The sequence below is a fragment of the Schistocerca nitens genome, chromosome 4 (assembly GCF_023898315.1).
Source record: "Schistocerca nitens isolate TAMUIC-IGC-003100 chromosome 4, iqSchNite1.1, whole genome shotgun sequence".
Lineage (NCBI taxonomy): Eukaryota > Metazoa > Arthropoda > Insecta > Orthoptera > Acrididae > Schistocerca > Schistocerca nitens.
In genome coordinates, this window is record NC_064617.1 from 674,300,376 (window position 1) to 674,444,554 (window position 144,179).

General features: G+C 39.3%; 1 protein-coding gene across 1 annotated transcript; it reads right to left on the bottom strand.

Moving 5' to 3' along the window:
* Positions 1-13,026: 13,026 nt before the first annotated feature.
* On the bottom strand, positions 13,027-54,415 carry LOC126251625 (anamorsin homolog). The gene is made up of 5 exons (XM_049952167.1): positions 54,188-54,415; positions 29,937-30,274; positions 18,631-18,823; positions 14,465-14,586; positions 13,027-14,374 (listed from the first exon to the last, which is right to left on the bottom strand). The coding sequence occupies exons 1-5, from the start codon at positions 54,339-54,341 to the stop codon at positions 14,261-14,263; spliced, it is 921 nt and encodes a 306-aa protein (XP_049808124.1). The 5' UTR covers positions 54,342-54,415; the 3' UTR covers positions 13,027-14,260.
* Between the last annotated feature and the right edge of the window lie 89,764 nt (positions 54,416-144,179).

Consider the following 144,179-nt stretch of genomic DNA (forward strand, 5'->3'; position numbering starts at 1 on the left):
TGGATGACCTTCCACTTTTCATTGTTTAGTGCCAATTGCAACTTTTCGCACCATACAGAAATTCTCTCTAGATCATTTTGTAATTGGAATCGATCGTCTGATGATTTTACTAGACGGTAAATTGCAGCATCATCTGTAAACAATCTAAGGGGGCTGCTCAGATTATCACCTAGGTCATTCATGTAAATCAGGAACAGCAGAGGGCCTATGACACTACCTTGCAGAATGCCAAATATCACTTCTGTTCTACTCGATGATTTACCATCTATCACTACGAACTGTGAGCTCTCTAAGAGGAAATCACGAATCCAGTCACACAGCTGAGACGATACTCCATACGCACGCAATTTGATTAATAGTCGCTTGTGAGGAACAGAATCAAAAGCCTTCTGGAAATCTAGGAATATGGAATCGATCTGAGATCCCTTGTCGATAGCACTCATTACTTAATGGGAATAAAGAAGTAATTTTCTTCAAAGTTATTCATAATGTTCGAGTACAGTATATGCTCCAAAATCCTATTGCAAAATGAGGTCAGTGATATGGGTCTGTAATTCAATGGGTTACTCCTATTTCCTTTCTTGAATATTGGTGTGACCTGTGCTACTTTCCAGTCTTTAGGAACAGACCTTTCGTCAAGTGAGCGGCTGTATATGATTGCTAAGAAAGTCAATTTTCTTACGATCTTCCCACTTCATACATAATGACCACAAAAATATTCACACCAAATAAGTAGGGTGCACTTCCCTGTCAGGTTTAAATTTTGGGAAATGTTTTGTTAAACCCATACCACTTCCAAGCTGAAGTTCCTCCACTACATCACCTAATGACCCAGTACTATTGGTAGCCATTTCCTCACTAAGTTTACTGCTTGCCACAATTTCTGGATTTCTTTCTGGTATTTTACAGTATCACCCAAAGACTTAGTTGTAGCACTATCGAATACAAATTACTCTTGTACTTTTGTTCAACAGCCACTTGTAGACGGTCCTCCAAACTAATCAAAGGGTTTGCAGCACTAGCAACTTCACCAAAATCTCTGCTTCCTTCTAATGCTTCTACTCAGTTTTGTGTATTTGAGATTTGACTATGACTATCTTCAAACATCTGGGTGGGTAACTCATTTATATGTTGGATCTTATCGTGTACCTTTTTAAACTCTTCTGCAACCTCCTTCCTGACTAAATCTAGCTCCTTTCTGTTTCAGCCTGTAAATCCTTAGTTAGTTTTACTAAATTCGTAACTTCCCCCTAACTAAACTCTGTCTGCCTATAGTTTTAATTCTTTCCCTGTAAACTATGCGGAGATCTGTGTTATACATATGATTTCATTGCTCTGCTGGAGTACTGGCTATTCTTTGTAAGTAAACTGAATTTCAAGAAAATCTGTGTGGTGTTTATAGATAGTAGTTTTAATGGAATATCTGTTAACGGTGGGAGGCAGTAGCACACAGCAACTACTAAACAAATGAACTGACATGCATAGTATTGACTACCTATAACACATTCATAAGGGATACGACATTGTGCATATTTCATAACTCAGGTGATATGTTACTTGATTATAAAACAGAAAAATAGTTGTCTCCATCACAATACAGCAATTGATGGTAATAGATTCAGCTGATATAAAAAACAGTTTATCATTTTCCCCTAGTATCATTGCATTGTAATGACCACACACATTTTGTCTACATGACTTAGATGAACAACTAATACTATTGCTTGGCATTGCATGATTTTAAGTCATTTATCAGGATTTTAGCTATTTTTTCTGGTTTTTTCATTTACATGATACTTCAGACTTGACTTGGATGATATGTTAATTTTTTGGATATTTTGCATAATTTACATTGCATTAGAGACACACATTAACTGTTCATCAGAGACAGTTATAGTTCATAGCACACATATTCTGTAGTTTTAACATTAGTGGTAGGAGGCAATACCACAGGCAGCATTATAATACTTAAAAGAGCAAGAGACTGAGAGGCATATTTTAGATGATACGAAAATCTATATTACGCATCTCATTCCCTTGTTGTACTGGAGTACTGGCTATTCATCATTAGCAAATTGCATTTCAAAATCAATATGCAATGTGTATGCTTTACTTTTATTGTTAATAGCATGAGGCAGTACCACACACACAGAATTACTCTACTTAAAAATGGGGGATTGACAGCTGTTCATGACATGGCTTGTAGGATGCTCTGGTAAATAAAGTAGGCTGCTCCCCACAGAAAGGTGGTGGGGGACCATCCAAGGCAAACTACCATCTTGAATAAATCTGGCAACAATGTAGACTGTGCTGACTTCAGCTTTATTCCCCTACTGATATTTGCTGAAAATTCTTGTCAGAGGAACTAGTGATTTCTATGGGAGTTGTTGAGGATGGCCATTCACAATCTCATCTAAATCTAGACCAGATTGACTACCTTGTACTTGAAAGATGTTGGAGTTGTCAAAAGTGGTTGGTTATTACACTGGTGTATTTAAGGTTATTTTATTAGCTGTTTTTCCCTCATTTGTCCTCTTGTTTATAATTGAGGCAGTATTTTGTACTTCATAAGCATTGCAGTGACTATAAATGGCTCAGGACATAGTCCCTGAGGAGTTATTGTTGCACATCGTGCAGGGCCAGTTCAGGAACATTTTTCCGCACAATTGATTTCTCAGTTCCTGGTACTAATTGTGATACATACTGTACACAAATCTTGCAGCTGGATGCCCCTGGTGTCCCACTCAGCTTAGTGCCCCAGGTGGCTGCTACTCTATTAGGCAGCATTTCAGCAGCCTGGCAATTTTCCAATGATATGAAGACATCATCGTGACGGGTGCAATCATACAAGGCAATGTTTGAAAGTTGTAGTCACTGTTCACTTGATTAAATGCTGCTGACCTTAAGTGCAATCTCAAGAAGCGCAAATTCTACCAGCAGTACATCGAGTATCTTGATTTCATTATCAGCAAAAAGGGTATTTGTCTTACTGTGCAGCTCATCCATGCCATAGAGAACATGTCCAGACCCCGAAATTTTGAGGAACTTCAATCTTTTATTGAAAAAACTTAGCTGCTATCCCCTTTTTATTCCCAACATCACGAAAACTTCTTACCTGCTGAATGCATCATGAAAAATAGGGGCAAAATTTGACTGGTCTCCAGATTACAATGTAGTCTTTTGCTCTCTGAAACGAGTCCTAGTCAGAACCATGCCTTATACTGTTTCTGCAAGGTAAGCATCCACTTCTCACCACAGATGCCTCAAAACACAGAGTAGATGCAGTGCTGTTCTGCAAGGAAGCTGATGGTTCCAAATACCCCATTGCATTCATTTCAAAGACACTCAATACCGCACAATGAAATCATTCCATAATCAAAAAAGAGAATTAGGCTATAGTTTACACAGTCACATTGTTCCACATCTTCCTATAGGTGTAAGGTTCCAACTGCTAACATACCACAAGTGGTTTACCACACTGTCTGGCCCTCATACCATCCTTCTGAATATGACAGCACGACGGCTGTAGCAGTGAGTGTTGTTCTTATCAGCATGTAAATACATCATCTGCAAGCTGTAGCACGGTGACTGTAGCAGTAGGTGTTGTTCTTATCAGCATATAAACACATCACCTGCATGCTGACAAGCCACCATGCTAATGTCGATGCACTACCCTGACTCCTAGCAATCAGAGACTCTGAAACTGACATTCAGGAAGTCATCATTTTCCAACTGGAGTCTGAGCCTTCTTTTGCTATTGACAAATTTCTCCTCAATGTGGAGATGGGTCACAGCCCAGACTAGAATGGACCCTTACCTCTGCAAGACTTCCAAATGAATTGACAAGGGCGACCTCAGTATTTACCCTCATTTGAAGATTCTTTCCTCAAAATATTCCTTGCTTTAAAAAACAGGCTGTCCCTCTGAGATGGTGTTCTCTTCCAATAAATGGAACAAAATTCCTCCAGATCTCTCCCCAAGAGTACTCACACTCCTGCATGCTGGTTATTGGCACATATCCTGTATGAAACTGCTGGTACAACATCATACATATTGACCAGCCATAGAGATCATGGTATGTTCCTGCATCAAGTGTGCTCAGCAGGAAACTGCGCCACCTAAGGCATTTTCCCCTTGGGCATTGTCTGGCCCTGGGCAACATCCCCATCTCAACTTCACAGGCCTCTTTTAGAATAAGATGTGGCTCCTAGTGGTGGGTGAATATTCTAATGTCCCATATGCCAGACCATGTGTTCAATGACAACAGTAAACATTATGAAGGCATTTTTGCAAAGTTTTGCACTTTAGGGTCTTCTGAAGGCTATTATCTTGGATAACAGCCCCCAGTTTGCATCTGACCTATTTTCAAAATTCTGTGAGCAGCAAGAGACCCAAGACCTTCTCATGACACCATCCCATCTCTAATATACAGTGGACATGTGAAGCACACAGTGAATGCTTTCAAACAGAAAATGGGGGCAATAACAAAATCCACTCCATTGGAAGATGCCCTTACATTGTTTTTAGCCATTTACAAAGACACACCAATAGCAGGGAAGAGCCCAGTCTAGTTGCTTCATGGGAGGAGCCTCAGATTCTCCTCACTCTGCTGTCACTGGTTGGGTACCATTAGCCCTATGCATACACCCACGACTGGTACCAGCAGGTGCCCCTGTGTGGGTATCATCTGACCTGGATTCCAGCCACCATATGGAGAGCACAAGGCCGCTGGATGTACAAGTTCACCACCGAGGAGGCAATGCTTGATGTCACACCAAAATCAACTACGCTACAGGTCACTCCAGCAGACCAAACCATGCCATACAACCTGTGGCCTGGGCACATCTGTAGCAGCCACACTCCAAGCTGTCTCACAAGCGATTGGCCTCTCATGACCAGTGTAGCATGGACTGGGTTCCGGCAGCACCCACTCTATTTCAGTACTAGCAGTAACCAACCAACCTTCGACAAGTTGTGTCAGCCCTAACTTTCTGTGACCCTGTCCGCAAAACAGAACACTTCTGGGCCTATGTGGCATTTCAACAGGAGGGAGGGGGAGGGATGCTGTAAGTGACTCCCAAAACAATACTGAATTATTGTAGCTGTTGGAGATCAGCTATCACTTGTGGCCCTAACCTCATGTGGTGCAACAATCAATGCCAGTTCACCAAGGTTGGTGCTATCAGAACACACCATACCCCTAACCACATGTCGTGACACCTGGTGGAACGCAGTGATCAGCAGATGTGCTTAACAGAGCTTCCCAGCCTGGAGCAGTCACTTCTACTGGGATCACACCTGTACAATAAGGAGTACCATGATAGAAATTGGCTATGAATCTGGACTTCGGTGGACTTTGTCTCAGCTGGCTGTATTCTCATAGTGTCAAACCAGTCCTGCATGTACCAAGTTTAACCAATGTGTGCACTTTGCATGAGAGATATATGCAACAAAGAATAAAGGGTGTTCATAATTTCAATTTACAACATGAAGATTGGTTGCTTGTGAGTAAATTATGCCACAGCCTCTCTACAGGTTTCATCAATCTAAATATTTCCTCTGTACTTGGAAGCAGAATGCAACATTTCCCCAAAATGGTTTTCTCATTACAGTACGTATATTTGAGCTTGGCAGCACTGCAGTAGCAAAGTTGCAGAAAAACAGTGGAGTTTCATAACTCATTGTTCTAGACTTTGTTTATACACTACAACCATTTCAGACAAAAAATATCAACATCTAATTTCAACATTAAATAGCTATCACCTGTTGTTGCTGTATAAAATTGGGAAAAAAAAGTTTAATTTTGAAGGAAACTGTTGCATGTGCTCTATATACATTTCCATGACATCATTTCTTTCCTCAAACCTGCATACGCTTATCTTCATTTCCAGAATCCAATACATTTCTTTCAGCAAAGAAGAAGAACTACTGGGGTAATATATATTCCTGATTGAGGAGAACAGTGACTTCGTGTCTTGTATTAAATACGCAAGACTCAAACTATGATCCTTTCTGCACAATTAGAAAATAACACTGTGTGAACTAATGCAGAAAGTCAGGCTTGATCATCAAAAAAATACAGGCTTGATCATCTTGATTCACAAGAAGATGTATGGGATGTCCATTAGTTTTCATCAGGAGGTTCAATTCCCAATACAACCGATATGCACACATAAAAGTAAATAGTCAGTATTTCTAGCCTTTGGAACCATGGGTTTCTTCTCCATCACAGAAAAGAGAAAATGGGAAGGGGTACAGTTGCAGATAGCAGATGGGTAAAAGGGGGGGGGGGGAGGAGAGGGGGGGGGATAGAGATAGAGAAAGAAAGAAAGAAAGAGAGAGAGAGAGAGAGAGAGAAAGCCGACGTTAATAATCCAAGTTAAGTGGAACCTATCTAGTCCGCATATGAATGGAAGTTACCTCTGTTATTTTTACCAACATAACACAAAATTGAAGGTTTTTATTAAATCTCGCAGAAGTAGTATATTTACCTATTTCCGGGTAAAAAAAAATGTACATTTGAGGATATAAGTGACAACTGATAGCTATTTAATTTTTAAATTAGTTACTGACTTTTTCGTCAGTACTGACTGTGGCATATAACCTTGTTTCAGGTACCAGTTCATTTCCTGTGTAAGAAATGAGAACACAGGTGTTTTCAGTCCACTTGCTAGGAAGTAATCATTGAATGCCTTATTTTATTATTGCTGATGCCTATTTTTGTAACAAAAGTGCCATTGTTGAACATGTAAACCTATTACATGATATACACTCCTGGAAATTGAAATAAGAACACCGTGAATTCATTGTCCCAGGAAGGGGAAACTTTATTGACACATTCCTGGGGTCAGATACATCACATGATCACACTGACAGAACCACAGGCACATAGACACAGGCAACAGAGCATGCACAATGTCGGCACTAGTACAGTGTATATCCACCTTCCGCAGCAATACAGGCTGCTATTCTCCCATGGAGACGATCGTAGAGATGCTGGATGTAGTCCTGTGGAACGGCTTGCCATGCCATTTCCACCTGGCGCCTCAGTTGGACCAGCGTTCGTGCTGGACGTGCAGACCGCGTGAGACGACGCTTCATCCAGTCCCAAACATGCTCAATGGGGGACAGATCCGGAGATCTTGCTGGCCAGGGTAGTTGACTTACACCTTCTAGAGCACGTTGGGTGGCACGGGATACATGCGGACGTGCATTGTCCTGTTGGAACAGCAAGTTCCCTTGCCGGTCTAGGAATGGTAGAACGATGGGTTCGATGACGGTTTGGATGTACCGTGCACTATTCAGTGTCCCCTCGACGATCACCAGTGGTGTACGGCCAGTGTAGGAGATCGCTCCCCACACCATGATGCCGGGTGTTGGCCCTGTGTGCCTCGGTCGTATGCAGTCCTGATTGTGGCGCTCACCTGCACGGCGCCAAACACGCATACGACCATCATTGGCACCAAGGCAGAAGCGACTCATCGCTGAAGACGACACGTCTCCATTCGTCCCTCCATTCACGCCTGTCGCGACACCACTGGAGGCGGGCTGCACGATGTTGGGGCGTGAGCGGAAGACGGCCTAACGGTGTGCGGGACCGTAGCCCAGCTTCATGGAGACGGTTGCGAATGGTCCTCGCCGATACCCCAGGGGCAACAGTGTCCCCAATTTGCTGGGAAGTGGCGGTGCGGTCCCCTACGGCACTGCGTAGGATCCTACGGTCTTGGCGTGCATCCGTGCGTCGCTGCGGTCCGGTCCCAGGTCGACGGGCACGTGCACCTTCCGCCGACCACTGGCGACAACATCGATGTACTGTGGAGACCTCACGCCCCACGTGTTGAGCAATTCGGCGGTACGTCCACCCGACCTCCCGCATGCCCACTATACGCCCTCGCTCAAAGTCCGTCAACTACACATACGGTTCACGTCCACGCTGTCGCGGCATGCTACCCGTGTTAAAGACTGCGATGGAGCTCCGTATGCCACGGCAAACTGGCTGACACTGACGGCGGCGGTGCACAAATGCTGCGCAGCTAGCGCCATTCGACGGCCAACACCGCGGTTCCTGGTGTGTCCGCTGTGCCGTGCGTGCGATCATTGCTTGTACAGCCCTCTCGCAGTGTCCGGAGCAAGTATGGTGGGTCTGACACACCGGTGTCAATGTGTTCTTTTTTCCATTTCCAGGAGTGTATATCTAAAAACAAAGATGATGTGACTTACCAAATGAAAGTGCTGGCAGGTCGACAGACACACAAACAAACACAAACATACACACAAACAAACACAAACATACACACAAAATTAAAGCTTTCGCAACAAACTGTTGCCTCATCAGGAAAGAGGGAAGGAGAGGGAAAGACGAGATATAAATTTACATCAGGTGAAACATTTCAGGATTCATTATATGGTTAAAAGCACAACAGACTCTGTATCTGAAGCAGTGTAAACTCAGCTTTAATATGTACTAACTGATGAAAATATTATTTACTATGGACTAACTGTTTGGATGTTATTTTCAAAAATTATTCAAAGAGTTCCAACATTCATGAAAAATTATATGCAAATAGTTATTGAGTCACAATTTGTCTTGCTTCACATGTTTTTGGCCATACACCATAGCTCTTTGACATGGATGTTCAAAGTCTGCAGCATTAATGTTTCCTCTGAAAGTAAAACTCAAATGACAACGAATTCTGTCTCTATGCATTGCACCCTAAGCTCGGTGACACGCACATGTACCACAGTAATCGGGTTAGGGTTAGGTTAGTGGTGTTTAACGTCCCGTCGACAACGAGGTCATTAGAGACGGAGCGCAAGCTCGGGTTAGGGAAGGATGGGGAAGGAAATCGGCCGTGCCCTTTCAAAGGAACCATCCCGGCATTTGCCTGAAACGATTTAGGGAAATCACGGAAAACCTAAATCAGGATGGCCGGAGACGGGATTGAACCGTCGTCCTCCCGAATGCGTGTCCAGTGTGCTAACCACTGCGCCACCTCGCTCGGTCCCACAGTAATTCCCAACTGTGAAAATGATGAAGCTTTCAGTGGTTTCTGACAACAGTGCACAGCAACCTGAAACTGAAGGGTTTTATGCTCCTGTTAAAACAGCAGATTTTTGTAATTACTGTACTAGCAGAGTATCAGGAGAGTTAATATGACATTATTTTGAAACACTGGCAGAATGGAAAACATAACAATAACACAATGTAGCAATCCAGTTTGCTAATAAAGTGGCAGTCTTCAATTAGCATTAGCTCTGAGACTGTGGAAAAGAAGAAAAGGGACTGTGGGTATCAGGCCCAAAGGACTGTTGAAACATTTTTGAATACCAATATTTATACCCCAAACTGGAAAATAAAGGTTTTGGATGAATGAATTTATTGAAGATGAGCAGCATTTTGTTAACATTTTGTTAAAAGTTAATACTTATTGTTTAATAAAGTAAAGGTTTTTTGTCTAGTACAGTATAATATTATTTTAAAAACTCAGGCAACTAATGGAATAACTATACCTTTTTAAGTGCTGGTAACACCCCATGCATACAAACAATTCTGAAGAAAGCAAGAGCCGACATTTGCGAGAATGATCGCATAATCAGCTTAACAGCGCATGCATCCAAGTTGCTGACAAGAATAAAATACAGAAGGATAGAAAACTGAGGATCTGACAGGGAACAGAAAGACTAGAAGACCAAGAATGAAGTGCTCCGATTAGAAAGGGTGTAAGGCATGGGTGTTTTCTTTCACCCCTGCTGTTCATCTATAAATTGAAGAAGCAGTGACGGAAAGAAACTAAAAGTTCAAGAGTGGGATTAAAATTCAGGGTGAAAGAATATCAGTGATAAGATTTGCTGAGGACACCACTGTCAGTGAAAGTGAAGAAGAATCACAAGATGTTTTGAATGGAATGAACAGAATAATTAATATAGACTATGGATTGAGAGCAAATTGAGGAAAACAAAAGTAACGGAAAGTCACAGAAATGATAATACTGAGAAACTTAATATCAGAATTCGGGATCATGGATTAGACGAAGTTAAGGAATTCTGCTGTCTAGGCAGCAAAATAACCCATTAAGGATGGAGCAAGGACATAAAAAGCCGACTAGCTCAGGCAAAAGGGCATTCCTGAGCAAGAGAAGTCTGCTGATATCAAACATAGGTCTTAATTTGAAGAGGAAAGTTCTGAGAATGTAAGTTTGGAGCACAGCAATGTATGTTAGTGAGATGTGGACTGTGGGAAAACTGGAACAGAAGAAAATCGAAGCCTTTGAGATGTGATGGTACAGAAGATTGTTGAAAATTAGGTGGACTGATAAGATAAGGAATGAGTAGGTTCTCCACAGAATCAGTGAGGAAAGGAACACATGGTAAACACTGCTGACAAGAAGAAGGGTCAGGGCACGAGGACATCTGTTAAGACATCAGGTAGTAACTTTCCTGGTTCTAGTGGGAGCTGTAGAGGGCGCAAACTGTAGAGGAAGACGGACACTGGAATACATCCCGCAAATGACTGAGGACGTAGGTTACTACTCTGAGAAGATTAGGTTGGTACAGCAGAGGAATTCGTGGTGGGTTGCATCAAACCAGTCAGAATACTGATTTTAAAAAAAAACTTGTTTCCTGCCCAGATTTAGAGATACTCAAAGAACTTCTAGAACAAATTATGGTTTTAAAATCCCAAATATGAAATCGGTCAAAAATCCAAGTCCAGTAACATTTCTCAATAGTAACTACAAGATATTTGTGTGCACTGTAGCAAACAGGTTGAAACGGTAATAGGTCATCACCTAACAAACATCGGCTAAGGTAGGTCACTTTTCCAGACTGTGAGTACAGACATTATATCAACAGAAAAAGCATGCAAAATAAAATGTCCAGTAGTCCCGCATGACTTCGAAAATGCTTTTGACAGTTATTCATCAGTTCTTACTTGACAGTATGCAAAAAATGAATTTCCCAGAGTGGTTTACTGGTACTGTCCACAAAACATTAAAGAATAATAACTAATTCTGTAAGGCAAGGATGTCATATGTCAAATGCCCTTTTTGTCACAATAGTTCAGTCAACAAATGAAAATTAGGGAGAAAAATCATGTAATCACAGGGAGAAGGGAGTGTCATGAACAACATACTAAAAATCCTCGCCGTTAGGGAGTGATCATTGGGGTTGGGAAGGGGGCATTTATAGATCCTCTTTTTATGTTTTCTTGAATAACTCAAGAACTGCTGCTTCTAGTGAATATGTTTCCCAGTACAAAATTAAACTGAATTAAATTTCCTACACAACAGGTCCCATTCATTTCTCTCCGACACAGGTAGTTTCCACATTGCAGGGGATTGAAAAACCACAGGTTATTAAAAATAGTGTTTTAATGGTATAAGTTACTGCTTGCTGTTAAATGAAATTCGTTACGGACAAATATTAAATGTGTATACCACATCTAAGTGCAGTAAAGCTGTATTAAGGGATAAATTGTGTTCTGGGGTGTAACAGGGTAAAGGGGTGGGTGTGGAGGGTATAAGGTGATGGAATGTTGGTTGCCAGATTGTAGTTATGCACGTCTCTCCTTCATAGCTCTGCAAAGTGAACAGCAAGCAGGAGGTTCCACACTATTTACCCCATTATGTCACAAGAAGCGACAACAAGATGTTTCACAAAGTTATACCGATCTTCTGCAGCACGCCTTTGATTCACTGGTGATTCAGTGCATTAGCACACCTGAGGGAGGTGTTTGTTTTCCAAAAAGTTGATTAATACTGGTACTACATGGAAAACAGATATGACTTACTAACAATACTAACGCAAGAAACACATATGAATAGAATCTACGTAAATTTCTTCACACTCTTCTACACTTCTAGAGGGGAAATTGATCCTTAATCATCCTGTACAGCAGCTGTAGCATGCTACTGCGAAAGGCAGCTTCCCCCATCATGAGCATTCCTTGCTTTTCAGTTTACAGGCAGACTACACCTCCCCAACATTTCCTGTCCAGTTTTGTTGTGTTAACAAGTTGTGTTATTGTTTCCTGAGTCAGTACAAATTTTCAGATGTTAAGTGAACCTTTATGGAAGATATGTTACTGTAAACAATGGTTGAGAAATGTTTAATTTGTAAGCATTATGTTGTTAATGTCCTATCATAGTGTTGGTGGGAAAGGTATTGGGCTGGTAAATGAGGCACCTTGATGCTGTTGGTCATCGATAGCATATTGTACAGTTGTACAACTGTGTTGTAGTTTCTTGGTGATGAATTAACGAATAACCAGAAAGTTACAGCACTTCTGTCACCATTAAATGTATGGCACACAGTTTTAATCTGCCAGGAAGTTCCACATCAGCGAACACACTGCTACAGAGTGAAAAATATCTTTCTGGTAATAATATTATGAAAAGGAAAGTTCCTACTCCCCACACAGCAGAGGTGCTGAGCCACAGATAGGCACAACAAAAAGACTGTCAGAAAGTGAGCTTTCAGTCAACAAGTCCTTAGAAAGTGAGCTTTCGGTCAACAAGTCCTTCGTCAGGGAAAAAAATCAGAAATAGATCACACACACACACACGAATGCAACTCTAATGACCACAGTGACGCGCGCGCGCGCGTGCGTGCGCGTGTGTGTGTGTGTGTGTGTGTGTGTGTGTGTGTGTGTGAGAGAGAGAGAGAGAGAGAGAGAGAGAGAGAGAGAGAGAGAGAGAGAGAGAGAGAGAGAGATCTATTTCTGACGAAGGTCTTGTTGGCAGAAAGCTCACTTTCTGACAGTCTTTTCGTTGTGCCTATTTGCAACGCAGTTTCTCTGCTGTAAGGTGAATAGCAGCTATCCTTTCCACATAATATTGTCACATTCCATCCTGGACTTCCCATTGTTTCGTTCTGGTAACAATTATTTGTATTTGCAGGGAGAAAGAATCCCCTTATTCATGAATAATTTATTAACAAATAAATGTGTTTCAATGATCTATTTATTCAAATAAATATTTAGACAGAAATTTATTAGAATAATGCCCATCCTGGTTCCTGGGTGGTGGTCTGCAGATGAGTAGTTACCTTTACACCTTTAATTAAGAAAATCCATTATTTCAGTAAGATCACCTTCAAGTCAAATCAAACAAAAAAAATTCAACATTGAATGTTGTTGTCACTGGAGCAGGCAGTTATCTACTAAGTGGAGGGACACAAATTTCTTGCAATGACTTTACCTAATGGCCACAAGTACTTAATATAATGTTCTTTCCTGGAAAAATAAATCCTGTTACTGCTCTATTTGGAACACATCTCGCTCAAAATACTGTGTATATCATACCTGTTAATTGGACCTACATAATGCTGAGGGACTTAATAATGATGTTAAAATTAGATGAGAATAAAACTGTGTTGTACAATTTTATTACAAATAACATATCCAACCTATATTGTAGAACATATACATAACTTAAAGGTTGTAAAACTACTTACTCTACTAAATTGTTCATATCACTCTGCTTGTCCCAAACAAATAAAAATTTAAAAACTATCTAGAGACATGTAACATTTATTTTCTATTCAAAAAAGTAGCTGCACACACATGAAGAGAAGCAATATATGCCCATCATGAACACTGTATTCACAACATGAACGAAAACCGAGTTCAAAGTCTCAGTGTTTGTGTTTCTCTTTGTTTTTGGAGAATGGAGTTACCTCAAACAAATCTGAGTGATGTTGCAAATATTACAAAGAAACTGAATCTTATTACAAACACCATGACATAACTATATCAATTAAGTAAAAAAAATGGATAAAGTATTATATGCAGGTGATTATACTCTTATGTATTTTGTGATATGGCCATCTCTCTCTTTGCACAGAGTAATGGTAGAAGAAAAGCAATAGTAAATAAATGACTGTGTAAGGAAACACAACTTGTAATTTTTTTAAAAAATTGAAATTTCTTATACCAAATGAGGAGGTACAAAACAATCTTGATACAGTTGGCTTTATTATAGCAATACTTCATTAGATGACAGGAAGTACAGACATCAGTAAGTTCTATGTAAATCATAATTTGCTGTTCTGTTCCAAATATTCTTCATATTTCCTGTGCAACTTCATTCAATGAACAAGAGTTGTTTTCTAATACCTTAACTGCATATCTACCCTATTAACTATAGCAATAGACAATTAATACAATTCAATGTAAAATTATACGCAATATACTGCTATATTACCCAAATAAATATTATCACAAATTTTGTTTGTCGTGACCTTGACATAATTCATAATAATTTCATACATCAGCCTTTAATTGAAAATCAGATAGTTGAATCTTCTCTCCAGGTTTGAAAGCAGGCATCCCAAGGTAAGGACATGAGGCACAGCGAAAAGCATCTCCAAGATAACACTGATAATAAAAACAAATATATCAGAGTTTACAAACACAACTGTATAAGGTTCGTATATTAAAATAATTTGTGATTACTGTATTGCTTACATTTCCACAGGACGATGTTTTTGGAGCAGTAGCAGCTTTTGTTGCACTTTCAGCAGCAAGTTCTTCTGCTAGACCACATGAACAATTCTTACAAGCTTTCCTTTTGCCAGTAGTCCCACATACTGCAATAATGAGCATATGGCATATTAATTATTGAATAAATTTAAGAAAGGAAGACAGAAAATATTATGGTCAAGAAAATGAATACCACTCAAATTTTAAGACATGAGAAAGAGATGACTTAATACATGCGAAGAGCAAATTGAATTAACAAAAATTAAAACTACCATCACAACTGAATTTTTCCATTTTTTCCCAAAATGGTTCCAAGGTAAGACGAGAGTTAAAAGTTAGTGCCATGGCATGAGACATACATGAATTTCAGATATAATAAATCCCAACAGTTCTTTTCCAATGTGACATTATGTGCCGATATTTCTTCCGGTGATCAGCACGTCCGGACTCGTGCACTACAATACATGGCAAATGACATTAGCATTATGAAACTGTCTGTACCCCTGTGTTGGTTTACTTGTGTTCTACCTGTTTCATGTCACAAGGAGGCAGACTCGAGGGTGATGGTGCTGCAAGCTGAGAAGAATATTTCTCATTAATGGTATTAGATCGGTTTGCGCCCTTGATCCGTTTAGTACTTACAGAGTTAAAATTTATTGAGGAAAGGTAGAAGCTATTATGCTCAAGGATTGAAGGGTTACATGCTATAATGCAAGTTGATGTGTTCAAATTACACATAGAAAATATTACTGATACAGAGCAATCTCGATATATATTTGGACTGACTGAATGAAACTTTGTGGAATTATCTGGTCCAGGTAACTACTATGAATCATAAACAAGTAGTTACACAAATACAAAGAATGTAACCAGAGGAAATGTGAACGGTTGTCACACACGGTCCGATAGATGCTCTACTATGTGCAATTGTCTCACAATATTCCCAACAATAAACTATAATCAATATCAAAATTTTTCTGACTGTAACCTATGTTTTCTGTTACGACTTATTTTAGAAAAACGCTTTTAAAAACTGAGTAATGCTGCTTCAAGATCTGTAGTTCATTTACTACAAGACCCTCTTAACATACAGTCTGCTTCAGATTATACATTTCAGTACATCATCATTTGAGCTGAATGTTCCATTTTTAAAACCTTACATTTCCAATGGACACTGGTATAGTTGGTGGAGTGCATCCACTTGTAAGAAGAAAACTGTGGTCCACTTTTGTTTCCGCAGTTTGGCATCCATGGGTCAGTTGGGCACTTGCTTCAAGTATTGCACTACAGACAGTCTTTCGACATCTATAACACTGCATTTAATTGTCAACAAAGAGAGCAATAGCCAGATGACTTCACAAAAACCACAATAATACAAAGACTATTGTGGGACTGAAGCTGTAATACAGCACACAAACAATCCAGGAAGAAACTACCAGCAGACTGACTATAGTAGTCAGTAAAATAAATTGGCAATTGTGAATATCGAGAATGGACACAAAACTTGAGAAACATTCACCATTGTAGTGAACTGAAATATCCCTATATGGATTTCTTACAATTCCACCCCTTCCCCCTATGTAGAGGGGCTTTCCATTAGCATTAGTTTGATTGATAACACTGGTCAACAATGGATTTGGCTCCTAAATGGAAGTAATGGCTATTAACTAAATTCGGCACGCTGATTTTAAAACTACCAATAAAAATCACCAATTGGTTCTAGTTTCTGAGATATCGTGTTAGGTTAGGTCACTTACTCTTATAATGAGACCTCAATTTTCTTTTACATTATTTAAATAAAACTTTTTTCCAGGTTTGTGTCATTCGCTGTGAGCCAGTGATTAGATCTGCAATAAAATGCTAAGCTCGTGTGTGAGCAAAGTGACAATTTCTGTTACACTTGTGACGAGTTCACATTTACAACACAGAAGAGGAGGCTCCAGCCTGTTGTTTGCAAAGCTTATGAATTTTACTCTGGATGCAAGGTGAGTGGCCAGGAGAAAGGATGGGCTTCTCATTTATGCTGTAATGCCTGTGCTGTGCATCACAGGGAGTGGCTGAATGGGAAGTTAACATCTATGCGATTTGCATTTCTCATGATTTGGTGAGAACCAAAGAACAGTATAGACATCTTATTTTTATGCAACACCGTCAATAAAAGGCATGACAATGGCAAAGAAAAGGAGGATTGTGTACCCAAACTTACTAACAGCACATCGGCCTGTTCCCCACAACCCAGAGTTGCCCGTACCTCAACCCCCTATACAATGGACTATCGACGAAGCAGAACATTTATCATCTTCCCATGAACCTGAGATACAAGATGAAGATTTTACAGTTAATGAGTCAGACATTCATCATCCCACATAGGAAGACCTTGATGACCTTGTTTGGGATTCTGAACTTAGCAAGGGCAAAGCATAACCTTTGGGCTGAAAGAGTGGAATGTAATTCTTACTGGCATTAGTATCTCATATCAAAAGAAGCACAAGGCATTTGTACACTTTTCTTCAATGGATGGATTCATTTATTTCTGTAATAATATTGAAGAGTTACTGGCAGCGTTGGGCATTGAACACAACACAAATGTCTGAAGGCTTTTCATAGATGCCTTGAAGGTGAGTTTGAAATGTGTGCTTCTCCAATACGGGCATGAGAAAAGCTCCATTCCTGCCATGCATGCTGCACAACATATAATCAATATCAATTTTTTTCTGATTGTAACCCACGTTATACTGTTAAATGAATTATTTTAGAAAAGTGCTCTTCAAATTTGAGTAATGCTGCTTCAAGATTTGTAGTTCATAAACTACAAGATCCTCTTAACACATGGTACAATTTGCTGAAGCATATTTTACAATGTCTACAATACCCTATCTATAAGTAGAAAATCTGTGCCGATCTGAAGGTTAAAGCACTCCTCCTAGGTATGTAGTTACAATACCTCAAATTCTCTTGTTTCATTTGTGTTTTGGACAGCCATGCAACTGACATACATTACACTGTGAAAGAGTGAGCAAAGTGAAGCAGAATGTACAGTGTAATCATCTTGTTGATAGGGAACAGATTCTGCTGCCTCCACTCCACATTAAGCGATGTCTTATGAAGACTTTCGTAAACGCCCCGAATAGGGAGGATGCAAACTTTGGGTGCCTTCAGATATGTTTCCTCACATGGCAGATGCTAAACTCCATGAAGGTGTATTTATTGGCCCATAAATTAGGTTATGAAGAGCAGTAATTTCACTGAACTACTGGACAAAAAGGAAAAAAAAAACAGCATGATGCTTTTTTAATATGTAACCATTAATTTCCTTGGAAACAAGAAAGCAGAAAATTATGTGGAACTGGTAGGGAATATTGTGACATCTTTCCGAAACATGGGGTGTCACATGTCTCTTACGTTCACTACTTACACTCCTACTTAAACTTCTTTCCAGAGTCTCTCGGTGTTGTTAGTGATGAACATAAGGAGAGTTTCCATCAACAGATGGCTACTATGGAGAAGGGTTAACAAAGAAAAATGGCATCTCAGTATGTTACCAGACTACTGCTGAACAATCAACAGGAAGATTTCAGAAACTATCTACATTCTTAAACGTGCATGGATGTATATGGAATTGTTGTTTGTAATAATTGATAACAAATATACTGAAATTACTTGTATATGTATGGAAATGCCTTAAACGAAAACAAAGAGAATAGAGAATAGTTAGTATTACGTATATACAGTATGTGTATACAGTTACAAGAAAAAGTCTATATCACAAAAATAAAAACCAACTAAATAGTTTTAGTATTGTTTTCATATTCACTGAAAAACAACACATCAAATAAGTTTGTTTTATTCAGGAACCTGACAAAAAGTTTTTGTTTGTTGATCAGTGAACTCAAAAATATATAGCAGAACAAAAATAAAATGCACTTTTTATTAGTGCTAACGAAGAGTCATGCAGTAAGCTTTCTATCTGTCTGAAAATTGCCTAAATAAATAAGTTGGCTTTAAACAAATAATTGAGAGCATAAATAACAAAGATTAATTTTGCATTTGCTATTTAGGAGAAACTGTATGGTAATGCGTACATCTGTACCTTTATTATGTCACAGTTTCACATGATGGTCAGGGATATTATTGCAACATATGCTACCTACCCCTTAATTTGCTAGGATCAGGTTTCTGGAGATCCTCTTCAGCTAGCAACTGGTCAGCATCAATTGTCTCTACACTGTCATCAACTGTATCATCAAGTTTCCAGACTGCAGCTACATCCACTGGTGGCTTGATATCATTCTCAGCAGATATTTTCAAACTGCCACCAAATGATAATTTTACAGAAGATCCTACCTGTAAAGTAAGAAATATGCATATCTGTAAGAATCAAAGTTAGTTACATTCTACACTGACAAAGAAACAAATGACTACACAAATAACTACATAAAAAAGTACAATTGTTTAACAATTGCTGTTTTGTGGTGACTGATTGATTAAAGAGGAAAAGACAAAATGACTACGATAACACAGTCAGGAATCAGAAGCTGGTTAATGGAATAAATTTAGACAGGTGTACAGATCAGAATAATCTTTTACATATCTCAAGCTTTCTACATTCATCACCTGCTTCTTCTGGAAGTTCCCCAGTCCCCTATTACTACAAATGTGTGTCCTGTCTTTTCTGCCTTATCCTCTCTTTCATGCTACCATTTATCTCTCTTATTACAACCTTATCCATCAGTATACTATTTGCGTCCAAATGTACCTAAAACATGCATCAGCCCCTTCTCTACTACATGATACTACCCATTTACCTGATTCTCCTCCTCGTGCACTGCTGCAGCTTTCCAATATTTTGCAGGAATTTGTTGACCAAGACAAGTGTGTGACCATATAATGACAATGAGGCACCAATTTCTGGTATGTTGGTTGAAGTAATGAAAGAGACCTGATAGAGCTGCAGCTTACAGACATACAAAGCACGTCTCTTCTACAGTTGCATTGAAAGGGCTACATAATACATCATTTTATCAATGTCTATAGGACTATGGATTTGTGGAAAGGTGAAAATTTATGATGCTTGGACTTTGACATCCGGGTTTCCAGAAGCTGACTTAATATATGTTTAAAATAATAAATTATTGTAAAAAAGAAGCAGTTTAAATACCTGTTAAGCTAACAGTCAGCTAGAAATTTGTATAGGAAAATTGACAGATATATGATAAAACCATTGCAAGATATACAAGAGAGGCAAAATATCCGTAGACTTCAAGAACAATGTAATAATTCCAGTTCTAAAAGAGGCAGGTGTTAACAGGTTTGAATATATTACCAAATTGTTGATGTAATAAACCTGTCAAAGTCAAAGCTGTTTAATGCACACTTGTGAGGAGGCACTCAATTCGGGATAAGCTGGTTTGAATCCTGATGGTGGATGACATTTTCATTGCCAATATTTGGCCAGCAAGGAGAAGAGAGGCTGTGGCGTTAAGGTTCCTGATCAACAGTCTTTGTGCCAATGTTCTGGATTAAATTCCAAACCTCTCTGCAGTGCCTCATGAACTGAGGACATGTGACACAGTTGATGGTGATCCATCAGTCCGATAGGGACACTAATCTCGGCAACCCCCATGGTGCTACTCGAGAGGACTAGGTCATGTGCCGGCACCAGGTATCACCCCATTCCCTTCTCTCATCATCATCATCATCATCATCATCATCATCATCATCATCATCATCCAACACAAATACAACACTAAACTATACATCCTTCCATTATACTCACCTCCACTCAACAAATACACATATGACAACTCCAATGTTTCTACAAGGAAAGGGGCAAATGTGCACCTGGCAAGCAGTTGAACACAGCCTGTGGGATATCCCAGTCAACAATGCCATATGAAATTTACATTTTTAAGTTAATAAGTTACGCTTGCAAAATACTGACATGACTTTTTTTTAACAAAAAATGGAAAAACAGGCAGTAACCAGCTCGGGGAAGATCTGTTTGGGTTCCAGAGAAATTTAGGAATATGTGTAGCAATACTTCCACTATGATTTATCTTAGAACAAATGCCAAAATAAGCAAACCTACTGTTCATAGCACTTGCAGATTTACAGAAATATGCACACAATATTGACTGGACTATATTCTTGACAATTATGAAAATACTATGGATAAAATACAGGGAGTCAAAGATTATTTACAATGTCTACAGAAAGCAGACTGCTATTATGAGTCACAAGATGTGAAAAGAAGCACTAGATGAGAAGGGAGTGATACATGATTGTATATTTCTGTGCCTGATTTTATTCAATCTGTAGATTGAGCAAGGAGTACAGAAATGAAAGAACTTTGTGAAAGAAAAAATTTGGAGCAGGAATTCAAGTTCAGGGAGAAAAACAAAAACCTTTAGCTTTCCTGATGAAATCATAATGCTATCAGAGAGTGCAAAAACCATGGAAGCGCAGTTCAACAGATTGATTGGTTGGTTTGTTTAAAAGAGGAGGGGGGGATAGTGGGGGGGGGGGGGGGGGGGGCAAACTGTGAGGTCACCAGTCCCTTGTTCCTGGTAAAATAATTACACAAATGAAAGAAGAAAAAAAGGAGACGTACAGCACAATAACAGGAGAAAGGAAGAACCAGAACGTCAGAAGGACAACCAATACTACTATGGACAAAACAGGAAAAGAAAACCACAGAGAGGAGCAAGAAACTGGTAGAAGGGGGTAAAAAAAAATGAGGGCAGATGACTATGGCTGGCCGATCACAAGAATAAAAAGGAAAAGCCACCCACTCTGCGACACATTAAAACATCCACCCTAAAAGCATTAGAGTGGAGAACACAAAGGAACAAAGAACATGCGCTAAAACTTATATAGAATGATAAAACCCACCGTCACGTATAAAACGTAAAACTAAATTAGCAGATGAGGCGTTATCAGCTAAAATTAATGGTAACAAGTCCAATAACTGAAGAGTCCATCGCAGGGCAGCCAAAGAAGGGCAGCTCACCAAGATATGGGCCACTGTCAGCCGGGCGCTGCACCGACACTGAGGTGGGTCATCACGGCACAGGAGATAGTCGTGTGTCACTCAAACGTGGCCAATGCGGAGCCGACAGAACCACACAGTCCCTGCGAGAGGCTCACATGGAGGACTGCCACAAATTTGTAGTCTCCTTAATGGTACACAGTTCGTTGTGCATGCTGAGGTTATGCCATTTCGTCTCCCAAAGCCGCAAAACCTTGAGGTGTAGTACTGAACGCAGGTGAGTTGCAGAGAAGTTGCAGAGAAGCTGATCACTATAAGCGGTTTCCGCAAAGCCTGTTTGGCCAACCCGTCGGCAAGTTCGTTGCCTGGGATTCCAATGTGACCTGGGGTCCAGATAAACACCACTGAACGACTGGACTGTTCCAGGGCATAGATGGACTCCTTGATGATCACTACCAAAGGATGATGAAGGTAGCACTGGTAGATAGCTTGTAGGCTGCTCAAGGAGTCAGTACATAGAAGAAACGACTCCCCTTGGCATGAACGGATATGCTCAAGAGCACGAGATATAGCCACCAGCTCGGCAGTGAAAACACTGCAACCATCTGGCAAGGAATGCTGTTCAATATGCCCTCCATGGACATACGCGAAGCCGACGTGAGCATCAGCCATCAAGCCGTCGGTGTAAACCACTTCGTGTCCTCAGTACATGTCAAGAATTGAGAGGAAGGGGCAGCGGAGAGCCGCAGGGTTAACTGAGTCCTTAGGGCCATGTGAAAGGTCCAGGCGAAGCTGCAGCCTAGGTGTACACCATGGAGGTGTACATGAATGGACCTCAAGTATATATGGTAAAGGCAAGGACTCCAGTTTGGAAAGAAGAGATCAGACACGAACTGCAATTGGCAGCCCTGACCTGGGCCGCCGATGCAAGAGTTGAACCGCCATGGGTGGGAAAAGGAGACAGTGATTCGGATGCGCAGGAGAACTACGAACGTGTGGAACGAAACTAGCCAGCAGTTGTGCACGCCTAACCTGCAATGGAGGGACTCCAGCCTCCACAAGGATACTGATCACTGAACTTGTCCTAAAAGCTCCTGTCGCTAAGCGAACGCCACAGTGGTGCACTGGGTCGAGTAAACGCAATGCTGAGGGAACCGCCTGACCATAAACCACACTCTCATAGTCAAGGCAGGATTGAACAGGGCTCTGTAGAGCTGCAGCAGCGAAGAGAGATCTGCACCCCAGTTGGTGTTGCTCAGGCAGCAGAGAGCATTTAGGTGCTGCCAGCATTTCCACTTCAGCTGACGAAGGTGAGGAAGCCAAGTCAATCAGGTGTCAAAAACCAGTCCTAAGAATCGATATGTCTCCACTACAGTCAGTGGATCATCATTAAGGTAAAGTTCTGGTTATGGATGAATGGTAGGATGCCGACAGAAGCGCATAACACACGACTTTGCAACCAAAAACTGCGCCTTGTGGATGGCTCCCTGTAGGCGTTGCTCAGCAATACCTGAACTGGTGGAGCAGTACAAAATGCAGAAGTCGTCTGCATACAGAGAAGGTGAGACGGAGGGCCCCAACAGCTGCTGCTAGACCGTTAATGGCCACTAAAAATAGAGACACTCAATACATAGCCCTGCGGGACCCCATTCTCCTGGACATGGGGGTAACTATGGGAAGCACCGACTTGGACATGGAAAGTATGAAGCGACAGGAAATTTCGGAAAAAAATCTTGAGCGGGCTTCAGAGACCCCACTCATATAATGTGGCAAGAATATGATGTCATCAGGTGGTGTCATACGTTTTTCATAAATCAAGAAAGAAGGCAACCAGGTGTTGGCATCTGGAAAAGGCTGTTTGGATAGCAAACTCAAGCGACAGAAGATTGTCAACGGTAGAGCGACCCTGGCGGAAGCCACCCTGACATAGAGCCAGTAGGCCATGTGACTCCAGGACCTAACGCAACCACCGACCCACAATAAGTTCCAGCAGCTTACAAAGAACGTTGGCGGGTTTTTACCGACTGCTTTTGGGCTCTTCAGCCACTGGCGGGTGTCATCTTTCCCACTAGAAGAAACCTGGGAAGGGAGTGACCCAAGAGACCCCTTCCTAGCGAGAGGAGCCGAAGACGACTTATGCTTCTCCAGTTCAGAAGTGGGGACTGATATCACTGATGGTTGGGGAGGGGGGTGGGGAGTGTTGCTCCAGAAGTAGATGGTGCGGGAGCAACAGGGAGAGAAGTGTCCCCCACCATCAAAGGGGCAGGTGGAATCTTCTGGTTCTGAGAGGCGATAGGAATGCGAGGAAGTGATGGGGCAACAACTGTTCTCGTAGCAGCGGCGTAGGAGGTGATCATAGCCACAGGATGTAGGTGCTAAAATTTCCTTTTAGCCTCAGTGTAGGTCAGTCAGTCCAGGATCTTATATTCTACGATTTTCCTCTCTTTCTGTAAAATCCTGCAGTCTGGCGAGCAAGGTGAATGATGCTCTCCGCAGTTGATACAGATGGGAGGTGGGGCACATGGAGTATTGGGATGTGATGGACGTCCACAATCTCGACATGTGATGGAAGTACAGCGGGAAGACCTATGGCCGAACTTACAGCATTTAAATCACCGCATCAGGTGAGGGCTATATGGTTTGACATCACAGTGGTAGACCATCACCTTGACCTTCTCAGGCAATGTGTCACCCTCGAAGGCCAAGATGAAGGACCGGTGGCAACCTGATTATCCCTCAGACCCCGATGGATGCGCCGGACGAAATGAAAACCTCACCGCTCTAAATTGGTGTGCATCTCATTGTCAGACTTCAAAAGAAGGTCCTGGTGGAATATAATACCCTGGACCATGTTTAAGCTCTTATGGGGTGTGATGGTAACAGAAACATCCCCACAGAAACATCCCCCAACTTGTCACAAGCGAGTGGGCAGAGGATGCTGTTTTTATCGAGACTGACCCAGAGCGTATTTTGGACAAGCCCTCCACCTCCCCAAAATTGTCGTCCAAATGATCCACAAAAAACTGAGGCTTCACGGACATGAAGGATTCCCCATCAACTGTCGTACATACAAGGTACCGAGGCAAATAAGCTTCTCCGCCATCCTTAGCCTGGTGTTGCTCCCATGGTGTGGCCAGGGAGGGGAATGATTTTGGGTCATATTTCTTAGAATTGAAGTTAGACTTTGCCCACTTAAGATACTGCTGGCGGTGGACCACCAGCAAGAGATGACGTACTACGCTTCATGGCGTGTCATCTGCCCTGATGCCACCCACTCCAACCAGGGGCCCTCCAGACAGGCGCCACCCAGCCTCAGCAAGGGCCATCAGGCAGGATGGCCATTGCCGGGAGTCCCGATGCCCCAGGGAGATGGGTATCTACTTCATGGCATACGTGGGGAGTTAACGGCACAGGCATGAGCAGAGGGGTCCCTGTGTTGTCAGGGGGCTACAACCAACAGGGTACATGGCGGCCCCACCACAAAGGACTGGCTACCGTGCTGGATATAAGATGCTAAGAAGTCCATGGTCATCGTCAGCGCGGAAAGCGACACTGCATAGTGCATGGTGGAAAATGCACCCAGGAAGGTGTCCTCACCCAAGAGAAGGAGAATGAGTGGGACTGCAATGTGACGACAAGAAAGTGGGCTAAAGATCTCAATGCACAATGGACATGATGCACCCTTCCCCAATTGGCTTGCTCTTCGGGAAAATTTAGAAAGATGGAGGTCAAACCCGACAGGGGATCATCACAAAGACCAAAATGTGTGAGACTCCTTTTAGTCACCTCTTACGACAGGCAGGAATACCTCAGGCCTATTCTAATCCCAGGACCCGCAGGGGGTTGTTGACCAGAATAGACAGTGTCTTGAAAGGAAGATGGATATTGACAAAAGCAAAACAAGGATAATGGAATATTGTCAAATTAAATCAGGCAATATTGAGGGAATCAAATTAGGAAATGAGACACAAAAAGTAGCATATAAGTTCCGTTATTTGGGCAGTAAAATAACTGAGGATGGCTGAAATGGTGAGGTTATAAAATACAGACTGGCCATGGCACAAAAGGCATTTCTAAAAAACATAAAATATAAATTAAAGTTCAGGAAGTCTTTTCTGAAGCTATTTCTTTAAAAATATAGCCTCATACAGAAGTGAAACATGACCTATAAGCAGTTCAGAAAGATAAAAACATAAGCTTTTGAAACATGGTGCTACTGAAGAATACTGAAGATTGGATGGGCAGAATGAGTACATATAATGAGGAGGTACTGAATCGAACTGGGGAGAAAAGAAATTTATGTCACAACTTGACAAAAAGAAGGACTCGATTTGAAACTCCCTTCCAGTGCAGACTCCACTGCAGTGTGAAACTTCACTGCGGAAGAGGTCAGTTGATAGGACACATCCTAAGGCATGAAGGAATCATCAGTTTGGTAATGGAGGGAAGTGTGGGAGGTAAACATCGTGAAGTAACATGTTCTAAAACTGATACAACTAAAATTTTTGTAAAAGTGATACATCTAGTCTATTTATAAAAGAACCACACCCATCACAAATGTTCCTACCATTTTTTAACCTGGACTGTTTACGATTAATGATAATATTATGAAATGGAAAGATTGTTACTCACCATACAGCAGAGAGGTTGATCTGGCCCCAGCAGCCAGAGACAGTAGTCGTGTGTGTGTGTGTGTGTGTGTGTGTGTGTGTGTGTGTGTGTGTGTTTCGGCTATTTCGGAAGACGGCCTTCTGGCCGAAAGCTTACATGTTTAGTAGCCTTTTGTTGTGCCTATCTGTGACTCAGCATGCCTGCATAAGGTGAGAAGCAATCTTTTCCTTTCATAATATTGTCATTATTCCATCTCGGATTTTCCACTATTTAGAATTAATAAGTTATAATTTGTTATTTTATTAAAGACTTCACATTTCAGGTAAAAAATACTTTTGACAAATGCCACTTTGGGATTGAAAATAAATATACACAAATATAGAACATTTATCAGAATACAGACTTTCTACCTAACAACTTTGTGTTGCATGCACAGAAAATTGTGCTTTGTTTGCTGGATTATTCAGTAGTGTCACAGTGGTTACCTGGAGATATTTACAGTGAAACCACCATTTTAAGTTTCCACGTGGTCCAGACTTAAAAAACACAAAACTGAGAAAAATGTTAAACCCCTCCCCAAAAAAAATATTAGCAAAAACACATGTAACTGGCACACACGATTAAAAATTGCAATCCTTTCGAATACTTTATAGGAAATCTGTCTATGTGAAGGAAATTAAATGTACAGCACAATGTTTATATAAAAATTTGCGGTAAAGAATTTCATCAGTTCTTAAAAAACCACATATGTGTAACAGCAAGTAAAAACTCATCAAAGAATTAAGTTTGGTATCTGGGTACAAGAGAATCAAGCTATTTCCTGATGTGCTACGGCCCCAAATTATATGTTCAAAACACAAATTTTTGAGAGATCATCCTTTGTGCTAACCCAGAAAAAAGCAAAATCTGATGAACATGTTGAATTAAACAAGAAACATTACAGCAGCTATGTGGTTAAACCAAAAGCATAAATTCAGATATCTGCTTAATGACAAATTTTACCACAATTGCCGTTATTGTTTAAGGCTTTCCTTATGAGCCACACTTCATATGCTCACCACCATTAAAGTGTTATTTTAGTCTTGACGAGAAAAACAGACAACTGAAAAAATGAGTTTACTTCCTCATCTGATGTTACAAACTTATTAGAAATTGGCTCAGTGAATTTTTGTACACTGTGAAAAACATTAATTTGAAAGAAAGCTCAGGTGCTACAGTTTCATGTACTGGCCTGGTCTGGAACATTTCATGTCGATTGTCTTGTTCTTCCATTACTACTGCAACCTAGCAGTAGCTGTATCATAACTGCACAGTGGAGCTAAATGTTGCAAGTTATGCTAGCAGCACCGATCATGGATTACATCAGCATTTCCTCTCTCACGTCTCCCCTCTCCACAACAACCTAAAATATTCCCTTAACTCCTCCTCCACCACCACCACCACCATCACCACCACCACCACCACCACCTGGGGTGCGAACCATCTGTCTTTCGTGCCACTTATAACTTGTTGAGGCACACCAAATGTTAACAGGAGGAAAATGGAATGAAGCCAAGCGAGACATTGAGTAAGAATTCAGAATCGAGGTAAACCTTACTAGGAACAAATGTAAAATCAGGTAATTTTTTGCATTGATCTTACGGGTTTCTCAGAGGAACTATGAATTTATGGTGTAGAATCGCAAGAAACTTAAAATCAGAGAACATAAACTCGAAGTTCCACTGCATTAAGCAGTAAGTAAAATGCTTGAATATGATCAATTCTATTCCAAAATATTATGCAGTTGATTCCTGAAAGTGATACACAAATTTATCATCATTCAGTTCTATAGACTGAAATATGTGCTTCTAGCTTCTGTTCGTAATAATGCAGCAGTTTTTGTACTGTGTTTCTTGCTATCACTGACACTAGAGCACCAGATAATATAGACTCTGCTAGGTTTTCATCTTATTAGTTGTGTACTAGATTCTGAGGTGGATGCACAAGCATTAGGCGGAGGAAGAAAATTTTAAAGCGTTATTCATCTTGAGTCTCAGCTATAGGTAAGTACTGGTTACACTCTGAATGCCTGGATGATAATGATCCCTATGAAGAGTTCATGCCAGATGCTATTGTAATGGCTGGGTGGAGGAGATAATATCTTTGTTAAATTTCTAGGAGAAAAGATCATACAGCTGCAAATTGTCTGCCCAATACATAAAGTACTGAAAAATACCTAGCACATTCTGTTTCTACAGTCTGTGCGTAAGGGCAAATTAGTTTTTAAATTAATCAAAAAAGATATTTATCTTGCCAGTAAGAGGGATGTATAGGGAAACTGCCAATTCCTAGGAGGGGAAAAAATACAGTGATTCTCTTTTTGTATATGTATCCCAATTATAGACGTGCATTAGTTTTTGAGTTTTCCATCTCATTTCAGTGTATATTAGAATATCAAATGTGTATTGTATTTTGGACCAGCCGTATAATTTTAAAAATTTTAGTACATAAAAATGTTTATTTTTTCTAGCCCACAATTTTAATTAAAGAAAATTAAATACACTGTAATTTTAAAACATCTTACTCTCCCTAACGTATACAAATGCCTAACATATGCTACTTTTTTTAAAAAACATATTCAGATGAATTTTATGATTTTGTGTAATTTTTCAGTAACCTTACAGGCAGTGTTGTAAAATTTCCAGGAATTTAAAATCAAAGAAATATTCCCAAAATTCATAAATTCCTGGGAATTTATGACTAATTAGCAAGATATCTCAAAAAACTGTTAATAGGTAAAAGCAATAATTATATGGTTAAATCTTGTATGGGTCTGGACTTAACCTCCTTGTTAGAAACACACACATTTTTTGGTTTTCAATGTTTTAAATATCAAAGAATTAGCCCTCGAACTGCCAAGCATCGACATTTATGACTCTTACTTTTCCTAGAACTGCCAATGTCAAAATAATCAACCTTTAGAAAAACTGAGTTTATAATATTGATATGCCAGCTATTTTAGGCTATAAAGTTTATTTTAAACTTGTGCAAATTCTGTAAACGTTAGTCATTGAAAATGATATTTCGGGGAAATATTATGCGAATAAACTGGCCGAGATTTATGATTTACTTGAAAATACAAATGATTTTATTCACATAGAACATGGTAAAATATTAATTAACAAGTCTAAAGTGAGAGTGATCACGATATTTCGGAAAATAAATTTATAAATCATAATTCATCACATGAAATGAGGAGACTTTGAATTCTGACAGTGAAACACGTATAGTCATTCGTTTGGAAAAATTAAAAAATACTACAGATAACGGCCGGTTGAGAATTACACCTTCAGAGAAATATTTTGTAAGTTTAGGATTCATTCAGAGAAATGTGGAGTTTCAACTTGCCTAAGAATAGTAGGCCTAGCGAATATTTTAAATTATTTTTTCCATCAGACTTACGATAAATGTGTTTTTCACGGGATTTGCAAGGAAATTAATGAATGGAATGATAAATCTTCGATTAAAATGTACGAATTTACCTAGTTTTAAGGTTCTTAATCATTAATAAGTGTTAAAACATTCAAAATCTAAAAATTTTCATAAATTCCTAATTTCTGGGATTCTTCCTGGGCCAAAGAAATATTTCCAGCAATATTCCCATTTTATAAGCTCCCTCCCGCTGGGAATATACCCGGCCCACATCACTACCTACAGGGAGACAACTGTATGAATATGGTAAGCAGTTTCAAATGGATGTACACTGCAAGAGTTTCTCAGAGAATAACAGGCTTGCACAGAATAAAACAGTGTAGAAGGCTGAATTAAACCACTCACTGGAAGACAACAACAACAACAACAACAACAAGGCACAATTACCTCAAAATCCGGTTTATAACATTGAACTTCTACAACGCAGAAATCATCAGTCTCATGTAAAAGATCCTTGATTAATTGCTTTTCATCATTGGTGAGTTCAATAGTCCTGAAATCTGACACGTTTTTTAAGCCAGCAATTTTCAGTTCACTTCGCAGTTTCTCTTTGCTTATTAGTGCTTCTGACTGCTTGCCAATGTTTACAGGTTCTTGTAAGATTAGGATGCCCTGTGGTTTCAGAATGCGGATAATCTCTTCTAGGATTTGAAGCCTGTGCCTCACTGTCTGAGGAAATGTAACTCCCGATAACACTGCATCAAACGATGATGTTGGATAAGCAGCTGAAATGAAACAACATATTCATCAGCCAGAAATAAAAATGGAAAAGAACAGGATTTAAATAATTAACTATGACTTTAAAAAAATATTATGTATTTTTCACAAGTAAGGAGTGAGTTTCATATTCCATGGATCATTTTACATTCACATCACAAATTAATTCATAAATATGCCTACATGCTAAACATTTTTAAGTTTTCTTTTTTATTTATCTATTTTTTTTAAACTACACAGATGTGAGTTAGTAATTCCTACTCACCACTTTTTACAATTATTAGAAATTATTCTATTGATTAGGAGTTGTCACAGAGAAATTTTCTGTTTGTTTCCAAATTTTACCTTGCTGTCTGTCGGGCATTTTATGTTACTGTATAAGTGATCAAAACAATTTTTAGCACCATTGTGCATCCCTTTTTGTGCTAAGACAGTCTGGAAATAGTCATCACATTGTATGTGGTGGGAAGCACTGTTAATCATTAATTATTTGCTTTCATACAGTGGTAAGTCATGAAGGGCATGAAGAGAATAATAATATTGGAACAGTTGTGGAGTATTAAGTGTGAATCTATTTTTCAAACTATTAGTTCTTTAGTGCCGATGTCAGCAAGGGCAGTTCTTCATGAGGAGGAAAAAAATGTAAAGGTTAATTTTGGGAGGTTATACAAAAATTGTCTGTCTAGAATCTGGATCGTAGGTCGTACTGGGGCCAATCCATATGAAGTGGTCCAGTGATGGTTGCTTGGCCATTTTTAAATATTTTAATTTTTTTATATGTAATTGCCCTATATTTGAGAAGGTCAAAACAGTTTTTAAAATAATTTATCTTGCACCTTTACTGGATGGTGGCCATTTTTATTTGTAGGCGCATGATGACTTTTCAGTCTGGAGACATGAGCGAACATTTTAATATCTCTGCACTGGGTTACAACATTGCAACTGACATGATTGTTTTTAGAAAAGTGTCCTCTACAACACTGTCTATAACACAAAATACCCTAAATTCAAAATCAGCCAGTCAAAATGACCTCCAAAGTTTGCTATACAAATTTTCAAAAATCCACTTTTTAGGCCTCCCAAAAAACAAGGAGTGTTTTATTTACGAGATTCCTTTTTTTCCCTATTGTTAGATATCATACACTACTAGCCTCATACAGAGCAAGAACACTTACAAATGTTTCCTTAATTTTTTATGAATTTTTGAAATTTGAAAATTTGAGTCATTCCATGTCAAATAAACACACTTTAAATAAAAATTTTACCTCACCCTCTTAGATTTTACTGAAAGTTGGTATACTTATAGTGGGTGCTGAAACTAAAAAAAATACCAAATTTCAATTTTTTACCTCAAACCATTCCTGAAATATGGTCATGTAAACTTTTCAAAAATTGGGCAAAAATGTGTGAACAGACTTTTTTTAAATTGTCCTAGGAGCTGCCCTAATTGAGCTAGAGAACTGGGTAAGGTGTCATTTTGCGGCATTTTTCATGCTCTTTCCAGTGATAGACAAAAAAAACATAGCTTCTAATTAATAACCTTTTTCAAAATGGTAATTATTAATTTGATTTAATTTTTTTACAAAAGTACATAATTGGAAATTTTCAAAATATTTCCATAACTACTTCATACTGTTGTAAATCACATGGCAAAATATAAATGTGGGATGATGATGGGTTCATTGTTAAAAAAAATTATTCCGGACTCTTGTTTTTCACTAACGGCCCTAGTTTGACCAAACTGACCTTTAAGGTAGTACGTCAGTAGAGGACCATATACATAGGGCTTGATGTCTGTACAATAATTCAGAGACTGGAGCCATTGTTGAGATGATGTAGTCTGCATTGTTACCTTCTCAGGCTTTGTGTGCCTACACCATTATTGTGCACTGTGGTTTTAGTGCAAATCAATTGTTACCTCTGTGTTGACCAGTCTGTATGTATTATATTTAATAGTTCATTTTCAAGTAAATCTGTGCATTGAAGGACAGTTTATAAGTGGTTTTTGTATAAATGTGGAACCAAATAAAAAGTGCAGTGCTGTAAGAGTGCAGTGTTGTAATCCATTGAAGAAGTCAAATCATTTTATTAGAGATAGAAAAAAAACAGAGAAATGTCACAACATGGATGCCCAAATTATTTCCTCAAATGCCAAGTGGTGCCAAGATTTGTGATAAATGTAGGAAAGATGTAACCTAATTGAAAAATATACCAGAGCCCATCAGTGATGAAAGTGTTGAAGAAGAATCTTCTGGATCAGAGATAATCATCCGAGACCAAGACCCTGACTTCACTCCAACTTCAGTAGCTGTTAAAACATTTAACACAACACTTCAAGAACTAGGTGAGTCCCCAATTGACAAGAGAAAACTAACATCTAGGCATTACGCCAAATCAAAAGTGAAGAAAATCTCATCAATGACAAGTAAACTTTTTGTTGCTCCTGAAACTACTTCGTTAGATACTGATACTGATGAATCCGTTCTTGAAAATCTTAAAAGAAACTTTAAAAATTCTATAAGTAGAGCAAAAAAAACTAATGATTCTTATAAGTTTACCTGAAAAGTGGAGTGTCAGGAAAATAATGAGGGGATTTAATGCTCCTAATTACATTGTTTGACGGTCCAAAAAAATTTTGAAAGAGAAAGGATTCATGGAAGGTCCAAACCCAAAACCAGGGAAGTGTTTACCAACAGAAACTGTCAAAACTGTACATTCATTTTATGAAAATGATGAAGTTAGCAGGGCAATGCCAGGTATTAAAGATTGTGTGACAGTTACAGAAACAAGTGGAAATAAAACAAAAATATCAAAAAGACTTATTTTGTGTAACCTAAAAGAAGCTTACAAGCATTTTAAAGACAAGTTTCCTAACATAAAAATAGGTTTCTCTAAATTTGCTGAGTTGAGACCAAAACATTGTGTATTAGCTGGCCGGAGTGACACACACACACACACACACTGTCTGCGTGTGCACAACTCACCAAAACATAAAATTAATGATAGAAAATGCCAAACTAAATACAGTAACAAACAGCAACTTAAACAATTATAAGCAGTGCATTGCAAAAATGCTTTGCAACCCATCATCAGTTGATTGCAACATGGGAAACTGTGAATACTGCCCAGGAGAAACTGTCATACGTAAAATTTTAAAAGACTCTTTTCATGAAAACTTAATTGAACAAGTTCAGTTCAGACAGTGGATGTCAGTTGACCGATGTAATCTGGAAACTGTTCAGAAAAATTCTGAAGAATTCATAGATTTATTTTGTAGTAAGATGTTGACTTTGATTCGGCATGACTTCATTGCCAAGCAACAACAAACATTCCTTAACTCCACAAGAGAAAAGCTTATGGAATCTGAATTTGTTGTCATATGTGATTTTCCAGAAAATTATAGTATAGTTCTACAGGATGAAGCTCAGAGTTTCCACTGGACAAGACAACAGATTACCATTCATCCTTTTGTTATATATTACAAACAGGAAGACAAAATTGAGCATATGAGCTTTGTCATTGTTTCTGATTGCCTGGAGCACAATACACCTGCGGTTTACACCTTTCAAAAGAAACTTATTTCATATCTAACAAATAAATTTCAAAGTTTCCAAAAAAGATATACCATTATTCTGGCGGTTCTGCCGATCAGTATAAAAATATGAAAAACTTCCTGAACCTTTGCCTTCATGAGGAAGACTTCAACATAAAAGCTGAGTGGCACTTTTCAGCCACAGCACATGGGAAAGGGCCTTGTGATGGAGTAGGGGGTTCAGTAAAGAGACTGACAGCTCGTACAAGTTTGCAAAGGCCATACCAAAATCGGATCCAAACCACACGAGATCTATTTGAGTGGGCAGTAGATAATATCACAAATGTTGATTTTGCATATTCCACTCAAGATGACTATGCTGCTTCAGAAATATTCTTAAAAAGCCGACTTGAAGAGGCATTGACAATCAAAGGAACACAGCAATTTCACGCTTTCATTCCCAACACTACATCAAAATTAATAGTCAAATACTTCTCAGGTGATATGCAGAGTTGGGAGAGGGAAGTAACTACATCACCAGACTAACTGAAGTTACAAGATGTATCAGGCTATGTCACCACTGTATATAGCAGAAACTGGTGGCTTGGGTACATTTTAGAAAAAAAACGAAGAACTTGATGAAGTGAAAATAACTTTTCTTCATCCACGTGGACCAGCTACGTCATTCTCTTATCCTGCACATGCAATTGTCCTGTGGGTGTCAGTTGTGGATGTTCTCACAAAAGCGAATCCATTTACTCCGACAGGGAGAACATACATTCTTAATGAAAGTGATGTAAACCAAACCCAGTCAGCTTTATTAAAATGTAATATGTGAAGTTCCAAGACAATTTATTGGGAAACTGCTTTCAACTCTAAACTTAATTTTTGTCTCAGGTTAGTGTTAATGTATATTTTATAGAAAGTTGTTTCAAAATTATTGTTAGTACCTATTGTGTTAAATTTAGCTATGTACAGATACCTGTTACTCAAAAACAAGCATTACGTATTTAATTTGTTTAATAGTTCCATTTCAAACATCATGGACCAGAACTATTATGTAAATACTTGTACTTATTCATACTTTATTTAAGTTTGAGTTAAATGCTCAATTTCTTGTTTTTGTTATATCAGTTAATATACTGTTAGTGAAGTTGTATGAAATTAAAATAAGCAATCAACTTAATTATAAAATATGCCGATTAGTTTTGGTTTAATAAGGTGATGTTTTGATATTTCTAATACTTTTTTTACTTACCTTTCAGTATATTTTAAAGAAATTCCTGTTTGTTAAAGGTCAATTTGGTCAAACTAGGGCCGTTAGTGAAAAACAAGAGTCCGGGATAATTTTTTTCAACAATGAACCCATCATCATCCAAGATTTATATTCTGCCATGTGATTTACAATAGTATGGAAGTAGTTATTGAAATATTTTGAAAATTTTCAATTATGTACTTTTTGTAAAAAAATTAAAATTAAATCAAAATATTAATTAGTATTTTGAAAAAGGTTATTAATTAGAAGCTATGTTTTGTTGTATATCCCTGGAAAGAGCACGCAAACTGCTGCAAAATGACACCTTTCCCAGTTCTCTAGCTCAATTAGGGCAGCTCCTAGGACAATTTAAAAAAAGCCCATTCACACATTTTTGGCTGGTTTTTGAAAAGTTTACATAGCCATATTTCAGGAATGGTTTGACATAAAAAATTGAAATTTGGTATTTTTCTTAGTCTCAATGCCCACTGTAAGTACACCAACTTTCAGCAAAATCTAAGAGGATGAGGTAAAAAAGGTGTGTTGATTTGACATGGAATGACTCATTTTTGTAAAGTTTGGGGTTAGTTATCTCAAGTGGGACTGAATATAAAAATATGATTTTTGCGCAGTTTGTACACCTATATGATAACAACATACCGTAAAAATTTCTGACTGTGAACAAAGATATGAATTTTTGAAAATGAGGAAATATTTCACATTCATCTACAAATGATCTTACGGCTGTTGCCTATTTAAATGGTTTATTGTTTCACTGTAATAAAATTTAATTGTGACATATATTTAGTTAACACTATCACCCAATATTCATTTGGTTTATTTATTTTCAATAACGCAATATTAAACAATAGGAGCTTTCGCTTTTGTTCTATGGGAATAAAAATGCCCATTTACATTTAGGTTTATTGTCAATAAAGAAGTACATTATTGTTGGGTGTGGCATTGTTGTACTCAGTCTGTTCTAAAACCTCTGTTAGAGCGGATGTACATACTTCATCGAGAGTGTAGAACATGTTATGTGCTTTGTTCTGTGTGTAATTTGTAATTAATTTTGAGAGATTAACTGGAATGCAATAACATGGATGAACAGTGCTCTGTTGAACAGATAGCAAGTGAAGTGTGTCACAAAACAGTTTACGGTTCTGTTTCAAAAAACTTGAAAAATGTCAATGACTTCATTGAAGTTAGACAAACTCTGTTTAAATTTTGAGTAAGTTATTCTGTAGCATCAGTGTGTGAGTATCATGAGGAATATATTCTGAAGTACAACCACATTTTTGGAAGAAAGTGCTGTGATCCACTTAAAGTTCATAAAAACCATATTACTAAAGGTTTGAGGGAAATAAAACTTGAACATTTGTCATTGTTATGTGAGAGTGAAACAGCTTCCCAAGTGCAACGTAATGCGATTGTTGGAAATTCCCTGTGCCCAAATTGTTACTCAAAAATGTTTGTTGTGAATCCAGAACCAGAATCGTATAACCTTGTTAATGACATTTATATTCCTAATGAGGTAGCTGTTAGCATATTGGATTTGGCTTGCTCTAAGTTAGACGTGTCTCCTGCTTTGAAAATAATAAAATTAAGAAGCAGAAAAAGAAAAGCACCTAATGAAAATAAGGTAAAACAAATTTCAGACAAAATTAGAGAAGACTTGGAATCATGCTTTAATAATACAGATACCAACATTATTTCTGAAGAAGAAGAAATCCTACCACCAGCATCATGTGACACTGAATATTTAAGCTTAATAGAGAAATTAAAAATTAAATGTTCAGTGACATCTAAAGAGGAAAAAGTCAAAATTTTAAGTTTGTTCCCTGACTCATGGTCAAGAGAAAAAATAGTTCATGAATTCAACATTTCCCATCGTTTGGTTAAACTAACCCGAAAATTAGTGAAAGAGCAAGGCATTCTTCCAGTTTTAGGAAAGAAGAAAGGAGTAGGTATAAGTGAAGAAACAATTAAAAAGATCCAGCAGTTTTTTGAAGATGATGAAAACAGTAGAATCTGCCCAGGTTGCAAAGATGGCAAAAGAGTTGTTATAAATGGAGTTAAAGTAACAAAGCAGAAATGACTAGTGCTGTCAAATTTAAATGAATTTTATGCAGCTTTCAAAAATTGTCACCCTGAATGCAAAATTAGAAGGTCAAAATTTTGTGACATCTGCCCTAAGTGGTGCATTTTGGTTGGAGCCTCAGGAACACACTCAGAATGTGTCGTTAACAGTTATGACTGCATGATGAGTTTGTGCCCTGGTAAGGAAACCGTTATTGAACTGTTTCACGAATATGAGGAGGAAATGCCAGACAGTATTACCTTCAAATAGTGGGTCACAACTCACAGGGCAGAAATGGTAAGTGGCTAAATCTCAGGAAGAGTACTTGGAATCATTAATTGATAACTTACAAAAACTCAAAAGTCACCACTATGTTTCTAAAATCAAAAGTAAGTTTTTGAAGGACAAGAAAGCACAACTTTATGAACCTGAATGCATAGTGCTAGCTGATTTTGCAGAATATTTTACATTTGTGATTCAGGATGCAATACAAGGGTACCACTGGGTCAATGATCAGGCAACAGTGCATCCATTTATTCTCTACTTTAAAAATGAGAAAGATGTAATTTGCAATTCTTCAATTTTCATTCTAAGAGACTACTTGGAGCACAACACATGGGCTGTACACGTGTTTCAAAAGTATGTAATAAATTACATAAAAGGTTGAGAAGCTGATATACTTTTTAGATGGAAGTGGTAGTCAGTATAAGAACAAAAAGAATTTTTCAAATCTGTGCAACCACAAAACAGACTTTGGGTTGGAGGCTGAACGGCACTTTTTTGCATCTTGCCCTGGTAAAAATGAATGTGATGGTGTAGGAGGTACAACAAAACGTGAAGTACAAAAGCCAGCCTACAAAGACCAACCACAGACCAAATTCTCACAGTACAGGACATGTATATCTTTTGCAAGGATAATATTAAAGGCATTACCTATTTTCTGATCAAGAAACAAGTGGTTCTGCATATGAAAACAATACTTCAAACCAGATTTGGAAACAGTATAGCAATAAAAGGAACAAGGCATTTCTACAAATTCCTTGGCATTGCAGAAAGCTTAGTTCAATGCTATGTAACACCAGAAAACGAAATTAATGAGGATCATTGTGTCAGTAAAATTATATCTCTGTCTTTATCGTTGAATGACATAGTGGCACGTGTGTATGATGGACAGTGGTGGCTTGCAGAAGTTGAAAGAATAAGTTTGGAAAACGATGTTTTTGTGCATTTTTACCACCCTGCCGGCCCAAAAACATCATTCAAGAAATCTACTAGTGACAAAGTTAGGATACCAATGAAAAATGTTTTAAGGAAACTTTCAGTACTTGAACTTACCACAGCAACTGGGAGGCCTTATTATACATCACAGAAGCTGTCGGAAGAAATAAGTGTTCTTAACATTCACCTCCAGTTTTGGGAACAGTCGCATCTCGAAGGATGTTAATTGAAAATATATATTTTAAGTATGTGCAAAATAATATAAATGTTAATTTCAGTGATGTTTCCACTTTTTGTATATAATTCAGTACCTTACTTCAATAACAATTGATTATATCCTGCCAAAATCACACATGAATAGGCAAGAGCCATAAGATCATTTGTAGAGAAATGTGAATTATTTCCTCATTTTCAAAAATTCATCTCTTTGTTGACAGTCAGATATCAATGTTGAAATTTTTTACAGTACGTTGCTATCATATAGGTGTACAAACTGTGCAAAAATCATATTTTTATTTTCAAACCCACCTGAGATAACTAACCCCAAACTTCACAAAAAATGAAAATTTTCAAATTTTCAAATTTAAAAAATTCATAAAAAATTAAGGAAACATCTGTAAGTGTTCTTGCTCTGTACGAGGCTGGTAGTGTATGATGTTTAACTATAGGAAAAAACAGACACTCACAAATCACTCCTTCTTTGTAATTTTTTGGGCCTAACAAGCGGATTTTTTAAAATTTGGATACCAAACTTTAGAGGTCATTTTGACTGGTTATTTTTGAATTTGGGGTATTTTGTGTAATAGACACTGTCTCCAGACTGAAAAATTGTCGCATGCCTACAAATAAAAATGGTCGCCATCCAGTAAGGGTGCAAGATAAATCATTTTAAAAAACTGTTTTGAACTTATCAATTATACAGTAATCACATATAAAAAATTAAAATATTTAAAATTTGACAAGAAACCAACTTAATTTTTATTGGCCTACTTTATTTGAATTGACCCACTTCCTCTAACAGTTGATTGCCATTACTGCCGCTGAAGAGCGACTTTTCGTAATTCAGAAATATGGATTGTGTTATGTGAGCTGCTGGGTGTGCATAATTGATATTGGCAAATTTGTAGGAAATGCAAACATCAAACACCATCTTGCCAAGAGACAGTAACACCTCACAGTGGGCTGGACCAGAAACTTTGTTACATCAACAGCTTGCAACGTCATCTGACGATGGCAGTTTGTCGTAAAGCATAATCCATTTGGAGAAATAAAAAGCGATGCAGACGGAGAATTTTTGTGTACGGGCATCATGGCTTCTGACCTCTAAGAAGACTTTCAGTCTTCGATTATTAATTCTGGGAGTGCCATTAGGGAGTGTTATGGGGCCATTACTATTTACCATTTATATAAATGATCAAGGTGATAATGTTCAAAGCTCCATGAGGCTGTTTGCAGACTATGCAGTTATCTGTAGGAGGGTAGCAATGCCAAAAGACTGTAGCAAAATGGGGGAGACGTGTGGAGCATCAACGACTAAATGGAAGTGTTGATCCTGAGCAGAAAATAAATGTAACATATCACTCATACATAAATAACAAGATCAATTGTTGTTTAATTACACTACTGGTGAAAAGTCACTGGTAACAGTAACAATCATAACAGACATACAAGTAACCATATGGAGCAATCTAAAAGTGGAATTTATCCACATGAAATTAACTAGGGTCATTCCATGTCAACGAGTCCTAGAGCATGTTCCCCTTGGCCATCTTCAATTTTGATGGCTCTCTCTTCCTCTGTGACTTCTTCCTTCTCCAAAAGCTGTAATGTACAGGTGGGGCAGAGAGTACGTCCGATCTGCCATTCTGAGTACCCATTTTTCCGGATTACAGTTTTGAGGTGTTACCACTCATGGGGCATACTCTCTGCATCAGAGATGGTGTGTGAACTGTGCACCAGTGTTTTTAGCACCCTATTCCTCTGCAAAGGGTGGTGGCAGCTATCTGCATGCAAATATACAGGTCGGGGTGAGTTTTATTCCTGTATACCCTGTGGTCCAGGGTGCCACCCATTCTTCTTTTGACCATGACATCCAGGAATGATAATCTTCCTTCTGCTTCGGTCTCCATGGTGAATTTGATGTTTGGATGTATGGAGTTCAGGTGTGTAAGGAAGTCTAGGAGAGCTTGTCCCTTCCATGGGGCCAGATCACAAATGTGTCATCCACATAACAGAGAAAACAAGTAGGTTTCCATTTGGATGACGCCAAAGCTTCCTCCTCGAAGTACTCTATATAGAAATTCGTGACCACAGGCAAGAGTGCGCTCCCCATTACAACTCCTCCTGTTTGCTCATAGTATTGTAGATTAAAGAGAAAATACGTGGAGGTCAGAACATGCCTTAAAATGTCAGTCATCTTCTCGTCAAATTTCTGTGCAATAAGCTCAACTGACACTCAATGAGGCACCCTGGTGAATAATGAGACAACGTCAAAACTCACCCAGGATATCTGAGTCTTTCAGCTCGAAGTTGTAGAGACGTTTTACAAAATCCACAGAACTACAAACGTGATGAGGGCATTTATCTAAATAAGAGCTTCGTAATTCTGCCAGATATTTGACCAGCAAATATGTAGGTGCCCTAATGTTGCTGACAATTGGGCGTAACGGCACCTTTTCTTTGTGGACTTTAGGGAGTCCATAAAGTCTTGGCGGTACAGGTCCTTGAGGTGTCAATTTCTTGGTGAAACCCTCTGGTAAAGCCACGTCCTTGAGAAGAACCCTAGTCTTGTTCTCCACCTTCTTCGGGGGGTCAGCATTGATCTTCCTGCAAGATTCGTCATTTAGCAGGCTCTGCATCTTCTCAATGTAGTCCTTATGGGAAAGAACAACCGTAGCACTGCCTTTGTCAGCCAGAAAGACAACAATCTCAGGACTCTGTCTCAGGTCTCGAATGACTGCCCTCCCCCTGCTGGTAATATTCGACTTGATCGGTTTAGCTATCATCAGACCACGGCAGGTTTACCGGAATACTTCTTCAGCTGCTTCAGGTGGCAGTCGCGCAGCAATCTGTTCAACTGCACTGACAATGCCCGCTTCTCCGGAACAGAAACTGCATCCCCAGTCAGCTCAATGTCCGTGAGATTGATGACAGTCTTGCGTGGGGTCTCCAGTGACGGTTTGTCAGAGAAACGAGAGAATTTATATATCTGCCGTCCCGAGGCATTCTTATGTGCAGGATCGGTGGTCACCCACGTAACCCCACCAATCCAGTCCCAGGTCTCAGAATTAAAATGATTGGCTAGTTGTTGATGTAGTTTAAGTAGTTCCTGGGAGTTGTACTCAAGGCTGCATCTGATAAATTGCACCCTCTCACAAACCAAGGCGAGGCTAGTATGCTTCTTAATTCTCATAGCTGCTGCAGAATCGATGTGATGCGTGACCTTAGCAAAGTTTGGCACAACCTGATCGGCATGACATCTCTTCAGAAAAGCAAGAGCACTCAGCAAATGGCTCCTTTGGTGGCACAGCTTGTCAAATTTCTTCATGCTGCTATACATCTCCTCCCTGTAGAGGTATATGATGTGATTCTTCAGTTTCTCCCAGAGTATATCTTGCTCGAACAGTCCATAGTGCCCAATGGGCACAATATTTCGGTGATCAGACATGTCGCCATCAGCAGGTGCACTGACGAACTGAGCTCCTGAGGGTGGGTGGTCATCTTAAATCCCCTCCCCCTGCGAGGTGTTGTTCTGCAGTCCACGCCCGCTGCCGTGTGCTGGCAGTCGCCGAGACGTCGTCTTTGGCGCATGTGGTGGCGTCAGTGTAATTGCCTCATCCATCCTAGTCGCCCGTTCGTTTCCTTCACTGAGGGTCTTTCTAATAAGACTCAATGCTGGTTCCCATGCCCTGCTGAGGTTGTAGCCGCAATCTCGGTTGATGAGTCCGTCCCTGGTATGAATTTCAATAGCCTCTCTAAAGATGCTGTCCCAGTATTTAGATGTCTGTGCCAAGACCATGATATGTTAGTAGTCCATTCCGTGATTTTTGGACAAATAGTGCTCTGTGACCACTGACTTGTTAGAGTACCTAAGTCGAGTGTGCCTCTGATGTTCTCGGCAACGATCTTCGATGGTCCGCACTGTCTGTTCCCACACTGACACGGAATCTGGTATGTGCCGGCCTTCCACAAACCGAAATCGTCTTTGACACTTCCCAATAACGCTCATGTTTTATTGGGTGGGCAAGTTGTGGTTAAAATGGAGAAACAAGATCAAGACAATAGGTGCAGTTACAGAGATGCAGGTTCCCCATGCCATTTAATGACATACAACACCTTAACAGGACTGAAAGCTGCAAGGGAACTTTCATTAGAACAACAAGAATTGCTTATTCGACAGAGTGGTTTATACACTACTGAAAATGCTGAACTATGCTTCCATCATGACCTTTACTACTACAAAGGTTTGAATTTTTGCAAAGATCATGCTGCAACACTTTTAGTAAGAAAAACCATACAGCATGAAAAAAATTTGCACTCAATCAACATGGAAACAGCTGACCAGCTAAAAAGGATAACCACATCTGACATTAAATGAGGCCAAAAAATATGCCCATCCTGTAGAAAAAAATTTTATATAATGAAAAATCATAAATGAAAGATAAGCCTCAATCAGATGAAGATGATGCGACTAATGTTTCTCACAATTTGAATGCAAGCTTAACAGCTGTTGGAATACCACCTTTAAAATTTCAACGAATTGGTGCAAGGGATGCAACAGACTATGCATAGAGAAAAATATATAAAGTTGAAGGTGCTATTATTAAGAAAATTGTAGAAGTTGGAGGATTTGCTCCCTGTGAACTGGAGCAACAATGCACAAGCAAGCCATGTTTGACTTTTTTGGATTACAGCCAGCTGATCTAAGAACTGAGAAGGAGGTTACATATATCATATCATAACAAGAAAATTCAAATTTTAACCCTAGTTCCCTGGTCTATCATAAAGACTATGGAAGAATTTTGTGTTCCAGAAAGAATGGTAAGAAAGGCTAGAAAGTTAAAAGCTGAACAGAGAATACTGAAACAGCCCAAAGGTAAATGCAAGAAAAAGCTTTCTGATACTGTGAAGGCAAGAGTCACAGAGTATTTTTATGATGAAGAATTTAGCCAGGTTTGTCCAAATAAAAATGACTATTACGGTTTGAATAGATCGAGAAGAGGTTCAAAAACATAAGTACCTGTTACTGACATGGGAACCTCCCCATCGCACCCCCCTCAGATTTAGTTATAAGTTGGCACAGTGGATAGGCCTTGAAAAACTGAACACAGATCAATTGAGAAAACAGGAAGAAGTTGTGTGGAACTGTGAAAAAATAAGCAAAATATACAAACTGAGTAGTTCATGGGAAGATATGCAACATCAAGGACACTGGGAACGCAGGAGCACCGTGGTCTTGTGGTAACGTGAGCAGCTGCGGAATGAAAGGTCCTTGGTTCAAATCTTCCATCGAGTGAAAAATTTAATTTTTTATTTTCAATTTATGTGACAAACTCTTATGTTTTCATCACTTTTTTGGGAGTGATTATCACATCCACAAGAAAACCTAAATCGGGCAAGGTAGAAGAATGTTTTTACCTATTCGCCAAGTGTACATGTTAGGTGGGTCGACAACATATTCCTGTCATGTGACACACATGCCGTCACCAGTGTCGTATAGAATATATCAGATGTGTTTTCCTGTGGAGGAATCGGTTGACCTATGACCTTGCGATCAAATGTTTTCGGTTCCCATTGGAGAGGCACATCCTTTCGTCTACTAATCGCACGGTTTTGCGATGCGGTCGCAAAACACAGACACTAAACTTATTACAGTGAACAGAGACGTCAACGAATGAACGGACAGATAATAACTATGCAAAAAAAAAGAAAGTAAAATTTTCACTCGAGGGAAGACTTGAACCAAGGACCTCTCGTTCTGCAGCTGCTCACGCTACCACGGGACCACGGCGCTCCTGAGCTCAGATCGTCCATGATGTTGCCTATGTGGCCCATGGATTACTCAGTTTGTATATTTTGCTTATTTTTTCCACAGTTCCACACAACTTCTTCCTGTTTTCTCAACTGATCTGTGTTCAGTTTATCAAGGCCTATCCACTGTGCCAACTTATAACTAAATCTGAGGGGGGGTGTGATGGGGGGGTTCCCTTGTGAGCAACATAAAATAAGTTTTTGTTGCTTACCACAATAAAAACAGAATGGAAATTGGATTTTCCAAATTTTGTGAATTAAGGTCAATGTGCTGTGTGACTGTAGGTGCAGCTGGTACACATTCAGTTTGTGTCTGCACAATACACCAGAATGTGAAATTAATGATAGCACACAGCCAATAAAAGAAGATTATAAAATTATACTGAGCAAAATTGTCTGTAATTTGGAAAAATAAGGATTCCATGCTTCATTGCTGTGAAGTGTCCAGGAACAGAAGCTCTAAAGGAGTACTAGGAAAGTGTTTTTGCAGATATTGATTGTCAGGCTCCAATTCAGTTTTGGAAAGAACAGATACCACTGGTGATCTTGCAGCTCTCAAAGAATGAAATTACAACGAAATCCAGACCATTGACTGCTTACAGACGTTGAACAGGGACAGTTGAAAATGTGTGTCCCGACTGGGACTCGAACCCAGGATCTCCTGCTCTATTCGATTGAGCAATCGAGGACAGAGAGGATAGTGCGACTGCAGGGACTTATCTTTGGCACGCTCCCCCTGAGACCCATATATCCCACTTAACTGTCCACTGCACTCATTACTCACGGCAGTCAATCTACCGATTCCCATAAGAGTTCGAGCAATGTGACTGCATCCGCACTGAAATTTATCAACGTCTGTAAGCAGCTAATGTTCTGGACTTCATTGTAATTGCAGTTTAAACAACTGATTCAAACTCACAGACATACAACTGAAACCAGAGAAATGACAGTTGAAGAATTCATTGAAGAAAAAAACAAAACTTTCAGCCCTTTCTACTCACCACTACATTGTAAAGAATCAGAGCAGGCATTTGCAACTGGCTAAAGAAGGTCTCAAACCAGGAGAATTGATTACATTAACATTCCTTTATTCCTTTATTGTCCAAGGTGCAGTTCAAGAATTTCATTGCGAAAATACCCGAGCTACATCATATCCATTTGACATTTACTACAATGATAATGAAGAACTAAAAGTCATCTGCTACTGCATAATGAGTGATTGCCACTCATATGATACAGTTGCAGTGCATGTTTTTTTAACTTACTCGATCAAATCTCTGCAGTGCACTTTCACAGAAATTAAGCATATTATTATTATTCACGTTTGGGCCCTACTGGACCACGCGAAGTACAATCACGGGGCATTCAGTTATTTTCTTTTAGACTTTCTCTCTGCCCAAATTGTTTTCATTCTCTCGGAATGAGCTCTTTTCCTTTCATCAGACCATGTGGTTCCAGTTTTCTTTGGTTTTTCAGCTTGACCAACTACCCAGTCATGAATTTTTTTCCTAAATAATTTTCTGTCTTGAATTTCATCTTGTTAAGCATATTAATTATTTTAGCGACAGTTCTCCTGCCCAGTACAAATATTTTAAGAACTTCCTAAATCTTTACCACCATCAAAAGATTTTGGCATTAATCCAGAATGTAATTTTTTCCGGAACAAACCATGGGAATTCACGACGTGATGGAATTGGGTGTCCAATTTAAAACCAAATCTTAACACCAACTGATCTGTTTTGAATATTGCAAAACAAATGGGCATTGAATTTATTTACACAAAAACGAAATTACTGAAGAAGCAAAAATTTACCAAAAAAGCATTTTGAAGATGGATGTACAGTTTCCAGTACAAGAGAGCATCACCATTTGGTGCCAATTGAATGAAGAGTGACTTCTCAGATTCGTAGAGTGTCAAATGATACATTGTCCTTCATAGAAAATGGTAAAGTTTCTTCTAAACATGTTGCCGTTACTGAACTACAACCTGGCCAGTATTTTGATTGTATTTATGGTGGAAAATGATGGATAGGAAATATCTGTTAAGTTTCATATGAAGAAAAAAATGCCCTGATTAATTTCATGCATCCTCATGGAGCTGCTCAAACATTTCACTGGCCTGCTAGAAGAGAGATATGCTGGGTTCCAGAACAACAGATAATTGCAGCCATTCCAGTTCCAGATATATCACTGATGGAACAGCAATACAGTTTGCCAGAAGCAATAGTTTTGGACATCAGCAACAAATTTAAGGCATTCCACACCTTAAGAAGTCTGCATTATGCCTTGGGAACCAGAAAGAGACACACACAAGGCTTGAGAATCTGTCCGACACCCACATTCAGGCCTGGGAATCTGCTAGACACCCACATTCAGATTTGGGAAGGAACCCACACGTGGTTGACCTTGCCTGGCTATCAGTCATGGGCCATTAGTGATGGAGTTCAGTCACTGAGATTGGTAGTGGCACGGTCACCATGGACCAACACAAGGGTTTTTCTTGAATGGATACAAATGTAGATGAAAGCAAGAAGGCCCATAAGACGCATTCTGGCATTGGATTTTACCCGCTGATAATGAGGATAGAGACTCTGGTACTTAAAAGCTTGGCTTTCAATATTATTTTGAAGCAACAGTAAAACTGAGTATACATGCTAAGAAGCCTTTCTGTTCACAGCAAGCATTAAGCACACAATCATCTACGACATGTTTGCCTAATATGAATCATTTCTGTCACTAGACTAATCTTGGTATTGTAAATCACATTGAAGTTTCCTTGCAAACTATACAAAAGTGACGTTCCACTGGTGTAGTAAGGAAGAATAACCTAGCTACAGCTTACTGAAACTTAAGAGTACGGTTGCAGTCTCGAATACAGTTTCAGTATGTGAATTACATCAATTTCTCAGTATATTCCACTGCAAAGTGCAATATGCCACTCACAGCTAAATTCTGCAGCAGCAACACCTTTGCCAGGACATATTTAGTCTTGGAAGGAAGAGGAGGTTTGGGGAGGGAGGGGGCATTCTAACTAGTTGTTAGGAGCACCTATGTGGTGCCAAAAGAGAAGATGAAGTACAGCAGCCTGCTGATTTGCGTTTGGTTCACAAGTCTTAACATGTTCAGTCAGATAAGAGAATATTATAAACAAATGTCAAAGACTCCTATCCAACTCTTGGTGCACATTATTACATTTTCCATCCTCTCAACATGTAAAAAAAAATCTACCAATAACATGCACTGACTACATAAGTATTTGATAAAGGAAGCACATGCACTGAACTGTTATCAATCTATCTGAGGCAGTGTCATGAGAGACAATCTATTTTGGTGTAGAGTGACCTGAACCTTCAATGGGTAATTTCATGTGAAATCACCTGGTGGCTGTTGCTCTTATGTCACAGATTTTTCTGAAAATTTGGTGTAAGAATGTACATAATGAGTTAGGGTTAAAATATTTTTCTGGAATTTTTTGAGCAAAATTGTAATTAGGAGACCATTTTGAAATGTGGGCTCCTTCTACCAACTGTCACTGAGAAACAAAGTTCCTTGTAAGTTTGTAGCCACTATAACTTTTTTATTTATGAATCAAATTTATTCAATTTGGTGTCATTGGAAAGTAAAAGAATAGAGCTATAATATAAAAATTATTAAAGAGCTGTGTCTAAGCAACAAATGTTTGAAAATTTTTAATTAATGAAATTTCTCACCTATTTTTTGTGCAAATTTCAGGATTTTTTTTTCCCCAGCAGAAACACAAATTGTTCTACTGTCATACTTTTCAACATAAAAAAAATCAGAAGGGTGTTTGTTCTCTATAGTTAGATCTTATACTTTTTCAATAATGCTGTAATAATCAATTGCTTCAAATAGCTAATCAACAATACATGAAACAACAATAAAAAATTCAGTCTAGCAGCAACACTCACAAGCAACACAGGCTGTATGTGTCACGTTTTTGTGTGTCTGTGCACTGTATATATCTGAAGGACTTTTTTGTATCGATTTTATGCTCCTTACATAAGCAGCCATTGTCTGGTAGGTTATTTGAAAGTACAGTCAAACCCCTTAATATGATAATGTTCGGGAAAAAGAGGCCCCTCAATACGAGACAGTGAAAAGGAACAATTGAAATTGAAAAGAGAAAGAATTCATCCAATCCATGGATAGTTGTGCTGTAATCTATAACCAGGGAGACTTAATTTGACTTCCATAAGCGCAATGGGTTGCATTTTTTCAACGCATTACAGTGCCCTCTGGTGGTGTATAATTTTTATGAAGCAACGCTAGACCACCCAATCATATTACAACCTACAAATGTTTGTTGCAGTATATGCTTTGTTTAATTTTATTTATCAAATATTATAATGAGTGAAAAAAGATCATGTATTTTATTTAATGTTATTTCTCACATGTTTTTATATCAATTATCATTAGAAATAATGATATATTCATATAAATATTATTATTATTTATTAATAATAAATAATTTTGTTTCATACAAAATTATATTATGATCAATGATTATTCATTTAAAAATACGTTAAATTAAAATTTAGTCATATCTATAATTCCATTTTGAAGAGTTTTTATAATTAGTTATTACTCTTTAAATTATTATTTAGACACTGTATGATATCAATTTAATTATAAATTAATAAATTGTGATTTGTATATTAATTTATTTATCAAACATAATTTATATACTTGAAATATATATTACCTTCAAACCAATCATTAAACCACTCCATTTTAACAATATAACACCAAGTAATAAATATATAATTATTTTGTCATTGATTTGGTTATTGATAGTTGAAAGTTAATTTTTACGTATTTCATTTTAAAGGCTGTTAAGACATTATGTAAAATTTATTACTTATACATGATAATTCAAATAAAATAAATAAAACAAATTATAATAAACATAATTCAATTCCACAATCAGAGGTTTTATGTATTATGAATCTTACTCTGCTCCTATAGCAGCATCTGATTGACTATAATAAAATACGTCACACTATCAACATGAGGGTTTTAGAATATCATATTGCGGAGTTTTACACATTGAGAGGTCAGACTGTAATACAAAGTTGTTCCCATAATGTGAATATTAGTGATAAGTTAATAAAGTGGTCGTTAACTCTTTCTCATTTCCCACTTACAGATTCTTCATAGTAAATTCTTGACTAATAGAGAACAAGAAAAAGTTTCAAACCATCCAGTTCTTTGTTGATTTAATAGATATGTCAAGCCTGAATCAAGCTGATATTGAATTACTGAACACACACCTGTGAAAATATTGAGAGTGTTTGTACTTCTCACAAAAGGCTCTATTTGGGAGCATTTGAAGACAGACAAAGAATTTACTGTGACCCTTTTACGAAGCATGGTGAAAAGACTGCTAAGAAATCTTTGAAACCTATTTCTTTAACCATGGCAAGGCAATATAAAACCGTTGGACTTATCCCATGTACCAAGTTGTGCATAACATTCCGTAACGACATATTATCTCCTATGGGGGATAACCTTCCAGGGATGGATGAATGAAGTTGAAAATCAAGAATATACACCAGATCCATCTACAGCTCTTCAAAAACTCAATGAAAATTCTGAATTACTTGAAATTTCACCATTTAAGGTTACCAAGAGAGCACAAGACAGGCGTCCAGAATACATTCGATCCAAGTCTCGTCGCTTAGCTTTAATATACCAGCAAACAGCATCAGAAGTGCTACATGTTCCAGTGAAAAATGTGTCTGAGGAAACTGGCAGTGTTGAATGTAAAGACTGTAATACTTTAATGCAAAAACTTACTGAAAAATTCAGCAGAAGTTCTGTTAAAGAAAAACTACAAATACTTACCTTAGCACCAGCTTCATGGAGTATAGAAAAAATCCAAATGTTTTTTGACACTACCGAATACATGGTAAAGAAATCAAGGGTATTGCTAAAAGATGATGGTATTTTGTCAAAAGGGAGTTATAAAGTGGGAAACGGAATAGGTAAGGATGTGGAAAAATGTGTCCAGAATTTTCACTGTGAAGATGATGTAAGTCACATTTCTGCTTAAAAAAGGCCTGTCTGTCTGTCCCTTCAGAAAATGGCAAAAGAGTCAATAAGACAAAAAGACTAATTTTACATAGGCCTAATCTGAAAGATGTATACTTAGCTTTCAGTGAAAAATACCCTGAAGATAAAACTAGTTCTACTAATTTTGTGAACTTAGGCCAAAAGAATGTGTTACTGAAAACAGTCGTGGAATGCATAACGATGTGGATGCATGTATCACCAAAACGTAAAACTGTTAATGCATGCTGAACATGTGAAAGAACCGTACACTGAACTTCTACAGAAACTTGTGTGCCATCTGGAAAATGAGGAGTGCATGCTGCATTGCTGTTCTGTGTCCTGACGAATATGAAGTGTGCAATTTTTTAATGGAGCTGGAGTCCTTACGAGATTGTGAAAATGTTGTTTCAAACAATGGACGCAAACTGATCGATCTACACTGGAGACATTAATGAAGACTACCAATGAATTTGTTGAGTATCTCATGCAAAAACTTCAAAACTTAACATAATATTACTATGTATCAAAATCTCAGAGTCACTATTTCAAATCAGGAAAATACCCTCCCTGATACTACATGCATCATCATAGTGGATTTTGCAGAGAACTAGACCAGTCTGCTTCAGGATGCTGCACAAGCATTTCACTAGCAGAACATTCAAGTCACCCTTCATCCTTCTGTGGTGTACGTTAAAACAGATGATTGCATTAAGTCACTGTAATTGTGTTGTGTAAGTAACTGTTTACAACATGATACAAACACATTCTATGTTTTCCAGAAAACTGCTCTCACTTATATACTGGAACAGTTACCACACACCCAGCATGTTATGTACTTCGTTGATGTCAGTTCTGCACAGTATAAAAACTTTAAGAACTTTTTAAATGTGTGCCATCACAAGCAAGATCATGGAGAAACTGCAGAATGGAATTTTTTTCCCACTAGTCATGGCAGAAATGCATGTAATGGAGTTGGTGGTACTATTAAACGTTTAGCAACAAGAGCAAGTTTACGTCGTCCATATGACAGTCACATTTTAAGTCCAAAAGATCTGTTTACATTTGCCAAAACTCATGTTCCAAGAATAGAAACCTTTTATGTTACAACAGAGGAGATAACAAAGTTCACAAACATGTTACAAAAACGATATGAGACTGTTTCTACCATTCTTGGGACAAGAGTGAATCATTTTTTCAAACCACTGAATGAAAACAAGTTGCTGATAAAGAGTGTTTCATCATCTACATTCAAGTTCCTCTTGGAATTCAAAACACTGCCTCTAACACAATTAAAGAAGAAACATTTGTCACAGCTATCTACAATAACCAGTGGTGGAGATGAGTGAAGAATACAGAGATGCAAAAGTCAAGTTCATGAGTCTAAGTGGCCCTTCCTCAAGTTATTCATGGCCACTTCACACTGATCTTTGCTGGATACCTTATGAAAACATTTTAATGACTTTGCCTGCTCCTAGTGCAAGCACAAGTACTGGTCGTTTATATACTTTTGAATCAGACATAATATTGTGCATTGAAAATTTGTTTGAAAGAATGAATGCTTTTTAGAATTTTATGAATATGTGTTTTATGAGAACTGATCATCAATTGTGACCACTAGGTGAGTCACAAAATGAAACTTGTATATTATTCTGATCATCATTTGTGACCACTAGGTAAGTCACAAAATGAAATGCATATATTATTATTTATGTTCTTTCTGTTTTAAATGAACAAACACCCTTCTAACTTTTTTATGTTGAAATGAATGACAATAGGAATTCTTTGAGACAAATTTAAAATGGTGAAACTTGCGATTTTGACGGAAAAAATTCATGAAGTTTGTAAAAAAATGTTGAAAAATGACTTTAATTACAGATTTGCACATATTTATATGCACAGTTACAGGATTTTTACAGTTTAGTGATATAGTTGGTCCTTTTATCTTTCTAATAACACCAAATTGAATAAAACTGATTGATAAATAAGGGAGTTATAGTAGTTAAATACTTTGACAAACTGCCTATTGGCTTCTGTCTCGGGTTCTTCGGCCGACGTTCATCTAATGATTTTTCTGACGTTTCGCCAGCACGAGTGGCTGGCATTGTCAAAGCTTCACCCTCCATTGCCAGTTCACCACCGGCAATGGAGGGTGAAGCTTTGACAATGCCAGCCACTCGTGCTGGCGAAACGTCAGAAAAATCATTAGATGAAGGTCGGCCGAAGAACCCGAGACAGACGCCAATAGGCAGTTTGTCAACAAGTGGCCACGAAAGCCTTAACAATTTTGCGTTAAATACTTTCATCCTACCTTTTGTACTGACGCCAGATGAAGAAAATGCTAGACATTTCAAAACGGCCCCCTGACTAGTTTTGATCTAAAAAAACTGAAAAAATATTTTATCACTTTCTATTTATCTACTTTCTTACACAAAATTTTGAAAAATATCTGTGACATGATGGCAACGAGATTTCTTTATTTTGGGCGATTTTAAATGAAATGAGCCCAAGCCTCTTCTCATTATTTATACAAAGCAATCACCCTTACATTACAGGTCAAAGCCGACGGGTGGAATCGGATGCCTCCATAGACCCAAGGTACGCACTAGCCACCATACATGCTTCTCTGTAAATTTCACTTGTGAATCATAACAATTTGTACACTTACCCATTAGCACTTGAATCAGACATTTCTACTGCCACAGTGAATGGAATAATTTGGCATGTCATATGACAAAGAGTATGAGTGCTTTTACTGCTACTGACAAGAATGAATGCAGGATAGTAATGTATCACGCATGTAAGTTCACTTCATTGAACCAGATTGTCACTGACAGGAACATGGGTCACACCATCAATATAAGTCCTATAGGTACTGGGCTTTTCGCACCCCATTATGTCGAGAGTGTACAAGATGTACCGTGAATCAAAGAAAATGGTAGTTACCACGAGAATCAATGCCTTCAAGATAATTATTATGTACTATAATGACCCAACAGATGGGAGACACACAACAGCAAAGTGTTCACTAGTTTCACGCTGGACACCAAACACGGGAAAGCGTATGCGTTATTTATCATGCAACAGTGTACAAAAGCCACTATCCATGTTAAACTCCCACCATTGCCTACACAGCGCTCCAAGATTAGCATAGGCACACTATGTATGAAAAAGATGTCTAGACTGATATGTTGGGTACCACTGGACGAGAGAATGATGACAAATCAAAAGTGGAAATGTGTACTGGATTCCAACAAACACCACATACATAGATGATAATGACAACGACATGTGAATCTTTGATCTGGGGACGCTCCACAGTGATGAGAGTCCCATAATACTGAAACACTTGCCATTAATTATTTTGAGAGCAACTGCGTAATACTGTTTACTTTTCTGAAGCACACTTGAGGAATCAACCAACGTCCAGATGAATACTGTATTATTCCATTCATTCAACATGACAAACCTTGAATACATTATATTGCGAATAATAACTCCCTGAAACGTTAAAGATTTGCCTGATGAACCACGTAACAACCGCACTAACACAAAATAGTTATATGAACAATTGTGAACGAGGTATCGTTCGGTGACTTGCATTTTTGACATGCTGTACAATACTATTCATACACTGGAAACAACATTTGCATCATCCCATGAATATTAAATATTACCGTTAGAAGTGCTACAAACAGAGAAGATAATCACGCAAGTACGGATGAAAAAATACACACCCATTGTTAAACGTTCGGCATTTTCCACCGCTACGTTCCCGTTCGCTCCCGTAACATTCCTCACTTCTTTCACTACAGCTTCCAAAGTTCCTCCCGCCGATGACTTTCCCCACAACACTAACACATTCTGTCCTGCTCTTATTTCCTTCCACATTTTCTCGGTACGCTTATCGCTAACAACTAATTTCGGAACACACTCATCACAATCATAACAAACAGCAAAAATTTAATAATATCTCTGACTTGATATTTATTTGCATCCATAGTCCACAGAGTAGAAACATCTCTGGCGTGAGCATTGTGTTCTGCGCATGTTGTGAACACTAACCTGGAATTATCACCTGATTTCGTGGAAACTGTCACGTTTTTATACTTTCTTCAGACTTCTAAACTAATAATATTACTCATATTTATTGCGTTTTCACCATTTGTCCATTCGTAATAGCAATTTGAATTACTGTTGATGCTACAAGTGCAAAGAGAAATACATGGAAGGAGACATGCATACGAAACGAACTGTGTCGCTGTGGTTAGATTTTGAAGAAATGTTTTAAATCCGTGCAAAATGTGTGTCATTTATTGTTAGTGATAAACATAAAAGGCTGTTTAAATCCAGAGCTCGAAAAATGGTCATTTCTTTTGATAGTTGTGAACCTTAAAAAAGATGTAGAAGCTAGGCGTTTTTCCGCTTTAATCATTTCTGATAGCTCAGGCGAACGTAATTCGTGGCCACTTTGTTTCAAACTGAAATATACTTCACATGTGGTACTATGTAACATGAAGAAACAGTTTTGTGTTTTATTCAAATCACAACATACATGAAATATTCCACTCTTGCTAGGGTAGGATGCTTTGCAATACAGAGAAGAAAAACTGGATTTGCGTGTGTATGTGTGTGTGTGTGTGCGTGAGAGAGAGAGAGAGAGAGAGAGAGCACGAACATTTTAGACTATAGAAAATTGAAAGTAAACAGGAAGTGTATGAAATAAAGACATGCGAAGTACATGAATACTGGAAAATACGACATGCACAGAAGGAAATTTAAGCATTTATCTTAAATACATTTTCTGCAGAAGTCTGGTACACAACAACTGCTTTCTTTATTCTTATTACAACGCTGGCATCTGTTGTATTTATGCAGGTTAACGCAGCTAAAAGACAGGTAACAAATATTTAAGGGACAAAATAAACTTATGCTTTATTCGCACAACACATTTGACTACCAAATTATATTACGTTGCCCCATCAACAAAAACGGAACATGTATATTCCATAGAGTCTAATGCACACTGCACATCATATCTTGTGCGCCACTATGCACGCTGGAAAATGTTTTATGTAAGTCTGCAGGCTTTCGTGGCCATTGTCACTGAAGTTAAAATCTTCTGGGTTGTTAGGCCGCGTCATGTATCTTCTAAATTGTTTGACGTTTCGACCCCTCTGCTGCGATCTTCCTCAGGATACACTGCTGTAGTGGACACAAAAAGATCCTGAGGAACATACCAGCAGAGGGGTCGAACATTTTAGAAGAAACATGATGCGGACTAACAACCCAGAACATTTTAACTTCAGTGGAAAATGTTTGTTCACATATCCCCAACACTTCCCCTTGAAGAAACATTTTTCAGGTACTCAACACTATACATCCCAGGTTAAACCATAATATTTCACCAGCTTCTGAAATTTGTCCTTACTGAGAGGCTTGGTTAGGATATCAGATAACATTTCTTCCGTGCATAGGTAACTGAGTATTATATTCCCCTGTTCCACATGATATCTTATAAAGTGATGCCTTATGTCAATATGTTTGGATCTTACACTGGTGACATTATTTTTTGCAAGTGTAATAGCTCCCATATTGTCACAAAATATCACACTTGGCTTTAATGTTGGAGGAAATTCTACTTCACTCATCAGTGTACGGATCCAAAGAGGTTCTTGGATAGTGGAGGACAAGGCCATATATTCAGCTTCTACAGTACTCAAAGCAACAGTCCTTTGTCTCTTACAAGACCATTATATCAATCCTCCCATTAACCTAAAACAACTTCCAGTGATGGAGTGTCTGCTTTCCAACTCATTTCCTCAGTCTGCATCACTGTATCCTTCCAAATTTACATTTCCAGTTCTAGAATATTTTAACTTGTAATCAGCAGTTACATTTAAATATCTGAATATTCTCTTGACTTCCATCCAGTGCTTTTCTCTCGGATCACTGCAAAACTTGCTTAATGCATTTGTGGCAAATGCAATGTCTGGTCTGGAAGTCTGTGCTAAGCACAGTAGACTTCCTACAGCTTCCAGATAGGGTACACTTTCCTTACATTTCTTGTCATCATCAATTATTAGCAGTTTTGCATAGGAGTAAAAACAGGTTTACAGTTTTCCATATTGAACTTATCTAAGATCTTCCTTGAGTACAGAGATTGATCAATCCATAATGGTTCTCTGTTGGCGTTTAATAGAATCTTCATGCCTAAGTATTGATTAATTTCCCCCAAATCATGCATATTAAATTCTGACCATAACTGTTCTTTTAAAAAGTCCATCTGGCTTTCACTATTGGCTAAAATAAAAAAATCATCTATCTATGTGGCCATGATTGCAGTTTCTTCATTGCTCCTTTTATGATATACACTCCTGGAAATGGAAAAAAGAACACATTGACACCGGTGTGTCAGACCCACCATACTTGCTCCGGACACTGCGAGAGGGCTGTACAAGCAATGATCACATGCACGGCACAGCGGACACACCAGGAACCGCGGTGTTGGCCGTCGAATGGCGCTAGCTGCGCAGCATTTGTGCACCGCCGCCGCCAGTGTCAGCCAGTTCGCCGTGGCATACGGAGCTCCATCGCAGTCTTTAACACTGGTAGCATGCCGCGACAGCGTGGACGTGAACCGTATGTGCAGTTGACGGACTTTGAGCGAGGGCGTATAGTGGGCATGCGGGAGGCCGGGTGGATGTACCGCCGAATTGCTCAACACGTGGGGCGTGAGGTCTCCACAGTACATCGATGTTGTCGCCAGTGGTCGGCGGAAGGTGCACGTGCCCGTCGACCTGGGACCGGACCGCAGTGACGCACGGATGCACGCCAAGACCGTAGGATCCTACGCAGTGCCGTAGGGGACCGCACCGCTACTTCCCAGCAAATTAGGGACACTGTTGTTCCTGGGGTATCGGCGAGGACCATTCGCAACCGTCTCCATGAAGCTGGGCTACGGTCCCGCACACCGTTATGCCGTCTTCCGCTCACGCCCCAACATCGTGCAGCCCGCCTCCAGTGGTGTCGCGACAGGCGTGAATGGAGGGACGAATGGAGACGTGTCGTCTTCAGCGATGAGAGTCGCTTCTGCCTTGGTGCCAATGATGGTCGTATGCGTGTTTGGCGCCGTGCAGGTGAGCGCCACAATCAGGACTGCATACGACCGAGGCACACAGGGCCAACACCCGGCATCATGGTGTGGGGAGCGATCTCCTACACTGGCCGTACACCACTGGTGATCGTCGAGGGGACACTGAATAGTGCACGGTACATCCAAACCGTCATCGAACCCATCGTTCTACCATTCCTAGACCGGCAAGGGAACTTGCTGTTCCAACAGGACAATGCACGTCCGCATGTATCCCGTGCCACCCAACGTGCTCTAGAAGGTGTAAGTCAACTACCCTGGCCAGCAAGATCTCCGGATCTGTCCCCCATTGAGCATGTTTGGGACTGGATGAAGCGTCGTCTCACGCGGTCTGCACGTCCAGCACGAACGCTGGTCCAACTGAGGCGCCAGGTGGAAATGGCATGGCAAGCCGTTCCACAGGACTACATCCAGCATCTCTACGATCGTCTCCATGGGAGAATAGCAGCCTGTATTGCTGCGGAAGGTGGATATACACTGTACTAGTGCCGACATTGTGCATGCTCTGTTGCCTGTGTCTATGTGCCTGTGGTTCTGTCAGTGTGATCATGTGATGTATCTGACCCCAGGAATGTGTCAATAAAGTTTCCCCTTCCTGGGACAATGAATTCACGGTGTTCTTATTTCAATTTCCAGGAGTGTATATTGGGATCTGCCTTTGACTGTAACATGCCTAGTTTTACCAAACTTTTATGCAAACATTTATTCCAGCAATGGCTACTTTGCTGTAATCCATATATGCCTTTCTTCAAATCCCAAATTCTCCTTTCCCCTTGATAAGGTCGCTTAACTTCATCAGGTGGAATCACATATACTTCCTCTTCCAGTCTTCCATGCAGGTAGACTGTTTTCACATCCATTTGATGAATTAATAAGTCTTCCTTTACTACAGAGCTAAAAGATATCTTAATGATGAATACCTCACCACTGGTGAGATAGTTTCATTGTAATCTATTCCTTCTTTCTGGGAATTTCCTTTAACTACCAATATGGCTTTGAATTTTGGTATTGCACTCTCAGGATTTTTAATACTAAGCACCCATCTTGTTCTTGGTGGCTTTTTTTTTCAGGCATGTCAACCCATTCATATGTATCATTATCCACAAAAGATTGCAGCTTCCTTTCAAGTAGCCTTTTTCCAATCTTGAGCATTTGAGCTTGCTAAAGCTTCATCAACTGTGATTGTTTCATTGTTGATTGTTTGGGCAGCATACATTTCATAATCCGGATTTTCTTTTAGTTTTGCTGTACGTGAAGATTGCCTTAAACTGACTTCCTCTGTTGAATCTTCTTCCTCAATTTGATTCTCGGGTAGCACATCAGCTTCCTATTTATTCTCATCTTCCTCTGTTTCAGTTTCCATCTCTGTTTCAGCACTATCACACATTATGCATGGTTGCATTACTGTATCATTTTGACTACTTTCCTTTATTTTAGGTCTATAATCCTCCAAAAATTCTGTATCTCTACTACTTATTATCTTCTTATTCACAGGATTATAAAATCTGTAGCCTTTTGAATCCTCACAGTAGCCAACAAAAATATATTTTTGAGATTTTGCATCCCACTTTCCTCTTAATTGTGTTGGAATCTGAACCATGGCTTCACATCCAAAGACTTTTAAGTGCTTTAGATCCAGTTTCTTCCCAGTCCACACTTCATAAGGTGTCTTGTGTCTCACGGCTTTGGTAGGTGATCTGTTAATTAAATTCACTGCTGCTGACACAGCCTCTGCCCAAAAAAACACTTAGGTTGCTCAGCATTGCTTAACATACTTCTTGCCTTTTCTACAATGCTTCTGTTGGCTCGTTCTGCAACTCCATTCTGAGAAGGATTGTAATGAATGGTAGTCTGATACCTAATACCCATTCCTTAAATCGCCTGTTCACAAATTCTGATCCATTGTCTGATCTAATAATTTTAATTTTCTTCACAGTCTGTCTTTCGACCATTTTGCAATAAACAACAAATATATCACTCACTTGATCCTAGCTACTTATACAATAAACATGCATGTATCTAGGAAAATCATCTATGAATGTCAGGAAATAGAAGCTACCTCCTAAGGATTCGTTCTCCATTGGTCCACAGAGATCTGAATGTATGAGTTGCACAACTTCGGTAGATCTGCTCTGACTCGATTTAAATGGCAATCTAGCCTGCTTCCCTTGCAAACACACGTCACATTGAACATCATGCATTCCATAATTTTCCATCCCAGTTGCCATATTATTCAGTAAAGTCATACTTTTCCTATTCAAATGTCCAAGTCTCCCATGCCACAAGAAACCTTTTGCAGCATAAACAGAGTGATTTCCTTTTTCAGCAGTATTTTGAACTGTATTCACTTTGTAAATGCCTCTTACATTACTTGCAGTAGCTACAATATCACCACAAGGGTCTATCACTTTGGCTTCCTCTACATCGAAGATAACTTTATTACCCTTCTTTACTATTTCACTTACTGACAACAAATTAGCTGCAATATTCCTTACATAGTGTGCATCATGAGCAGTAACAATTTCCTTTTCCCCATTCACAAGCAAATTAAGATCCACTTTTCCTGCGAGTTCACACCTTAACTTAGACCTATCAACTCTAGAAATTCCAATGTCTGTCCTTGACTGAACATCATACAAACCTGACAGAGCTTTGTTAATGTGCACAGACGCTTCTGAATCTAGGAACCATTCTGCTTGATCGTCACTCGCTTCATTAAAACAGTGAAAAACAGAAAGTGCCTTACCTTTATCAGTATCTTTCTCTCAGGACTACTAGAATTAACATGCTTCTTTTTCTTTATACTAAACTTTTCATTACACTTTGAAGCAATATGTTCAATTTTCTGTCATCTGAAACATCTTATTGGCTTCTTCTTCTTGTACTTAGAGTATAAAGCCGACACTGTTTCTTTTTCTGGAGCATTAGAATCTGGTTCATTCTTCACGTCCTGTAAAATCTTTGCTTTAACTCTATCCGCTCTAATGGATATTCCCGAACTTTCCAAGCCCATAATCATTGACGAATACTCCTCTGGGAGCCCAGCTAACAATAAAGTTCCAATCCATTCATCCGCAATTTCAAAACCAATATTCCTCAGACGATTGGAGATTGAAATTATTTTATTCATCCATGCTTTTTCACTTATACAATCTTGAGGTTATCAGCTCAAGAAGTAAACCTACTTTTCTGGTTAAACCACCATCATCAAATGAGTTTTTCAGTTTGTCCCATACCTCCTTTGCTGACGTAACCTTTTCAATGTGAACATAATTCAGTGGATCAATCAAAAGGACTAGTTTTGATTTCGCATTCCGATCCTTAGCAGCAAAACTTGATGCCGTAGGTGCCAATTTACCTTTTACGACGTCCCATAAATCATCCAAGTGCAAACAGGCCTCAATGGCAAATTTCCGAGTCGCGTAATTTTCGCGCCCTACAAGCCGCTCTATTTGCGGTATTTGTGTTGCACCCATTTTACAGTTATTTCTTCTTCGTATAGCGTACACAATCCAAGTTTATACGAACTTCTGCGCACCTTTTGCGCAAATACACGTCACCTTAAAGGTTATTATTTCGCTTTAATGCAGTACCTGGGCACATAACCTGTTGTAGTTTATGCAGGTTAACGCAGCTAAATGACAGGTAACAACTATTTAAGGGACAAAATAAACTTATGCTTTATTCGCACAACACATATTAGTACATTTGACTACCAAATTATATTACGTTACCCCATCAACAAAAACGGAACATGTATATTCCATAGAGTCTAATGCACTCTGCACATCATATCTTGTGCGCCACTATGCACGCTGGAAAGTGTTTGTTCACATATTCCCAACAGCATCCTCATGCATAGGCTGTATATTCTGCTTGGAAGTAAGTCAGTAAAAAATTAACATACTGAATGTGAATCATAATAATGGGGAACAGAACTCAGACAAAACACATAAACAATGTAATTAAAGTACAAAATCATCTGCATTGTCGGATTTTACTTTCAATCTATCGTCTTTACCTTTTGACTAACAAGCATAAAATATTGTTACATAAGATGCTATCCATGAGTGACGCCCACTTCCCTTGAGCTGTTAAATGGTCTAACACTGAAGTGCTAAAGTAAATGTCACAGGAGCAATGGAATTATATGTTCATCCAAAATGCTGTGTGCTAAGGGAGGAGGGGTAGTGGCCAGTGGAGAGTGCAACGTCTCATGTACATTTGTAATATGTAGAGTACACTTGGCTTAGTTCTATATTTAACCAGCGATCACGTTTTTATTCACTTCATAATTAGTATTAATGAAGTGGAAAGCAAATGCACTAAATACATATATCAGAGTGTAACCAGTAAGCAAAACGTGGCGCTAGCCTACAAGGAGAAGGAATAAAAATCCACAAAACTGGAAAAAATCCATGAAGCAGGTGGTATAGTCGCTAATGCGCGGCAAATTCGGTGGTTTTCAGACACTTTCAAAGGCCCTGGCTTGTTATCAAGTCGTTTTGCGATACTATTATAGCAGAAATCAAAGTCGGTAATACGATTAAGTGCCATGTAAAACCGAAAAATTGCGGTGCCTGCCACACACACCAAAATATGGGTGCATATAAGCTGTGATATTTGTCACAAAGAATATTTCAAAGTTTCAATTTCTTGCTTTCCTTATTTCTCTTCATACCGATACACTACAGGTATCAAATACAAATCGCTATGATGTCTATAAAACGTATGTGCCAAATCCAGAGCACCTACTAAGAAAAATTCTGTACTAGTGATGTAATAACATTCTAAATGTAGAGTGCGCTTTATGGACAAAACTACGACGCCCTGACATCACGTTACGATGTTGGCAATTTGTGTTGGCAACATAAAATCTGTTGTGCGAATCCAAATGCTCACTCTAGAGATAATTCTACTTAGTGTTTGCAACACGTAGATCACTGTGTGAAAAAATATCAACAATACGGTTGGGCCCTCATACATTTGTCCCCCCCCCCCCCATCATCCTCCAATGAGAAAGTATGTTTCTATGTTTCTCTACATCCATGGATGAAATTTTTGGCACATTTTCCAAGATGGCACCAACTGAGGTAGTTTGGGTGGGTGTAAGTGTAGATGTACAAATGATAACTCAAGAGCTTACAGATAGTTTAACGAGAGGAAAATTGACCCCCTCCCTAGCCAGAAGTATTGGCCACAAGAAATAAATTCCTCATAAAAGAAATCCTTTGTGGAACTCAAATGCTAGTAAAAGAATGAAATTTCGGATAAATAAAACTAGTTTTTAATTCCTCCACAAGTGTGTTTCTTTCTCTATTCGAAAGACAGGTATATGAGTGTGCAGGTATTCTCCACAAGCCTATCTTAAACGTAAAACATATTTGGCAATTGGTAACTCTTACCACCACAGCAGTAAGCTCTGATGCATTGCTGAAAGCACAATTTCTAAGTTGTTACGTGAAATGCTGCTGTTTTCAATACATGTCAATTCATCTGTGTTAGTGGCACATTGTCAATGTTATTTTAAGGAAGCAACACTGTTTCTTTTCGTTTGTGTTAACTTACGTTTTCCAGCCCCTTTTTTCTTGTTTGTGTTTGTCTGCATTATTGTTGTCTGCCATTGAGTGAAAGCTATTACATATTTCAATAAACCTCGAACAAACAATTTCATTATCAAGCTTCATTTCCTGTGCCTAATAACAGGTTGTTGACCTAGGAACGAAAGTCTGTCTTTCAGTATAGTGGGAGAGTTTTTTGGTGGTATCATGAACAGCAGAAAATTTGACTTTACCGGCATAGTGTTGGCATGTAGTGATGGAAGAGTTTACTCATTAGTGTTTGAAGTTGTCTGCAAGGGACAAGTGGGTAGTGTGGAAATTCCAAATGGAAATGATATTCAGAAGAAAAGGCCTTTGGGATATTGTCATTGGCATAGCTATTAAATGTCCGAAGGGGAAAGAAGCTGAAGAAAAAGATGGTTTGAAAAGGGCGCAAAAGCACAAGAACTTATGGTGATGGGGATGGGGGTAGCGCCAGTCAGTCATCTACTTTTGTCTACAACTTCAGCTGGCATATGAACTAAACTGAAGGCAATGTATGAGAAGCATTCAGTAGTGAGCATTCACCTAAATCAGTAAAAGTTTTTCTCGCACTGATATGGTCCAAAATAGAAGAAATTGAAGTAAGTGGATGAACCACTTTCAGAGAAAATGAAAATAACCAAGACGTTGATGTCACTGCCAGAGAGATATAAACATTTCCGTTCAGCATGGGGCCCATTCCCTTTGAGAAGCTAACACTTAACGAGTTAACTTCAAGATTACCAATCGAGGAAGAGAGAAACAGTCCAGTCAGCAAAAGTTAGCTTTGGCAAGTGTAAGCAGGCAGCAAAAACGTCCCTGTTACTCTTGTGCTTAGAGGGGTCATTTTGCAAAGGACTGTAGAAACAAAGTGAAGAGAGGAACTAGAAGCTGCTGTTATTCCAAGAAATGAGGCCATTTGAAATCATATTACAGATTGTTGAAGTCTATGAAAGGCAAAAAGGCTCAGGATGTAAATATCCTTATGCGTATAAGGCAAAGAGTTGACCTGGAAGACTATTGGTTCATGGCTACAGGTGCTAGTGACCATAAGAGAGAATTGTTTAAGAAAGTGGGCACTGTGTGAATAACAGCGAAAATTGCTGTGGGTGACAGTCAACTTCTCGACGTGACTTGGCGTGATACGGTGGATCTGTATGCATGGAACAAGGTTAAATGTATCAAAACCGTGGTTAGTGGTGTGCTTTTTGTGCCTGAACTGAAATTCAGTGTGATTTAGATAGGAACTGTGTTGGACATAGGTATGTTTTTAGTGTCAAACATGGAACAATGAGAATTATTCAACAGCAAAGATGAAGTTCGTGAATTATACAAACATATCGATAAAATGTGTCATACATTGCTTCCCCTAATTGGAACAAATCAGAAATGTCACTGGTTACTTTGATGTGTGGAGGTGAAATGCACTCTATGGTTGACTGTAATGATACTAGTGACTTTTCATCTGTCAGTACTGATAGTAGTCTAGTAAATTTGTCTAAATGTGCTGATAACTTGAGTGTTTGATATAAAAAATTATGACATCAGAGCATTATGACATGTGAGAGAATTCTTGCTGTGTATAAGAGTAGACTTTGTTGACGACTTTGGCGCTTGCGAAAAGTGTTTCACAATTAAACAGTTTCGCTTGTCTTTCCCCGTCAGTTAATCACAGCTAACGCCCCACTTGAATTGGTTCATGCAGAAAATTGCTGACCTATCGAGATGCATTCGCTTGGAGGAGAGAGATATTTTTGGTTTTATCGCAAAACATTCTTTATGAAACAAAAGGGTGAAGTTAAAGGTTTGGTCACGAACTTATTGCAAAATCGGATAGAGAAACATTAAACATTAAAACTCTAAGGAATGATAATGGAATGGAGTTTATGAATACTGACTTAGGCACGTTTTTGAGTGAAAACTGGATAACCCACCAAAGAAGCGTTGTGTACACGCCACACCAAAATGTAAGTGCTTAAAGAAAATGTGCACCTCAGTTGAAGCTAGTCATTCAACGATTTCAGGAATGCCCAAACATTTCTGATCTGAAACAGTTAACACAGAAGCTTATGTACTAAAACGAACTGGTATAAATCCTGTCAGAAGTGAAGCTGCCTTTTATGACAGAGGACTGTTCTTAGAAGTTCTGAAAATGTTTGGGGTTCATATGTCAGTCCTTATACCCATGGAAAAGAGATTGACACTAGACCCCAAAAACAAGATAGGTTTATGTACAGTTTATAATAATGATGTGAAAGGATACAGAACGTTTATGCCTTCCACAAAAAAACTGAGGTGCATCGAGATGAAGTTTTCTTGATACCATTTGTTGTGATGAAGAGAACACAGATAAAATTTCAGAATCAGAGGGACAGAAAGAAGAAATAAAGATTGTGCACATGAAAACGTAAAGGAGACCAAGAAATCAGTGAAGGCAGAGCAAACAGGAAATATTATTTTAGGATACAGAGGAAAATGTAGATGATGTCGATGAGAGGACGTACAATCTGAGACCTAGGAGGTATATTCAATGGCCAAATTATTTAGAGGACTATGCATAGGGTCCGGTGACAGCAGTGAATGATGATGACCCCAACACCTATGCTGAAGCGATGTCTTGTAGCAATGCTGAAAATTAGAAAGATGACATAACAAGAGAGCTGCAAGCCCAGGAAGAAAATAATCCATGGCATTGTGTATTTAAGCCAAATGATTGTAGTGTTATTGACACAAAGTGACTTTTAGGCAAAAAAGAGGTGAGAAAGTTAGTATTGTTTTTTATAAAGCTCATCTTTCAGGTTAAGATAGCCAACAACTATTGACTTATTCAGAAATATACAGTCCAGTAGAAAATTAAATTCACTGTGTCTTTTTCTGATTTTTTGTAATGAAAATAACTTTCCCATCTATCAAGTGGATGTTTGTAATGCTTTTCTCTATGGAGAAATAGTTGGAGACTGTTATGTTAAAATATCTACTGGATGATGCAGTAAATGAATGGTAAATGTTGTAAACTTAGGAAAGCTATGTATGGTTTAAAGGACTCATCCAAAAATTAGAATGTTAAATTCCACACAGTAATAATATTAGGACTTGTAAGAAGTGATTTTGAATATTGTATATAAGGACAGGAAAAAAAAACACAAAACGTGCTTACTTGTTTATGTTGATCATCTGCTGATAATTTCAATTTCTCAGAACAAAACTGACAATTTGAAGCTGTTATTGAATGATAAATTTAAAACGAAGGATTTAGGTCTGATTATTAAATATTTAGGTATGAATATTGTTCAAAATTCAAAGGAGCATACTGTTACTATCCACCAAAATACCTATATTGAAAAAGTATTAAAAGTTTTTGATATATCTGAATGCAGTCCTGTATCAGCTCCCATGGAGGAAAGTTTTGACTGCAGTGTGTTAACCAGAGAAAAATCTGAAAATGTAGACAATGAGGAAAGATGTAGAGAATTAATAGAGTCACTGATGTATGGCATGCTAAATTCCAGTCCAGTTATTTGTCTAGCAACAAGTATTATAAGCATGTGCAAGACCAGGTGTATGAATTGCTTTAAAATGTGTGTTATGTTATGCTAAGGGAACCCTAAAACTGAGTCTGTTATATGTTAGGAATAAAAATTGTACCGATACTACAACTGGTTATATTGAATCTGACTGGGCTGGTGACAAACTAGATAGAAAGTCCACAGCTGCTTACCTTTTCAAAGGCATCTATGAAACAACCCACAGTGTGTCTGTTATCAACAGAATCAGAATTTGTAGCCTTAAGCATGGCAGCTAGCGAAGCCTGTTCGCTCAGTAACTTGCATTACAGTCTTTCTGGCAGTCAAATACTTGTTACACTTTATGAAGATAATATGACAGTAATGAGGCTTTGCAAGACCTCATAGTTGCATCACAAATTAAATCTTATAGATGTCAAAATTTAGTTACCTAGAGAGAAAATTTTTGCTAAGAAAGTTCTGTTAAAGCACATTAATACAAACAAACAACAAGTTAATGTTCTGATGAAGCCTCTATATACAATAAAATTTGAAAAAATTAGAACCTTGTTACGACCTACTTAAAGCTTATATTTTCGTTTTTGTAACACCAATAATTAACCCTGAAGGAGTATGTTCATGGAACAATGTTAACGTTATTTTAAGGTGGCAACACTGTTTTTCCTTTAGTTTGTGTTAACTTCCATTTTTCAGACTCTTTAGATTTTTGTTTATGCTCTATGTGCATTATTGTCACCCATAATTGAGTGTAACCTATTAGACATTATATAAACTGTATAAAAACAGAGTTGTTATCGAGATTCAGTTACTGCATCTGATTACTACATGAAAGGAAGGCTCTTATCTCAACAGACCTTCTTCTTTTTTGTTCTTAGTGATGTCTGAGAGGTCACTTTTGCTGTAAATGTAACTATTTATGTACATTACTTTGTTAGCAACTTTGCACAATTGTCCACAATCAGTCATCATTCAGTGATGTCACCTATAAGAACACTGTTCTATTTGCATAGGATTTTGTTTCAAGCCAAAAGGCTTTCAGTATAGAAATAAATTTCCTATTTTCACTTTACTATACTAATTATTATCAATAGGGGTAAGATAGATACTGCCGTCAGGAAAATTAAAGAGACCTTTGGAGAAAAGAGTACCACTTGTATGACTATCAAGAGCTCAGATGGAAAACCAGTTCTAAGCAAACTCCCTCTACTCCATTGATGAATTTCTTAGTAAAACCAACTGATTTGTATATAAGTACAACATAACTTCTGCAGAATTTCAGTGCAGTAATGTGTTCATTGAAAATTTGTGTGTGTGTGTGCGTGCGTGTGAGTGTGTGTGTGTGTGTGTGTGTGTGTGTGTGTGTGTGTGTGTGTGTGTGTGTGTGTGTAAGTATAATCTAACTTCTGCACCATTTCAGTGCAGTAATGTGTTCATTGTAAATAAGTATTACAGTTGTTGTATTACATGTTTATTACCTTATAAATTAAAAACTAACTTTTTTATTTTAAATTCAGTGCATTAGTATTTGTAAAATGGCTCTTAGTGTTCATTAAAAAATGACGATCATTCCACTTGGGACCTGTGGAATGGTACATTAGCTTACTTGTTTTAGTTGTAAATATTTGTCATATATTGTTGTTTTTCTGACATGTTCCACATCCTGGAGGACCTCCTCAGTACGGATCAATTGGAATGAAAGTAAATCTAATCTAATCTAATCTAAGGGAAAGCAGAAAGGTGGAAGGAGCATATAGAGGGCGATGTACTTAAGGGCAATGTTATGGAAATGGAAGAGGATGTAAGAGAAGATGAAGTGGGAGACGTGATACTGCATGAAGAATTTGACAGAGCACTGAAAGACCTAAGTCGAAACAAGGCCCCAGGAGTAGACAAAATTCCATTAGAACTACTGATAGCCTTGGGAGAGCCAGCTATGACAAAACTGTACCAACTGATGAGCAAGACATATGAGACAGGCGAAAAACCCTCAGACTTCAAGAAGAATATAATAATTCTAATCCCAAAGAAAGCAGGTGTTGACAGATGTGAAAATTACCAAACTATCAGTTTAATAAGTCACAGCTGCAAAATGCTTACACGAATTCTTTACAGACGAATGGAAAAACCGGTAGAGGCCGATCTTGGGGAAAATCAGAAATGTTGGAACACGTGAGGCAATACTGACCCTACGGCTTATCTTACAAGCTAGATTAAGGAAAGGCAAATCTACATTTCTATCATTTGTAGACTTAGAGAAAGCTTTTGACAATGTTGACTGGAACACAGTCTTTCAAATTCTTAAGATGGCAGGGGTCAAATAAAGGGAGCGAAAGGCTGTTTACAATTTCTACAAGAACCAGATAGCAGTTATAAGAATTGAGAGACATGGAATGGAAGCAGGGGTTGGGAAGGGAGTGAGACAGGGTTTTAACATATCCGCGATGGTATTCAATCTGTATATTGAGCAAGCAGTAAAGGAAACAAAAAAATTCGGAGTAGATATTAAAATCCATGGAGAAGAGATAAAAACTTTGAGGTTTACCGATGACATTGTAATTCTGTCAGAGACGCAAAGGACCTGGAAGAGCAGTTGAACGGAATGGACAGTGTCTTGAAAGGCGGATATAAGATGAACTCAACAAAAGCAAAACGAGGATAATGGAATGGAGTCTAATTAAATCAGGTGATGCTAAAGGAATTAGATTAGGAAATGATACACTTAAAGTAGTAAAGGAGTTCTACTATCTGGGGAGCAAAATAACTGATGTTTGTCGAAGTAGAGATGATATAAAATATAGACTAGCAATGACAAGAAAAGCGTTTCTGAAGAAGAGAAATTTGTTAACATCGAGTATAGATTTAAGTGTCAGGAAGTCTTTCTAAAAGTATTTGTATGGAGTGTAGCCATGTATGTAAGTGAAACATGGACGATAAATAGTTTGGATAAGAAAAGAACAGAAGCTTTCGAAATGTGGTGCTACAGAAGAATGCTGAAGATTAGATGGGAAGATCACATAACTAATGAGGAGGTACTGAATAGAATCGGGGAGAAGAGGAATTTGTGGCACAACTTGACTAGAAGAAGGGATCGGTTAATGGGACACTTTCTGCGGCAGCAAGGGATCACCAATTTAGTGATGGAGGGAAGTGTGGAGGGTAAAAATCTCAGAGGCAGACCGGGATATGAATACACTAAGCAGATTCAGAAGGATGTAGGTTGCAGTAGGTACTGGGAGATGAAGAAGCTTGCACAGGATAGAGTAGCATGGAGAGCTGCATCAAACCAGTCTCTGAACTGAAGACCACAACAACAACATACTAATTACAGTCAATAGCCAAAGCAGAAGTTCATTATTGCCATAGTGAAATCAAAATACTTCTAGAATATAACCATTTTTGCAGTACTGTGAACCTCAGTTATTACATATTTGATAGGTTAAGTTACTGAAAATGATACTGTGTTACTTCAATAGTATTCAGGGGCTGTGGCTAATTCACACGTGAATTCGCTTAAGCTATCCTCACATGGAATGAGTTAGCTAGCATCAGCGATATTTCTGCAATGTGCCATGCAAAGCGGAACTAGAGAAAGGAGAATGCTCTCTACATTGCAAGCAGAATTTACCGAGGTGCCATATTGTATCTGTCGTTTTCAGCTGAAGGCCGTTGTTGTTGTTGTTGTGGTCTTCAGTCCTGAGACTGGTTTGATGCAGCTCTCCATGCTACTCTATCCTGTGCAAGCTTCTTCATCTCCCAGTACCTACTGCAACCTACATCCTTCTGAATCTGCTTAGTGTATTCATCTCTTGGTCTCCCTCTAAGATTTTTACCCTCCACGCTGCCCTCCAATGCTAAATTTGTGATCCCTTGATGCTTCAAAACATGTCCTACCAACCGATCCCTTCTTCTAGTCAAGTTGTGCCACAAACTTCTCTTCTCCCCAATCCTATTCAATACCTCCTCATTAGTTACGTGATCTACCCACTTTATCTTCATCATTCTTCTGTAGCACCACATTTCGAAAGCTTCTATTCTCTTCTTGTCCAAACTGGTTATCGTCCATGTTTCACTTCCATACATGGCTACACTCCATACAAATACTTTCAGAAACGACTTCCTGACACTTAAATATATACTCGATGTTAACAAATTTCTCTTCTTCAGAAACGATTTCCTTGCCATTGCCAATCTACATTTTATATCCTCTCTACTTCGACCATCATCAGTTATTTTACTCCCTAAATAGCAAAACTCCTTTACTACTTTAAGTGTCTCATTTCCTAATCTAATCCCCTCAGCATCACCTGATTTAATTTGAATACATTCCATTATCCTCGTTTTGCTTTTGTTGATGTTCATCTTATATCCTCCTTTCAAGACACTGTCCATTCCGTTCAACTGCTCTTCCAAGTCCTTTGCTGTCTCTGACAGAATTACAATGTCATCGGCGAACCTCAAAGTTTTTACTTCTTCTCCATGAATTTTAATACCTACTCCGAATTTTTCTTTTGTTTCCTTTACTGCTTGCTCAATATACAGATTGAATAACACCGGGGAGAGGTTACAACCCTGTTCACTCCTTTCCCAACCACTGCTTCCCTTTCATGCCCCTCGACTCTTATAACTGCCATCTGGTTTCTGTACAAATTGTAAATAGCCTTTCGCTCCCTGTATTTTATCCCTGCCACCTTCAGAATTTGAAAGAGAGTATAAAGAGAGTATAAAGGCCGTATATAGTGGAATTTATGTTATAACTTACATTTTATTTTGTTTCTAAGCACCAGCATACTGAATCTCTCGAAAACGCGTCGATTTGTTGCAATAATGTGATAAACGAATTTCCGTGCTTATAACTTATGGAAGAAGGCCATTTTAAGGAAACAGCGCATGCAGACAGCTGCCACCACACTTCTCAGAGGAATGGAGTACTAAAACCACTAGTACACAGTGCGCGCAGCATCTCAGACGCAGAGAATCTACCCCAGGAATTGGAACACCTCAAAACCGTGTTCCGAAAAATCGGGTACTCGGGATGGCAGATTAGACGCGCTCTTCGTCCCACCACCACAGCACAACCTGTGGAGACGGATGAAGTCACGGAAGAAGAGGTAGCTACTGCCTTTAGTCCGTACAATGGCCCACTATCGGGGAAAATCGGCCGTATATTAAAGAAACACCGAGCTAAAACCGTCTTTTGCCCGCCCAATAAAACACGGGCATTACTGGGAAGTGTAAAAGATGACCTCGGTTTGAGGAAGGTCGGCATGTACCAAATTCCCTGTGAGTGTGGGAATACTCACATCGGACAAACAGTACGCACCATCGAAGATCGTTTCCGAGAACATCAAAGGCACACTCGACTGAAATATCCAAATAAATCGGCGGTAGCAGAGCACCGTTTGTCCGAGAAACACGAGACGGATTATGAGCGTACCAAGATCCTGGCTCAGCCCTCTAAACATTGGGACAGAATTATAAGATATGTTGTTGTTGTTGTTGTGGTCTTCAGTCCTGAGACGGGTTTGATGCAGCTCTCCATGCTAATCTATCCTGTGCAAGCTCCTTCATCTCCCAGTACCTACTTCAACCTACATCCTTCTGAATCTGCTTAGTGTATTCATTTCTTGGTCTCCCTCTACGATTTTTACACTCCATGCTGCCCTCCAATGCTAAATTTGTGATCCCTTGATGCCTCAGAACATGTCCTACCAACCGATCCCTTCTTCTGGTCAAGTTGTGCCACAAACTCCTCTTCTCCCCAATTCTATTGAATACCTCCTCACCAGTTATGTGATCTTCCCATCTAATCTTCAGCATTCTTCTGTAGAACCACATTTCGAAAGCTTCTATTCTCTTCTTGTCCAAACTACTTATCGTCCATGTTTCACTTCCATACATGGCTACACTCCATACAAATATTTTTAGAAACGACTTCCTGACACTTAAATCTATACTCGATGATAACAAATTTCTCTTCTTCATAAACGCTTTCCTTGCCATTGCCAGTCTACATTTTATATCCTCTCTCCTTCGACAATCATCAGTTATTTTGCTCTCCAAATAGCAAAATTTCTTTACTACTTTAAGTGTCTCATTTCCTAATCTAATTCCCTCAGCATTACCTGACTTAATTCGACTACATTCCATTATCCTTGTTTTGATTTTGTTGAGTTCATCTTATATCCGCCTTTCAAGACACTGTCCATTCCGTTCAACTGCTCTTCCAGGTCCTTTGCTGTCTCTGACAGAATTACAATGTCGTCGACGAACCTCAAAGTTTTTATTTCTTCTCCATTGATTTTAATTTCTACTTCTAATTTTTCTTTTGTTTCCTTTACTACTTGCTCAATATACAGATTGAATAACATTGGGGATAGGCTACAACCCTGTCTCACTCCCTTCCCAACCACTGCTTCCATTTCATGCCCGTCGACTCTTGTAACTGCCAGCTGGTTTCTGTACAAATTGTAAATAGCCTTTCGCTCCCTGTATTTTACCCCTGCCATCTTCAGAATTAGAAAGAGAGTATTCCAGTCAACATTGTCAAAAGCTTTCTCTAAGTCTACAAATGCTAGAAACGTAGGTTTGCCTTTCCTTAATCTCTCTTCTAAGATAAGTCGTAGGGTCAGTATTGCCTCACGTGTTCCAACATATCTACGGAATTCAAACTGATGTTCCCCGAGCTTGGCTTCTACCAGTTTTTCCATTCATCTGTAAAGAATTCGCGTTAGTATTTTGCAGCTGTGACTTATTAAACTGATAGTTCGGTAATTTTCACATCTGTCAACACCTGCTTTCTTTGGGATTGGAATTATTATATTCATCTTGAAGTCTGAGGGAATTTCGCCTGTCTCATACATCTTTCTCACGAGATGGTGGGGTTTTGTCAGGACTGGCTCTCCCAAGGCTGTCAGTAGTTCTAATGGAATATTGTCTACTCCCGGGGCCTTGTTTCGACTTAGGTCTTTCAGTGCTCTGTCAAACTCTTCACAGAGTATCATATCTCTCATTTCATCTTCATCTACCTCCTCTTCCATTTCCATAATATTGTCCTCTAGAACATCGTTCCTGTATAGACCCTCTATATACTCCTTCCAACTTTCTGCTTTCCCTTCTTTGCTTAGAACTGGGTTTCCATCTGAGCTCTTGATATTCATGCAAGTGGTTCTCTTTTCTCCAAAGGTCTCTTTAATTTTCCTGTAGGCAGTATCTAACCTACCCCTCTTGAGATAAGCCTCTACATCCTTACATTTGTCCTCTAGCCATCCCTGCTTAGCCATTTTGCACTTCCTGTCGACCTCATTTTGGAGACGTTTGTATTCCTTTTTGCCTGCTTCACTTACTACATTTTCGTATTTTCTCCTTTCATCAATTAAATTCAGTATCTCTTCTGTTACCCAAGGATTTCTACTAGCCCTCGTCTTTTCACCTACTTGATCCTCTGCTGCCTTCACTATTTCATCCCTCAATGCTACCCATTCTTCTTCTACTGTATTTCTTTCCCCCATTCCTGTCAATTGTTCCCCTATGCTCTCCCTGAAACTCTGTACGGCCTCTGGTTCTTTCAGTTTATCCAGGTCCCATCTCCTTAAATTCCCACCTTTTTGCAGTTTCTTCAGTTTTAATCTACAGTTCATAAGCAATAGATTGTGGTCAGAGTCCACATCTGCCCCTGGAAATGTCTTACAATTTAGAACCTGGTTCCTGAATCTCTGTCTTACCATTATATAATCTATCTGAAACCTTTTAGTATCTCCAGGGTTCTTTCATGTATACAACCTTCTTTCATGATTCTTGAACCAAGTGTTAGCTATGATTAAGTTATGCTCTGTGCAAAATTCTACCAGGCGGCTTCCTCTTGCATTTCCTAGCCCCAATCCATATTCACCTACTATGTTTCCTTCTCTTCTTTTTCCTACTGTCGGATTCCAGTCGCCCATGACTATTAAATTTTCGTCTCTCTTCACTACCTGAATAATTTCTTTTATCTCATTATACATTTCATCAATTTCTTCATCATCTGCAGAGCTAGTTGGCATATAAACTTGTATTACTGTAGTAGGCGTGGGCTTTGTGTCTATCTTGGCCACAATAATGCGTTCACTATGCTGTTTGTAGTAGCTTACCCACACTCCTATTTTTTTATTCATTATTAAACCTACTCCTGCATTACCCCTATTTGATTTTGTATTTATAACCCTGTATTCACCTGACCAAAAGTCTTGTTCCTCCTGCCACCAAACTTCACTAATTCCCACTATATCAAACTTTAACCTATCCATTTCCCTTTTTAAATTTTCTAACCTCCCTGCCCGATTAAGGGATCTGACATTCCACGCCGCAATCCGTAGAACGGCAGTTTTCTTTCTCCTGGTAACGACGTCCTCTTGAGTAGTCCCCGCCCGGAGATCCGAATGGGGGACTATTTTACCTCCGGAATATTTTACCCAAGAGGACGCCATCATCATTTAATCATACAGTAAAGCTGCATGCCCTCGGGATAAATTACGGCCGTAGTTTCCCCTTGCTTTCAGCCGTTCGCAGTACCAGCACAGCAAGGCCGTTTTGGTTAGTGTTACAAGGCCAGGTCAGTCAATCGTCCAGACTGTTGCCCCTGCAACTACTGAAAAGGCTGCTGCCCCTCTTCAGGAACCACACGTTTGTCTGGCCTCTCAACAGATACCCCTCCGTTGTGGTTGCACCTATGGTACGGCTGTCTGTATCGTTAAGACACGCAAGCCTCCTCACCAACGGCAAGGTCCATGGTTCATGGGGGGGGGGTTATAAGATAGGCTATTGAAATTCGCACCAGGGAAGATCTTATCAACCGTGATTGTGGCTACAATCTCAGCAAGGCTTGGGACCCGGCATTGAATGTAATTAAGAAGACTCTCAGCAAGAGGTACGAACTGGCTACCACGGCGGACGTAGCAAGCACATCGACGCTACGACAGATACCGACGCCCACGTCTTCGTGACCGCCGGCGCACGGGAGCGGACGGCGAAGAGAGCGGTCGCGGGGGGAGGGGATTTAATTCGCCGCCCGCCCTCAGGAGCTCTGGTCGTCAGCGCACCTGACGTTGACGACATGTCTGATCGCCGAAATATTGTGCCCGTTGGACACTATGAACCGGCAGTATACCCATGGACTGTTCGAGCAACAAATACGCCGAGAGAAACTGAAGAATCACAACAAAGTGTGTGGTTTGCAGGACAAATAATGCTGACAACTGCCACTGGAAAGAACAAATTGCGTTAATCAAGTCGTCATATCTTCCGACAGAGCAGTATCTTGTGCTGATGGAATTCCCATTTGCATCCACATCGACGTTAGCTGCCTTGTTCCATGTGGAGGCACCTTTAGCCCCAAACTGAAATGTGTAACTGAGGATGTAAGTTACCGTCTGTGACACAAAAATTTCGGACTTTAGTATCAGAGCTGAGGAACGAGTGATAAAGCTTATCAATGGCCAAAGCAAACTTCTTAATGGATGTTCTTGGTAATTTTTGTGTGGTAGGGTGCTCAGAAGTGGAACAGCATTTCAAAATATAGAAATTTATTTGCTAGCGAAAATATATACATACAAACACTTCAGACAATATTTATGAGGGAAAAATAGAGCCTGTTTACCTTGTTCTTTATGTTTATTTTTCTGGTTTAACTAATAACATTATAAAAATCGTATTTTTCTCCTTCATTAAAAATTATTTAATGAAAATTGTTTCATCAAGTTACGTTTTTATTTAGTTATGATGTGGGCTTCAACACTATTCAGCACTAATCTGAAGGACTTCGGAGGTGGTGGGGGAAAGTAAATGTGGTCTCAAGTTAAAGAGCATTTGACTTTTCTGTCACTCCAGTTGGCATGACATTGAGTCAGGAGAGTGCTCCCACAGATGAATTGGCTGGCAGATATGGTCGTGATATGAAGGAAGTGCCAGTTCTTGCTGCCTCTAACAATGTGGCTTGAATTACACAGCTTTTAACTTTTATGACTGCCATGCCAGCTGGCATCGCAGTTGAGTAGGTATACGTGGAGATGATGGAAATTGATTAATAATTGCTTGAATAATTGGAAAAAGTGATTGGAAAGAATAGCTGAAAGAAATCTGAAGGTAATTTATGAATCTGTGCACAATCCTGGGTGAACTTAACTGATACCAATATCAACACACCTTTAGTATCAATAAATTTTATGTCAATGAACATAATTTGCGTTACGTACTGCTTCACATTAATTCCATTGTGTTTTGTCTTGATTTTGACAATGTTGATGCATGATCGTTCCTCCAGGATATTGTGTGAATTTTTTCTTGTCTGCTCTGAACCTCTTGATGCAAAACTCGGCGGTGAGTGAAATGATTAACAGATAGGAGTGGACTCGTAAATGTGCGAATAAATTTCGCTTTCCTAATAACTTTTTATAACACTTTTAATGTACAGTTGAGATACACATTTTTAACAATTCTGGTACGACGAATCCAAGCATACATCTGTGCGCTATCACTTATCTAAACAAAAGGGTGAAGATACAGGAATTAATAAATTAGAAAGCGTATTTCTTATATATATATATATATATATATATATATATATATATATTGCCATTCTAGGTGGTCTACTCTGTCACTATTGGTATATGGCCTGCCCAATTCACCCTTCTCCTCTTGAGCACTTCGACGATGTTACGGTGTTTGTACAGCCCTCTTAATTCTTCATTTCTTCTTATTCTCCATCCTATATATATATATATATATATATATATATATATATATATATATATATATATATATATATATATATAGTACAACCTCGATAGCGCGAAGTCGCATAAGACGAACTCGCGGTTAACGCGAAAAAAATATTGGTCCCGCCAGGAATACATTAGTTCTTATGGTATGTATTATCGGTTAACACGCCTTTCTGTTAAGGCGAATTACGAACTCTGTTTCAGTTCCTAGCGTAGTTTCACTGTAACACAAACTTCCGACGTTAGAGTATTCTAAAGCTTAATTTTTTTCCGAAATGAATGTAGGAAATGTAGCTACTAAGCTAATTATACTTATTGTTGACTCGTTTTTAACGTATTTTAGGTCGGTAGCAGCGATTATCACCTCAACAATCATCGTATGTTGTACATTGTAAGACATTCAGTGATGTGTGCAGCAGCATTTAGGAATGTACTCAGTGCCAGATTTGACAGGTGTTCTGTTAGTCGTAGGCGTATCGAGTTGGAATACTGAATAAAAACTACAGTTACAAGCAGTACCGTAGCATGCGAAAATGGCAAAGAGGAAACAGACAGCTCTAAATGTACAGTTAAAGCTTAAGATTCTAGATGAAGTGGACCGTGGTACCAAGAAAACAGCAATCGCAGAGCAGTTTGGAATACCTAAATCTACTTTATCTACGATTATTAAGAATCGAGAAAAAATTATTAATGCTGCGGCATCAGATTCTGGAAACAAATCTAAACGACTTCATACCGCCAGGTATGAAGACATAGAGACGTTACTGCTAGAATGGTTCAATCATATGAGTGCATCTAACATACCTTCAACTGACCGTGTGATTCAGTCAAAAGCAAATGATATTGCTAAAGATATGGGCATCGAAGACTTCCGTTGTTCTGCTGGTTGGTTGTATCGGTTCCAAAAGAGACATTCAATTTCATCTTGTGGCGAAGCAAATAAAGTTGACGAAGAAAGTGCGAATAGCTGGTTGTATGAATTCAATCGAGTGAGGGAAAAGTATGCCTCGTGTGATGTGTTTAATATGGATGTAACTGGATTTTTCTACAATCTTTTTCCAAATCACGCCCTGGGGATAAAAGGTTATAAGTGTCATGGTAGAGCACGAAGCAAACAACGTGTGACTGGAATGAGATTTTCACTCTGCAGCGGAGTGTGCGCTGATATGAAACTTCCTGGCAGATTAAAACTGTGTGCCGGACCGAGACTCGAACTCGGGACCTTTGCCTTTCGCGGGCAAGTGCTCTACCAACTGAGCTACCCAAACACGACTCACGCCCCGAACTCACAGCTTTACTTCTGCCAGTACCTCGTCTCCTACCTTCCAAACTTTACAGAAGCTCTCCTGCTGCAGGTAAATCCGAGAAACCACGATGTTTTAAAAACATAAATATGGACACTTTACCCTGCATCTACTCTCACCACAAGAAAGCTTCGATCGATGGCATATCATTTCGCAAGTGGCTTCTTCGTTCCAACAGTCGAATGGTTGCTCAAAATAGACATGTTCTTCTTACATTGGACAGATGTACTGCCCATAACGTTCATGATCTGAACCTATCCAACATAAAGGTTCAGTTTTTTGCACCCAACGCCACAAGCCGCCTTCAGCCTCTGGACCAAGGCATAATCTCTCTCATAAAGAGAGCTTATCGTAAGCGACTTGTAAGAGCTGAAATTTGTGCTGCTGAAAACAATAGTACAACCCCAAATTTGAATCTGCTTGACGCAATAAAAGCCATCACAGCAGCCTGGAACTCAGTATCGCCACATCATATAGGGAAGTGCTTTAACAGAGCTTGGAGACATAGCAACACTGAAGATGTCCACGAGTTAGAAGATGCCACTTCATCTGATGAATGGACAATTCTGCAGGACGGTGCGAACCCTGGGATTAGTTTCAAAGAATTCATTAGTGTAGACGACGATGTTGTTGTATGTGCTTTTGTGGAATCGGATGTGCCAAAAGCTGTGAACGAGGTGCAAGAAGGGCTGTCAGAAGAAAGTGAAGAGGAAGAGAATACAGATACCATTCCACCTATCTGTCAGGAGATGTTAGCCTTGGACTGTTTAGAACGGTTCGCTTCAACATCCGACATCACTGCTGGGTTTACGGACGCTATCATTACAATTGGTTGTGAAATTACAAAATATTATCGTTTCCATGAACGTCAGCGAAACATGACCAAATTTTTTCCAAGAAAGTAATGTACATAATTTATGAGTACTTGGATTTTACAATCACTTTATAGTGTTATAAGACTACAATAACGTGACTGATAATGTAGTGTATTACACATTAGTGTACTGCTGTACGTTTTAAAATCTGTGTTTTTCACTTGACACGAATTTTTTTAACACAAACTCCTGATTTTTCAGTCCCTTTGGATTCGTTTTAACAGTGCCTTCTGTAAACACATAGTCCGATTGTTGTCAGTCAGCAGCTGCACAGTGTTTAGCTTTAGCAGCATCCGTTATTGTCACAGTTCATGCTCTCGTGTTCAGTATGAGCCCACAGTGCCTGCATCGTGCTTTTACAGTAACTTTCACTGCACAAATTCGTGAAACGAGTGTTCCGCAGTGTGATGCTTTGTGAAATCTTCGATGAGTTGACAACTGGCTTCCATACGAGCGGCCCAAGGAATTTATTTTACCTTGTTGCTCTCACTTATTCAGTGGGAAGACCGGCCGTACAACTGATATCCGTAAACAAGGTAAGTTCCTTGCTGCTTTTGCGACGTTGTTGAGCATAGTAAATTCCTGTTACACAATTATTGGCATTTTTAGTTTACCATGGGCACACCCACATATTATTTTAATATATGTACACTTAACACTTTGTAACCACGTTTTGTATGTTTTTGCGCTTTGTTTTTGAGCATCCTTTACACAACTGCATTACATAAAGTTTCTTTAGTGTCCTTTCCACACACTGTATACATAACATAAGAAAATACAAATACACTTATCCTATTCATATACTGACATACCACTATCATCACACATGGACATTATAGTCGGTAACATATTCTCTCGCCTGTTCATATATTGTGCAATAGCTTTTCATTTTGTTTTCATTTTCGTTATATTATTCGAGTCGAATTATATGAGTACACATTTTACTCTTGTTTGGTTATATATTCTTCATATAACATTCTTACAATAATAGATTCGGATTTCATTTATAGTATAAATTGACATACATTACAATCAATTTATAATGACTTCTTGTTGGAGCATATTTATCAATACAAAAGAATCAAAGAACTAAACAATAGTCGCTACAACAGATACTAAGCACCGCTCAGATAACTACGCATGACCTCGCCTCTCTAGTATTCTCCAGGAAGGAGCTACACACCACAGGGTTGAGGAAATTCCAGCTAAAGGCATTTATATTCTCAGTTATGTTTCATTAATAGACTTAACTGTGATCCCAAGAACAAAATAGTTTTTTGTTTGTAAACACAATTCAAATCTGAAGATACCAACCATATCAAACACTTATTCAGTGTTTAAAAGTGCAGTTTACTTGTTATGTTCACTGTATAAAGGATAACCATTTCATGTGCTGAGGTTTACAGAGTTGTATCATCAGTACAATGTGTTATGTATAATGATTGTAAAACAATGTTTACATAAGTAACAAACATGCACAAAAATTTCAATGTAATTCAGGTGTTTGTCACTTTCATGAGTACTCGATGCACTACCTAGGTTTCGACCCCTTGATTATTTGTTACTACTTTTGATTTATCGGTTTTTCTGATCTGATTTGAGAATATCAGAGAACAAACAAACAATAATAGTATGTGACCAGAGTATAAATTTTTAATAGTGTGTAATACAAACTTTGGGCACTTGACAAATGCTTTTTGCATAAGGTCCATTCGTTGTAAGTTTGACCATGAGTGACTCTTCAGAAAATATTTCTTTATCGGACTTCATAAATTTAATAATTCCAAAGTTTTGGCTCATGCTGGACCATTCATAAGATTTGTAACATGGAATCTTTAGCCATGCCAAAACACCATTTAATTGGAACAATAGCTTGCAACATAATTGAAACACATAATTAAATAATATCGCTGTATTCACAATATATTGCACTAAATTAAATTACATAGGCACATTAATTCTGTTGCTGTGTGTAACTGTGAGTAAACCTTGTGAGACTGCGTCCCAATAAAATAGAATAATGGTGGTGTGCCAAATAATTATCTGCAGTAATGGCAGCGTTACATGAACAAAAAAGGTCTCTTCTTCTCGGCAAGACAACTGAACTGCGTAATTATTCTAATGTATCAGCACTTGTATGCCACAATCGATACTACTGCTAATAATAATTAATATCTTAATTAACTCTTATTTATATTCTCAACTTATATCTTCGTTTTTGAAATATATCAACGCCCATCCTGCAAATGTGCCCTTAAATACTCAACCTTACTTCACCTGCAGCAAGACTTTTCTCGTCTATCAAGTATAATTAGTGCATGCAATGTACTGCAACTGTTTTTTTCTTCTTCTTTTACACAAACACATTCATATGCATCATAAACTTACAACTATATTTACTTGCGGTGCAGTCCTTTCTTATGTTTATATGGTACCTAACACTCTAGAAGCATTTATCTTTTATTTACTTTAGGACGTGTCAATGCATCATTCCCTGGAAGGAAAAACTTAATACTAACTTAAAACTAAATCTTCATAGATAAGTGTATGGTGGCTCCATGGGTACTGAAAGATAAAGTGTATTAGAGGCGTGTTGCAACCTCTTTCTCAGTTTGCCACTTATACTGTAATTGCTTGTTTACCTGCAGCAAGACTTTTCTCGTCCATCAAGTATAATTAGTGCACGCACTTTCAATAGTTAGATTTGTTAATATTGTATATTGTACATATATAGATATAATGTATATAGTAGCATAGCTTAACTAAATATTCGTAGTATAACATCCATTTCCTGTGTATATAATGCCTTAACTTAACGCGCGTGTGTGTGTGTGTGTGTGTGTGTGTGTGTGTGTGTATGTGTGTGTGTGTATTGTGTAGACAGTTGTAGTACCGATTCTCTCAAAATTTTCTAGGTCCCTGTTTATTCAGTAGGTATTACAAATGCAAGAGTGGACTGTAGCGCATCACATTTGTTTGTTTTGTGCGCTCCAACAGTTCCAGTTGTCCCTGTCTGGCAAGCACGCACTTTCAGTTTGTTGACTAGCTGGCTCCCCCATGTGCATCCGCTGCATCACTCTGATACTACTGGTGTTGTGGCTGTTCGTTATTGCTTTGTACACTACCGTGCGTTTCACAAGGTCATTTATTTGTTTACAACTGGGCTACGTGCTAGGCAAAGTGTTGTATTTAGAGTATCGTCGCCTCTAGACACATACAAATAAAATTCTTTCTTGCTATAACCACTCATCTTATCGTTTACACATTTGACATATAAAAAAAAACACAAACAAAAATTTTCCTTATCAACTACCAACATAAATTCTGAAAAGTGACTTTCAGGCGTCCTAAATCTAATATTATCATACATTGCATGGGGGCTTAATTATTATATAATGCAAATAATTTTAATTTTTTGCTTCAGTAGCTGTCTGTTCAGTTACGAAGTCTCGTAACGGTTGGCCCTGACTAGTATTATTACGCAATCTGACTGCATAGAACAACAACAAAGAATGAAATGGAAATTTTCATTAACACAATTAATTAATTAAGTCCCCAGCAACTATAAACCCTACGAAACCAAAGCACAAGTGTAACTGTTCTGTGTGTGGAAGTATGACTCAACGTACGCATCTGGCACGGTTCTTCTTCAACAACACAAGAAATTTTAAATATCATTTATACTGAATTAATTAAAGAAAATAGAAATACCATAATTACTCAAGAAAACCAGAATTACACTCTAATACAAGAACACAAGCCAGATGCTTTGTTGACTGAACCTGTAATGACGCATTATTCAGTACATTGAAATAATGAGAAAGAAAAGAAAAGTTACCTTAATTTATATTGATGAAAAGCACTCTAGACATTACAATCTCTCCACACCGACTCGCTACTATCACATCTCAACAAGAACTTTTCAGTATCACATCTCAGCAAGCACTGCCTACTAGCTCATCTCAACAAACACTCCTCACTACAACATCTCAGCACTGACTACCACGAGTTCTCCCAAAGCACTGCCCACTACGACATCTCAATAATCACTGCCAGTGGAGGCGGCGGAACAATACTCTCTAGCGCGATCTCTGGCGCTGTGGCTCAGTGTAGCCACCTTTCATATGCCCTTCCTCCACGGGCTAGAATTTGATGGTATTTTTGCCAGCATTGGTGGTGAAAATACCACCAAATTCGTCAAAAAAATACAGATAAAAATAAAAGATTATATTAATGCGTAAATATCATATAACTAGATAAAATTTTGGCTTTGCACTGACCTTTCAATAACCTAATGTATAATATACAGTAAAAATACAAATTCTTTCACACATGTGACTTTACATAATAGTTTACACAAGTATTATGTGGTTAAACAGTTCAATCAATAGCGTCAGCAATGACGAATATGTGCAGGTAAGAGTCTCATAACTTTTCACAACAGTAATACACAAAAAATCAGTTTATACAAATATTCACATAAACGCTTTCCATAGCTCAAGAATAAGCAGTTGACAGTTCCAGCAGTAGCACCCAGCAATGGTCAACAGGTGCAAAAACCAACAAGTGACATTTTTTCAGTAGAAACAGTCCATCAGTGGCACCCAGTAATGTTGAATAGGTGCAGACACCAACAAGTAACACCATTTCAATATAAGCAGTTCCATTAGTGGCACCAGCAATGTTGAGCAGGTGCACACAGCAACAGGTGACATCTTTTCAGTAGAAGCAGTCCATCAGTGGCACCCAGCAATGTTGAGCAGGTGCAGACATCAACAGGTGACATCTTTTCAGTAGAAGCAGTCCATCAGTGGCACCTAGCAATGTTGAACAGGTGCAGATATCAACAGGTGACATCTTTTTAGTAGAAGCAGTCCATCAGTGGCACCCAGTAATGTTGACCAGGTGCAGACACCAACAAGTAACAACTTTACAGTAGAAGCAGTCCATCAGTGGCACCCAGTAATGTTGACCAGGTGCTGACCGCAGTCCATAAAATTCACTATCACTAATCACACTGTTCATCAGCAGAAATTAAACATGTCCTAGTGGCACCAATCATGTAGAAAAAGTGCAAATAACAGTCCATACTATTCCTTATCACTAATCACACAGTTCATCAGCAGAAATTAAACATGTCCTAGTGGCACACATCATGTTGAAAAGTGCAGCACCATCACTAATCAGACAGTTCAGGCATGAACAATAGTTTGAATACACATACAAATGCTTTTACACTAATAATACAAATCATAACAAACACACAAATGATATCAGATAATTGTCCTGTTAACTATTACAATACACAAATACCAGTAAACCTATAATATTTATGGGTGTCAGTGCAAGCCACAACAAGTAAGTAAAATAATATTTAGGAGATAGGTTGGGATCACTTCTCTGGGATTATAAAAGGAAAACACACAAAACACACTCACTCATCTTTCATCCACATTAGTGCTACTGTGTAATTGAATAGTGTTAACTGTGGAAATGCAATTCTGTCAAAATTTTACGTTCATCATGTGTATCAAGTAGTAGTGGCAGCAATGTATAACAGTCAATAATAGTTAGTCAACGTCATAGTCATCATGTCAAGACCAATGTTTGCCAAGCCAGATCAAAATGTACGGTTGCTGAACAACTGTCAGTGAGCCAAGATATGCAAATACTTCCTCTCTTCAAAAAAAAGTATATACTGCTTAGTGATTTAACAAAGTGTGTGTGTAGACAATCTTCCTTCTACTTGAGTGTTCTAGTCTGCCATCTTTATCCTCCTTGTTCCATATAGACCAACAAAAAAAAATATGCTCCTCACTTACTTCACCTCTTATCCACCAAAACTCCAATAATCATCAGCATCACATAATCTCAATACTTCAATAATACCTCTTCAATACGTCGATCATCAAAATCATTTACCTTACCTCTTGTCCACGAAAACTCCAATAATCATCAACTTCACATAATCTCAATACCTCAATCATACCTCTTCAATACGTCGATATATATAAACCTCATTGCCAATATCATTTCACTTCCATAACAACTCTTTCCTCTAGTCAGTCTCCTCGAACAAGTACAGACAAAATCCTAGTGCAACTTCAATTCAGCATCCCATACAATCCGAAGACACAGTGTCCACACACAACCTCTGTGTAATCCATCTGACACAAATTTTCTACTCATTATAAATTATAAGATACATTTTGGTTCCTTGTCCATCATTAAATAAAAGAAATGCATACATGACCTCTAACAGCCTTTAGTTTGAATAACTTTCAGTAAGTAAGTACGATTACGAAGTGTTAATGATCATAATATTTCACAGTGTGTACACCACATCAAGAATTATGGCAAACAAAAGCAAACATGTGGAGTATTTCTTGTGTCAAGTGACACTTCCTATTTCAATTACTCACGAAAAATGCAGTGTAATAACTGTCAATGGTCTAACCTAGTGTTGGTATGTCATGTCGTTAGCTTCCTTCCTATTAGCATAAATTTATACAGCTTCCATAAAACCTCCAGCTCATGTGACTTCTATGAAGTTTCTTGTACTAATGTCGTTCGTCGAATTATAGCAGTTCATTTTCTTATCTTAAAAATATAAGGCACTGAGCGTAAGCAAAACATGCAATAGCGAGCAAATATACCAGTAGAGAACAGAATGTCAACAAGTGGATGCAGCACAATCCTTACAACGAGGCTCTGCCAAGCGAACAATCTACAATTAATACCACAGTGTAACCTAAACTCTATGTTCGTACACTGTACATCAGCATTGCTATATTCTAAATTGAAGAGTAGTTATAACAACAAAACAGAAATGTGTAAATATGCAATCCATATGCACAGCAGCAAACATATGTCTTACACAAATAACAGGTCATTAGCATCACATCGACATAAGCAAATAAATGTTCATATGTAATCTTAATAAGTAAACATGAAGGCGCAAGCAGATAAATCAGAAAGTATAACTTACATACATAACCACAGTCAGCACAATTAATCAGTTGACAATTACAATTTAAATAAATAAGCACAGCAGGCACATAATAAAAAAATATAACATCAGTGAAAAAGCATAGCAGCCAAGCGATGCATAATATACACAAGTAATAACAATGTTCATTAATAAAACATTGTCAAGATCAGTTAATGTACGCAAGCACGTCGCTTCACAAGTAAATTCATAGAACATAAAATTTAGCACAAAGTATAAATCACGTAATCGCGAGCAGCAAATTACGTCTAAAGTACGTACCTAAGTGGAAATATGTTACCTGAAAAATAAACTCAATTAACAGTTACCTTTTTTTTTAGTTTATTACTTTTTTCTTCGAAATTACATCCTTCCTGAAATTTTCTCCATAGCAAGTCGTCTTAGCGTCGGACACGCACAGAATTTACCTGAAGGTCTTAAATATTTTACACAACCGTATCCTGAAAAATACTGAACGTTAATAACATAATTCATCAAGTCACTATAGCTTTATACTGAATTTAATCGGAGAAATTAGACTGTGTATTTGTTTACGGCGGTCAGTGCATTCGCATTGAGCGCTCGATCAGCTGTAGGCGCGTGACGTAGAAAGTGATTGTTTGCGGTCAACGACTGCCTTGTGCGGCGCGCAGACTTCACTGTTGCTTTGAGTATCTGCCGCCGCCGGAACACTGCGCGGTATCCTTGCATTCTCTGCATGTTTACGTATAACTGTTGGTTTCTCAAAAGTATGTCATTCCACAAAAATTTTAACGTTAGATATGTGATGTATTCCCTTAGAGCGTCGAGATTTAAGAGTTTCTACTTCAACAGTGTTATCATGGATAATTTTGCGAATCCTATATGGACCGTTATAAAGCAGAAAAAATTTGCGACACAAGCCTTTTCCTTTGTGAGACAAACGGTGGGACTTAATTAATACCTTTTGACCAACTGACAAAGTTTTTAAACGACCAGGACGCTTAGCTGATTTCTCTCTTCTAGCAGCCGCAGATGCAATATTTTGTAGAGCCAGGTTGACAACTTCAGAATGCCGCAGTTTCCGTGAAGGCGGAAAAGGAACGATTTCAGAAATGCGATTTGTTGGTACTTTATTTTTTAATATCAATAGAGGCGGTAAAGAAGTTGAGTCATTAGGAAGTTCATTCAGAATGTTTTGAAAAATATGAAGATACTGATCCCAAGTTCTGTGATTCTGATGACAATAAAGACGGCACAATTTATTGATTTCCTTCATCCATCTCTCTGAAGCGTTGGATTGAGGGTGAAAAAGTGAAATGAAGATTGTTTTAATTTTACGACGCTGTAGAGTATGAAGCCAAATTTTAGAGCGAAACTGTGATCCATTATCTGATATAACCTTATCAACATGACCAACTTCTTTAAGAAAATGTTTGATGAAAGCATTAGATACTGAACGAGCTGTTGCTTTGCGTAAAGGTGTAAAACACACATATTTTGATGTCAATTCCACTGCTACGAAAATGTACGCAAAACCATTAGTAGAACGAACCACTGGACCGAACAAATCGACTGCAGCCATCTCCTTTAATTTCGCTGGAATGATAGGAAACAACGGTGCTCTGTGAGAAACAGTTGGCGGCTTAGCCTTTTGACATAATTTGCATTTGGCAAGAACAGATCGAATGCGTTTTTCCATATTACTGAAGTAGCAATTTTCTCGTAATTTATGAAAGCATTTTCTGGGACCAAAGTGCGCATAACTAAAATGTGTGTACCAAATCAATTTATTGACCCACTCATCAGGAACACAAACTAACCAAACAGAGTTGTCGACCGATTTTCGTTTGAAAAGAATGTCATTGCGAACTAAATAATGCTGTCTAATCGCTACGCTTTCCTTTCTCCTCCACTTCTCCTTAATGTCCTTCCAGATTGGATCCTTATTTTGCTCCTTAGCGATGTCCTGGAGCGAAGACGAAATAAAGTTCTCAAACGCAACACCTTGAATGTACATCAAACAATAATGGTTTTCTTTGCAGTCCTCTTCAGCACTTTGTTTCAAACCCATAGGTGCACGTGATAAAGGATTAGCAACAATATTTGAAGATCCCTGTATGTAAACAATACTAAAATCAAATTCCTGTAGGTACAACGCCCATCGTGACAATCTGCCATGAGTTAATTTTGTCGACATAAGAAATTCCAAAGCTCGATGATCGGTGTAAACCTTAGTATGTCTGCCATACAAAAATGTGCGAAATTTTGTGAAAGCCCAAACAACAGCCAAAGCTTCAAGTTCCGTAATCGAATAATTCTTTTCGGATTTAGAGAGAACACGACTTCCAAATGCAATAGTCTTCTGTACTACAACGCCGTTTTCTTCTATCTCTTGAAATAAATGTGCACCTAGGCCTTTGTATGATGAGTCCGTCGCCAAACAAAAATCTTTAGATAAATCCGGATGTGAAAGAAGTGGAGCAGCAACTAAAGCATCACGGAGTTGTTCAAATTCTGACTGAGCTTCCTCATCCCAACACCAATTAGATTTCTTTCCAGATAGTTCACATAAACGAGGTGTGGCCAAATCGTCCAATCTAACAAAGCGTCGAAGAAAATTACAGACACCAAGGAAACTACGAACATCACGTTTTGTGGTAGGAACAGCATAATTACGAATAGCGTCTAATTTTTCTGGATCAGGAAGAATACCTTCTGTAGAAATAATCTGACCGAGAAATTTCACCTGTGAACGACCAAATTCAGATTTTTCCAAGTTCACTGTAATGCCAACTCTTGCAAAAATACGTAGTAATGAATCCAAAATTTTGTTGTGCTCACTCCAAGAATGTTTAGCAATAAGAATATCGTCAACATATGAAGTAATATTGTCACGAAGATAAACAGGTAAAATTTCATTTAAGCTACGAATGAATGCTGCAGAAGATACAGTAAGTCCAAACGGCAATTTCCGAAACTGGTAACAGTTACCAAAGGCTAAAAATGCAGTGTATTTTCTACAATCAGGGTGGAGCTCTATTTGCCAAAAACTTGCGCGCATATCAATCGTGGATAAAACCTTAATTCCATGGAAATGTTGAAGAAGTTCATCTAAATTTTGTGGACGGTCAGTTTCAGGAATGATGATATTATTTATCTGTCTGGAATCCAGAACCAAACGAATTGACCCATCCTTTTTAAGAACAACGTGTAATGGGCTAGTATAAGGACTGACTGCTGGCTCAATAATGCCCTGATCTAACATGTATTGAAGTTCATTCTTAACCTTGTCTCTGTAAGCCAAAGGAATAACGTACGTTTTCCAGCGAAATAGTGTGTGTTCTTTTACTTTAAATAAATATTGTAGGCCTTGTATAGTTCCTGTGTGATGACTAAACACTGTAGCATGTGAAGTCAAAATATGGTGCAGCTCTTCTCTTGCAACGTCATCTGGCACTTCAGCTTTCTTAACCTTTTCATTAATTAATTCTTCGCTATTAATTATATCATCCATCGTGTATCTGTATCTATTGTCATTGTCATGAATAAACACACTGTCGTCATAATGCTCAACGAAAACATCAGAAGTAAGAAACCTTAAACATTTTGTATCTGATTCAGATCTTGCTAAACACTCGAAAAATTTCAAACATTTCGGCATTCCGGCAACAGTCAAATTCACACTTCCTTCTTTAAAGTTCAAAATTGCCTTATGTGTGTTAAGAAACTCCATACCTAATATAATCTGTGTACTGAGTAATGGAACAATAATAAAATTAGCATACAATTCGTATCCTTGACAAATGAAATTTAGGTTGGTCTGTTGTTTAACTTCCACACCTTTTCCAGAAATCGCTCCTCGAATTGTAGTTTTAGAAATAGGTAACACAGGACAGGCAATAGTTCTTTCACATATACGAAAAACTGATTCACTAATGACGTTCAATGGGCTCCCAGAATCTAAAACTGCACACGTACTTCAATAACAGGATGTAGAAATGCGTCTACATTATTTTCCTTTTCGCCTAGCAAAATGTCTCTCATATCTTCCAGGCGTACGTAGTGTAAAGTTGTAGTGTCATTACTTTCTGAACCGTCTATATTGCTGCCAGAAGCCGAAGCTGCAAGTCATGGTCGATTGTTTGCGTCACGTCTTTGATTATTCCCGTCATTTCGCGGATCAATTTCTACTATTTCCACTTGTCTCTCTGAATTTCTGTCACGCGGAGGATGCCAATTAGGTCCTTCCTGTCTGTTAGATGCAAATTCTTGGTTGTGTCTGTTATTAAAATTTCTGTTTTCCTGTCTGTCTGCATAACTACTTCTTGTATAATTTCGACTGTCACTTCTGAAATTACTGTTAGACCTACTACCCTGGTTAGTTCTGTAGTAAGAATTTCTATTACTGTATGGATAATTTCTGTCTTGATGATACCGATTACTGTTTCAGTATGATTGATCATTCCGGTACGAATTACCGTTATTATAATTGTCTGTGTAATTTCTGTTAGAACGTCTGTTATTGTCATAAGGCTGGTATCTATTGTCCTGTCTGTTACGTCTGTCATTCTCAAAGTTACCCATATAACGTCCGTTCCGATCACTATCCCTTTTCTCTGAAAATGTATTGTAATTACTGCTACTGAAAAAATTACAAGAAGTCCCGTCGTCGTTGTCATACTCAAGTTCTTGTAACAAAGTCTTAAAAGTCTCAATGTCGTCTTTACATCTTCCAGCTAAAGCAATTTGTCTTATGGATTGTGGCAGCTTAGTTAAACAAATGCGAATTAATTCAGTCGGGCTATAAGGGTTGGACAGGAACTGATTCTTTCGAATCATGTCTTCAAAGTATTCTGCTGGGGTGCGGAACTCAGATTGTTTGAAATTACGCTGCATAATAAGACTGTGTTTGACTCTGTCTTGCGTGTTTTCGGACCAACATGCCGATAGAAATGCATGATAAAAATCATTCAGATTATTACAATCTCTAATGAGTGCACGCATCCGCGTCGCCGGTTCGTTTTCTAAATATCCACACATAAATTCCAGTTTGTGACTTAGTGGCCAATTTGGTGGGAGTGCATACATAAATTGATCTAACCATGCACATGGATGTATGTCATTTTTAGAATTGCGGAAGATCTTAAATTTCCGAACAGTCAAAAAGTGTTTATAGTCAAAGTTTTCGCCTCGTGGCGACAAAGACCTACCGCGTCTGTCCCAGTTTGAATGTCGATTATTGTCAAGTTCGCGCGCCTGGCGCTCTCTTGTTGCATCCCGTAAATGAAACAAATTATTTTCTTCAAACCCCTCTGCTATCTGTGATTCCAAATTTCTTTCGCTGTCTTTTCCTACAATCTCCCCTTCAATTTGTTTGACTTGCTTTCGTAATGCCTCAACTTCCCTTTTCACGCGTTCATTAAATTTATCCTGATTTTCAACATGCTTATTTATGTTGTGGTACTCTTCGGTTTCTGCAAATGGTAATGGAGCTGTATCATCCGAATCTCTGTCCCCATGTAAACTAAAACTTGTCAATTTATCTGAAATCTCCTCAACTCTTTCCGATAAGTCACCTATTTTTTCTTTCTGTTTATTTACGTCTTCCGTAAGTGTCGCGACTCGGGTTTCAGTGTTGACACATTTGGTAGTTAACTGTTCATATTGTTGTGTTAGATTATTTATTCTGTCATTTGGTACGGATTCCTCGTTTCTCTCAAATATTTCTTCCTTATCGTGTGCACATTGTAAATTTAACTCTGAAAATTTCTGCACTATCACGCGATCTCTTTCCTCCTGTTCTCTATCCTGTTCCCTTTGTCTAATCTCTATTGCAATTAATCTATTATTGTGAGCATTCAAAATCGGTTGTACTTCTTCTCTGATTTCTTTCTTTAATTCATCTTTCATGTTTTTGAAACATGTCCCTATTCGTGAGTCTAACCGTGTTTCCATTGTTTCCATCTCTGTTTTAATTGTTCCTATTTGTGAACCCACTGTTTTTAATTCAGATCCCAACTGTGACCCCAGTGAGTCTAACCGTGTTTCCATTGTGCCCCTATCAGTTTTTAATTCAGATCGTAACTGCTCCATTGTTCCCATCTGTGAGTCTAACCGTGCTTCCATTGTTCTCATTTGTGATCCCAAATTTAATATTGCACCCATCAACTGCTCCATATGATCTGGTTCGAAATTCCTTTCGCCCCTAACATTTCCCACAAAACCAGCTTCCTTCGTCATAGCTGTAAAGCTATCTGTGTTCGATACTATCCCTGAATCTTCTGTCGTTAATCTCGGATTCTGAAAATTTTTTGATTGAGAAAAATTTTGAAATGGTTCCGGACCATTTTCCCGACTTATTAAATTGTTTTCTACTTCATTATTCATAATACTGTTTTCCTCTGTTGGCGAGTTCGCCATGTTAACAATTTCGTCATTCTCACTATCCATCATTTTTGCCTTTTTCATCGATCGCGTAATCATTTACAGAATATACAAAACTCGTCACTATATGAAAATTACACACAATGACACTTTATCTCCAACAATACCATTCACACGAAATGTTTCCCTCAAACACGATTAACGAACAATTGAAATCTTCCTAACTGCACAAAATTGTCAAACCCGTATACAAGATAACAGAAATGAAATTTTGCAAAAAAAAATACCATTAGAAGAATGCCAATTACCAAATCTACACATGCAATATAGACTACAATTACTAAACTACAAATTACTACAACAATACTACTGTCTATTATTTTTACAATCAGAAGAATTCCAAGGGACGATCCGAAACAGTGGTCGCCACGTGCATGGGGGCTTAATTAAAATAGAATGCAAATAATTTTAATTTTTTGCTTCAGTAGCTGTCTGTTCGGTTACGAAGTCTCGTAACGGTTGGCCCTGACTAGTATTATTACGCAATCTGACTGCATAGAACAACAACAAGGAATGAAATGGAAATTTTCATTAACACAATTAATTAATTAAGTCCCCAGCAACTATAAAACCTACGAAACCAAAGCACAAGTGTAACTGTTCTGTGTGTGGAAGTATGACTCAACGTACGCATCTGGCACGGTTCTTCTTCAACAACACAAGAAATTTTAAATATCATTTATACTGAATTAATTAAAGAAAATAGAAATACCATAATTACTCAAGAAAACCAGAATTACACTCTAATACAAGAACACAAGCCAGATGCTTTGTTGACTGAACCTGTAATGACGCATTATTCAGGACATTGAAATAATGAGAAAGAAAAGAAAAGTTACCTTAATTTATATTGATGAAAAGCACTCTAGACATTACAATCTCTCCACACCGACTCGCTACTATCACATCTCAACAAGAACTTTTCAGTATCACATCTCAGCAAGCACTGCCTACTAGCTCATCTCAACAAACACTCCTCACTACGACATCTCAGCACTGACTACCACGAGTTCTCCCAAAGCACTGCCCACTACGACATCTCAATAATCACTGCCAGTGGAGGCGGCGGAACAATACTCTCTAGCGCGATCTCTGGCGCTGTGGCTCAGTGTAGCCACCTTTCAACATATATACAACTTAGAGGGTATACAGCCCATCTTCAGTATGTAAACGTTCTCAAGTCTTTGTGTGGGAAAGGCCCTTGTCTTTACCTGTGTTCATGTGTACCGATCTGTATGCTCCCAGGTAGGGGATTTTAGTAATTATGTATGGTCCAGTGTATAGTAGTTGCCTCTTACTGTTCAGAGTTTCAATGTTTGTGGATTTGGGATGTGTTGTAACACTTTTTGTCCTATATAAAATTGTTTTCTACGTTTCAGCTTTCTGTCGTAAATTCCCTTCCTACCTTCAGCCCAGGTTTCAAGGTTGATTACTTGCCATATTTTATCCTCCAGTGATAATTCTGGTATTGTTATCTTGGGCAAAGGTTCCTCCCACTCGTCTACTTGTTTGCAATTGAACGTCAGCTCATTTGGTGTAAATCCAGTTGATGTATAGGGAAGGTTGTTAAAACCTTGTAAGAAGGGAGTGATATATTCAATCCACTTGGGATGTTTATGAGGTATATAGGTCCTCACAGACCTGTTCAATTCCTTAAACACCATTTCTAAGGGGAATCCTTCAGAATGAAATTTGGATACTAAAATGTATTTGAATTGGTTGGAATCTGCAAACTCTTTCCATTTACACCCAACAAAATAAGAGGCATTGCATGTTAACATGACTTCTGGTTTTCCCACTCTTGCAAAATAATCCTCTTTGATTCATCTTGTAATTGAAATGGCTGTAATGTTCTATACAGTATACAGTTTCATGTATTTGGTGCAAATATCATGCAGACCTACTCTATGCTTTACTCCCCTCCCCCCTTACCTCTGGGATAGGGTCCAGCCACTTCCAACAATACCTTTTCTAGAGGTTTTTTAGACACAATGGGATGTAGTTCAATCTATTTGGAGATGTTAGAATGTTTCACTTTTTGGCAGACAATACACTTTATCACCTGAAGTACTCTTCGTCTAAGGTTGCGGAAATAATAGTATTTACCTGTTTTGTCAGCGCATTTTTAGTGACATAATGGCCCCAAGTCTTGTGTGTGTATAAGACAAAAGCATCCACACATACCTCTGTCAAACGCACAAGCCATTGTTCTTGTTTGGGATGGTTCCTATGGAACAGAACCCCTTTGCGAATTGTGAAAAACCTTTTTAACTTTTCATCGCCATTTTGCATAAGTTTCGCTCTTATCTTACTCCAGTGTGCGTCTTCCTGTTGTAATTGCTCCATGTGTTTACACATGTGGACATAGTAAGGTCAGAGTGTTTTGTCTTCCATCAACATAGCTCTTATTTAAACTTCCTGCTCTAAACGATCATTAAATTCCTCTAAGCCTTGTGGTAATCGAGAAAGTGCATCGGCTGTTATGTTATGGTTTCCTTTTATGTACATCAATTCAAAATCGAATTCTTGAAGATACATACATCACCTGTCTATCTGTCAATGTAGCAGATTACGACTTAACAAAACGATAGGGACTGATGCTCACAGTACTTTTGTGTGTTTACCCCAAAGGAAATATTCAAACTTTTTAAAGGATCAAATTACAGCTAAACCCACCAATTCTGTAACTGAATATGAACGAATATGAACGTTCAGCTTCAGATAAGATGCAGCTGGCGAAGCTAACTACTTTAGGGATGAGTTTTCCCTTGCATTCTACCATTTGAAAAAGGAATGCTCCCAGACCTTGAGAAGACACGTCAGTGCAGAAAAAGATCCTTCTTAATGTCTGGTTGAGATAAAATATTAGCATTCAATAAGGCTTGCTTAATGTTTTCGAAATTGGTTTAACATTGCTTGTCCCATAACTAAGATCTGTTTTTCCGGAGAAGATTGAGTAAACCATCACTGTTCATAAATTGGTTAGGGATGAATTTCCTGAAAAATGACACTAGGTCTAAGTATGCCTTTAATTGCCTCTTGTTTTGAGGAAAAGGACAGTTCCTAATGGCATCAAGTTTTTTAGGATCTGGCAGTATACCTTCTGAAGAGATTATGTGTCTTAAAAATTTTACCTTTTCTTGTCCAACAGTAGATTTCTTGAAATTCGCTGTTACTCTGGGTTTGGAAAAATGACTTCAATTAATCTTAAGTGTTCTACCTAAGAGGGTGTGGTGACTAAAAGGTCGTCCATGTATACTGTTACCTTACTCAAAAGTTTGGACCCTAGCACTTTGTCCAGAGAAAGATAAATACACTTGCACTTATATTCAATCAAAACAGTAATACTTGAAATTCGAAGCTCCTGCCCCCACATACGAAGGCGATATGATTCCGACTTTCTTCATGTACTTTTATTTGCCAATATGACTACAGATCGATTATAGTAAGAAAGTAGTAGCGCCAAAAAAATTTTATAAGCTTCCTCTAAATTGTCTTGACGTATTCGAACTGGTACAATAATCTTATAAATGTAACATGTGTTGAGGACCAAGTGCACCACACCATCTGGCTTACTCATGGCCAAAATAGGACTACAATAAGGGGAAAATGATGGTTGTACTATGCCCCATTCATCATTGTGTTAATCTCTTTTCTTACTGCTTCCCTCTTTGTTCCTGGTAAAGGGTATGAAGTAGAACAAAAAGTTTCGTGAGGATATATTTCCATTTTGTACACAAAATCCTTAATGATACCTGGACTTTTTTCAAATACATGTGTATAAGCAAGTATCAGTTCCCTAAGTTCTGCTTGCTGTTCTTGAGACAAGCACTTTGATTCACTTACCTTTGTGTTTATTGTGTCGACGTTTACCTCTTCTGCTGCCGACTGTTCGTTATTATATGTGTTGACAATCATAACTATGGGATTTACCAAAATGAACCTCAAAGTCGTGAGTAACTTCAGTTTTACTTTCATCAGTACTTCCCCTGATTAGGTCTATTGCAAATAATTGGTTATTTACAGCGAAATGACATTGGCCCTTGCCTATATCAATTTGTACTTGGTATGTCCTAAAGGGTATCAATACTGATTAAACAATCAACTATTAATTTCTCTACAATCAAAAAATTGCACCCTACAGAAAACTGTCCTAATTGGAAGGGAATTAAGGCTTTTGACTCCTTTCGATTTCTGACCAGTCGCAGTTTGTACCTTGCAATTTTGCGCTGGCAATGTCGGTATATGCCCACGTTTCTTCAGTTCTTGAAAGAATCTCTGTGACATCAAATTAGTCATAGCACCTGTGTCAAGCACAATGGATACATCAGTGTCAAATATTTTGGCTTTAATAGCTTGTGCCTTCCTCTCTGTCAAGTCTCCCTGTGTACACCCATTACTTCGATACCGATCATCTTTAACATCATTACCTTGAGTGTATCTGATAACGCAAATGTCGATCAAGTTCGTGCCCCCACTCTCCTTCCAGGTCACAGAACGTGGGCCTACTGTAACTGCTTCAAGTTTTCCGGCATCGCGGTGGCATTGGTCTCTGGGTTAGACATAACTTCTACTATATGGACTGATGGTGTTTGATTACACCAGTCAGTATCCCGTGAGGCTCTAGACTGAAATTCTCTTTGCCTTGGCATTTTATTCGGCATATGTGCGTTACTTTGCTGGCCGAATTCAGATGTCTGTGGATTATTCGGCTGTCTGGTATTGTTTTGTGTTTGCCAAGCAATGAGCTGATTATTGCTGGTAGCTTGTGTGTGTACATATTTTACAGGCTGGCTATACTCTACTTGCCCATTGCTGCTGTTTTGTTACATTTTTGACAGTTTATTTATATCTGCCCTTGAATTTATGGATTTTTCCTTTGCCATTGTAATTATTGTTACTATTACCATAGATCTGTGTGGGGTAAGGTTACCATCCGTGTTATACTATGAATCCATTGTTCACTTGTTGGTCCGTAAATCTCTGTGGTACTATCTGCGTATTAACAGGCGTGGGTTGTACTGGTCTATCTTCATACATCAAATCTATTGAGTACAGTACGAGTTTTTCCCTAATCTGAGCAGGAAGACAGACATTTAAAATTTTCAGCACATCTACTTGAGATACCAGGTTTGTTCAGTATCTGGTTTTATTCATGTATTTTTCAAAAACGCGCCTCAAGCTTCCACATTTGGTATTAAATTGAACTGGGTTGAATGCTTCAAGCGTGAGCCTTTCTTGTACAGCCTCAGACCAATATTTACATAGAAAGACTCTCTCAAACTGTTCATAGTAGTGGCAACGTTCTGCCATGTCTGTAGCCCATAGGAGAATGTCATCCTGAGTGTATCCAACAACAAATATAATTTTCTGGGCTTCGGTCCAGGTACGAGGTAAAACATTTCGAAATGCTCTGATAAAGACCACAGGGTTTGTTCTTTCCCTTTCAGAGGCAAATACCGGAAATTGTCAGTGCCTAAGCAATCCCTCATCTGCCTGTAATGTTGACAAACATACCACACTGTCAGTAACAGGAGTGTTTATGGTCGCTTGTGGAGTAGTCCATGGGAGTGGCGCTTGCTCGACAGGTTTAGCTGCCGGCAACTGGTGCTGCATTCTGCAACCTTCGCTATTTTCCTTCAACGGGCTAGCCACGTATTGTGGGTAACCAGTGAAAATATCTAACTTCTCTAAAAGCATGGGTTTGTTTGCTGTCAAATGTTGTTTTGGAATGTCATTAGTTTTAGCAATGCTGCGTCGTAACCTTTCCTCTGCTTCCTTTAAACCTGAATCTATTTTAGCTAGGAATTGACTTTCTTTCTCTTTTAGAGCTTCTTCTGCTGTATTTGCATAAATTTTTCATTCTGACACTAACTTTTCAGCAAGGGTGTTGTCCTTATCCAGCAACCCAGCCTCAGCTTTTACAGCTATACCCTTTACATTTGCACATATCTCTGTTTTTTTTGGCAAATTTCGATTCTAAACTTAACTGGTCTACCCTTAGACTTAAGTTTTGTTCTTCTATAGGTACGTTTTTGTGTAGTCTTGCTGCTCGCTGACTACGTTCGTCACAATTTTTACCGATGCATCCACCTGGGATTGCGTCTCTTGAATTTGGGAATATGCTTTACTGTGGTTTTGTGACTCACTGCTAGTTGTTCCTGTTTATCGTCTACGGATGATACTCTTTCCGTTAACGTATTTATATTGCGGGATATATCGGTAATTATTTCTTGTTTTAGTTGTTTACCTAGCTCTGTCAACCTCCCAGATAGTTCTTCAGATAATTCAGTGTGTATAGTCTTGCTCACCTCACTGAACTTTTGACTAATATTATTCTTGAAATCGTGAAATGCCTGATTTTGCTGTGTAAAATGTTGTGCTATACCCATAAGTTGTTGTGTTACACTTTTCTGAAATTCCTGATGTTTTGTAAACTGTTGTGTTATTTGTTGCATGAGTTGTATCAAATTGTGTGTCTCACTAGTATTTAGATTGCTTTTGCAAATTGTCTCCTGTTCTTGCATTCCTGATGTCATGAGCAAGTAATCAAAGGAATTTTCGCTGTCGCGCCCTTCTGTTTTACTATTTGAAAAAATGTTTCCCAGTGAGAACTGAGAAATTGTCCCATCGAGTGTCATAAAAGTGACATCATAATTAGTTATATTACTAGAGTAATCATTTGTCGATAGTGGGATGCCAACCTTGTTGTTTTCGTTGCCATTGTCCTGTTGACGAGTTGGCGAAATGTCAAGCTCGGATTTCCGACATATTGCATTTTGTAATGAATTTTTAGCAATGGCCATTTGCTTTGACTCCATTGTGAATAGTTTTTAACAAAATTATGAATAATTTTTTTTCAGTAATGAAATTTCGTTTGTATCGGTACTTTTCAATTAAAGTAGGTTTAGCTGCATATTCACTAATGAACCTGATTCTTATCTGACACATTTGAATGACTTATCTTGCACCTCAATGACGACTTTGTACAAATGTTCCTCTTCTTTGTAGCAATGCATTCTACATATAGGATATTAATTGGAAGGAAAAGAGATATGTACTGCCAGAGACGGTGCCAAACACAGCCATATAAGCATACAGCATAGCAGCTTCATACCTTTGCCACTGAAATCGGCATTCTCAGCTTGTCTCTTTTATAGGCAGAATTTAACTTTAATTTCCTCTGTCAATGTTTTTGTCATTCCTAATCATGTGGATATGTAACAAATAAAATGAAAGTTTCATTAGTTTCTTGTAACAATGATATGAATCACTTATCTCAAAAAATTTTATCTCAAACATTGAAAGGTCTGTTCATATTTCGCTCGGTGACCTCCTTTATCGGTCGCCATTGAATAGATATTGTGGGCAGGAGGAAAATGGAAACAATGGTTGCTTGAATAATTGGAAAAATCGATTGGAAAGAATAGTTGAAAGAAATTTGAAGGTAATTAAATGAACCAGTGCACTATCCTGAGTGAACTTTAACTGATACCAATATCAACAGACCTTCAATGTCAACACGTTCAATGTCAATAAACATAATTTGCGTTACGTACTGCTTCACATTAATTCCATTGTGTTCGGTCTTGATTTCGACAATGTCAATGCAACTTCATTCCTCCAGGGTTCAAATGGTTCAAATGGCTCTGAGCACTATGGGACTCAACTGCTGTGGTCATTAGTCCCCTAGAACTTAGAACTACTTAAACCTAACTAACCTAAGGACATCACACACATCCATGCCCAAGGCAGGATTCGAACCTGCGACCGTAGCAGTCGCACGGTTCTGGACTGCGCGCCTAGAACCACGAGACCACCGCGGCCGGCGTTCCTCCAGGGTATTGTGTGAATTCTTCTTTTCTGCTCTGAACCTGTTGATGCAGGATCTCAGCGGCGAGTGAAATGATTAACAGATAGGAGTGGACATTGTAAGTGTGTGAATAAATTTTGCTTTCTCAGTAACTTTTTATAACACTTTTAATGTACAGTTGAAATACACATTTTTAACTATGTTGGTACAACAGATTCAAGTATAGATCCGTACACTACCACTTGTCGAAACAAAAGGGTGAAGATACAGAAATTAATAAATTGAAGATTGTATTTCTTATTTTATTTCATACAGATGTTTAACAATGTATCATAACATTATCCATGCCGCAAAACAACTCTTTCATTTATCTTTGTCAGTGTCTATAACCCATTCAGTTTATATATATATATATATATATATATATATATATATATATATATATATATAAGAAAAGAAAGGAACAAAAAAATAATATGATCCAATACAGAGTAAAAGCTAATTCACACTTGCCATCACCTCTCATCAAGTCACATCACATCAAAGCATTCCACAATGACTTTCAAATGGTGGCATTCACACAGGGCATCAATATCACATCACATCATATCAAGGTTTCTCGGGAAGAATGTTTTGATGGTGATGTTGGTGGGGGGAACTGTGTTGTCTTCTCTAACATTGGAAGTTAACATATTTTCACCTCTCTCACTCGCAATGTAGTAATGTATTTAATGATTCTGTGTCTTCTTAATATTAAGTTTGTTGCTTTGCTTTGTTTTTGTGAGAAATTGCAAATGTTTCATCACAACTTGGACGTTTTTTCCATTGAAGGCTTTTCCATAAGTGATATCACATATCTGAGTGTGAAAAATTTATATTTTATAATAAAAGAACAATGCTGACACTTACACTATGTATAAATAAGAGCATAAATTGTTGAAGCAGTTTCCATTAAACGACCGTTTGTTGACTGAGAAAGTCAGCTCTATTGAAGAAGAAAAATACAGTTATTCATGACGTTATTTGCTGTCTAGGGGAAAAAATCATGGATAAGGTGAACAGGCTGTATTTATTCCATTATAAATATTGTTTGATGTGTATGTGCATAAATTTATATTTTCGCTAGCAAATAAATGCCAATGTTTTAAGATGTTGTTTCACTTCTCATCAACTTCCCACAAAAATTTTTGCTTTGGCAATTAATAAACTTTGTCATTGTTAGCTCGTCAATTCAGATACTATACTCTGACACATTGAACCACAGATGGTAACTCATCATCTGATACTAGGCTAAGCGAATTTACTTGATGTTCAGTGTGAATACACACTGAAGTTTTCATACCAAGCCATATTGATCTGGTGTGAGTCGACCGTGAGCTTGTAGGGTATTTCCACAAACCATCCGGTAGGGAAATGCGATGGCAGCAGGTTATATGTGCAAGTTTTCTTTGCCTGTGCAATTGCTGCTTACAGTAATCGATTTATCCACTGGGTATTAAAAGTGCCACCATGATCAGAATGTGAAGTTGTAATGTTATGTGTGCCTCACTGCTTTTTTTCTTTAACTAATTTGTGCCTGATTTTATTCTTAGAGGCTCAGTAATGTATGTAAATACCGAAAAAGTAAATGTGATTCAAAAAGAACTTGAAATGAAGTGAAGCGCAGCTGGACAGCAAGAAATTCCTTAGTGCACAATCCCCGCAACGATAGTATTAGAGAATCTTTGAGTATGGGCTCTGAAAGTAAAAGACAATTGATTTTATTAAAAAAAAGTACTGTTAATCTGTATCTTGTGCAAAGAGGATGTGTTGCTAGGCTGTCACTCAGAATGTATTGTTATATTTAATTGAAATTGATATTTTAGTGATAAAAGCGAAGTATGTGTAAGAGTTGCCAAACATTTATGTACACAAATTTTCTGGACTCGAAGAATAGAAATATCTTGTTTTTGGAAAAGGAGGTGAACTTCATTGTCGTCGCCGTCTATTAATTGACAGAGTTGTAAGTGTACAAAGTTCACTAAAATACAGGAAAACAAATGCATTCTCTATAGTTTTCATTCAATAAGTAACAACCTCTCATAATTCTTAATTACAGTAATTGGTTTATGTTTTTGAACAATAGTATGGTGCCGAACTCCTTTGACCAATTTTGATGTAGCAGGATGTGTAGTTTGAAGGAAGTTTGTGTGTCAAGCAATCTCCTTTTCTCACGAAAAGCAGATTGCTGTTTGATCTTACTTACTTACAACGGTGGTCCCTTAGGTATGAAAAGCTACAAAAACTTGGGCTCAAAGCTATCCGCAATACGGCCAAGTAACTAACAGAGTCGTATTTTAAACCTTAAACAACAATAACTTCCTCCAAATTGCAATACATAAACATCTGGCGCAGAAGCTGATCATTCAAGGAGGCAGCAACCAAAATTCAGATACCAGTTATGACTTAAAGTAAAAATCTCAATCAAAAATCAATCACTCTCTCTCCAAACACATATATAAATATTCATAATATCCATAAAAAGGTCATTTTTCAAAGTGTACAGCAGGGGGCTCTTCATGCCATATATAAAAGTTTCTTCCCATTTTATTTCTGTAGGGAGTGCAATATGAAAGACTCTTTAAATGCCTCTCTTTGTACTATAGCCAATATAGTACTGCCTTTGCAGTGTGTGGTATGAATACGTAGAAACTGTGATGTTTCCCAGATTCATCACTTAATCCTGACCTCAGAAAGTTTTAAGTTATTGTTAATTAAGTAACTTCTTTATTTAACTGTCTCTCATTTTACGTTATACAAAAGTTGTATCACTCTCTTTTGCGAGAGAAAAAAACGGGCGACAAATTGTGCTATCATAGTTCGTGTACTTCAAAGTTCTCTGTCTGTACTATTAGGCATAGGTGTTGCTAATTTTAACAGTATTTTGTAATGAGTCACATGAATGTCTTTTAAGAAATCACCTGTGGAGGCTGACTGTATTTTCCCAGTATACTACAAATGAAGTGATTTCTGTTACTTGCTTTCCTTACACTTGAGTTTATGTCATCATTCCATTGCACACAGTCTCAGATTTTGGCCCAAGTTATCTGTATTTCTTAACCGATTTCAATCGTGATTCATCTGCATCCACACCTCTACGCTGAAACCACTGTGAAGAGCATGTTAAAGGGTACTTCTCAAAATTCCACATAATATTAAGATTTCTTCCAGTCAGCTTGCATATTGAGCATGGTAAGAACTATGGCTTAATTGCCTTATCTACCATGTAATTAGTCTTATCTTGTCTTCAGACTCCTACAGAAGTGTTATGTAGCCAGTTGTAACATATTAGTAGATTCTGAAATTAATACTGTTACTTGAAACTTTGTAAGTAGGCTTTCACCATATAATTGGAATCCATCCTCAAGTATCTGACAGTCTAGGCTTTTCAGCCTCCTTGAGACACTCTCTGAAGGATCAAAGAAACCTGTTACCGTACCTCCTGCTCTTCTTCGCATATGTTCAATAACCCCTGTAAAACCTATTAGTAACGGTAGGCACACTTTTGCTATATTCTAGGATGGATCACACAAGTGACTTGATGGAAATTACCTCTCTAGAATTACTGCATTTTTCCAGATCCTACTCAATGAACCAACATCTGCCACCTGCCTTACCTTTCACTGCGCATATGTGATCATTCCACTTCACTTAAAGAAAGTTGCCAATCATCACATTACTTTCCAGTCTTATCAAGATCTGACTGAATATTTGTGAAGATTTTTTGAAGCAATACTTCAGTAATGATGAGATGTTAAGCACTAATTTTCCTTCCATTTTTAGTACTTTGTACACAAAACTGCATTGCCTGCAAAAAATTTAAGATTACAATTATTATTGCCTGGCAGGTCATTAAGATACGAAATGAACATCAGGAGTTCTAATATAGTTCCCTGGGATACATCTGAAGTTACTTCTGCATCTTTCAATGACTCTCCAAACTAAATAACATGTTGTGTCCTCCCTGCTGAGAAATCTTCATTCTTGTCCTACAGAATCAAAGGCTTTTTGGAAGGTAAGAAATATGCACCCACCTGACTGTCTTCATCCAAGACTTTCAGGAAATCAAGTTATGCCGATTCATGCTACTGAGCCCCACCCAAACAATCTTGCATGCAGTTTCAATTTTTATCTCGTCGGATCAGATTTCTTGCCTACTGCGACAAACAGGAGTACACTATCTCCAGTTTCCATTAGGTTATCCTTTCAACATACATTAATATTTGCCATAAAATCTCACTACTGTCAATTTCAGATTTTTAACCAGCTTTCTTTATCTAGTATTATTTTAGCTCCATTGCTTTCTGGTTGCTCTTCAGACTTTGGCATGGATGCTCTGGCAGTTAATGATTAGGATTTTAACAATCTATTCCGTGGCAGATATGTCTTTCCATCTTACACTAACACTTTGGGGTCTCTTACAGTTATTCGTAGGTGGACTGCATGGAGAGTCACCTAAGTTGTCTAATCTAAAAAAAAGAAACTTTTTACACCCCACACGCTGTCAGCTATCTCAGTAGCAGCCTTGGATGTTTAGTACAAATACGATCCTATAAGGGACCTCTCATTTCTCAGCCCTGTGGCGCAGTCTAGCAAGTTGCACCCTATCTTATCAAAGAACCTTCACCATTACTGGTCCGACTAAGAACGAGAGGCCACAATTAGTTGTGGGAGAGTACTCCAGATTTCGTTGCATTTTCATAACAAAGTTTGATCATTTCAGTATTCTCTGTCAGTCGTCGGAATGATCCAGGTATACTTCAAAGCCCAGATGTCAGGTATTGTTTGTTTCAAAGTGTGCGACATTCTGCAGGTTGCATACTGTCTCCTTAATGGCTGACGAAACAGCATCTTCAGGTTCCTGAAAGAAGCCTCCAAGCACACATAGTGAGTTCACAGGGCGATGCTTCGCATCCCTTGCCGCCGTCTCCCTAAGTGGTACGATTATTCGCTTTGTGTTTAAAATACTGACGACAGACTGACTTCTAGCTTTTTTTCTTTGCCTCTCTTTGACAAAGGTAACAGTGGATTTCCCAATGGGTGAAGCGCGTCTCATGTGCACAATATCAATTTCAGTGGAAGACAATGCCTAGAATTTGTTCGTTTTGGTGGTGGTGGTTGTTTGGATGTTTAAGGGGGGCTAAACAGCGAAGGTCATCAGTCCCCCATGTTCGTTTTGGGGTAGGTGCAAATACTATGGTATGTAATGCTTAAGGAAGAAACTTTCGCATGAAGTGTCACTGGCAAGTAACATAGCTCGATGCAATTTGGGCCATATGTAGAAAGAACTGCTACAGTATAGAACAGAACGTAAATGAAAGAAACGAGAAAAACACAAATGACACTAATTACACTGAATTCACCCCATTTATGACGATCCCCTGACCATTACAAAAAGCGATACATGGTTGTTAATGGCATGTGTGACCACCATAGATGACAGTGTATACTCTAAAACTTGCATCCATGCAGTCCACAAGACTGTTAATGCGTTCTTGTGGTAGGGCCCTCCAGCCGTCCATCAGTGCAGTTGACAACTGCTAGACATGGTGGATGTGGTCATGTTGAAATACATTTCTTCTACGAATTCCACACATGGTCGATGGGTTTTAAGTTGGTGGAATGGGCAGGCTAGTCCGTTCACCAAATATGCTCTCATTCCAAGAGCTCCTCCAACTGTGCAGTTCAACATGGTTACACACTGTCATCTGTAAAAACAAAGTCAAAGCCAAAAGTAGCCCTCAAAGGACGCACATGGGGAAGGAGTACAGTCTCAAAATGATGTTTAACGGTGAGTGTGCCATATTCAAAGATTTGGAGGTCGTATGCCCATGCAGTACTACACCTCGCAACACTGTAACACCTGGACCCCCAGTATACCTGGGTGCATTATATGTTCTACCTCTCGCCATATGAGGACACATCCGGCACTGTCGAACATGGTCCTATGTGCATTACTTGTTCCCACCTCTCGCGATATGAGGGTATGACCAACATCGTTGAACATGATCCATTTGGTGGTCCAGGTATTATGGTTTGGGAGACATACTGTTACACGCGCAAAATGACTTCCAATGTTATTGAAACACTGTACACCTTCGATAGGAGCGTCTTTTGAGGGATGCATTTGACCCTGTCTTGATTTTCGTGAAGGACAATGCTTGACTGCATGAAACTGCACAGTCGGGAGAGCTCTTGGAACAGAAGGATATTTGGCAAAAGGACTAGCCTACCATTTCCACCGACTTAAAACCCACCAAGCATATGTGAAATGTGTAGAAGAGACATACTGCAGCATATCACATGCATTAACGACCGTAAAACAGTTGTCAGCTGGGCTGGTGGAGGACTGGAATGCCATACCACAAGAACTCCTTGCCAATCTTATGGGCTGCAGGGATGCAGGCTGCAGAGCATGCATTGTCGTCTGTGGCGATCACATTTTGTAATGACCACATGGGACCACCATAAATGGAGTGAATTCAGTGTAGTTATTGTCTTTAAATAAAAGTGTCATTTCTGTTAGTCTCTTTTCTTTCTGTTACGTTCTGTATTATACTGTAGCAGTTCTTCTGTGCAAGGTCCAAGTTTCATGAGATATGTTAATTGTCCTTGACACATGAGGCAAAAGTTGCTTTAGTTCTTAAGTGTTGCATACCGGCATGCCAAGAGATTTTCCTTCTCCTTGTCCTATTACACAGGGCCCCAGACCCACTACTGATGCGCCATTCACAGGCAAGAGCACAAGTAGTGATAGATTCTTCTGAGAGAGAAGATGGTATCCACAGGACAGGATATTGCCTGAAGTACTTTTACATCTCTAATACATGTATCCACAGGACAGGATATTACCTGAAGTACTTTTACAATCTCTAATACATGTTTCTTGCTAGCTCCCCCAGTATATCCATTTGCAGCAGCTTTCAATCAAGTGACAACTTTCAGGGTGACTTCCAGTGTTTGCATCTAACTCATCCTGTAACCAAGTACTGCATTCACTGTTTGGTTACATTGTTTCTGCTGCAGTGTTTTACAGAACAGTAAACAAATAAGTTGTTTAAACTAAATTTGCTGTTTCTGTTTTAATGTCTGGGTCACTGCATTCTGTTTTCTGAAAATTTTTTCCCTGGACCTTGAATGTCCCTCAGAAAAGAATTTCATAAGGTATTAGTGAATCGAAATATCGAGAATTAAACAGTTTCTTCATTTTTAGTTTGCCTATAGCAGTATTTATGCTTACTGAAAACATAACTGAAGCAAGGTGTTTCCTTAATTTTAAGCAAAATTGAAATTGTGATCTATCTGTAGTCCCAAAAATTTAACTCTTTCCACTTCTTGTATTTATATGTGTTGAGATAATTATTTTTACAGCTTGTGGAGTTCTATGGGAAGTACTGAACTCTATGTACTGAGTAGTGTCAAAATTCAGTGATAATCTGTTTGCTTAGAAGAATCTGTTGATGTTTATGAATATTTTATTGGGTTCCTTTGCAGTAAGTAGACTGGTACTATCTTTTATTACCTAAAAAGATGTTCAAAATTTGTTTCTTTTGAAACTGCAACTGGAAGATCGTTTATTTATATCAGGAAATAAAAGAAGACCCAAAATTGAAACCTGTGGTAGACCTACACCATGGCTGAGTGCTTAAAATTCTGAGTGCCTGTCGTTATGTGAGTGTTGGGGAACTGATCCATATCGCTTTCTATCATTCACCTAAGATAAAATCATGAACCTACTGTGCCTACTGACAAATAATATTTTAGTATTTGCTTTAGAATATCATTGTTCAAAGAATCAAAAGCCTTTGCCAAGTCAAAAAATACTTCAATGGTAGCAGTTTATGATTTACTTATCCTAGTAGTTCATCTGTCACGGTAAATGTAGTCTGTGCAATTGAAAGTCCTTTTTGAAATCCAAACTCTTTGCTACCAAGTATGTATTCATGGTACATTACGTTCAACAAAATTTTTGAAAATGTTGGCAATAATGAGACGGGTCAGTAATTCCTTAATAAAGTTTTCTCTCCTTCCTTGTGACTTGACAACAGCATCTTTAAGACTCTCTTGTTAAGAACCATTGTAAGAAGTTTCATTGTACTAGTTGTATATTACTAAGTTCAGCTGAAAAATATTTCAATACTTGTCTACTGATTTCATGATAATCATTTGGACACCTATTTTTAAGAGGGATGATAACGTTGAAAACTCCTTCTAGAGATGTCAAACTAGTTTGGAAGGCTTTTCTTAGCAAGTGTTGTTTATTTTCAAAACAAGAGTTAAAAACTAAATTACCTGCTACTGACAGAAAAAATTTATTAGAAGTTTCTGCAGTGCTATTACTATTTTTAATCAGTTCATTATCTACCATTAAAAATTCTTTGTTATCTTGATTTATTTTTCCTGTGCCCATATTGCTATGATCCAAAAAGTTTTAGCTTGTTGCTGGAGGAACTTATATTTTTCGTGTAATTACATGTGGGTCATTGAAACCTATAAGTGCCAAAAAATAGACATAAGTTTTGAAAAAAATAAATCTTTGTGAAAATCCAGTTTGTAGACATACCACTAGCCTAATACAACTTAATTGTATTTTAACCAAGCCTCAGCATCCTATATTTCCTCTGAAAAAACAATATACCCACTTTATATTAGGAAATTTTAATTAATATTGAGGATTATAAAATTTACATATATAGATGAGTGAAAATAGTGTGTTCTGACACATGTAAAGTTCGTAATTCATGTGGAACTAGAATCATAACATAAAGAATAGAAAGAAGATGCACCACATACATAATTATGACTGGAATCAAAGGGGTACATTTTTTAGTTCCAAGTCAGGTTACAGACACAGGGTATCGAAAGAAATTAAAGCTGTAGGCCTTAATATGTGTAACAGTTTCCATAAGAATAAAATTAATTTGTTTCATTAAAACATTAGAAGCTTGAAAAAAGATAGGTGAGCTTATTATATGCCTAGAAGATATGGAAAATTCTGAAGTGATACATGTTCTGTTCCTTTTTGAACACTATGTAACCACAGGGATGGAGAAGTTAAGTATCAAGGATTATTGCATCATTTTAATATAGAGTTAACATGATGAAAGGAGTAGTAACACATGTAAATGTTGGATACAAAATCAGAAATATTGAAATAAATACTTTTTGTGTTGATCAGAATCTAGAAGCATGTGCTTATGAGTTGTTACTGTAGAACACTTCTCTGATTATTGTTACAGTCTACAGATCCCCTCTAGTAAACTTGCAGCTATTTGTGAGAAATCTAGATGCATTCCTGAGCGACCTTTCAGACAAGAAGAAGCAGTTAGTAGTGACAGGTATGTGAATTTTTGGTATCTGAATTGATTGTAAGGGAGCAGCGATGTTGTAAGCTGCATCACAGTAGTTAAACTAACATCTTTGCATTGCACGAGGGTGCAGGGGAGCAGTCGAAGTTTAGCTGTGTTTGCGTAAAGCAGACAATGTTTAGCTCTGGCAGCGAGTGCAGTCAAACTACAACTGTGTTAGACTTAAGCTGATAATGTTAAGCAGTGTTAGTTATGAAGCTATGGAAATATTTTGATTCAAATTAAATGTCTAGTTTATCTTTGTTCAGTCAACATGATCACGAAACTGATTTGTGAAGGAAGAAATCTAATGGAATGTGAGGTAAATAAAATAATGATATTATTATTTTTTACTGTTGTTGCACCATCGAAGGAACTAGGTTATTGTAATGAAAGTTTTTAGATTTGAGAGATAGGAAAGTGTATTGTTTGGATGTTGAGAAGATTATTAAATTTAAAATCTGCCTTGAGCACTTTTTCTCAATATATGAAGAAAACAGAATGTTGTCATTTTTCTTACCAACCTTTCTCTTACAATTCTTTTTAATGAATGATCCAACCAAGTATGTTCGATTTGCAATTAACAGAGAAATCATTGGACCTCTCGAGTGTCTCTGTAGATACAGTAATTTACAGCTTTAGTATAGTGGTGCGCAAGACAGAGCAGTATTGCAATGCGTTATCCAGATTTGTGCAGATTAGAGGTAAGGAGAAAATATTTTGATTGTTTTATTTATTCAATCAAGGCCAACTTACGTTATTCAGAGACAGTTTTTGTGAATGTTCTAAATATAAATTAAAATCATTTCTCCTGGGCAACTGCTATTCCGTCATTGAATTTCTACTTAAAACTGGTAGCCACTAAAAAAAAAGAAATCAATAAATGTAGTTTCTTGAGTAGGACTAAAAATAATGTGTTCATTAATGTTAAAACTAATCACATATACATATTGCATAAACTAACTCATTCCAAATCATTTCGATGAACAGAACGTTCAAATGTTCTTTAGAACATGTCACTAACTAACTAACTAACTAAATATCTAACTAACTCACCTATTCCAACACTTCATAGCCCTTGTTGTCATCATTTTCATGAAGCAAATTCTCTGACTTGAGGTTTGGAATAAACTGCCAATACAGCTCAAATTACGAAGTACTAATACCACATACATGATGTTGACACTAAGTTACTTTAGCAGTTCTAGATAACAATCGAGCTGCACAGCCAACAAAATTATGCCTTGTCCTTTGGGCCCATATGGAAATGAATATCTGGCAAATTGGTGAGGCACCTTTCTGTGAATGTTCATATAAAAGACATGACTCTACAGATAGAGATATGACGTGATCCTATAGATACAGATAAAACTGATCCACCACAAAATCAACAGACATAAAGAGCGTTCATACATGCTACTGTCTCAAAATCAATGACATTGTGCCCTTCCGCTTGTTAGTGCCTCATATGTTGTGATGTTACGACGGCTTTTCTTAGTATTTTATAGTACATACTGATACCATATGTAATTATCACTATGTTTAGCTTTATTTTACTGTCATACAATAAGTACAGATTGGCTGAGTATATAGTAGATGGAACTGTGGTTATCATCTTTGAAAATGTTTTAACAAAAATATATAACTCAATAGTTCATCCTTTGCAGAACATGACATTTCGATACAGTTTGCTATCTATAAGTAATAAGAATTTCGTTTAAGTAGTGTGCTGTATATGGAGTGATAAATGCTGCCTAAAATCAAACCACTATTGTCTACATTACTTTTAACATTAACAATGCTTATGAACTTACTGTTGCTGTTAATTGTTACTTCTACTGCCAACATTGCAGTGCTAATTATACTATCATTTGTTTTTAAATTTTTGTTACTTGTGGAAATGTGTGCTTGCTTGTTAATTAAGAAAATGTATTACTTATAACTAACTTCCTAAAATTCTTTTGTTAAAAGTTATTTATAATTTACAAGTTGTGTAGGTTAATTACCATCTTTTGCAACTGTAATGAAAGTCTTATTAAGAACAAACGCTTTTCGTTTTATTCTAAAGTATCTTCAGTGAAGATGTGTTTCACTTCATTCCAAAGCATCTTCACTGAAGTCTTAATTAGACTTTCATTGCAGTGCAAAAGACGGTAATTAACCTAAACAACATGTATATCTGCGACTGCAGCAAAAAGAGACCCTGAAAGAAGAACACAACATGTTTATTTACGATTTGTTTTAACTTACTTCCATTGTTGTTGTTGGCTGTCATCTTTATGATTTAGCAGTTATCTATTTTAGGAGTTTATCTACTTTTTTTGAATTAGGGGTTTATCTACTGTCTGCATGTGACACACAGAAACTCTTACTATGCACATTTTCATTTCTTGTTGTCATAAGGGATTATGATTCTGGGTAACTCTGTACAGGAACAAATCCATCAAATTCATTCATGACATTTATTCTCAGAGATCTTGTAGGCATCTGTCTAGCTGTCTGACTTAATTACACTGACATCATGATCGAGTCACTTCCTTACAGATCTATGGTTGGTAGCATAAGTTTGTTTGATCTACACTGCTGGCCACTGTAAATGCAACACCAAGAAAGACAAGAGGTAGCATAACAAGATTTATTTTGTACATAACATGTTGACCAAGTATCAAATGATTACGTTTACAGACGTCTGTGACATGTGGTTCCTGCCAGAATCAGTAGCCAGAGTAGCCGCCATTGTTGGAGATCAAAGCTGCCACACGTCTCGGCATTGAGTCAAAGAGACGTTGGATGTGTTCCTGGGGTACAGCAGCCCAAGCAGCTTCCACACGTTGCCAAAGATCATCTGGTGTGGCAGCTGGGGATGTAATCTGGGTCACTCGTTGAGCAACCATGGACCACATGTTTTCTATCGGCGAAAGATCCGGAGAGCGAGCCGGCCAGGGAAGCAATTCAATCTGGTTATTGACGAAGAACCTTTGGACAATGCGTGCCGCATGTGGTCGCGCATTATCCTGTTGAAATATGGCAGTGGCCGAGCCCGGAAGGTAAGGCGGGACAACTGGCTCCAGCACCTCGGATATGTAGCGCCGGCTATTTAAAGTACCGGCAATGCGTACTAGAGGCGTGCGAGAGTAATATCCAATACCGCCCCATACCATAATACCCGGTGCAAGACCAGTGTGGCGGTGCATAATGCAGCTGTCCAGCATCCTCTCTCCACGGTGTCTCCACACTCGAATCCGACCATCGTGGTGCTGCAGACAGAAGCGTGCCTCGTCAGTAAAGACAACGTCATTCCATTCTGCCGTCCACATCCGTCTGTCATCACATCCGTCTGGCGACGGAGACGTCTGTGGTTCTGCGTCAATGGTAGACGAAGCAATGGACGTCTTGCGGACAGACCACTCTGCTGTAAACGGCGTCGAATGGTACGCGCAGACACTGGATGATGCGTTACAGACGCAATGTGCTGTGCTATGGTTCGGGATGTCACTGAGCGATCCGTCACTGCCATGTGCACAATTTGCCTATCAGCACGTGAAGTGGTGCACCGAGGTGAATGCGATCGACCACGTCGGTCCGTCGTACCCTCCTGCATCCAACGGTCACATATCCGCATTACAGTTGTTTGGTTTCGTCCAACACGACTAGCGAATTCTCTGTATGATAATCCACAATCTCGGTAAGCCACTATCCTTCCTCTGTCGAACTCGGATACTTGATCAAAAGATGTTCGCTATTGTCTACGAGGCATAACTGATCGTCTTGTGAAACAACCACAAGGTAAACACACGTGCCGAACGTACACTCGTCGAAATCGCCAAGCCTTAAATGGCGCTATGAGGTGGCGCCACAGGCGCGCGTGATGTGCGTCTGCGCTGAAATTCTAATCAGTTGCATATCTCATCGCTGCAAACCCATGGTGTAAATTTCACTTGATTCGGATGCTTCCTTCAGGGTGTTGCATTTACAGTGGCCAGCAGTGTAGTTAATAAACAAGAAATGGTGGAAGAATCTTTAAGAAGTAAGCACACCAGTGGTAGTGGGCTGCTCTCTTAACATACATCTGCAATATGCTTCCACAGGACATGAAAAGTGTTAATGGAAAAAGGAAATTACTAAAACTCACACTGAAGGTTTTTTCCACTGGAATATTTCATTTGCATTTAATTGTGTTACAGGAAGATAATTCATTGAAATGAATTGAATAGTAGACAGCAAGGTCTACACATAAGTTAATTAGCCCAGCTTGAATATGTAACATTAATTGTAGCTCCCTAAAGGGAATTAAAAGTATGAAAATCGGTTTTTATGAAAATGATTCAGACATTATAGGCAAATGCCAGGATACTTCCCATTTATAGACCATAGTCGACACATTCACCTCTCCAAAATTACTCTGCATTACACATTAATAGCATTTGTGAAGTGACCTACCATGCTTGGGTGTCACTTACAACCGAGCAGTAGCTGGCAGCTGATGTGGCAACATAGCAGTGGGAAGTGACAGACGTTAACTAACAAGTAACTTTAACTGGACTGCAGTAAGTACGTTGGTGTACTTTTGTTTAACCATACAGGAGCACAACATTCTGATGTGCTATACACTGTTCCTAATGCAGAGCAGCGGCACATTGCAGCTTTTGATCCTCATGAGGTACCATACAGCTTTTGGAGGATGTTGCTCCTGGTGTAAACATTGGCCTTAGTATAGTAGATGGTGATGGATAGTTCAAGGATTGTCCACTGTGTAACCTAAATATTTTGGGGTAGAGTTGTATTTAATAGAGTTTCCTTTAAAATAGGTTTGTAATTCACTGTTGGCCTTTCTGTTATCGAGATTGAAGCATGAGTATTCTATTTTACTTGAGCTGATTTTGAGTCACTGCACATGAGAGTAACGCCAGAAGATTGAGAGATCATCTGTCAGTATCCTCGGTAGGCTTACAGTGGACACTAATGACTACATCATGTATGCAACGAATTTCCTGCTAGTGATTGATTACACACCTTAGAAGGAGAGGGCTCGCTGCAGTTGACAAAAATGTTATCATCAGTGAGATCGAAATTGAGTGTACAGTGAAATTATCTGGTCGCGTATAACAGATCTAGGCAAAACCAAGTTAACTGCTGGATGTTTTTACTGGCCACCTGATTCTGCCATGACAGTTCTAGAGTCATTCAAGGAAATTCTACAGTCAGTTACACTTAAGTACCCAGATTTTGCAATACCAGTTGGAGGCGACTTTAACGTACTGAGTGTAGATTGGGATGTCTATGGTTTCATTGAAGAGCTACTGACAGTTTTGCTAAGTACTTTTTAGCACGATCCATGAAAACTTTCTTGAGCACCTAGTTCAGCAGCTCATATGCAATGGAAATACCTTAGACCTAGTAGTTACAAACAGGCCAGATGTTATCGATGGCGTCACTATAGAGCTCGGAATTAGTGAACATGATGTCGTCATACTGACTATAGTTGCGAAAGTTAGTGAATCACTCAAGAAGGCTAGGACAGTCTCCTGCTAGAAAGAGCATCTCACTTATCCAATGCAGTCAAGTAATTTAGATTCAGTATGATGGATGTAGAGGAATTATAGCTCAAGTTTAAACAGACTGTAAACTGTGCACTGAACAAATATGTGTCTGGTAAGTGGATTAAGAACGGAAAAACCCACCACGATTTAACAATGAAAATCGGTAAACACTGAGGAAGCTAAGGCTGTGGCACTTTCGGTTCAAAAGAGGACATGCAAATGACGACAGACAAAAGTTGGTAGAGATTCTTGCATCTCTGAAAAGATCTATGCAGGAAGCATACAACAGTACTGGGGTAAAGCGGCTTCTGGGGCGTTTTATTAGTGAGGGTTGCACAAATTCAGGGGCAAACTTGATTGACATACGACCCCCTCCCTCTCCCCTTAACCTATTGTTCTGCTAATTGATTTATAACCCTCTGGGCGTTGATTTATGAGCCCCTGGCAATAATCCATCCTGCTGAGAAACCATCCAACTCTCCCTCTCCATCTCCGCCATCTCTTTGGGAAATCCCCAACCGTCCCACCTCACCCTCGGAGATAAAAGCACACTTTTGATATCAAATTAAGTGACTAATTAATTATTTCGATCAGATAATTAACGCCTCCTCCCTCTGGTAAATACCCAAGCATCCCTCCCTTCCCGCACCTGGAAATTGACAGGAAACTCTGTGTTGAGCTGCAGGACTGGGAGGGTCAATATAGTATTTATTTAAACAGTTTTACCCTGTTTGTTTTTTTATTTAAACAATTAGGAATGCCACACTCAAAGAACCTCCCACCGAATCCCCAATCCATCCCAAAGCTCTCAAAAAAAAAAAAAAAAAAAAAAAAAGACGGGAAGAATCATTCAGTCTGTGTTGGACTGGGAGGATCTCACATCAGCAGGCTAATATATCATCAGTCACATTGCATTTAACGCTTTAAGGCATTGGAATACTGTTTAAAGAATTTGCAGGAGATGAAGCAGTGCAGAATATTGCTTATTTAGCCAGTTTGCGGGGATGTCTTTCATACAGCTTATTTATTTATCTCTAGAGATCGCAATATAGCTTGAAATTGACAATGTCACACAACTGGCGTTAAAAAAATTCACAATATCACTCGAAACTACTAGCATGCAGATTCAAAGTCTACATAGAGCACCTCTTCCATGCAACTCTAAATAAATAAATTTCTCTGTAAAAGTAGGGCGCTCGCCACTTTTTGAGTTTTAGCTGCTTGTTTCGGGACACTGTCGGAGAAAGAAAAACTTCTGAGTCTTACAGCTGCTGTGATGTTGATCACTATTTTGAAACGCTACGTGGCTTAACTACTATTGCCTGCTGAGTCAGGGACGTTAAAGACACTTAATTTTTTATTTTCCTCACTATTCGAAGTACTCTGGTGTCTAAGCACAGACGGGAAAATCGCAACGATTACAGATAGAAAAGTTCATACCATACATCGAAACTCACAACAGATCGCAAAAAAAAGGTGCACAGGCCCACATCAGATTGGGTGTCTAAAAGATTTTCCTAGAACTCGAAGCGCTATCCTGCAGACGAGAAAAATGGTTGGAATCTTCTGTGAAGTTTCGATGTCTTGTAACTGCTGGAATGGTGATGGCTCCAAAGTCACCATGGCAGGTTGGGGACAGCATCCCACCTGTCCGAACCAGAGGAGGCTGCCTGGACTTGTCTCTGAACACTGGAACAAAGAAGACATCACATGACTCTTCGACGTCTCAAAACTTTCTGTAAATACCTTGTCCTGGCACTGTATTCTTCGACCCAGGCTCCTATGTCCCCAACAAAGGTTGTCTTGTGACTCTGTTAATGTAATGGAACTTCCTGTGAAAGGAGCATTCTAATTGGTTCTTATTGAATTTACCCGCCAAACTGCTGCTGATGGTGTGGGAGCACTGTCCACTACCCTCTACAGATGGACAAATTACTGTCTTCTACAGATTGAAAAACATACAGCAGTCATATTGCACTGACAGTTAAAACCTGCAAAAGTGGTCTACAGATCATGTAATATGGAAGCTACCACCAAAGACACTTCGTCAATTACAGTGTTCTGCTGCTGTCAGGGAAAGCTTGAACTTTTCGGTGAGAAACTTATTTCCAACCCGGCTACATTACTACAAACGATTGTACCGCCATACGATATCTTTATAGTAAACAAAATCCCATCCTGCACCATACAAAATCATCACTTCTGCATCCTGCATATAGCTGTAGACCACCACTCACTCACACATATACCGTGAAGACACATAGATTCCAAAAACATAAACACATGCAGCGTATATAGTTGCAGCATGGATTTTACCTGTGACGTTGGTCAGTCATCCACCGCGGCTAATGATCATGAGCCAGCTGCCCCCTTGGCGGCTTGGTGCGCGATCAGAGCGCCCTTTGCAGACAGCAATCACTCTCTAAACTCGTATAAAAACATTGGGCTGTTTCCCCTGGCACAAAGTCGTCCACGAATGGTACTATTTCTGGTCTGGCCCGCTTGCTGCCATGACTTCTGCAGTGAGCTGCGACTATTTCCAGACTCTGCGATTACAAGAACATTTACTTTTTGAGCTCTGTCGATGAGAAATGCTTCATCAATTGGGAGTTAATTTACCAATCTCGAACCGATGTCATCTGCAGTATACAATTACACACGCCAAAAAAGCGACGTATTTATGACACTTTTATGCTGAAATCATCGAATAGCATATGAAAATTTCCAGAATTTGATGCATCTTCATATGGTTTCAGAATATTATACCATTCACGCCACTGTTTTGATATCAACCACATAGCAGTTTGCTACCGATCGCTTGACACTGTACTTCCGAAGATAAAAGAGTGGAATTTATATCCCTAGAAAGCCGAAACTTTAGTGAGGTCTTTATGTGGGTCATGCTCCAAACTACTGAGTAATTAGAAACTTATCTCGTCTGCATAGGATTTTACGTGAAAACTCACAAATAGACACTGGTAGCTCCACTCGTATTTTTTAACGAATAACAATGACAATGATGTAACAGATTCCAGATCATTCTTGTACTTTACAAAGTCGACTAAGCTTTTAATACTTATAATCAGGTGCGTTTTTCATGTCTAGAGAACCAGCAAATGTCTCTTCCACCTGTGTTACACCATCTTAATGCAAAAAACACATCATAATTTATGTTTCCTCAGACAAATAAAGACAGAAAAAATCAGTTAACCAGTCAGTTTAAATGGGGGGAAATAATTGTCCATTGAAAACACACGCCATATTGAATCTTCTCAAATTTCCACATGGGAAAGTACTAGCAACACATACAGTCAGGAAGGCTGCCTAATAGATGCTGAGTTTTAGTTTATTATTAATCGGCTAAGAGGGTGACATGATTAGGTCAGCTACGCAATTTTTACCACACCTGTCCAGTTTGGCAGGCTCAGTAGTGGCTTGTACCTTAAGCCATAAATGTCAATTCACTACGCTCACTGGCCACCTTCTCCACACACCCAGAAGGCCGTCATAGTGATCCTATGGATCCAGCCACATATTTCTAATTAAATATTACGAGTGCAACTCCAATCTGGTGACATTCGACAGTGAGTGAAGTATCGGAATTATCTCCTCCTGACGACTGTGGCCTTAGAAATACCAGTATCCATATCCTTCTTATGACAGGACATAATTTTCCAGGTAAAGTCTTTCATCCCCTTACAGATATCAAAGAACTGAAATCACAGTTTCCCACGTTATACCTGTACCTCCCTTACAACTGGACATAGTTATTTTATTTGCACATGCCGGAACACTGACCATAGTAATGTTATGTTTAAACAGCGCAACATTCCCAGCAACTACTGTGATTATCATCTGAAAAAGCATCTGAAAAAATTTGGTATGTCCACGTTCACACTAGCTGGGTGTCGTTTATTATGGCTGTCATAACTTCTCACTATGAAAGCCCTCCTGCCACACCATAGTTATCACATCTTTGTCAATGAATAATGGGAGTAATTACAATTAAAAAGCCCTCACATCTTTTATTTATGTTATGTACAATAGCCGAGATTTGTGAGAGCAGGTAGAACTGATACCCCCAGCCAAGTAACAGACCCCTGCTCATTCTTTCGAAATCCCATCATGTTCTGACAGCACTGTTCCATAATTTGAAGTACTAGATAGTTCTCCATCTCTTACTAACTAGGTAGTAGTCTATCACAAGGATAAAAATAGCACACTAACTTAGGTGGAAATTCACAATCATGCAGAGTATAGGCGGACTACACAGAGAAATTCGGAAGAATAACACTGACAATTCGTCGATACCAAATGACGGTCAATAAATATCACCCAGTACATGTCCTTATCTCCTTCATCATATTCCTATGATTACCTCACTAGAAATACAACATCACAGTGTCTCTCTCTCTTCTCTGTATCCTCATTATTTCTGTACCATCCAACGGAATAAAACTACGAACTATAAAAACTTCGCTAATGTCACCTGGTAGAGCACTCAATAAGATATTAGCATGTCTCTCTCTTCCAATATATTGAAAATGAATACGGTCTGCGTGTTGACATTGGGCATATTAAACATACACTTACTGGTCCTCTGGAGCAGGTGGCCGGCCAGTGATCAGTCACTTCTGTGGACCTGTGTACAGTTTTGTTGCCTGTACTGGAGGAAGACCGCGTCCCACAGACTATCAATCACAAGATAGGACTCTTGTGTTGTTCTTTCATAAGACGTTTGTCTGGGGTCTTTTTTTGTGTAATACAACCAAGCAGTGTATGACTACAGCTACAGCATTGTAAGAGGGTCACTCCAAAAGAAATGCACACTATTTTTTTTAAAATCCATTTTTTATTCTACATGTTTGAAAGTTTTACAGTGTGTAGATACATCCTTTAGGAACAATATTTTTATTTCTCCACATAATTTCCATCCCACTCAACTGCCTTCGCCATCTTGGAACCAGCGCCTGTATACCCGCACGGTAAAATTCTGGACCTACCTGTTGGAGCCACTGTTTGGCAGCATGCACAGGGGAGTCATCATCTTCAAACCTTGTTCCACGAATAGAGTCTTTCAGTTTCCCAAAGAGATGATAGTCACATAGAGAAAGGTCAAGACTGTAAGGCAGGTGTTTCAGTGTTGTCTATCTGAGTTTTGTGATCGCTTCCATGGTTTTTTGACTGACATGTGGCTGTGCATTGTCGTGCAACAGCAAAACATCCTGCTTTTGCCGATGTGGTCGAACACGACTCAGTCGAGCTTGAACTTTCTTCAGTGTCGTCACACATGCATCAGAATTTATGGTGGTTCCACTTGGCATGATGTCCACAAGCAAGAGTCCTTCGGAATCGAAAAACACCGTAGCCACAACTTTTCCAGCAGAAGGTGTGGTTTTGAATTTTTTTTTTCTTGGGTAAATATGCATGATGCCACTCCATTGATTGCCTCTTTGTCTCTGGTGAAAAACGATGGAGCCATGTTTCATCACCTGTCACAATTCTTCCAAGAAATTCATCTCCACCATTCTCGTACTGTTCCAAAAGTTCGCTGCATACCGTTTTTCTTGTTTCTTTGTGAGCCACTGTCAACATCCTGGGAACCTACCTGGCACAAACCTTTTTTAACGCCAACACTTTCGGTATTCTGCAAACACTTCCTTCCCCTATCTCAACGTAGCGTGACAATTTGTTCACTGTGATGCGTCTGTCAGCAGTCACCAATTCGTTAACACTCTGCACATTGTCTGGAGTGTGTGCAGTACGAGGCCTGCCTCTGCGAGGACAATCCTCAATATTGCCGTGCCCGCTTTCATCACGTAACCTGCTTGCCCGCCGACTAACTGTACTGCGATCGACAGCAGCATCTCCATATACCTTTTTCAATCTTTTGTGGATGTTTCCCACTGTCTCGTTTTCACAGCACAGGAATTCTATGACAGCACGTTGCTTCTGACGAACGTCAAGTGTAGTAGCCATCTTGAAGACTTGCTGTGACGGCGTTACGGGAACAGGTTGAACTAAGTTTGAAAACAAGCGGGAAGGATGTATCTATACACTGTAAAACTTTCACATATGCAGAATGAAAACTGTATGTTTACAAAAATAGTGTGCATTTCTTTTGGAATGACCCTTGTACCTCGCCACAAATTTTGTTTTTCCACCATGACTTTGAGGCCTGTGTTAAATGCTAAACCGTCATTAACATGTTTTGATCTATCAGCTCTCACAGAAAGCTGAACATCGCATAGTGGAAACTAAGCCGCTCCCACAACACACACAGTGTGGTAGAAAAAAAGACAGAAGCGATGTTCCTTATTGTCAGAATGTGGAAGACTCCGCAACATGTTAAAACTGGAAGACGTAATCAATACACTTCAATATTCTGTTTTCGAAAGAACAAATACATGTTCCACACTGGCAGAACTCACCAACGGCAGTGATACAGCCCAGTATTCTCATCCCAGAGTCGTAACTAACATTCAGAGGAAACTGTTCCTTATCTGCCTTACTCACTGCACTAATCAGGTACAGATGAACTCTCCAGATTTGTGCTTACTGAGGAGGTTAGCACTCCTTATTGATGAACAACATATTTGAGCCTGAAACATTTGACAGTATTATGATGATATAACTGATGATTAAGAGGAAGAAGGAACGTGTGGTTTATGCTTGAGATGCCTCCAGATGGACAGAGTTCGAAACACTTTACGTAAATCACTTATCTTATTAATTCCCGGCTATTTTTCTAGTGTCTGGCGTCCGTACCAAGAAGGTATTGGAAACAGACAAATGTTCTTAGAACATAAACATACATTTCTAAGGCTATGGGATCCTGCACTCAATCAGGTGCTGGAAGGTTTTTTGGGGAATGGCAGCCCATTCTTCACGGAGTGCTGCCCTGGGGAGAGGTATCGATGTCGGTTAGTGAGGCCTGGCATGAAGTCAGCGTTCCAAAACATCCCAAAGGTGTTCTATAGGATTCAGGTCAGGACTCAGTGCCGGCCAGTCCATTACAGGGATGTTATTGTCGTGTAACCTCTCCGCCAGGCCGTGCATTATGAACAGGTGGTCGATCGTGTTGAAAGATGCAATCGCCATCCCTGAATTGCTCTTCAACAGTGGGAAGCATGAAGGTGCTTAAAACATCAATGTAGGCCTGTGCTGTGATAGTGTCATGCAAAACAACAAGAGGTGCAAGCCCCCTCCATGAAATACACGACCACACCGTAACACCACCGCCTCCAAATTTTACTGTTGGCACTACACACGCTGGCAGATGACACTCACTGGGTATTCGCCATACCCACACCCTGCCATCGGATCGCCACATTGTGTACCGTGGTTAGTCAGTCCACACAACGTTTTTCCACTATTCAATCGTCCAATGTTTACGCTCCTTTCACCAAGCTAGGGGTCGTTTGGCATTTATTAGAGCGATGTGTGGCTTATGAGCAGCCGCTCGACCATGAAAACCAAGTTTTGTCGCCTCCTGCCTAACTGTCAAAGTACTTGCAGTGGATCCTGACGCAGTTTGGAATTCCTGTGTGATGGTCTGGATAGATGTCTGCCTATTACACATTACAGCCCTCTTCAACTGTCGGCGGTCTCTATCAGTCTACAGACGAGGTCGGCCTGTACGCTTTTGTGTCCCTTCACGTTTCCACTTACTGTCACATCGGAAACAGTGGACCTAGGGATGTTTAGGAGTGTGGAAATCTCGCTCACAGACATATGACACAAGTGGCAGACAATCATCTGACCATCTGGTTCTGCGGAGCGCCCCATTCTGCTCTCCTACGATGTCTGATGACTACTGAGGTCGCTGATATGGAGTACGTGGCAATAGGTGGCAGCACAAAACGTATGTTTTGTGCTGTATCAGGCTCAATGAATGGTGCAGATGATGGATGTATTGGAAACTTGAAGTTTACAAACAATTCCGTGTACCGCTCTGACCTGTCAATCGGCTTGTCTGCAGCTCATTTAGTACTGCAATTGATCGAAATTCAAAGTCTAGAAACAGTTCTACATGTTCATTTGACTTACATTCCATCGTGTAGGGATCGGCAACAGGGAGTTGACATGTATACAGAGTTTTTGCTATTGCCATTCATATTTTGTTTTTCGTATGTGTATGCTCTTATTGCTTACTGGATATGATTTGCTACTTTTGTTTATACCTTCCAACCCTGATATGTACCCACAATTCTGTCGGACATCTACAAATTGTAGCTTTCGTGTATTTATTTTTATTATACCAGTTGACAGTGTGTCGACTGCAGGTAGTATCTTGGGCCACAAGAGATTCTCTTCTCCCTCTGTACCTACGGAGTGTATCTCCCTGGCAGCGTCATTTACAGACGAACAGTTAGCAAGATATGCGTCTGAACCACAACCATCCACCACTGACAGCTCTACTCACATGCAAACAGAAAGACTGCACTCATATTACCGATCGCGAAGTCTCGGTTTCAACCACTTGTACATTATTTTGAGCAGTGCTACAGCTCTGTAAAGAGCGAAATACTCTTCGCAAAACGCTTCTACAGTAGGTGTAAGCAGATTTAAATTTATCCTGCTAAAAAGCATAACATCTTCAATATAATTTATATTACCAGTATTTGCAACAAGATTGTCTAAATTCTCCAATAATGAGAACCAAGGCGTCCTGCTGCTCCTGTCACACGTCGTTCACTATTCTAAAGATCCATGATGATAACACATGATCACCCAAATCAGGCTATTTTCTGTGCAACATGTCTGATGGATGATGGGAGATAGTCTTCCTATGTATGAGATAGAACAGCACATTAGTCGGACGGTATAGTATAGCACTGTACTCAAATGCATACAGTCACTTCAAACTACATATTCTACAGTTGCAGTGCATTTGCCCTATTTTCTGTATGTCTACGTCTGTGTGTGTGTTGCAGATGCTCCCATGAGTTAGTGTTCGAATGTGGATCCACCACGTGTTATATCCAGAACAATGTTTGGAGGTGATTCCACAATATGGTATGTTCAGGATAGGGTTTGAAGGTAGATCCGCCACATGTTATATCCGGAGTGGTGACTAGACCTGGATCTACAAGGGGCATTCAATAATTAAAGAGTCAAATTGGTCTGAAGAAAAAAGCATTTATTTTTACAAAATAATACTTTTTCTACTTTTCAACATAATCCCTTTGAACACTTATGCACTTGTTCCAACAAGCTACAAGCCCTTTTATTCTGGCTGCAAAGAACTCTTTATCTTGATGTTTGAACCAATTTCCCATAAACTTTTTCACGTACTCGTTGCCCTGGAACCTCTTCCCAAATAATGCCTCCTTCAGTGCACCAAACAAATGGAAACCAGTGGGTGCTAAATCAGGACGGTAAGGGGGATGAGGCAGCACTTCCCAGTCCATTTTGTCGATGGTTTCACGGGTTAGTTGAGCAATATGAGGACGTGCGTTGTCTTCCTGAGGAATCATACCTCTCCTCTGAGATCCATGACGTCTCTTTCTCATGGCTGGATTCACCTTGTTTAAAAGCAAATCCGAGTACTACTGGCTGTTCATTGTACGCTGCTCTTCGACATAATCACAAAAACATGGACTTTTAGCATCCCAAAACAACGTCAACATGACTTTTCCTGCTGATGCTTGGGTTTTGAATTATTTCTTGACAGGTGAGTTGGTTAGCTTCCACTATATGCTTTGTCTTTTTGATTCTGGCTCATAATAGCGAATCCAAGTTTCATCACAAGCTAAAATTTTGTAGAGGAAGTGCTCACCTTCTCTTTCATAAAGTTCCTTTAAATCTGTGCACACTTCCAACCTTGTTTCAGAAATGGTTCAAATGGCTCTGAGCACTATGGGACATAACATCTGAGGTCATCAGTCCCCTATAACTTAGAACTACTTAAACCTAACTAACCTAAGGACATCACACACATCCATGCCCGAGGTAGGACTCGAACCTGCGACTATAGCGGTCGCGCGGTTCCAGACTGAAGCGCCTAGAACTGCTTGGCCACACCAGCCTGCAACCTTGTTTCCTTGTGTAGCCATCTCAACTCCTTTGGGACCTATCTTGCATATGTTTTGCGGTACAGATAATGTTATGAACTGTACCAGTACTAACTCGAACCTTATTAACTATCATTTCCACAGTCACACAGCGGTCGGCGCGAATATTGTCATCAATTCGACTTTCAAGTGAGGGAGTTGAAACTGCAACTGGTCGGCCAGAACGGTGTTCGTCAGTCACTGAGTCGTGACCATTTTTGAACTGCTCTACCCACTTGTAAAAATTTGCACGATTCGTACAACATTCACCATGAACTTTAGACTTTCTAGAGTATTTACTCACTGGTTTCTCACCTTCAGCAAGTAAAGAACGAATAACAGAACGTTGTTCAACTAATGTGGACGTTTCAAGCGGACTCGCCATCTTGAAATGTATTTTTGAGATTGTAAACAAAACAATGTTGATGCACCAATTGATCAGGGCTCATCCCAGTTATGCCAACTTAAAGCCATGAAAGTACCAAACTTGCCCTACTAACAGTTTTTTCCCCAGATCAATTTGTCTCTTTAATTATTGAATGACCCTCGTACAATGCGTTACGTTCAGGATAGGGTTCGAAGGTGCATCCATCACGCATTATGCCTGGAGATGTATTCTATGTCCTTAGGTGGATCCACCAGTGGGAGGACTCGGTCGTTTTTATGGGAGCCATCTGAGCTACTGCTGAGCCTGCTGAACTGGACAGGTGTGGTAAAAGTGTGTCACCCCTGGGCTGGGGAATAGTGAACTAATACTCAGTATGTGTTGATCAGCTTTCGTCGTCGTGTGTGTCGTGAGTATACTCCCATTTTCATGCGGGAATTTGAGAAGATTCAATATGGCGTGGGTTTGCGCTCAATAATTATTTCACCCATTTAAATTGACCGGTTGGGTGTTTGCACTACCATTCTACACATTGTCCATCTTTGTTTGGTTGAGAGAACAAAGACTGTTTGCATCGAGATGGTGAAACACAGGTGGAAGAGACATTTGCCGGTTCTCTAGAAATGAAAAACACATATGATTATAAGTATTAGAGGTTTAGTTGACTTTGTAAAGTACAAGGTTGATTTCATATAACTGACATCGGTATCTGAAAAAATATAGGAGTAGAACTACAAGTTCCCCCTATTTTCGAATTTTGATGTAAAAATATTTGCAGACAAGATAAGTTTCCAGTTACTCAGTGATTTGCAGCATGTCCCACATGATGACCTCACTAAAGTTTCTGCTTTTTAGGAATATAAATTCCACTCTTTTGACTTCGGAAGTATAATGTCAAACAAATGGTAGTATACTGTGTGTGGTTGATATCGAGAACAATTGCGTAAATTGTATTATATTCGGACAAACTAAGTGAAAATTCATCAAACTCCGGAAATTTTCGTATCCTACTCGATGACTTCAACGTAAAAGTGAGACAAATACGTCGTTTTTTGGCGTGTAAAATAGGACACTTCAGCTGATATGGGTTTAGAGATCGTTAAATTAATTTGCCCTTGAAGCATTTCTCATCGATAGAGCTCATAAAGTAAATGTTTCTGTAATTGCAGAGTCTGCAGATGGTCGCAACTCGTTGCAGAAATCACGGCAGCAAGCAGGCCAGAAAAACAATACCGTTAGCGGACCCCTTTGTGCCAGGGAAACAGCCCAACGTTTTTATCCAGTTTAGATAGTGACTGCTGTCTGCGGAGGGCTCTCTGATGGCGCACCAGGCTACCAAGATTGGGGGCAGTTGGCTCATGATCGTTGGCCGCGGTGGATGACTGACCAATGTCATGGGTAATATCCAGTTCTGCAACTATATATACTGCATGTGTTTGTGTTTTTGGAATCTATGTGTCTTCGCGGTATATGTTTGAGTGTCTGGTGGTCTATAGCTCTATGCAGGATGCAGAAGTGATGATTTTGTATGGTGCAGGGTACGAATTGTATTTACTACAACGATATGGTATGGCGGTACAAATGTTTGTGGTAATATAGCTGGGTTGGAAATAGGTTTCACGACAAGAAGTTCAAGCCCTTCCTTGACAGCAGGATAACACTGTAATTGATGAAGTGTCTTTGGTGGTAGCTTCCATATTTCCTGATCTGTACACTACTTTTGCAGGGTTTAACTATCACTGCAATATCAATGCTGTATGTTTTTCAATCTGTACAAAATAGTTTTCTACTGAAATTCTCGTAATTTGTTCGTCTGTAGAGAGTGGCCTACAGTGCTCCCACACCATCAGCAGCAATTTGGCAGGTAAATTCAATAAGAACCAATTAGAACGCTCCTTTCACAGGCAGTTCCATGGCATTAACAGAGTCATAAGACAACCTTTATTGCGGACATAGGAGCTTGCTTCGAAGAATACAGGGGTAGAACAAGGTATCTACAGAAAGTACTGAGACGTCAAAGAGTCATGTGATGTCTTCTTTGTTCGAGTGTTCAGAGATAAGTCCAGGCAGACCAGCCTCCTCTGGTTCGGACAGGTGGGATTCTGTCCCCCACCCACCATTGTGGCTTTAGAACCATCACCATTCTAGCAGTTACAAGACATCGAACATTTACAGAAAACTCAAGCCATTTTTCTCGTTTGTAGGACAGCACTTCGAGTTTTAGGAGAATCTTTCAGACACCCAATGTTCTGTGGGCCTGTGTTCCTTTTTTTTCGATTTGTAGTGGGTTTCGATGTATGGTATGAACTTTTCTGTCTCTAATCGTTCTGATTTTCCCGTCTATGCTTGGACACCAGGGTACTTCGAAAAGTGAGGAAAATAAAAACTAAGTGTCTTAACATCCCTGACCCAGCAGGCAATATTAGTTAAGTACACCTAGTGTTTCAAAACAGTGATCAACATCACAGCAGCTGTAAGACTCAGAAATTTTTCATTCTCTGACAGTGTGTTGAAACAAGTAGCTAAAACTCAAAAAGTGGCGAGCATCCTATTTAGAGTTACAGAGACATTTATTTATTTAGAGTTGCATGGAAGGGGCGCTCTATGTAGATCTACATTCTAGTAGTTTCGATTGGTATTGTGAATTTTTTTAACGCCAGTTGTCCTCACGAGTCACCCGGGTACGTAAAAATCAGTCTTCAAATACCTTCTAACTTCTGTCTTCTGGCGGCGGGGCTGCTGCTTACTATTCCATTACAGCGGCGGACTTGGTGCTTCAGTGTACGATGTAGTCTCTTCCTGCGTGACAGTCTTCAACACCGACTGAACTGTACTGGAAATGAACTCGAACTGAAACTGAACTGAAAACTACTGTCAGGCCCACTGCGTCTCGCATATTTATTTACTTCAGTTCACTGGAGGTGGACAACTTCATGGTCAATGCCTCTTCTGTCTTGTTGTAAAGCTTCTCGAAGAATCTTCTTAGCGTCGGTCATTGGCTCTTGGAATATAGGCGAGGGTCTTTGATCACATGTGACAATTGAGAAATACGTCAGCCAGTTGGGCGATGCCCTGACGGCTGAATCGACAGCTTCCGCTTATGTGGGGAGGGTGATGGCTTCTCCTGAATGTGCTGACTTGCAAGCGCCGGCCGTTGCCACTGCTGCTCTGCCCGCTGTTTGCCAGTACGTAACTCTTCTAAACTAAACTACGTTTTTCTTTTATGTTCTAATTTCTACTCACATTGATTTCACTAATTTATTTACCTATCTTAAGCACCACTCAACATTCCTCCACTCTTCGGAGAAATTCGCCCTCGAATTTACCACTCGATATTCCTCCACTCTTCACACAGCAAAAGCACTAACACAAGTAATGAAAACTCTCGACTTAGACGATTACACATGCTTCACATTAAGTATGTTGAAAATGCTTTATCACTTTACTAAAGCACTGTACAATCATGAATCACATAGTTCACACATAAATCGTTATAATAAGTGTAACAAATCTTGTTGACAATGAATAAACAGAAATAGATTTTTCACTTAGAAAATTACAGAGCAACACCTGTTTAATCTACCCTATATTAATGTAAGAATATCTATTCTGCAGTATTGTTTAACATGAGACTGTTTAATAAAGACTGAAGTACAATAAACAAAATTAATACATTAATGCTCAAAAGCAACCATTGAAGTACACCAGTTAAGAGTATGGTGTCCAGTTAACAGGGATTCGCCGGCCGCTGTGGTCTAGCGCTCAGTCCGGAACCGCGCGACTGCTACGGTCGCAGGTTCGAATCCTGCCTCGGGCATGGATGTGTGTGATGTTCTTAGGTTAGTTAGGTTTAAGTAGTTCTAAGTTCTAGGGGACTGATGACCGCAGATGTTAAGTCCCATAGTGCTCAGAACCATTTGAACCATTTTTTAACAGGGATTTGATGAAGTGGTATATTAGTATTTGGCTTATTTTTTCGTCTTAAATAAAACAAAACTGTACAAAGCAGAAATACCAACAAAAAGGTTCTAGATATACCCGTTCCTAGCATTATAATTTTAGTTTTGTGTTCACTTTTTAACTTTAAGACATGTTGCATCATAACATTTGCATCAATTTTGCTTTGCTGTGAGTTTATGAACATATCTAATGACTTCAGAAGGGAACTGTCAAGGGAGTCATTCAGGTAGGATAGGTTTTGTGTATAAAATGCTTGCATGGCGTTTTCTGGCCAATAAATTAGAGGGAAGGATGAATTAACATTAGTTGTAACAGTGATTGTTGCGGGTAAATGAAAATTCACTCCTGAGATAAAACAAAACGTGCCGTTAATTATTAGTCCGCTTCCATGAACGTCAAAATGTTGTAATGTTGTAGCTACACCGTCCTCGTAACATTGCGCAAAAATATCAGTTGGTTTGCTCACTGCATATAACCAGAGATTTTCTACTTGCTCGAAAAAACATGATGTAGAAGTTAATATATCGCGTGGGAAATTGGTGGCTTCAGATTGTTCGAAAATAATTGAGATTCACAACTATTGGTATATAATTCGATTGCTTGAGATGGACATATAATAACTTGTTCGGATAGGCAACTATTTAATTCCGAAGTTGTCGTTAGCGTGCTGGTATTGGTTGTTTGAGAGATTAAAAATACTTGGTGTGTTCGGAACTGTACAAATTTATTTAGGTTGCCCCATTTTACCAGAAATGAGTGTACTCTGTAGCAGTCATATATACCCATTTTATCTGTAACAGGGAAAGGTATACGAACTCGTATTCTTGCATTATCTGTGTCCACTAGTACTGTAGCTAAGTGGTAATACTGCGGTAAATGTTTCTTATCTGCAGGAAATATTAACTTTAGTGATTCTGGCAATTGTTTTTCAATTTTAACTAATAATGAGATGAATGTAACTGGCGATAGTAACGTGGCTGACAAATGTCCTTGTACTGCATAGTGGATGGCTTCCTTTAATTCCTCCGCTGCTAGTCGTGCGTCTATCACTTGATCAGTGAGTAGCCTAAGCGATTTTCCTACTGCATGTTTCTTATACACAATATCGAGCCTTGTTTGTATGACTTCTAAGTCTTCATTCAGCGTAGCAGTAGTAGCTAGAAGATAATCGTTTAATTCTTGGGTGAGGTTCCTGATGACCCTGGCATTAGTAAAAACTGTTTGCTCCAATCCGTTTAATCTTGTTGTGTGCCATTCTATGGTACCTTTATTTAATTCTGCGGTACTCTCTATGTTCTGTAATGAATTATTTAACTGATTAATAGCTTCGTTATCCGCTGTACCGAAAATGGTCTTTAGTAGTTTACCTCCTGCATCCACCCATCCACGTTTAGCTCGTTTAACGGTCTGTGGAAGTATATCTTGTAACTGACGCAACTGTCTTCTCAACTGTTCGTATGAGTAGTGTAATGTTTTAAGTTCATTGGCTATTTCTTCAAATATCTCTGGTGAACTTGCCCTTTCATGTAGTGTATCAAATTCCAATTCAAGGTTCCTAAGTTCATTACGTAAGGCCCATAAATTATACTCTAATGAAATAGTCCACTTGTGATTGGTCAGAATTACAGTACCCTGTTTTACAAAAATTACACCACTCATCAACTGGTTGATCTGTAGTCCATTGTTCGTATTAGTCAATAATGCAATTATGATAAGCAGTACAGTCACAATGCAGTTGTCCATTATGCTAGAGGCGTTACCTGAAAAAAGCATTCATTACTCACTATTGATACGTTTGCGCTTGTATCCACCAGTATCCTTGCCTCTTTATCGTTTATGGTAGCAGATAACCAGCATTCCGCCTTCACATTCGCCTTAATGTCATGAAATTTTACTGGGAACGCCTGGCGGCGCCTCCGACATTCCCATTTGAGTTCAACTGATTTCTATTTCCAAAAACTTTCTTAGACCTGCATTCCTTGAATGTGTGACCTATTCTTTGACAATTAGTGCATTGGGGTTGTCTGCAGTTTTTTGCTATATGTCCCTGTCGATTGCACCTGAAACATCGTACTCCTGCTCAAAATACATTTCGCTTCTCCTTGTATCTGGTGGCAATGTCTATTTCTTCGAAAGCTGTCGCCACAGATACAGCTTCCGCTAAACTTTTAGGAAACTCTGCCCTGACACGACGTGACGTTTCAGGAGGTAACCCCCGTAAAAATGTATCCAGAGCTCTATCTTCTGCCTCTTGTAAAATAACTTTATTTGCTTCATCACTAGTTGTCAACTGATAGGTGTTAATATTAACTTTTCTAATCCTATCTACAAAGCTTTCTAACGACTCGTTTTGCCTCTGAGTGATAGTGTTTAATTTTTCCCTATAAAATCTACAGCTGTTCTGTTTTTGAAAACATTTAAGTAATCCTTTCTTCAATTCCTCAAATGTTGGAGCATTCCGTAATTCTTCATGGTATAATACGTGTGCTTTAGCCTCTCCTATCAATCTTAACTTTGTCATTTGTAAGAGCTGTTCATCTGACCATGATCCTAACTTTGCAGCTGCTACTAAATCATCAAAAAAGGCTGTTATGTCCTCGCCAGGTTTACCTGAAAAAGGAGTTACCAAGGCTGCTGCTGAGGAATCTAGGGTGGGAGGGATTGAACCGGTTTGCCTAATCTCACACAACTGTTTAAATAATGCATTATTATCATTTTTAAGCTGTGCTATTTGATTAACTAAGCTCTCAGTAGCTTCCTCAGTAGAAACCGCTTGTGGTGTTGACTCTTTGTACGATTTCGTGTCATCAGTTTACAAACTATTAGTTACACCATCTTACTACACTGAATTAAAAAGATGTTTAAATATTTTCGACAAACACTTAAAATTATGAGAGAAAATACACTTCTAAATAAAGAAAATATTATGACTGCTATGCAAACCTCTATCCTTTCACACATTAAACAGTACTAACTGTGGACCTTTAGTGACTTTCATTCACACCTCATGTTGAGCCAAGGGTTTATTCTCTGACACCAAATGTAACTGGGTAACCTCTTTTGATGCTAGTCAATTGTCAGGATGAACATTACTGCAAAGGGCATTTGATTCTAAAGCATTATGTCAGGGTGAAAAACACTAAATAAATTACTTTTTCTCTCTTAACAACATGTGGGCAGGGTGAGCTCTTCCTTGGCTCGGGTATGAGGTAGAATAAAAACAGCATTTTTACGTAAGATAACTTTTATTGAAAGATTTGTACAATGGTTTCCTTACTGCATTGTTCTGGCTGAAAGAGCGGCAGCTGTGTCATTTGCAAAGCCTTCTGCTGCGTGAGCGGTGGCGTCTGATTATGCCTGGTGGTGTGTATCTCATGTCGCTGTTTCGTCCAGTTGACTGGAGACGCGCATCGTGAGGTGGCCCGTTTAATTATTGAGAACGAAGTCGTGAATCGGATGGTGATACCTTGGATGTGGTGTCCCAATGTTTCTCTTTTCTATGCAGCTGCGTGTGTCAGTGTTGTGCGTCGGCCAGCGGAGCGGCGCGGCGGGGGAAGGCCAGTGTCCTGGTGTCCTGGACTCGAACAACGGACTCCAGCTTGCCAGTCTTCGGCTGTCAGATCTTCATCACCAGCTCACAGGTGACTGCTGATGTGAGGCAGTTTCCTTCCCGACCTCACGAGTCACCCGGGTACGTAAAAATCAGTCTTCAAATACCTTCTAACTTCTGTCTTCTGGCGGCGAGGCTGTTGCTTGCTATTCCATTACAGCGGCGGACTTGGTGCTTCTGCATGACGGTCTCCAGCACCGACTGAACTGTACTGAAACTGAACTCGAACCGAAACTGAACTGAAAACTACTGTCGGGCCCACTGTGTCTCGCATATTTATTTACTTCAGTTCACTGGAGGTGGACGACTTCATGGTCATTGCCTCTTCTGTCACGTTGTAAAGCTTCTCAAAGAATCTTCTTAACGTCGGTCATTGGCTCTTGGAATGTAGGCGAGGGCCTTTGATCACATGTGACAATTGAGAAACACGTCAGCCGGTCGGGCGATGCCCTGACAGCTGAATCGACAGATTCCGCTTACGTGGGGAGGGTGATGGCTTCTCCTGAACGTGCTGACTTGCAAGCGCCGGCCGTTGCCACTGCTGCTCTGCCCGCTGTTTGCAAGTGTGTAACTCTTCGAAACTAAATAAATTTTTTAATTATTTTGTAATTTCTACTTCCTTCACATTGATTTCACTAATATATTTACCTATCTTAAGTACCACTCAACAACAGTGTCAACTATTCATTCACAACCGACACAAAAGAGTTACATGCTTGCACCTGTTATTGTTCTTCAGAGTAATCACCAGTGTTGTGTAGAACCTGTTGCCAGCGATATGGAAGGTGTAGTATACCATTAGCAGAGCTTTTTCTGTTGATGGTGCCAATGGAGCTGTATACTGCCTGTCAGATCTCTGGAACAGTTCTCAAACGAATGCCATGAAGTGGTTCCTTCATCTTCGGAATCAAATCTAAGTCACAAGGACTTTCCTCCCAGTCCTGCAGCTCAACACGGAGTTTCCCGCCAATTTCCAGGTGGGGGAAGGGAGGGAGGCTGGGGTATTTACCAGTGGTGGAGGTGCTAATTAATTGATCGAATTAATTAATTAGTCAATTAATTTGATATCAAAAGTGTGCTTTTATCAGCGAGGGGGAGGTGGGAGGGTTGAGGATTTTCCAGAGGGATGGGGGAGACGGAGGGGGAGGGTTGGGTGGTTTCTCAAAAGGATGGATTATTGTCAGAGGGTCGTAAATCAACCCTCAGAGAGTCATAAATCAATTAACAGAACAATAGGTTAAGTGGAGGAGGAGACTGACATAAATCAATCAAGTTTGGCTCTTAATATACGCAACCCTCACGAAAAAATGCCCAAGAACCCACTTTGCCCTACTACTTATAAAAACTACCTCCGTCATACCTTAACAAAATATCTGACCGGGAACTCGAGAAATTCCTGGTCCTGTGTAAAATCGCTATGTGGGTCTAAGGCTTCCTTCAAGTCACTCGTTGATCAGACTGGTGTGGTGGTAGAAGGCAGGAGCCATAGTATAAAATTTAGCGTTTAAGAAAGCGTTCATGCAGGACAATCGTACAAACATACTGCCGTTTGCCCCTCGCACAGAATTCCATATGGAAGACACAGTAATAAAAATCCCTGGCGTAGAGAAACATCTGAAACTGTTGAAAACCAGTAGCTAAAGTCGCCAGGACAGGATGGAATCAGAATTTGGTTTTAGAATGCGTATTTTACGGCACTGGCCCTTTACTTAGCTCACATTTATCGCGAATCTCTCGTCCTGCACAGTCCCAAGCAACTGCAAAAAAATACAGGTGCCTCCTATATACAAGAAGGCTAAGTGAACGGACCCCAGCATCGGTTTGCAGCATGATTCTTGAACATACCCTGAGTTAGAATATAACAGATTTCCTAGATATCGAAAATCTTACATCCACGAATCGGCACGGTTTTAGAAAGCATCGCTTGTGCGAAACCCAGCTTGCACTTTTCTCAGATGATATACTGTGAACTGTGGATGAAGGACATCACGCAATTTCCTTATTTCTAGATTTCCGAAAACGCTTTGACACGATACCCCACTTCACTCTGCAGTGAAGGTACCAGCATATGGAATTAGTTCAAAAAATGGTTCAAATGGCTCTGAGCACTATGGGACTTAACATCTATGGTCATCACTCCCCTAGAACTACTTAAACCTAACTAACCTAAGGACATCACACAACACCCAGTCATCACGAGGCAGAGAAAATCCCTGACCCCGGCGGGAATCGAACCCGGGAACCCGGGCGTGGGAAGCGAGAACGCTACCGCACGACCACGAGCTGCGGACTGGAATTAGTTCCCAGATCTGAGACTTCTTACGTTATAGTACCCAGTGTGTTATCATTGAGGGCGAGTGTTCATCAGAGGCAGGGGATCGTGAGGAGTGCCCCAGGGAAGTGTGACATGACTGCTGTTCTTTTCTATTTACATAATGATCATACGGATGGGGCGGCTGCGGTATGTGGTTGTTTGCTGATGTTACTATGTTGTATAGCAAGGTGTCGAATTTGAGTGACTGCAGGAGGATACAAGATGACATAGACGAAATATCTAGTTGCTTTGATGAATGGCAGGTAGCTCTGAATAGTAAAAAAATGTATGTTAATGTGAATGAAAAGGGAAAAAAAAGTCGAAATGTTCAGATACAGCATTAGTAATTTACTGTTTGACACAGTCATGTCGTTTAAATATCTGAGCGTAACGTTGCAAAGCGATATGAAATGGAACGCGCCTGTGGGGATTGTCGTCAGGAGAGCGTGTGATCGCCTTCAGTTTATTGGAAGAATTTTAGGAAAGTGTTGTTCACCTGTATACGAGACCGCATACAGGACGCTAGTGCGACCTATTCTTGCATACTGCTCGAGTGTCTGGGATCTGCAACAGGTCGAATTAAAGGAAGACATCGAAGCAGTTCAGAGACGGGCTGCTGGATTTGTTACCGGTAGTGTCGAGCAACATACGAGTATTACGGAGATGCTGCAGTAACTCAAATGGGAATCCCTGAAGCGAAGGAGACTTCTTTTCAAAGAAAACAACTGAGAAAATTTAGAGAACCAGCATTTGAAGATGAATGAAGAACGATTCTACTACCGCCAACATACATTTCACGTAAGGACCACGAAGAGAAGATATGAGAAATTAAGGTAATACGGCACATTGACAGTCGTTTTTCCCTCGCTCTATTTGCGAATGGGACAGGGGAGGAAATGACTACACACTGTTTATCGTACCAATAAACATGACGTAATCATTACGCCATGTACTATTCCGGGTTTGCTTGAATCTCGTTGGATTTCGTTTCACGTGGAGCGGAAGCCCAGCTGTGAGCAGTGCACTCAAGTTCGATCATAAGGTTACGTTTTATGCCGTGTTACACGCACATAGACTGCGCCATAATGCGAGACAACTGCTTTACCGGCGCATTAAACTTGGAATGCACTGGTCAGCCAGCGGTCCAACTTTCCTACAGTGGCGTGAACAGTTGCAGTTCAGATGTAAAAAGAGGCGAGCAAAGAAATAATATAGCTTCGAATGTCATCTAATTTTTAAAGAGAATGAGATAACATTCGGCAAAACTCCAGCACTTTCGCGCCCTTCTTAGGTGACCAAACGGAAAGCATAAAATGCTTTCGCAGTCTCCAGACATAGTATTCTAATTACAAACAAGAGTGATGAAAATTCCTAACTTAAACGAAGGGTGATTTTTCTGAGCGAACTATGTGTCATGCAAAAACATACTGCAGGGATTCACCGTCCTGTTGAATGCTGAAGCCACTGAAGATATTAATTACAGTCAGTCGCCTGGTAATCTCTTACCTCCTTCCTTATCCGAATCCGAGAAATACATATCAGTTCTCGAACTGTCATCTGCTACGTCGATCAACAACAGAATCCACGTAGCCAACCAGGCGCCGCCTTTTCTCCTCTTCTTTTATGACATGCCGTGCTATATCCCGCCAGGTTCGGTAGCGACAAGTGAAAAAGCTGCATTCGTTAGTTCCCAGTACGTCTGGCAGCTCCACAGTCTCGTTATTTCTTGGGACAATTCCCTTAACTTGGCTCCAAATCAGTTCTGTTGGGTTCATATCGTAATGGTACAGCGGCGAACGCAAAAATGCAGCATTTGTATGGTGTGGTCGATACTGTCAAAATAATTGTGTTTCATGTTTCTATGACATTTATCTGCATCTGCGGTATAAAACAGTGGACATAGTCCAAATAAAGTGTAATTTTTTTAATTTTTGCCTCAAAAAATTAAATTGTTATGTGTTCTTAGTTTAAGCAACCTTTATGAACAGTATTTCACAAAATATCGGTAATTAAGAACTTATATTTGTAAGGAAAACAGGAATTTTCCGTGCAGTACGTAATCAGAAACAAGAAGACGTGCATTAATCATAAAAAAATGATGATGAATTTTACAAATTCGAGACGTAGGTATTCCAAATTGAGTCTGAAAAAAATTACGACTCAGCTGAGACCTGAACATGCGAACCGTTAACTGAAGTGGGTTACAAAACGTCTGTCCTACCACCTATTCTATAAACTCGATATACAGTGGTTTGTCAGTTGCATGTAATAAAGTCTGGGAAAATTTCAAAGCCGATTAGCTCCGTAAATTTATGAAAAACGTTAAGAACAACCTATTTATGAGCACTTTTTAACCGTGTTCCACTGCCGCCAACTTACATTTCGCGGAAAGACCACAAAGATAAGAGAGATTAGGGCTCGTACAGAGGCATATAGGCAGTCATTTTTCCCTCGTTCTGTTTGGGAATGGAACAGGGAGAGAAGATGCTAGTTGTGGTACGAGGTACCCTCCGTCACTCACCGTATGGTGGATTGCGGAGTATGTATGTAGAAGTAGGTATAGATGTGTTTCACTACGGGACAGGAAGCAGCAGCCTCAGCTATTTTCATACTGTGTATTAACAGCGCGACAATCAGAGCACAATAGTGCAGAGTCTGTGACTGTACACGATTTTTTAAATAAAAACTACGTTGCTAAAGCACGATTAAGAACAACGTTAATGGCTGTTAATACATTTAAGTATCTTAAAGTTTCATTTAACATAATTTGTAATAATATATCTAATACGTAAGTATGAGCAACTTCCAAGAGTGTAACAACACCAGTGCACGTGTACTACAGCTTCTACCAATCATCGCATTAGTGTTTGTTTACATTAGGTTTATTCTTATGATGAGCGGAGTATAGTAGTGGTACAAGGTACCTTCCACCATGCACCATATGGTGGCTCACAGAGCTGTATGTAGATGTAGATCAGTATCTGCAGTATTGTAAGGCATCCAGGTTTTTCGGACCTTACATGAGATTGATCCATAACAACAGTGCGATACAGTATGAGATCCTCAGAAAATAATAATTATATTATACCAACAAAAGGCAATTGCAGTCAATCTCATGTACCAAAAACTAAAAAAAAAAACGATATCTACCAATATATGGACAGGGGCATGAGTAAACAAGTTAAAGTGAAACATATTTTTGAGACAAACCGAGCAGGTGGTTAATGGCTTTGGAAAACCACATTTAACAAGAGAACAGCGAGCTTCATCGCAGAAAGGGATAAGGCTAGAACAATACATTATTCCTTTTAACATAAATATGGCCGGGGCCGAGGGTAAGTGGCTGCACGGCATTAACTGCGACCAAGCAAGAAAAAATTCACATCTAGCGAGATGGTGATTGGCTGAAGCCATACTGGGCGACGCGGATGCTACACAGTGGGGAGATCCCCATTATATAAAAGCATTTTGAGAACTAAATAGGCTAGATCTCTCTCCCGTCTCGCGGCGGACTGCACTAGTGTGTGGAAAATAAGCGAGGGCGTTGAGAGCTTTGCTTTGGACTGGGCAACAAGAGAAATATAAATATGAACAAAACTGTCATACTTTGCTTACTTTCCACGAGGATACACTTGAATGCTGGACAGTATGGTAGGTACAACTGCAGAAAGAAGACTACACAAATCAGAGGTTCTGTGATGCCTGTCCTCTGTTTTCCATTGCTGCAACTTAAGTGATCTGTCAGTACTTGCTTTTTGGAAACATTGCGAAATACACACATCAAAAAAAGTTTTACATCTCCCCAGTTCACAGAACTTCTTAAGATAGACATTGACTCTGGATATTGTATCACAGACATAGTCCCTTTGACTATTCAGAGATGTCACTAAACCTGCCCAAAGATGTAAACAACCATGCATGAGCAGCGCTTATTAGTCGGAAGGGGTCCGACAGCCGATCAGTTCTAGTCATTCCACCAGGAAGAAGGTACATGGCTCATGTTGTCTGTAGTTCAACCATGCCTAGACAGTCAATACCGCAGTTCGATCTCGTACACATTGTTACTTTTTGCCAGGAAGGGCGCTCAAAAGGGAAATGTCCAGGCGTATCGGAGTGAACCAAAGCGATGTTGTTCGGACGTGGAGGAGATACAGAGAGACAGTAACTGTCTATGACATGCCTCGCTCAGGCCACCCAAGGGCTACTACTACAGTGCATGACCGCTACCTACGGATTATGGCTCAGAGGAACCCTGACAGCAATGCCACCATGTTGAATAATGCTTTTTTTGCAGCCAAAGGACGTCATATTACGACTCAAACTGTGCACAATAGGCTGCATGATGCACAACTTCACGCCTGACGTCCATGGCGATGTCCATCTTTGCAACCACAACACCATACAGCGCGGTACAGATGGGCATGCCGAATGGACCGCTCAGGACTGGCATCATCTACATCTACATCTACATTCATACTCCGCAAGCCACCCAACGGTGTGTGGCGGAGGGCACTTTACGTGCCACTGTCATTACCTCCCTTTCCTGTTCCAGTCGCGTATGGTTCGCGGGAAGAACGACTGTCTGAAAGCCTCCGTGCGCGCTCTAATCTCTCTAATTTTACATTCGTGATCTCCTCGGGAGGTATAAGTAGGGGGAAGCAATATACTCGATACCTCATCCAGAAACGCACCCTCTCGAAACCTGGCGAGCAAGCTACACCGCGATGCAGAGCGCCTCTCTTGCAGAGTCTGCCACTTGAGTTTATTAAACATCTCCGTAACGCTATCACGCTTACCAAATAACCCTGTGACGAAACGCGCCGCTCTTCTTTGGATCTTCTCTATCTCCTCCGTCAACCCGATCTGGTACGGATCCCACACTGATGAGCAATACTCAAGTATAGGTCGAACGAGTGTTTTGTAAGCCACCTCCTTTGTTGCTGGACTACATTTTCTAAGCACTCTCCCAATGAATCTCAACCTGGTACCCGCCTTACCAACAATTAATTTTATATGATCATTCCACTTCAAATCGTTCCGCACGCATACTCCCAGATGTTTTACAGAAGTAACTGCTACCAGTGTTTGTTCCGCTATCATATAATCATACAATAAAGGATCCATCTTTCTATGTATTCGCAATACATTACATTTGTCTATGTTAAGGGACAGTTGCCACTCCCTGCACCAAGTGCCTATCCGCTGCAGATCTTCCTGCATTTCGCTGCAATTTTCTAATGCTGCAACTTCTCTGTATACTACAGCATCATCCGCGAAAAGCCGCATGGAACTTCCGACACTATCTACTAGGTCATTTATACACTCCTGGAAATTGAAATAAGAACACCGTGAATTCATTGTCCCAGGAAGGGGAAACTTTATTGACACATTCCTGGGGTCAGATATATCACATGATCACACTGACAGAACCACAGGCACATAGACACAGGCAACAGAGCATGCACAATATCGGCACTAGTACAGTGTATATCCACCTTTCGCAGCAATGCAGGCTGCTATTCTCCCATGAAGACGATCGTAGAGGTACTGGATGTAGTCCTGTGGAACGGCTTGCCATGCCATTTCCACCTGGCGCCTCAGTTGGACCAGCGTTCGTGCTGGACGTGCAGACCGCGTGAGACGACGCTTCATCCAGTCCCAAACATGCTCAATGGGGGACAGATCCGGAGATCTTGCTGGCCATGGTAGTTGACTTACACCTTCTAGAGCACGTTGGGTGGCACGGGATACATGCGGACGTGCATTGTCCTGTTGGAACAGCAAGTTCCCTTGCCGGTCTAGGAATGGTAGAACGATGGGTTCGATGACGGTTTGGATGTACCGTGCACTATTCAGTGTCCCCTCGACGATCACCAGTGGTGTACGGCCAGTGTAGGAGATCGCTCCCCACACCATGATGCCGGGTGTTGGCCCTGTGTGCCTCGGTCGTATGCAGTCCTGATTGTGGCGCTCACCTGCACGGCGCCAAACACGCATACGACCATCATTGGCACCAAGGCAGAAGCGACTCTCATCGCTGAAGACGACACGTCTCCATTCGTCCCTCCATTCACGCCTGTCGCGACACCACTGGAGGCGGGCTGCACGATGTTGGGGCGTGAGCGGAAGACGGCCTAACGGTGTGCGGGACCGTAGCCCAGCTTCATGGAGACGGTTGCGAATGGTCCTCGCCGATACCCCAGGAGCAACAGTGTCCCTAATTTGCTGGGAAGTGGCGGTGCGGTCCCCTACGGCACTGCGTAGGATCCTACGGTCTTGGCGTGCATCCGTGCGTCGCTGCGGTCCGGTCCCAGGTCGACGGGCACGTGCACCTTCCGCTGACCACTGGCGACAACATCGATGTACTGTGGAGACCTCACGCTCCACGTGTTGAGCAATTCGGCGGTACGTCCACCCGGCCTCCCGCATGCCCACTATACGCCCTCGCTCAAAGTCCGTCAACTGCACATACGGTTCACGTCCACGCTGTCGCGGCATGCTACCAGTGTTAAAGACTGCGATGGAGCTCCGTATGCCACGGCAAACTGGCTGACACTGACGGCGGCGGTGCACAAATGCTGCGCAGCTAGCGCCATTCGACGGCCAACACCGCGGTTCTTGGTGTGTCCGCTGTGCCGTGCGTGTGATCATTGCTTGTACAGCCCTCTCGCAGTGTCCGGAGCAAGTATGGTGGGTCTGACACACCGGTGTCAATGTGTTCTTTTTTCCATTTCCAGGAGTTTATATATTGTGAAAAGCAATGGTCCCATAACACTCCCCTGTGGCACGCCAGAGGTTACCTTAACGTCTGTAGACGTCTCTCCATTGATAACAACATGCTGTGTTCTGTTTGCTAAAAACTCTTCAATCCAGCCACACAGCTGGTCTGATATTCCGTAGGCTCTTAATTTGTTTATCAGGCGACAGTGCGGAACTGTATCGAACGCCTTCCGGAAGTCAAGAAAAATAGCATCTACCTGGGAGCCTGTATCTAATATTTTCTGGGTCTCATGAACAAATAACGCGAGTTGGGTCTCACACGATCGCTGTTTCCGGAATCCATGTTGATTCCTACATAGTAGATTCTGGGTTTCCAAAAACGACATGATACTCGAGCAAAAAACATGTTCTAAAATTCTACAACAGATCGATGTCAGAGATATAGGTCTATAGTTTTGCGCATCTGCTCGACGACCCTTCTTGAAGACTGGGACTACCTGTGCTCTTTTCCAATCATTTGGAACCCTCCGTTCCTCTAGAGACTTGCGGTACACGGCTGTTAGAAGGGGGGCAAGTTCTTTCGCGTACTCTGTGTAGAATCGAATTGGTATCCCGTCAGGTCCAGTGGACTTTCCTCTGTTGAGTGATTCCAGTTGCTTTTCTATTCCTTGGACACTTATTTCGATGTCAGCCATTTTTTCGTTTGTGCGAGGATTTAGAGAAGGAACTGCAGTGCGGTCTTCCTCTGTGAAACAGCTTTGGAAAAAGGTGTTTAGTATTTCAGCTTTACGCGTGTCATCCTCTGTTTCAATGTCATCATCATCCCGGAGTGTCTGGATATGCTGTTTCGAGCCACTTACTGATTTAACGTAAGACCAGAACTTCCTAGGATTTTCTGTCAAGTCTGTACATAGAATTTTACTTTCGAGTTCACTGAACGCTTCTCGCATAGCCCTCCTTACGCTAACTTTGACATCGCTTAGCTTTTGTTTGTCTGAGAGGTTTTGGCTGCGTTTAAACTTGGAGTGAAGCTCTCTTTGCTTTCGCAGTAGTTTCCTAACTTTGTTGTTGTACCACGGTGGGTTTTTCCCATCCCTCACAGTTTTACTCGGCACGTACCCGTCTAAAACGCATTTTACGATTGCCTTGAACTTTTTCCATAAACACTCAACATTGTCAGTGTCGGAACAGAAATTTTCGTTTTGATCTGTTAGGTGGTCTGAAATCTGCCTTCTATTACTCTTGCTAAACAGATAAACCTTCCTCCCTTTTTTTATATTCCTATTAACTTCCGTATTCAGGGATGCTACAACGGCCTTATGATCACTGATTCCCTGTTCTGC

Excerpts from the sequence above, each read along its gene's own strand:
- LOC126251625 (XM_049952167.1), bottom strand. The coding sequence starts at position 54,341 with ATGTGGAAGGAAATAAGAGCAGGACAGAATGTGTTAGTGTTGTGGGGA. Across the intron at positions 18,824-29,936 it reads GTTATAAACCGGATTTTGAG|GTAGGATCTTCTGTAAAATT; the intron begins GTAATTGTGCCT and ends CTTACTTTACAG. Across the intron at positions 14,587-18,630 it reads TGATCCTAGCAAATTAAGGG|TATGTGGGACTACTGGCAAA; the intron begins GTAGGTAGCATA and ends TCATTATTGCAG.